Source organism: Talpa europaea (genome assembly GCF_964194135.1).
Source record: "Talpa europaea genome assembly, chromosome: X".
Lineage (NCBI taxonomy): Eukaryota > Metazoa > Chordata > Mammalia > Eulipotyphla > Talpidae > Talpa > Talpa europaea.
The window spans coordinates 66,057,204-66,158,659 of NC_140081.1; the positions used below are offsets into that span (position 1 = coordinate 66,057,204).

The 101,456-nt window shown below is 41.9% G+C and overlaps 2 protein-coding genes across 4 annotated transcripts; one reads left to right on the top strand and one right to left on the bottom strand.

Annotated features, from left to right (window-relative positions):
- Positions 1–12,249: 12,249 nt before the first annotated feature.
- On the top strand, positions 12,250–12,933 carry CLDN2 (claudin 2; the record flags this gene model as incomplete). Its single annotated transcript, XM_084258653.1, has 1 exon — positions 12,250–12,933. One exon carries the CDS (start codon positions 12,250–12,252, stop codon positions 12,931–12,933), a length of 684 nt encoding a protein of 227 aa, XP_084114779.1.
- An 11,974-nt stretch (positions 12,934–24,907) lies between these two features.
- MORC4 (MORC family CW-type zinc finger 4) lies at positions 24,908–78,381 on the bottom strand (the record flags this gene model as incomplete). 3 transcript variants are annotated; one of them, XM_084258245.1, is made up of 17 exons in its annotated part: positions 24,908–25,061; positions 25,371–25,654; positions 25,957–26,650; positions 34,829–35,004; positions 36,375–36,426; positions 37,123–37,191; positions 39,231–39,359; positions 43,499–43,597; positions 53,805–53,905; positions 55,597–55,716; positions 58,955–59,083; positions 59,389–59,521; positions 62,301–62,448; positions 63,831–64,063; positions 70,911–71,043; positions 78,098–78,170; positions 78,280–78,381. In XM_084258245.1, the coding sequence occupies 17 exons, from the start codon at positions 78,379–78,381 to the stop codon at positions 24,908–24,910; spliced, it is 2,829 nt and encodes a 942-aa protein (XP_084114371.1). The 3 variants fall into 3 exon arrangements, with proteins under 3 accessions (XP_084114371.1, XP_084114370.1, XP_084114372.1); XM_084258244.1 differs by having other exon boundaries at positions 36,375–36,424; positions 37,118–37,191; XM_084258246.1 differs by having other exon boundaries at positions 24,981–25,061; positions 25,409–25,654; positions 36,375–36,424; positions 37,118–37,191.
- Between the last annotated feature and the right edge of the window lie 23,075 nt (positions 78,382–101,456).

The window sequence follows — 101,456 nt, forward strand, 5'->3', positions numbered from 1 at the left end:
AAAAGATTTGCAAAACTGCAATGCAAAGCCACTTTTCTTGCTAATTTTTTTTTGTTTTGGAAAAGTTATTTTTCATAACTATGATATTTATTTTTACAGGCAATGAGTTAATTGTGATTTTGAATTACAAATCATTTTAAAATTTTAGGGTCTAATATGGTAACTATTGATAGATATAACCCATAAAAATGATAGCCTCTTGGAGGCTTATACCTTTTTAACTTATACCTTTAACTTATTAACTTATACCTTTTTATTATTTATTTTTAAATATACCTACACAGACTCCATATATGTCATTTTAGTATTCTGTGTGAAAAAATATGGAAAGATACAGAATTCTTTTAAGTGTACAGTTCCATGAATTCCAATTGCATAGTCACACAAAACTAGCATGGTTCCAACAACCAAAATAATTAATTCCCTATGCCACACCATTGTAGTCAACCCCTTTGCCACCCCCAAATCCCGACAACCACTAATCTGTTCTTCATTGCTATACTTTTCTCATTTCAAGGCTCTAATATAAGTGGAATCATACAATATGCGGCATTCTTAGTCTGGCTTCTTTCACTCAGCATAAGCACATCTGAGCTTCATCCATGTAGCTGTGTGTATCAATTCTTTTTTATTGCTGAGTATTCTGTTGTACAGCTATGTTAGTTTGTTTATCCACTTACTAGTTGAAGGAAACTGGAATCATTTCCTAAATTTTTAAAAAATGTAAAATGGTCTTGAGACCAAAAATTGTGAGAGATGATGGTATTGGAGGTAACATGTTTACATGGGAAACCAGTGATGGTTAAAAGAGCTATGTTTGAAGGTAAGACTGGAAGGAATGAAGGGGAGAGGAGAAAAAAATGGGGAGGGGAGGGTACGGGATGGGATGAGAAGGAAGGGGGTTGCAAAGGGTCAGAGAAAGAGAAAAGAATGAAATTAAATCTAACTTTGCAGTTTCTGGCTTAAACTGATTTTCTGAAATGAAGACAGAAGGTGGATTGGCTTTAGTTCAAAGGGCACCCAGAACACACATTTTGGACCTATTGAGTTTGAGATGCTTTGGAGCAATGTAAATGAGGAGTCAGTATATAAGGGTCTGAATTACAGAAAAGCCTTGCAGATAATGACGATTTGGAAGTTATCAGGATACAAAGGGTAACTGACACCACGGGAGATAAGTGGACATGCAGAGTTATAAGGGAAGAAGATCTGGGTCAGATTCCTGAGAATCACCCACATTTAAGGGTCTGGCAGAGAAGGAGGAGTCAATGAACAAGATAGGAATAAGAGGAACATGCGGAGCAAAGTTATTGGGGTCAGTGAATGTTGCCTTGAAGTCAAGTATACTTTTCTGAGGACAGAAAAGTATCCGTTATCCAGTTACGTTGGTGGCATGGGGGTCATCTGTGATCTTGATAATAAATTCCTGGTTTGGTAGAATGATGGGCTTGGGTTGTCTCTACTCCCCTCTCTGCCTTAGACTCTAACTCCTTCTCCCATAGTCTTCTCAGCCCCGCCCCTTTGCTTCTAAAAACACTCATATTTCTACTAGATTCCTCTTTTCATAAGACCATCTCCCTCTCCTTCAGACCTTGCTTTGTTCACATCTTTCTTAGATTTCTTCCTCAAAAACCCCTCTCCTACCTCTTCTGCTCTTTTTCCTAACCCACCTCTTCTCAGACCCATGGTTTCCATCTTTGATTCTCCCACCGCTCACCCCTCTCCTGAGCTGCTTTTCTTAGGTTGCTGTTCTTTCCTCTCTTTTTACAGATCCCTTTTCATTCCCCCACCTATCTGGTCTCCGGATCTCAGGTTACTCAGAAACTCCTGGACTCGATACTGAGGAGTCATAGTCTTTGGCATGATTCCACCAGGATCTGACAGTGCTAACCTGTAGGAAACAGTGTTAGAACCTAACCCTTGAGTGATTGCCAATATGGTAACCACATCCTGCCAACACTGTGCCCTCATCCGCCCTGGCACCTGCCCCTAAGTCTCTGCCTTTCGCTAGCCTCAACTGTAGAGAGTCCCTATGAGCTGTAAGTTGCTCCTCTACAACACATCCTATTGTGCATTGGACCAGCATTTTCTACTTGTCAAAATGCTTCCATATTCATTTGCCCAGCCTTGGGAAATCAACTGGATGAAGCCTGGACAAAGCAGATACGAAGACTTGCCCCAGGTCACGCAGCTGGTTGGCCTAATATCCCTCTCACCCCTTTGGTCTTGCTTGCCTTTGTACCCAAAGACACCCTGGCCTTGGGCCTCCGTGGTGGTGCAAAGCGTTAAGAAGCAACCTATGAGGCTGTCCACAGCCTCTGCAGCACGAGTTCGATCCCCAGCCAGGGAGCCATACACATGGCACAGCAGACCTCTCCTGACTCACCCGCTGCTCCCCTCAGCAGTGTATTTCAGTCAGTCTGCCTGTTCTGTTCCCCACTCTGTCTCTGGTGAATCCTTTCACTGCCCCCCCACCTCTGGCCTGTACCTCAGTTCTTGTATTCATAAATAAATAAATCTTTAAAAAAAAGACTACCTGGCCTTGAAGTCAGGCATGGCCGGCCCAGCCTGCCAAGAGGAGACACCTTCTCAAGAGCACTGCAAGTGGACCGGCAGCCCATTCATACTGCCAGGCAGATATGCGCCATCTTGGGAAGGAAGATGATTTCTGATTTGCTTCTCTGAATTCATACTAAGCAACAAATCTGACTGTTTGCTTTACTATTACGTTTAACATGTAATGGAACATAATGATTAAGAGCCAAACTCCAGGACTGGCCAAGTTTGGTGCCCAAATCTGGGTCTCTGCTTTGCAAGATAATGCTTATGAAAACCTTTAGCACTGTGCCTGTCACCTAGAAAGTGTTCAGTGAACAGTGGCCACTTACTGTATCATTCTTGCGTGGGAGTCATTGGGTGGGAGTCAGTGTACACCCTGTAAAGTTTACTGAACCAGATATCTAGAGACAAGATTCTGGATCACACAATTACTGTTTACCTTTGGGATGTTGGATAACTCATTCACTTCTTTTATTTGGGTTAAAGTTTTCGCATCTGGGAAATAGTAATAGCTGTTCTACTTTTGTCATCTCTTGTATTAGCCTTTGAATCACGCATGCTTGTTAACCTAGCAAATCTATTCCTAGGAATTTGTCAGTATCATTGTACAAAGATGTTAGGTTCTAATAGTGCAAAAGTGGAAATAACGAGATAGTTGGTGATTTAATGAATGATATTTCTATATGATAGAACACCATGCAGCATTGAGATTAATGTACATTAGTGCTGTAATTGAGATGGAAATTGGGTCATGTCAATGGACCATATTAGCATCATATCATTTTGCACTTTAGAAATGATAGAAAGTTACAGAATTTTAGAGTATAATGCCACTCAATTTTGTAAAAACATTTGTATTCATGTCTTCTATAGTACATCAAAAATATTTACAGTGATTAACATTATACCTCTTACCAGTACTATTATGTGATCTTTATTTTCCTTTTTTTTTTTTTTTGCTCTTTTTTGGTATTTGATATTGTCTGAATTCTTTGCAATAATATCCACTATTTTTCTAGTCAGAAAAAAATAGAAAGCTTTCTTTTTCCATTTGGAGAGGAAATCCAATTGCTGCATACCACTCCACAGAACTTTGTGTGTGTGTGTAGAAGAACTGGGGCATAGGCCAGAGGTTTGCGGGAGTGAGAGGATTCACTAGAGACAGAGTGGGAAGCAGAACAGGCAGACTGACTGAAATACACTGCTGAGGGGAGCAGCGGGTGAGACAGGAGAGGTCTGCTGTGCCCTATGTGGGTTAGTTCCCTGGTCGGGGATAGAACTCCAGCCTAGGCCACCAGGGAGGCCCTCCACAACTTTTGAGAGGCTCAACTGACATAGGTTATGGATGGTTCTGATTAAGGGGGAACCTCGCTGTGTGTGGTACCAAGGGGAAGCCCAGGTTTCTCATCTTTGCCTCATCTTTGCCTCATCTTTGCCTCATCCTCGTTGCAGGCAGCTGCTCTTTGAACCCCCCAGAGTTGGAATCTGCAGAATGCACATTTGCCCTTGAGCCTTGGTGTTGGACTCAGGGGTAAGGTAGTGCCAGGGGCTTGCTGGGGAACTAGGCTGGGTGGAAGCATCTGCAGGGCTGCTGGCAAAGCAGGGCTGCTGAGCACCAGCTCATCATGGGGTGTTTATGAGGCTTACTTCCTGCTGTGCCTCAGGGCCTTGGGCCAGGGACATCTAATAGGTGGGAGTAACAGAGCCCCCTCCTCTCCCCACCCCTAAAGCTGGAATGTTCTGAATTCCTCCTAGGGCCAAACCCCTCTCCTTCCAAGGCCTCTCCAGGGCTCACAGAGGTCACTGCACAAAAGCCCAGCTGGAGTTTTTGACAGGAAAAAAACACAAAACTCACCAAAGATTTTTTTTTAAGTACCTCAGTCTTCCATAGCCACCAGGGGTTTAATTCTGATCTGTAATAAGTCTCTGATCCAAGAGTGAGATTTGCAGATGGATTTTGCAAAGCTGTGGCTAACAATTAGAAATCCTTTATCACCTCCACCCAGGGCCCTTGCACCTTGCTCCCCTCATCAGGACCCCTTCCTTCCTCTCCAGGGCATCCATCTCCTCCAAGTCTCTGCAAAAGAACTGCTTCGTAAGTTTCTCAATTCTGACTTGTTTGTTGCCCTTTGAATCCACCTAGGTGGGTGCTTGCTAACTATTTGCTGTCGATGTAACCAGTGGTGTGGCCAGCTTGAGGCACCTTGGTTTTTGGAGGGAAGGGCATGGAAGGGAAAGTTCCGGTACTTCTTGGGTGGGTGGCATTTGTTTCCTCAAGGCTACCACAAAGTTTCCAATTTTGAAAATACAGGGTCAAAGGAAGCACTTTCTAAATCAGATAATAATTTCTGGATAGAGCTTTTGAGGGTCAAAAGATTGAAATAAAGTCACAGGAAGAAAGGAGCTTATCTCTCTGTCTAACCATGGAGGGTTAGGGAGGACTCCAAGGGGAGGGTTAGGGAGGACTCCAAGGGGTGCTCCCTCACTCCTTCTCCAGTACTTTCCTTGACATGAAGACTCAGGCAGTTCACAGAAGGTAGATTTCTGAGTGAAGTCACGAAGTCTCCCCCACAAGCCCTTAAAGAACACTGCCCTCCGGGCCTGCAAGTTTCCTTGAAGAAAATTCTGCCATTTGCAACAGCATGGAAGACCCGTGAGCGCATTATGCAAAAATAAGTCAGCGAGAGAAAGACAAATACTGCATGATCTTACTTAGATGTGGAGTCTTAAAAAGAAAGGTCATAAACACAAAGAGCAGAGTGGTGGTTGCCAGGAAAAGGGAGGGGAAGGAAAAGTGGGGAAATGGGTGAAGGGGGTCAAAAGGGACTAACTTCCAGTTATCGATTATATAAGTCACGGGGGTGTAATGTACAGCATGGTCAGTATAGTTAATAATACTGTATTGCATTTTTTGAAAGTTGCTAAGAGACTGGATCTTAAAGTTCTTACCACAAGAAAAAGATTTGGTGTGTGAAAATGGTTGCTATCTAAACTTATAGTGGTTGATCATTGTGCAGTAAATATATATATCAAATCATGTTGTACACCTAAAAATAAGATAATATTACATGTCAATTATATCTCAATAAGAGTTTAATTTAATTTACAAAAAGGAGATACCTCTTTGGATTGAGATACCCTCTTTGAGAATGGAGTTGGGACCAAAACATTAACAGTACAGAAAACTTGGAGAGATTATAGATGATATCTGTTTTCTAAATTCTGCCTTTTCTGTGTTTTCTAGTGTTCTACAGTGACAGTCCTTTACTTTGATCATTAGATATAAAAATAAACTTTTTAAAGCAATGAGAAATCCCTCAATCCCACTGTAATTCTCTGAGCTGTCATCAATCAATTGATGCAGAAAGAAAGACAACTGCTCCAAGGACAAACTTTTCCAAAAGCAGGACTTCAACTAGGTGGCTTTGCCACTTACTAGAGCCTCAGGCAGCTGGGGGTGAGGTGCGGGAGGAAAGCCTGTCTCAGGTTCCTGGGAGAGGCTGTGAGTGAAGGGAACGAGAAAGGAGGCCACCATCACCCCCAGGATGCCACACTGGGCCTGTCCTTGAGCATGAGAACACTGCTTCTCCTTTTGCAGGTGTTCACAAAGAAGGGGTACCATGCATAAGATTCTTGGGGAGAAAGGGAAAGACTAGCAGGGCAAATACCCAGGCAAGAAGGGGTTAATTCAGGAGCTGCTGTCAGTCTTGACCTTCCTAATCCTCTCTGGCAGTTTCAATCCCTCCCCTGAGGAAGATTAAGTAAGGATCCTAAATGAAGCCTTCTTGCCCAGCCCCGGGCCATGCTGGCTCCAAGCCCAGAAGACAAATTCAGCTGGTAAAATTTACAGTTCTCTGTTCCTCCAAGGTAGCCAGGACTTGATTTTTAGGAGGATCCCTCTAAGAGAGGAGTCTTTTTGCAAGCTCCCTGCTCTAATAATGGTTGTGCAGGCCCACATTTGTCAAAATGGCCTCTTATCCCCGTTAGCTTATTTGAGACTCAATACTTTTGGAGATGAGCGAACGAGGGCCTGGAGAAGTTAAGGGGCCCCATCAACAAGTTCCATACAGAGCCGAGCAAAATGCTGCTCTTTCAAATCTCAGGCCGGGGGCTCTTTCTAATTCCTTTAATGCCCATCATACAAACAAAAGCAAAATCTAACCTGACCCACTACTCGATCACTTGCTATTTTTGTCCACTCCTACCATCCTGACCCTGACTGAAAGCTGACTCTCATTGGGTCATTTCTCCCAATTGAATAAGCTCCAACAACTTGTTCTTCCTCCTGCTCAGCTATGCCAAGTCAGACTCTCTAAAGATTCCAAGCCTCAGTGATGACATTTTTTTTTTTTGACTCTGCCTTCCCCCTGCCCCAAACTGCTTTCTTATTTACTAAATCGGACTGGCTCTGGGGAGACAATCTCCTCTTGGGGCTACTACTGGCTCCCATGGGAAATCAAACTGGGCTCTTCTGCCGCCATACCAGGAAGGCTGAAGCAGGAGCTGTGCCTCTGGGAGCAGGAGGTCTTCTTCCTGAGAACCCCAAGGTAGCTCACCCACGCCCATCAAAAATCCAAATATAAATAGAAAGTACAAAGGAAAATATTTAACCCAGTCTGGGTGGGAAGAGGAGTTCAAGGAAAGTTCCAAGGAGAGGATAGTCCTGCAGCCAGCAGCGGCTGGTAGCATAGCAGCATGTTTAGGGACTTGAAGCCAGGGAGAAAGGCAAATTCAGAGAAGTACCTACAAGTGCTCGGGTACGGCTGGATTGTGTGTGTGTTGGGGCGGGGTGGCAGGCCAAAAAACATGAGGTGGGAGGTTATTGGGGAGAGATGTGGCTGGGAATGAAAGAAGGGTCAGAGCTTGAGAGCTTTTCTGACTTCTGGGACGAGAAAGTTTGAACTTCACCCTCAAAGCAATTAATCATGTTTTTCAAAGCACGTCAGAGGGGTTGGATGGCACTTATGATTTGATTTTTATTTAGAAAGATCCTTGACTACTACTGGGTGGCTAATTGATTGCAGCGGCAGGGCAGAAGTGGAATTAGAGAAGAAGTTTGAAGTGCCTATGAGATTTCCAAACGGATAAGAGATAATAGTTGAGTGGTTTGAATGAAGGTTTGGACCTTGGGGATGGAAAGAAGTGGATGCATTCAGGATATATTTGAAGGTAGACCTGCTAGAACTCCCTAATTGATTTACGTCAAAAAGAGGTGACAAATCAAGAATGACAGGCTAGGGTTACCCACTGGCTGGTGATCCCATACAGATGCAGAACACTGTGAAGAATAGTTTGGGGTGGAGTGAAAAGAAGGCAGAGATTTCAGCTTTGTGCGTGTTGAGGCTTGAGGAGCCACTACACTAAAATATTCAGATAGTGTGACTCCCCTTGACTTCAGGAGAAAAATCGGTGCCACAGAAATGAATTCAGGAGGCGCTGGGGTAGGGCTGGAATGGATGGGCTCACCATGGAGAATGTGAAACCCTGGGGGAGAACAAGAGTGGACAGAAGAAGAGGAAGTTATGAAGGAGACTGAATGAATCATTCTGAGGGGTAGGGAAAACTGGGCTGGTGTTACAGAAAGCAAGGGAGGAGACAGCTTGATGGAGAAGACAAGGTGAGATGACAGAGTTATGCCTATTGGATGTGGGGACGAGGAGACCGTTGATAACCTCGGTGAGAACGTTTTCGGCGGAAGGTTAATGGCAGAAGTCAGACTGCAGAGGGCTGAACCATGAATGGGAAGGCGAGGTGGAGACGCCGATATTCAACGATATTCAACGGCTTAAGAATTTTGTCTGCAAAGAGACACTCAGGATAGGGTGAGAGGGAGGGGAGGTGCGGCAGGGAACTCACAGTGCTAAGTGTCTGCAGTAGTCACCCAAGATACTCACCGGAGACACATAGAGAGCCAAGCAGCACTGAAAGCCCCTGGGAGAGGCAGGCCTCGTCAGGAGAGGTACAATTCTGCCCAGGTGAGCGGTGAGAAAACCAGCGCCCGGAAAGGATTCACTCAGTATCACGACTGGTAAGTGACGAGCAGAGATTCAAACTAGATTGCCCTCCCCACCTCCCAACAAATGTTTATTGGCCTCTTTCCACACTGCTTTGCATCAACTTTGGCATCGTCATATCCGTCATGATTGAATAGTCTTGTCAACCGCCTGCCAATGCTGCCGAGGCACAGGAGGTTTAATATATGGTTTCTTCCCTCAAATTGTTTAGAACTTGGTTCAACTAGCAAAATAGTCAACAAATGCGTATGCGTATGCAATGGGGACACTCTTCCTGTCTCTGCCCTTTCTCGATCTTTGTCTCTCCTCCTTTCTCTGTTTCTTCTGTCTTGCGCTCTCTTCTTCCCTTTATTTCCCTCCTCCTTCCCCTGATTCCCTCTCTCAATCTCCTTCTCCAGCATCAGCTCTAGATGCTTTCACTGAAGTGTCAGTGACTCATTTAGAAAGTCCATATCTGGGGGCCTCCCTGGTGGCGCAAGGGGTCAAGCACCGCACTATGAAGCAATACGCAGCCTCTACAGCACGAGTTCAATCCTCGGCTGGCCAGGGAGAAACCCACATGGTGCAACAGACCTCTCCTGTCTCTCCCGCTGCTCAGTCTGCCTGTTCTGTTCCCCACTCTGTCTCTGGTGAATCCTCTCACCCCACCCGCACCTCTAGCCTGTACCCCAGCTCTCGTATGCACAGATAAATAAAAATCTTTAAAAAAAAATCCATATCTTACAGTCCCTCAGACTTCCTTATCACTTCAGTCATTCACTAGAGAGACCTCTTTGAACAACAGCCCTGGACAATGCACTGTGCAAAGCACTTGGGACCCAGATGCAGTGTTTGTTCCCAAGGAGCCCAGAGAAGAGTGGGGGAACAATAAGGATTTCAACAGGCAAGTGCAATAGAGTGTAACAAATACTAGCCAGACCTCACACTCCTTGTCCATATAACAGGGATCACTGATACTCCTTACAAAGCATCGCAGTGATGACTAGGTGAGTTAACATGTGCAAAGTGCTTATAATGCTCACATAGGAAGTACTAGACAGTATATGTTGCCATTATCCTTATTACTTATTATCCTTATTATTGTTGCTGATTCGTTGTTTATTGTTACTGTGGAGGTAAGAAAAAACAAGACACTGTAAGATCATAGAGGAGGGGCCCTTGGGCCAGGTCAGGGTAAAGGGCGACAAGATGTGAAACAGACAGATTCCTTCTGCAAGGAAAAACCTGTGCTCAGGTCAGCAGCAAAAGACAACATGACATGATTGAGGAACTGAGAGTCGTTTAGTTCAGCAGGTGTGCGGAGTACGAGGAGGGGAATGGCAGGAAAGGAAGTGTGAGAGTCCATAGGGTCCAAACAGGTTTGGACTCTATCCTGTAACTGATGGGGAGCCACCGGAATGTTTTATATGGAGTCATGACTCGATCAGGTGAATGTGTTGAGACATCACCTTAGCAACAGTGTGGGGACGAATCGGAAGAGGCCAGACTGGAAGTAAGATAGTTAGGAAGTCACTGCTGTGGTTCAGGCGACAGGGGATGATGATGCCCTGAGCTGAGGCAGTGGCAGGGGGGCTGGAGAGAGGGGTGCTGCCGGAGATCAACTCAAGAAGTAGAGATGGTGGGACAGTGACCGTAGAGGGTAAGGCATAAACCCAATGGTGGTGTGTAAGGTCAGGAACGGACACGGGGCAGGTTTTCTGATCCCATGCAGACCGGGTAAAGGAGAAGTCAGAGTCCTCAGTGGTTTTGCAGGTCTTTTATTTGGGGTTCACCAGGCATATGGCAGGCAGGGGTGCTGGCTGGGGGGCTGGGAGGCTGGCTGGCCTGCCAGCCTCCCAGCCCCCAGCAAGTCTTCACTCTATCTGGGCTCTCTGGAGTTGGTTCTGCTGCTTCTCGGCTTCTCTTTCGGCTTCGGCTTCTACTGCTGCTGCTGCTTCTGCTGCTGCTGGTGCTGCTGGCGTCCCTGTGACGCCGCCCTTAAAAGCACAGTCTTAGCTCAGCTGAATCCCATCTACCTATGCCCACACCCTACTCCAGGTGCCCGCCATCAGGCATGCATTCAGGACAAGGATCCATCATCTATCCTGATGGCGGAAGGGCAGAAAAGCCTGACATTTTCTTTACCCTACATGGTGCCAAGGATCAGGCTGGAGCGAGGGATGGCTAGAGATATCATTCCTTGACCGCAGGGAAGCCAGGAAAGAACTGTTTGGGAGGGTGTGATGGGGGAGGTGGCAAGTTGTCTTTTGAATGCCAAATTGGAGGAGCCTGGGAGGTTTCTGAGTGGTTATTTGCAATAGGTGATTGCTCTAGCAGTCGTGAAGCTCAGGGTGTTCTACCCTGGGAACACAAATTTAGGACAGGATACAGTGGCTAGGTGGGTGATTAAGTCATAGGGGCGGATATGTTTGCACAAGAACAGAGTTGTCTGAGAAAAGCATGGACTTCCAAGGAATATTCATGCTTAAGACATGAACAGGGAAAGAGAAATCTTGAGGAAGGCTAAGATGAAATAGCCATATATTGATAGATTGAAAAGTATCGGGCTGGAAGGTCTTGCAGAGGATGGGATGGATGTGCCCTCGTGTCTTTATCCTTGTGAAGAGTGGGGGCTCCTTGGACACTGCAAAATGCTGCCTGACTCTGAGATGCCAAAGGATTGGCTCAGGACCTCTTATGAAGTTCTTTATTCCAATCGCTGCCCTTTTCTCTGTCCACCCTAATACCACTAAATAGCCTAGGGAATTTGAGGGCTCCCTCCAGAGCCTGGAGCCACCTTTGGTCCAGAGTCCTTCCCCATCATCTACAAGCCTTGGGGTGATGGGGACATCAATTAGAGGAGCAAATAGGAAATGTCTGGGTGTTATGCACACAGGAGGTCTTCGGCTAGTTCGTGGAGGGGAATTTGGGCAAGGCAAGGAGGCCCTGAATGCACAGAGTGGACTGAGGCCTTTATTGAGTGGACTGAGGCCCCAGCCTGCCCTGGAGTAGATTTTCACTTTGGGTAGCGTGAGCCAGGCCTAGACCACTGCTCTCTAGGCCCTTGGAGATTCAAGAGGCATCTAATAACTTGGAGTCCAAAGTTATATGCTAGGACCTCCCCCTGAGCCAGTATCCTGGAGTTTGGCCTCAGTCTGCAATTGAGGGGCCCCAGGGCACTGTTGCTGGGCAAGGCATTAAACATCAGACCATGGAGATGAAACTGCGCCAGCCAACAGCCCGACCCAGAGCTAACATCGCCACACCAACTGCCACTGCCAACGCGACCTTCTCGGAAAGCAGCCACCTGTCTGACCCCTGGCTTTGTCTGGCTGCCAACCTAAGGCATGTGCCTACGCAGGAGGCAATGACATTTTGGCTCCACTTTCAAAGTTTTTTTTTTTTTCTTTCTCATGTGTTATTTCTAAAGATAACAAAGGTCAAAAGGCATTCAGCGTTTTCTGGTTTCTCATAAGCTTCTGGTCAATATTTAATCTGGTTTATGGATTTTTTAGGTCTTCTAGATGCCTTCTTGAGCCTGCTTGTAACCACCCACAGACACTTGCAAGGAGGAAAGGAGTCGGCCTCACAGAGACACTCTGAAATGAAGGATTAGAGGCCGGGATTCAAGGAGTAGGCGCTACAATCAGAAGGCGAGGGAGCAGGCCCTGAAGTTGCTTCTACCAAGAAGTGTGCCATGGCCTCTCTTGGTCTCCAACTTATAGGCTACATCCTGGGCCTTCTGGGGCTGTTGGGCACCCTGGTCGCCATGCTGCTCCCCAGCTGGCGAACAAGTTCTTACGTTGGTGCCAGCATTGTGACGGCAGTTGGCTTTTCCAAGGGCCTCTGGATGGAGTGTGCCACACACAGCACAGGAATCACCCAGTGTGACATCTACAGCACCCTTCTGGGCCTGCCTTCTGATATCCAGGCTGCCCAGGCCATGATGGTGACATCGAGTGCAATCTCTTCGTTGGCCTGCATTATCTCTGTGGTGGGGATGAGATGCACAGTCTTCTGCCAGGACTCCCAAGTCAAAGACAAAGTGGCGGTAGTGGGAGGAGTCCTCTTCTTCCTTGGAGGCCTCCTGGGCTTCATCCCTGTAGCCTGGAATCTTCACGGGATCCTGCGGGACTTCTACTCTCCACTGGTGCCTGACAGCATGAAATTTGAGATCGGAGAGGCACTTTACTTGGGCATTATTTCCTCCCTGTTGTCCTTGATAGCTGGAATCATCCTCTGCTTTTCCTGCCCATCCCAGGGAAATCGCTCCAACTACTACGATGCCTACCAGGCTCAGCCCCTCGCCACTAGGAGCTCTGGTCAACCACCCAAAGCCAAGAATGAGTTTAACTCCTACAGCCTGACAGGGTATGTGTGAAGAACCAGGGGACAGCGCTTGGGGGGTGGCTGGGTCTGTGAAAACCCGTGGACAACCCCCCCCCCCGGGGCCACAGGTGAGGGACATTGCCACTGGATCATGTCAGAAGGTGCTGCTGAGGATAGACTGACTTTGGCCCACTGGATCAAGCGAAGGCAGACATGGGAGCTGGTGTGACAGTTTTCAGGTTGAATTGCCAAGATGTCAAGCCAGTCTTTCTGTTTCCTTCACCATGGCCCTCTTACACCCCGCCTTGAGTGCCCAGCCTTCAACTGCGAACACCAAGCCCCTGCTCTAGGTCAGGCTCCAGAGACTCCCTTCTGACTTTGGTTTACTTGGGAATCCATCTTAAACGCCCCCTACCCTGACGACCCTGTATGATCAAGGACTATCCCTCTTAGCTCATTGCTGGGTGATGGGGTGGGGGGCGGGGAGAAGGGGTGGCTTTTATGGGCATTGCGCTAACCTTCTCAAGCTTCCCTTCAAAGAAACTGATTGGCCAGTAACTGGTCCTGGAGCCTCCATTCCACTCTTCTTATGACTCCACTGTGTCTTCACTGGTTTATGCAGGATCTAAAATAAAGTCTGCCCATAGTATTGAGGGGCAGAAAGCAACAGGGTGCAGGATGAGAGGGAGGGGAGGCAGCCAAAGCCAAGGACCCCAGCAAAGACCAGAATCATTGTCTGGGCTGTTCCTCAGCATTCTATCGTACTTGTGGACTGGGCATCTGGTCCGTGGCTAGAGAAAAGCACAAGGACAGAAGTAATGGTGGAAAGGTCAAGGTGGCAGCAGACACTGACTCCACTGAGGAGCTGCCCCAGAAGATGCAGTCCCAACTTTCACTGAAACCCTCACCTCCCTCTGAGGCACCTCCTACGAAATAGCAAAGCTAAGGGGACTGCACCATTGTTTCCTGAGGAAGGGAGACTAATTTTTCTAGAGATGGCCTTAGGCTGTGTGATGACAGCATGGGTGCTGTGGAGTAGGGGTGGGTGTTGAGGAAGTTACCACTGTTTGATGCTGCATGAGAAAGGAAAAAAACTTTGGTATCTAAGTCACTGATTGGACATGTGTGGTGGTGCCAGAGAGCACCACAGCATTGGGTTTCCATTGGGCCAGAGAGTGGCGATCCCCTAGAGAGTCTTTAGGCCTAACAGAAAATCAGCTCAAAGACTGAGTTTGGGCTCCTGGGGGTACACAGAGAGCACCACAGCACCTCAGCAGCACCAGGTTGGCCCCCGGTTAACCTTTGTATTTCCCCCACCATCTTTCACCAGACATTCCAGAGTGGCTAGAAGTTAACCAAGGGCTTCGGCGTGGAACAATCACATCCAAAGGGCTATAGCCTTGATCTGAGCAATAGCTGAGCTGCTGCTTGGGATTTCAGCAGAGGTGGGAGAGGAGAATGGTGCCCAGGTAAACAGTGACAGCTCCAAGGTCTGAAGATGCTGTCTTTCCGCCCCAGTGTGGGGGGAGCCAAAGGCATTTTCCCTCACCAGCCTAAGCATAACCAGCTTCTGATAAACTCCAGTCCATCTCCCCAAACGTCAGTGCCAGTAGAAGGGGCCCTTTTATTTTCTTTAACATTCCTTTCATGTTTCTGCCTTTCCCCTGTGTTTAAGTTGTTCTCCCAACCTGGAAGACCCTCTCCCCTTAGTCAAGTCTTCCTCGAGCTTGGAGAACTTACTCAGCACCACCTCCTTCACTGAGTCTCATCTGACCACTCCATTCCTCTTCTATTCCTCTCTCGTCCAAGCCTCAATATATAAATTGCTTCTTTGATGCTTATCATTTACGATTTTTGATGAATAGTTGTCTTTTTCATGTGTGTGTATCTGATTTCACAATTATATTGTAAACTCTGGGAGGACAGGGGCCATATCTTAGACATCTCTATTCCCCAGACTATCTGTAAGAGTGCTGGGAATAGGTGATTATTAATAGGTGATTAATAAACATTTGTTGATTGAGTAACTGTTTTGTTAATTCAAAGGGGCCCAGTCAGGGCAGTTGTGATGGAGAGAATTGGGCTAAAGGGAGGGTAGGGTGGAAGTTGGTTTCTTTCCCTACTGGGTGGGTAGAAAATTCTAGGTGTTACTGAGTCATTAAAAAGCAAGACACCTCCTTCCCAGGGAAACTCACCTTTTCGTTTTGCCCAGGGCTCCTTACTTTTCACAATTGTTTCATTTCAGTTATTAATGGTTGTGTGTTAATTCCTTTCATTCTCTGAATGAAACTATCGTGATGATAGTGAAACAATCTGATAATCTCCATTGGCAGATGGGGAAACTAAGACCCCATGTAAGTAAAGAGACTTTCCCAGGGCCAGAGATCCCCAAATTGCCTGAGGAAACCAAATTATGGCCAGCAAGGTAACAGTGGGGACACACAGGCTCTCCTGGTCTCCCATGAGAGAGGGGTCTGAGAAAGCAGCACCAATTCACCGAGTGTGCCACCTGGAACTGCCCCTGCTGTTCGACCCACCTGGGAAGACTGTCCCATGGGGCTGTGGGGTTTGCCAAGCTTACGTTTAACTACCACTCAACATCTTGATTCCAATTTCCCTTACTCTGGAGGTCTGGGACTTTGGGAGAACAATGATTTGGTTTTGTTCTCATTTCAGTGGGAATTAACAAAGTGTAGTTCATAAAGATACTAACTATGGCAACAGTGACAACAACGGGGACTGACAAGAATCAGCCTGACGACCCCTGGGCCTGGTGAGCGTCAGCATAGAGGAGTGTGTTACACCGGCGCTTCCTTATACTCCTGAGGTGGGCCTTCTTTGGTGCAGAGGCTGAGGGTCTCAGTATCCAAGCCCATTTAGAGGGAATGGCAGTGGGTAGGAATAAGGGATGAGAGAGAGAATTCCCTGGACAGAAGCTTCACAAGAAGTCAGGTCTCTGGTCTGGCACCAAGAGACAGAGTCTTTGACTCAGTGGGGCCATTAGAGGTTGGAAGATGACATGATCTTGCTGACTCTGCTGAGCTGAGCTGGCAGCAGTCTGGTACAGGATCATCAGATCCACCCTTGGCAGCCAAAGCAGTTTTGGACCTGTGATTTTGTTGCATCCTCCAAATACGCCAATGGGACGGTTCTGTTATAGGAGACAAAATGGCGGCCCAGAGAGGAGAGTAATTTCCTTAAAGTCACAAAGTGTCAGTCTGTGCATCAACGTGGAAACTCTTCCCACAACAATGTGGGTCTGGACGTCTGTCTCAGAAGCTGAAAGAGGGCTTGTTGCTCTTTAGTCTCCCGCAGCTATCCCGTCCTTGCCTGTGCTGGAATATGAGCCTTTGAGGGAAACAGGGCACAGAGCATCCCTTCATCTTAGGCTGGCCTGGGAGGTCCTCCTTCCTTTTAATCTGGGAAGAGTCTATGGAATGGGTTAGAAGTTCTTCCTCAACTAGAAACACCAGAGCAGACCAAATAAAGAGCAACTGTTCTCTTTGGCTGGTTAAGCAAGAAAAACCTTGCTCTAAATAGTTTCCTAGAACTCTCCCTGAGTCTGGGTCCAAGTCGAATAGCTTTCAGTTCACTCCATTGCCTTCCCTCATAAAGTAATTTAGATTAAGCCATAGACCGAGGGGATAGTAAAGGCCATTCATTGTGTTTATGCCCCTGCCTCATGGCTCTGACCCTTGCACAAGGAGAGATGTTTCTGCCCTCCCTCAACTCTCTGATAATAGTGTGACTCATGTTTTCTCCCCCTTGGGACCCACTATGACGTGATAATTAATGAGGGGATAAGGAGGCTGAAACTGACCTCTTGGTGGAAAGATGAGCTCCGACCTTCAGCCAAACAATTGTAGATCCAGTTCTCTTGCCAGCCTGCCCACAGTAACTGCACTCTTACTCCGAGTCAGGCTTTGAGGGCCACGAGGGCAAGCAAGGGCCACAAGGGTGACCAAGGTAAAGTGTGCTGTATAGGAATCACCAGTTGATCTAGGGAAGATAAGACATACACACCTAACAGTGGTACCAGACACCCGTCGTGTAGGAGATGGGGGAAAGTCAGAGGGGATGATGTCGGGGCTTCTGGGGGAAAGCATGTAAAATCCCTCAAATCCCAATCCATATGAAACGAGCATCTGGCCTACTTGAGCTTCTGGGGGAAGGACAGTCAACAGAAACTGCTTTCTCCAACTGAAGGACCTTGGAGAAAAAGGGTAGAGAGCAGGGTTAAGGTACAAACAGGGATGCATTGGGGGACCAACCCAGCACAACTTTCAGTTTGCCTCACGGGACCCCTAAGTGGCTCTAATGGAGAGAGTGACCCTGGTCATCAAACTCTCCTCTCTCATCTCCTTCCCTTGGAGAGGTCTCTGGAAATTTCCAGGGGCAGCAGAGCCATTGCACATCCATGTAACCTGAAGCCTTTAACTCTGAACCAAAGGAGACTTGGGAGAAGGGGGAGGAGAGATAAGGGGCCTAGTGCTAAAGGAAGACAATGAGGCCTTTCAAGATCAACTACTGACTCCCACTCTGTCTTGGGCCTGTGGATAGATTTTTTTCGAGCTGCAACTACCCACTCTGAGACATAGAGGACTTGGATTGGAAGTGCGTGCTCCTCCTCAGCTGGCTAAAGTCTGGCCTTTACCCAGCCTGGTCTCCCGGGCCGAGAGGGGCCCTAACTCTGATGAGATATTCTGTTATCTCCACAGGGAAAAACTCAAACAGGAAGTCCAGCAGGTTATCTCTCTCTAAGTGGTGGCTCAACTTGCTGTGATGTGATCACTGATAAAATATTAACAGGCTGTTATCAAACACAGCAATATGGAAACTATAATTCAACCACCCCTCCACCTCACATAATCCACTACTTTCCTGGGAATTGCAGTTCAGGAATCCCTAGCTAACTCTTACCTACAATTCCCCTCTCTAGGTCTCATTTCTCCATAAGACCAGCCGTGGTATCTTAGGTCCTGACAAAGCAGGAAGTTGCCACACAAGGGCAAATCGTCAGGTCCTGCTTTCCTTTCATTCCTAAAGTCCCTCCAGAAGGCACCCCTCACTCTTCACAGGTCACCCGCTAGGAGGGCTTTGAGGAACTTTCTATTTGCGAACATTGCCTTGAGGGGATACCATCAAGAAAACTTACATGCTTTTTAGATACTAGGGAGTTTAATGGGATGTGAAATAAGATGCCAAATGAGTACGAGTTGTGTGGCAGGTGACCCAGCATTTTGGCTTAGCTCCTTTTCTCCAGTAAGACTTTCAGAGTCTGAGATGTTTGACACAGTTCTGTGTGGGTTGCTCCGGAGAAAAGCCAGTCACACCAAAAGTTCCAAGAGAAGATGATCCTAGCAGCTTCTTCACTTGAATTTATTTCTGGAATTACCCAGTGGGATTGGCACCTCCCTCCCCCAAAGGGTATCTGAGGATATGGTGAAGACCCCACTCCCTTGATCTAAAGGCACCAAATGCCTTGATTAACAAGCAAGTGTATTTTCTGGGAAGACAAACACGTTCAGCGATACATTAGACATTGACACCAGAATGTGCTCTGGTTCCTTACGCTGGCCCTGAAAGGAGGCAGGGTGAGACGTCCAGTGAGTTTAAAAATAAAACACCACGTCGGAGACAAGGGAGAGTGGGATTTGGGCAAGCGGAGCAAGGGACTCTGAGTAACACATGTACCCTTCAACGAAATGATTCAACAGTTTCAAAAGTGGAGACGAAGCAAAAATCAAGAAAACCACAACAGCGTGAGAAAGGTGGCTGCGTTTTCCCTTGGCGATTTCGGAGGCACCTCATGTGGTTAATTTTACTCCTCTGTGTGTAATAATAAACCAATATGTTCTCAAGTGTCACTTTCTCAACCCCCAAAAGACTTGTTCAAGTCAGCACTATCTGGGGAGGGTGGGGGTGCCGAGGAGGCTGTGAGAATGCTCACCAGCAAAGGCCAACAGGTCCAAGGCCTCCTGGGGTGTAAGAATAAGATCTCAGTGGCTGTTTTGATATCAGGAAAGCTGCCAAGAGACAGCCCCCAGCGAAAACCCAGTCAAGAGGAAATGAATCTCCACGTTGGTTGGAGACATACGCGTTACATAAATGAACGATTTCCTGAGCATGAGTTAAACATTCTGTTAAACATTATGTGGGATTGTGGATCTTTCTTCCTGTGAATTCCTGTTGGTGTGGGTTGACTTTAGCATTTTCTTATGAAAAGAATGAAGACCAGGTTAATCGTCTCCAAGAGAATCACCCTTGTTCAGCGGGAAGAGACCTAGGCGCTGGATTCAGACAAACTTGGGCTTGGTTTTGCCTCTGTGCTCTCTAGCTGTGTGGTCTCAGGACAGTCCATTTGATTCCTTATCCTTGTTTCCTCATTTGTAATATGGGGGTGATCCCTGCTGTTTTCCTAATCCTAGCCCCCAAAGGCACCACTGTCAAGCAGTCCCCTCATACTGGAATTCCCAAGGCCTTGGTTCATTCTGTCCTTTATACTCTGAGTAATTCACTATTCCTCAAACCTTCTAAGGATACAGCTATTTGTACCCCCCAACCCAGCCTTGTGACTGTACTATTCCCTACACCTTGAAAACTGTTCCCCCCACACCTCCACCTTTCTAACCCATACTTGACTTAGCTTGAGTTCACCCCTAGGTTTCCGAAGCCGACCTCCATGATTCACTCGTAATACAGTACAATGGAAAAAAGCTTTGATTCTGGAGATTGCTCCCAAGAGCTGAGAGCTTGCCAGTTAAGTGTCTGCCCCTAAATTGTTAGACCAGGTTATTTGCCATCACTGGACAACGCTGAGGCCCCTGACGAACTCCTCTTCCAGTGCCCGTTCATTCATTTCGCCATCATGCACTGACTTCCTCACTTGCCCTGAAAGACCAATTTCCTTGAGGCCTGCTCTGTCTGTCCTTTGCTTCTCTTTAAAAAAAACTAGTGTAGCTCTTGGGAAAAAGTGAACAGAAAACTCCTCAGACTTGTTTCTGCTCCTGTTAGTTCTCACTCTCAAGGTCTGGTCTCTAGAGGCATCTGAAAGACCAATTTCCTTGAGGCCTGCTCTGTCTGTCCTTTGCTTCTCTTTAAAAAAAACTAGTGTAGCTCTTGGGAAAAAGTGAACAGAAAACTCCTCAGACTTGTTTCTGCTCCTGTTAGTTCTCACTCTCAAGGTCTGGTCTCTAGAGGCATCTCCTGATTCTAATTCTGTCATTCTCAGTATTCCCCTATTGTACGGTAGGGAGCCTCCTCTGGATAATACTCAGAATGCCTGTGGTGAACACCCCTATTCCCTCTCGGCTTTGGAGCCTTTCTAAATATCCAAATCAAAGATCAGTTCAAGAGAAACACTGGTCTCTCCAGCTTGCACTGACTGCCCAGTAATGGCAGCGCATATTATCTTTAATGAGCAGGATTGTTATCTACTTCACTCGGACTGCATGTATACTCCCCCTTTCTCTGAATGAGGCATTTCAGACCCTTTTAGAGAGACAGAGATATGAACAAAACACAACTTCCGTCATAAACTCATTCACTAACGATTATTTATTGATTAACTACTGTACACCAGGTACAGTGATAAGCTCTGGGATATGGTGGTTGGCAAAAACGGGAATTGTCCTTCCCCTCATGAAATTGATTAGTGAAGGTGGAAGATAGGGCCCATGTGCGTCGTGTTTATCACTACAGCACATATAGCACGTAGTAGGTACCCAACAAATACTTGTTGAATTCGTGAAAGCCAGCAGGTAAGTACATGATTGCAAGTTGTGAGAGGTGCTGTGAATTAAACAGAACAGGAAAGCGACAGAATAGGGCAAAGAAAAAAAGCTGTCTGGGGAGTGTGAGAGTTGACGCTCACGCTAAGATCTGAAGGATGAGCAATCGCCAGCCATACCAAGACTGCAGGATACGAATGTTCCACAAGAGGAAGTAGTGTGGGCAAAGACTCTGAGGTGAGTGCTTGACATAGTTCAGTGAGGCGATCACAGAGAGCAAGGGGAGTGATCCCTGATGAGGAAATATGCAAGAGACAAAGCAGAAGAAGGTGGGGGTCTCCTAGGCCAATGTAGGAGCACAGGTTTTATTCTCAGTGCCAGGAGAGGCCGTCCGAGGGCATTATGCAGAGGTCACATGATCTGATTTATGTTTAAAAGAAATTACTCTTGCTGTAGTGATAGTTGGGGAAAAAGTGGAAACACCGAAGAACAGACACCACTTAGGAGATGCAATTCGCTATGGGACATGATGGTAGTTTGGACTAAGGCAGCTGTGGTAAAGTGAGTGAAGATACTTTGGAGACAGAGCTGACAGACTTTCTGAGGGACTGGATGTGGGGGACTAGAGAGGAGGAAAGTGAAAAATGGCTTCTAAATTTCTAGCTTAAGCAACGGGAGGCGGGTAAAGGTGCCATTTTCTAAAATGAGGAAAACTGGGGAAAGAACAGTCCTGGGGTGTACGTGTCACTTCATTTTTTAACACGTTCTGCTGGAAACGCCTGTGGGACCTCTGAGTGTACAGGTCAAGCACACAGCCGAAGTTATTTGAATGTAGAGCTTTCTAACAGGGAAGCCAGAACAAGGCAGTTTCAAAGAGCCTTAGAAGTGACGTGAAATTTAAATGTTGAGAGGAAATGTCATGTGTGGCTGGAGTCATCAGAGGAATTTTCAGTAAAAATATTGATTTTGAGTCAAAAGAAAGGTGATGAGGGACAAGAAAAGTCAAGGTAGAGGAGCAATTCACAAGGCAGATTCAGAGACTGAAAAATAGTTCAGTTTGCATGGAATGCTGTTTGTGTTTGGAATGTTGAAAGATGGGTTCAGCGAACAAGGTTAAAGCCAAATGGGAATCTGTATTGCACTTGGTGGGCAACTTGGAGCACTAGCAAGTCTCTGAGGCATAACCTGACCAGGTCATTAAAAGCAATTTAGTGACAGTGAGTAGGGTGGATCGAAGGAGTACGGAGGCCAGGGAGGTGGGTTAAGAACCTATTTCAAAGCAAATATTGTTTAAAAATGAACAATGGGGCCTCCCTAGTGGCGCAGGCGGTTGAGTGCCACACGGTGAAGCTCTCCTCAGCCTCTGCAGCGCGGGTTCGATCCCGGCCGGCCGGCAAGAAACCCACACGGAGAAGCAGACCTCTCCTGGCTCGCCCGCTGCTCCCCTCAGCAGTGTATTTCGTCAGGCTGTGTGTTCTGTTCCCTGCTCTGTCTCTGGTGAATCCTCTTACCCTCCTGTGCATCTGGCCTGTACCCCGGTTCTTGTATAAATAAATAAATCTTTAAAAAAAATGAACAATGATGTAAAAAATTAAATAAATTTTAAAAAAAAAGAACCTATTTCAATTAGCAAGGCGTGGGCCACCCTGGTGGCGCAGTGGGTTGAGTGCAGTGCTGTGAAGCTGTCCACAGCCTCTGCAGCGTGGGTTCGATTCCAGGCGGGCGGCAGAGATACCCACATGGCACAGCAGACCACTCCGCTCACCCGCTGCTCCCCTTAGCAGTGTCTTCAGTCCGTCTGCCTGTTCTGCTCCCCGCTCTTTCTCTGGAGAATCCTCTTACCCTCCCACGGCTCTGATCTGTACCCCAGTTCTTGTATAAATCTTTTTTAAAAAATTGGCAAGGCATGAGGTAAGAAGGGCCTAAATGTAGATTGTGGAGGTGCAAACTTAAAGGTCCAGTGTGACAGATGTTTGAAAGCAGAATTATCAGGACAGTGGAGGAGGCACCCAATCTTTTCTTTTGAATGTCTTTTGCCTCCACATTGTATCGTAAGCTCTGGATAGGCACCATGGAATTTAACACTGGTTAAAGGGACTTTGGGATGGTATCATCATGAACAGTAACAAAGAGGTAGCTCTGATAATTGTAGTGAATGAATGGACTCACACAGGGAGCTGGGTCAGGGCCCCAGACTAGGAAATGGGTTGAGAGGGAGCCCTACAGCTCTAGTAACGTTTTCTTTTTCTTTTAAAAGTCCAGTTGCAGGAGCTCCTTCCTACTTTGCACCTCCCTCACCTAACACACACACACACACACACACACTCACTCACTCTGTCTCTCTCTCTCACATACGGACTGAACCTTCAATGCTCTGAATTTTCTCCTCCACCATCCTCTAATCCATATTACCCTTATCTGTGCAAAGTCTCATCCTCACAGCCCTCACCTGAAGAACAATCACTGAGAGACCAGCTAAGTGTGCGCCCCCTCCCCTTAGCAATATATATGTTGACGCACACAGAGTCTTCAGTATCATGGCCCCAATGTATGACACGAGCACTAATCATGCAGCAGGCTGGAGCTGCAGTGAGGTGAGGGTAAGGGGGCAGTTATGTTTAAGCACTCATTCAAATGGGGAAATCTGGCTCTGGCCTCCCCCTATTCCTTAGTCTCACTGGAATATCTGGTAAAATCAGGAGGTAAAATCAGTTTAGGAGAGGCTTCTGAAGGAACTCTGCAGAGAAGAAACAATGAGTAGCTAAAATATTCCACTGGACTAGCTAATCTTTTTGCGATTGCTTGAGCCCACCTCCCTTTTATTGTTTCTCCTTTACTTCCTCTTTTTCAGTTGGTATATTTCTATGTGTTCATTGTTCAGTGTCTTTTGAAGAGTACCTTGAACTTTTCAGAGCATATGTGCTGTATAAATACAATAAAGCAATGAATGAATAAAATGTCTAACTTTTACAAGACTGTAAGTTTTATTATTTCTGATACAGTGAGATCTAGCTCTCACTCAGCACAAGGCTGATGAGCAGACAGGTGCGTTCCGAGAGACAGCAAACATGTCTCCCTGCTATAAAACCCTCCCCCACTAGCTGAAATCCCTGAGTTTGGTGATATGTATTTTTTTTCATTTGAATTTGAGCCCTGCAGATTTCCCTTTCTAAGAAGTCCTTCTTCAAATGTAAATATCATGGGGATGGGTGGGGGAGGGGTGGGTAGATGGGTTTCGCTTTTACCTTCGTTCCCTCTACAGTAACTCATCACTCCTATGAAACATTTTTTCACATTCTAGTTTTTTGTGTGCCTTTGCTCATGCTATTCTGGAGGTAATGCTAGATACAACGAAATATATTTATATTTTCACACAATCTCTCATTTGATCTCTAAATCCAAGCCTGCTCATTCTTTTTTTTAAAACAATTTATTTTTTCCAATGTAATAACAGGTTTCTTATAGAAAATTTGAAAAAGGCAGGAAGATAGGAAGAAGAAAAAATATCAACCACAGTCCTACCACCTAGAGAACCACCGCTGTTAACAGAGTGTGATGCTCATTCCTTAAACAAACCTTAGTTTAGGTCCCAATTCTGAGGTGATGCCTTCCTCGAACTTCCTCCTCCCACTGGACCCTGACCTTCTCTATGTCTGTATCACTTGCGTGTACAAGTTTGTTAACTTGGTGTGTATCTCGTGTTTCCAACTAGATTGTTAGATCCTTTAAGACTGAAACCATGAGTTATACTTCTCAATGTATCCCAAAACACCTGGTACATTGGACCCAATATCTGCTGACAGAGTAACCTAAATGAATACAAACCATTTCAGAAAGGATATGATGTTGGCCAAGTATTTAAATCATGAAAATTAAAGCTTCCAGGTCACCTAATTTTGGTGACTACTCTTTTTCTGTTCCTGAACTCTTGAAAGTCTATTTAACTAACCTCTTTCTCCACACCAAAACTGAATAAGATGCAGACTGATTAAGAGCCAGGATTTACCCAAAGATTCTCTATGTAAGGCATAAAGGTGAAAGAGAGAGAAAGAAGTAACAGAGGGAAGGAGGGAAGAAAGGAGAGCAGAGCAGAGCAGGGAAGAGGAAAGAAGAGAAGAGAGAGAAGGGAGAAGAGAGGAGATGAGCAGGAGAAGAGCAGAGCAGAGCAGAGAAGAGAAGAGCAGAGAAGGCACAACAAGAGGAGACAAGACAAGAGAAGACAAGACAAGAGAAGAAAGAGCAGGGAAGGAAGGGGGGACAGGAAGGGCAGGGTATATAAAGTATATAGTCTGGTGCTCAATCCAGTATGTGATTTGCCTCCAGCACCGTATACAGGATCCCATCCACTTGTTCTGAGTCAAACCCGATCTCACGAAGCTCCAAGTGAGGGAGGACAGAAGTAAGGAGATAGCTGACGTGGATACGCAGCCTCGTAAGCTTTGCCAAAGCCCTGTATGATGGAGTGAGGGGGCAGGAGAAGAGATGACATGAAGTCATTAGCCAACAAAACAAAATGAAGCTCCTTAAAAATTGGCCTACATTTCTCAACAATTATGTTTCCATTAACTAGAAAGAAGAGAGCACAATACCACCAAGTGCAGGGAGACTGGCTATGACTCTCTAAGAAGCAATTCCTCAATCCTTGGTGGCCTGTGAATTAATCAAGGCTTCCTCCCTTATCTATGGCCAGTAACTGGGGGTCCTAAGGGGTGCTTCCCATTAGCACTCACAAGCTGATAACTAAACCCTAGTAATTAACCTTTCTAGGTCATCTCCCTCTGGGGTCCGGTAGGAGACCTGAGCCTTCTGCAGCACTTCCAGGTGCATCTCTGTCTCCTTCAGTTTCTCTTTTAGTTCTTGCTTTTCCTCTTTGGTTCGTTCCAGCTCAGCTTTCAGAATTTGGAATTCAGCTTGGCGATAGCCCATGTGTTTCTTGCTCCAATACAAGCCTTCCGTCTCTTGAGTACTGTAGGTCACTAATTCATGCTGGACTTTCTTGAATTCAGAATGCCAGTGATTCCTCTCCTGCTCCAGCTCTTCTACCTGCAGTCCAAGAAACAGAAATTCAGTGAGCCCACGTACTATTCCACGTTAGAGAGTGCCAGAAATTGTCCCAAATACATTCCCCCTGTGATTTCTCTATATGTAGTCCTCTACTTGTGGACCTTTTCAATCCCCAAACATGGGAGGGAAGTCCATTAGTGGTTACTCTATTTGAGACATACCAAGGAATGATTCAATATGCATCTAGTTTAAGGGCCTCAGCATGAAGTCATCAGAGCGCCAACTCTCTGGGCCTTTGTTAGAACCACCTCTTATTACTAGCGGTAGGGTATTGCCCTAACCTTTTGCTGGAACAAATTTCTTTCTGCCAAAACACGTTCCAATTTTTCTGTGGTTCTCTTCAGTTCTTCCAGCTCTCTTTGGTTCTTCACCTTCGGTGTATGACGACCTCCACTCTCCTCATAGCCTCTTTCTTTCTCTCCAATGGCTGTAGCAGGGGTTGAGGCAGAAGCCACGGAAGAATAAGACCCTGGGTTCCAGGATTCAACTGCTTTTCTTCTCTCAGCAAGCTCCTCTCTGTTAAAAGGGATCAGCTGAATGGGAGCTCCTGAATCTTGAACACCTTTCGCCACACCGACAACAGCTACAAAAGGTCCCTTGTTTACCTCCTCCTTGTTTATGTTTGTGCTGCCTCTATTAGATTCTTCTGCTACCAATCTTGGCATCTGATCTTCTACTTCTTCAGGAAACAAGGACTCCTGGTGTTGGTCTTGGGCCCCTGAATACAGAACTGAAACCTCCCTACTCTGACTGGCATTCTTGTTTGCTTCTGGGTATTCTGGGGAGAGGTACGGCGGTGTGCTTCTCTCAGAGCTAGATTTATCTTGGCTGTTCTCCCCATCTGGGTTGCCAACAGAAGCTTCTACCCTCCTGTAAGAGCTAGGCATGGAGTAATCTAGAGGAGGTGTTGTCATCTCATTCTGGAGTCGTCTTCGTTTTTCCACAGGTTCCTCACCTAGGATCCATTTGTACTTACTGCAAGAAGAAGAGGCAATTAAATTGTAAGCAATCACAATACAGGCTAAATGTTCTTATTTTATGGAGCCTCTCTTCAATTTTCCCACATTAAAACTGATCCCACCTGTTCTCCACAGATTGTTTTAAATTAGTAAGACAGTTCTATCCTAATCCCCAGCCCCTTCACTCATGCAATTTGCTAAGGTAACAATTGGTCTTAAGGGAGAGATGAAATCAAAAGGTATGTAGAATCAGCCTTTGGATATAATAGGACCATGTTGACCTTGGTAAGAATTCTGAAAACAGGATTGAAAACCAGTCTGAACTAGAAGTTTCTAAAATGCAAGTAAAGGAAGACAAAAAAAAAAAAATACACGTAAAATCCCCTAACACGACAATGGAAAAAAAGGTCACAAAAAGTCTAGTGGAGTATGTGAAGGGGAACAAGCCAGCTCATTAATTTTAAAGTGTCACAAAAACCCTCCAAGTATCAAACATGCACTTTTTTTTTATAACAGAACATTACACAATTCCTTTGCCAGCCAACTAGATTGTGGTTATTGCCCATTATTCACTTATAAAAGTTAATTAAAACACAAGGCCTTAGTCAGAAACAAAGAAATTGACCTGGCCAATTCAAGTCACTTCCCCTTTATGACAAAAGAGCTCCCTTCTGTCAGGGGCAAACAAGCACTCCCTCAGTTCTTCAGGAAAGCCCAGGATGGTGACCTGAAATCACCTTCCATTTCTGGCTGAGATCTGCACTAAAGGTTGAAGGAACTACAAAACAACTGGCACCAGCAAAATTCATAGGCAATTTTATTCATGAGCAGGATAGCACCCCTCGTTTTATCCTTAGAATTATTTTGCCTTTGCTCCAGAAAACTGAGAAATTTCAAGGTAAAAATCAATTTTCAAATTTTCAATGTGAGTCAGGCATGTTACTGGCCACCTCACAGTATCTCAAGGCTGCCCACCTTTCTCTGAAATCTCTAAGAACATATGTAATTAGATATCTCAGATCTCAGTTTCTTATAATGCCCTGTATGTTCTTTAAAAGTAGTGTGGCTTCACTGATTTTTCTCTAATTTTTCTGTCCTTTTATTTGATATCCATTTTATTTTATTTTTTTTTAAGATTTATTTATACAAGAACCGGGGTACAGGCCTGATGTACGGGAGGGTGAGAGGCTTCACCAGAGACAGAGTGGGGAACAGAACAGGCAGACTGACGAAATACACTGCTGAGGGGAGCAGCGGGCAAGACAGGAGAGGTCTGCTGTGCCATGTGGAGAAATTTCTCGCTGGCCAGCCAGGATCAAACCGCATTGCAGAGGCTGCAGGACAGCTTCACAGTGGGGTGCTCAACTGCCTATGCCACCAGGGAGGCCCTCATATCCATTTTAAACATTTTATTATTCATTTTTTTCTGCAAGTTTTGAGTTTACCTTGCTCTTGTCTTTGTAGTTAGTTAAGGTGGTTTGTAAGTGGAGTTTGTTAGGTGATTTGAGATCTTTCTTCAATTTTAAGATAAGCATTTACAGGGCCTCCCCTGGTGGCACAGCGGTTGAGCGCTGGGCTGTGAGGCTGCCCGCAGCCTCTGCTGCGCGGTTTGTTCCCCAGCCACCGGAGAGGGTCCCACCAAAAAAAAAAAAAAAAAAAAGACAAGCATTTACAAATACATTTTGTCATGGGAGTACTGCTTTCATTTCATCCCATAAGTTTTGGTATTTTTTTTTTTCATTTTCTTCTTTTCAGGATATTTTCTAATTTCCTTTGTGATTTCTTCTTTTGCTCCTTTGCTATTTTGGAGTATGTTATTTAATTTACACATACTGGTGAATTTCCCAAATTTCCTTCTGTTGTTGAATTCTAATTTAACTCCACTGTGGTTGGAGAACACATTCTGCATATTTTCAATCCTTATTTTATAGTCTAATATATGGTCTATTCTGGAGAACATTCCATGTGCTCTTGAGAAGACTATGTATTATGTTGTTTGGAGTGGAGTGATCTGTATGTATTTGCCTGGCCTAGTAGGTTTATATCAATTTTCAACTTTCTTATTTCCTTGTTGCTCTTCTATTTCCTTGTTGACCCATTATTGAAACTGGGGTAGTGTGAAATCTCCAACTGTTATTGCTGTCTTATTTTTCCCTTCAGTTTTTTTTCTTCATGAACTTTGGGGGCTCTATTGTTAGGTTGCAATATAGGTTTAACTATTATCTTTCTGATGGGACTTAATCATTATAAAATGTCCCTCTTTATATGCAGTAAGAATTTTGTTTAAAAATCTATTTTGGGCCTCCCTGGTGGTGCAAGGGGTTAAGCACCGCACCGTGAAGCAATCCACAGCCTCTGCAGCACAAGTTCAATCCTGGCCTGCCAGGGAGCAACCCATATGGCGCAGCAGACCTCTCCTGACTCCCCCGCTGCTCCCCTCAGCAGTGTATTTCAGTCAGTCTGCCTGTTCTGTTCCCCACTGTCTCTGGTGAATCCTCTCACCCCCTGTAACTCTGGCCTATACCCCAGCTCTTGTACACATAAATAAATAAATCTTTAAAAAAATCTATTTTAGTCTGATATTGGTATAACTACCCCAGCTTTGTTAAGATGTTGCAGTTCGATGGTGCATCTTTTTCAATTCTTTTATTTTCAATGTGTTTGTATCTTTGAATCTAAAGTATATTAGACTCCAGTATATTTGGACACTTTTAAAAAATCCATTCTGATAATCTCTTTTTTGATTGGGTTGCTTTATGTAGTCACATTTAATGTCAATATTGACATTGCAGAATTTACCTCTGCTATTTAGCTTTTTGTTTCTTACATGTGCCATGTGGTGTTTGTTCCTCTACCGTTCCTCTTTTCAAGTTGCACGGGTATTTTCTAGTTTAACATTTACAATTCTATAGTCCATCGTTATAATTATTACTTTGTATGTCTTATGTCCTTTGAGGAAGCTGAGAGAAGTAGAGCAAGTACGTATTTATAATATTTATAGTTTGCTACAGCAGCCTTATTTTTCCATTTTTAGTTTTCCTCATTTCTTACAGAGGATCTGTGTTACCATCTGTTGTCACTCCTTTATTCCAGTAGTTTTGCTCCTACCCACCTCTCTTGTGGTGTGATTGTTATGCATTTTACATCTGTATATGAACCAATAAGGTCATATACACATATGAAATACAAATATATATTGTTTTATGCAATTAGTCTTTAAGTGAGTTAAGAACAGAAAGAAGAAACATCACATTATATTAAATTTTATAATTAATTACAGTTATTATTGTCAGTACTGACTTTTCATGTGAATTCAAATTACTGCCCGGTATCACCTGCTTTCAGTCTAAGGAACTACCTTAGTATTTCTTGTAAGGCATGCTTCCTAGAAAAAAAAATCCATCAGCTTTTGTTTATCTTGGAATCTATTTATTTTACCTTCATTTTCTAAAGCTAGTTTACTCAATTTAAGATTCTGGGTTGTCTTTTTTCTAGTATTTCTAACATGTCATCCCACAGCACAGCATTCTGGTCTCCATTGTTTCTGATGAGAAGTCAGTTGTTGATCTTTTTGAGGTTTTGTACATGATGAAGTGGATAGAAACAAAGGTGTATTACAGTGAAGAAATTCTTTTTCTGCCTTTGAATTTTTGTCTTTGCCTTTGGCTTTCAGTATTTCACTGATATGCCTGACTGAATCTCTTTGCATTTATACCATTTTGAGTTCACTGGATATACAGATTAATGTTTTTCACCAAATGTGGAGGTTTACCGTTATTATGTCTTTGAATATTTTTTACTCCTTTTTCTCTCGCCCCTTTCTATACTATTCTGCATGTGTTAGTGCACTTGATGGTGTCCCACATTTCTCTGAGGTTCTGTTCTTTTTTTTTTTTTTCAATTTTTTCTGTTTTTTTTTTGTAGCATAATTTACGATTTACAAATTTGATAGTTCTTTTTTCTAACAACTCTAAAATGTAGTTGACTCATTTTAGTGAAAATTTCATGTCAATTTTAGTGAAAATTGTACTTTTCACCTCCATAATATTCATGTTTCTTTTTAAGAAATAATTTCTGTCCCTTTATTGATATCCTTTACATGAGACAGGATCTCCTTCAGTTTTTTGAGCATATTTATAATGGCCACTTTGAAGCAGCCATTATAAGTATCTAGATCTCTTCAAGAGCAGTTTCTATTTCTTGCTTCTTTTTATTTTCTCGTGTACAGACCATATTTTCCTGTTTCTTTGAATGTCTCATAATTCTTTGTTAACAACTATATATTTTAGGTAATGTAGTACAGCAACTCTGATCCCCCTCCCTGAGTAAATAATGTTGCTATTGTTTGCTTGGGTGTTTATCTACTGGTTTGACTGAACTGACTCCATGAAATGTATTTCTTCTGCAGTTTGCAGCTTCTGATGCCTTCAAGTCCTGACCTGATTGATCCTGAAGTACAGCCTTGTGCTTATGCTCGGTCTTCTTACCCCCAGGGTAAGAAGTGCCAGGAAAACTGGCACAACAGTGCCAGGAAAACTGTTCTCGACTTGTTTTTGGGTTCTCTTTCTCTGCTACTAAACTTATTTTTCAGCCATTTTGCTTATTGTAACTTTTATCACGGGGCTCTGAGTGCCCTCTTAATTGTTCTCCAAGATTTACCATTATTATTTTTTTTTTTTAAGATTTATTTATTTATTTATTTATACAAGCACTGGGTACAGTCAGAAGCACGGGAGGGTGAGAGAATTTACCAGAGCCAGAGCAGGGAGCAGAGAAAGGCAGAAGGACCGAAGTACACTGCTGAGGGGAGCAGCGGGCGGCAGGAGAGGTCTGCGCGCCATGTGGGACCCTCCTCCGGTGGCCTTGGAGCAGCCGGGGATCGAGCCGACGCTGCTGAGGCTGCTGAGGCTGCGGGCAGCTTCACAACCCAGCGCTCAACCGCTGCGCCACCGGGGAGGCCCATACCATTATTTCTGACAATGCCCTTAGGAGTGGAATTCTCTAACATCTGTTCTACATAAAGTCAGTTCCTTTAGGTGAAAGGAGTTCTTCATCTTCACAAGCTGCCTTTCTCCCTAAGCAGAACTTCCATGCCTTGGTGCAAGGGGTAGGGGCAGGGAAAGTGGCCTCCTCCTCCAAGAATGAAACCTTTTTTGTTAAAAGTCAGCCCCCCTCTCAGATGACACCCTAGACTGGAAGCTAGGTGACAAGGGGGCCCCCAACTTCTTTTCTACACCCTCCTGGAGTAGAGCTCCTTGGCTAGTTTTCACAAAACACAGCTTGGAGGAGGATGGAAGAGGTTAAATGCCATCTACTCTTGCTGTTCTTCCTGAGCTCTACTAGATTATCTTGAATGAATGTTCCCCCAATTGCTACATCCCCTTAGGACAATTTCTAAGAACTGATAATGATTTTTAAAAAATTTCTTCCAGTTAAATGATTTGAAAGAGTCTCTCAGGCTCCTCATGTGTCCATTTTGAAAATCTGTCCAAAGATCATATTTTAAAGTGTTAATCTTGGCACCTTAATCAATTTTATTTATTTGCAAGACTCTTCTTCTGTTTCTACGTCACATTTGTAGTTTCAAATATCACTTTAAACATACTAGAATGTCGCTCCTTTTACCATTAAAGTATGATTTGGATTTTTTTGGTTATCCTTTTGGTTATCCTTGGTTTTTTTTTGGTTATCCTTAAAGCATGAACTAATTAGCTTAATCAAAGGCTCCCTAAATAGCTAAATAAATTAAAGTCACTAATTCTCACCTTTGTCCATGTACTTATGGCTACTTAAGATCTTAGCTTGTAACCACTCATGAATCCTAGCATGTACCGGATATACTTAAATATAAATATAAAATTTTGACAACCATAAGCTCTTTCATCTTTGATTCCATCACTGCTCCAGAAAAGTGACTTTCATACACTAAGCACTCAAATATATGCAGAATGAATGTACAGAAAGGGATTATTTCCTTTAACAGAAATAAACTTCCCAAAAAAGGTTCTACCTGTTTCCATACTAGCTGAACCTATTCTATATTTTAGGTCCTTCCCTCGTCTAGTTAGATTTGTGAGACTCCCAAAGCTGTTTCCAGTGACACCTCTGGAGCCCTTGCTAGGTCATATAACCTACTCCACTAGCACTTTTTCAAAGTGTTGTTTTAAAATTAAGTATACGTATTATTTTGTCTACAGTTAGTGAGCTGTACTACATGACCAAAGAATCCTAATCAGTTTCAGATTTTGATAATAACAAAGGAGATCTTTGTAACTCTTGCTAAACCTATTATTCCATTAACATCATTTTACTAGAAAACTGTATACATGAGCACCTTCTTTTCCCCTTGTAAAAAGGCATACCCTCTCCAATCCATCTGAATCCACCATAATGTAGCTTGAAATGACAAAATCATAATTCATGGACCTTACAAAACACAGACAGCATTAACGGCATCAATTATCATGCATCTTGTTCTCTTGAAAGAATATTATTCTCAAATTACCATTACAAATGAACAAAGTATTTGTCCTCTATCACCAAAACCCAACTGTGAATATAACAGTTCTATAAAGACTCATACAAAAAGCCCATAAAGACTGATGAAGTATGCCACCCAATGGATGTACTGCCATTCTGCACTTATAAAATACACACATATAATTTAGTATTTGCAATCTCTTTTAGATTACCAAAAGCCACCACAAAGTAACAAAAGGAAAACTGAAGAAAAAGGAAAAATGACAGCAGGGAAAAGAGCCTTCAAGAGCAACATCACTTTGGCAATATCACTCATGGCAATTCTGATACACGACTATCTCAAGGAGATCGAGGTAGAGAGGTATGACACTGTGCTTCAAAAAGACATAGCATTTACTGTATTTTGCTCCCAACCTATAATGGGAGTTGAGAAACTAAACTAAAACTAAACAGAACTGGGGTCAAGCCCCTGTGAATAAGACTGGACCATATTTTTTAACCCCTGGCCATATAGTTCAATCTTAGAAGTTGCTACTGCAAGATGATACAGATTCAAACATTAGTTACTGAATATCTACTATCTTCCAAGGCACTGTTCTAGATTCTTTCACACAGTTTCTCATTGAATTTCTTTGGAGTTTTATTAGCTTTGCTCATAATGGTTTAATTCTGCCTGAGACTTTTTGTTCATGTTCAGCGGGTCACGGGATTCTTCCAATATCTACAGGGCTTAATTACGGAAGAATCACCAAATAGGGGACTTGTACACCTGTAGCGATGTTTGTCCAGACCCACCTAAGAAGAAATAGGAAAAAGAATAAAGAATGTGGGGGAAAACCAGGAGTCACTTTACCCTATTATGTATTACATTGCTTCTATCCTACAATACATTACAGAGACATCCAAATTAAATGGGTCAATGACAAATTCCCAACCTACTGTATTCATAACCTACTGTCACATTATTTATGACTGTAGAAGTGTCTGATATTAGAGAGAAACTCTGTTTCTACACTATGGTTTGTCCTGCCAGAATTAAGAAACATAGCAGACAGGAAAAAGTGCTAATGGGAGTCGTGAGTTCCAGGGTCACAGCAGGATAGGGGCAGTCCTATCTTTCACTGGCTTCAAATATTCCTGATATTTAAGAAAAAGGTAAGTTTTGCTCCTTTTGGTCATAAAAGGTAATAAAATAATATTGATGAGGTGCTAGAAGGTGAACAAATAAAGCTCAAAATGAAACAGTAATATTTTACTCAAGGAAACAATGAAAGAAAAGGCTTACATAATGGTACCAACTTCCAACAGCTATTTTTGTACGTGGCCAACATGTGCTAGGCCCATGCGGCCCCAGAGAGCTGCAATATTCCTAACAACTTAAGGCAAGAAACAATGTTTATTTGTATAAAGTTGCCTTTCATTTGCATAGCACATTATGTTTTTCAAAGTTTTCATGTCCATGTATATCGTTTCTGTAATACCCAACATAATGTGAACACATAGTACACACACAAACACACTTGACAAAACAATCGCAATGTTGAAAAATTGGGGTACATGCAGCACATAAGTCCATCAACCTAAAATGCTGTTTATACTTCAGAATTCTCTGCTAGGCCTTAGGAAAACATAAACATGATAACCATACCAGCTTACTTTATAGGAAAACAAACCTGAGGCTTACTATTGGAGACAGACTATGCGTTCTACCCACCTGGAAAACTGAAAAACACTGGTATCCAGAGGTTTAAGCTGAAGAGAAAGTGTCCTGCTTTCTTCTCCAACTGAAAGAAGTGGGCTAGGGCTATCAATTCCCTCATAACCCATTGTCTTGTTATTCAGTTCATCCATATCTTGAATAGTAGGGATCTTCAGTGGATCAGTAAGTACCTAGCAAAGAAAGAAATGATTCATAAAAATCCCAATTATAAACTAAATACCAAAGGATGAGTCAAATCCTTCTGATGCTAGGAAAGAATACTTAGCCAAATAAAAAGAAACTGTTTCCTACACAAAACAAACAGCGCGCAGTAATGTACACTAGAACACTGAACCCAGGCACATTTAGTTAGAACCTTATCAGCTGGACACCGACAGACCTCCCCAACTCACTTATTGGCTCCTACTGTCATCCCACCCACATTAACCCAGGCCCCCTAAACGCCATCTAATTTTCCCTTGTGACCCAGTTGAAGGCTGGGTTTACACTCCTCTGAGATCTGTGATGAGGGTAGGGGCAGAGGGAATGAGCATTGCAGCAAGTGTCGGTCCTGATTTTGAAGAAATGCATGCGAGAGACTAACATATGTTCATAGTGCACACACAGAGACATGCGTCTGGGATCTCGTGGGGGAGCCAGCTTACGAAGAGTGATGAAGGTGAAGGAATATAAAGGGGGAGGTAAACTGAATGAGGACAGGGCAGTCCCAGGAAATCTCCCAATATCTACTTCAGACTCTTGAGCCAATATATTAGGACATGAAACCTGTTCATTCATATACCTGGGTCTTGGCAGGATGTCAGATGAATTGATATGAAATTGCCTCTATCCTCACCAGTCTGACCTACCCTGATTCAGTGGGTGGAAGGTGAATCTAACATGCGACTAGCAGATATCTCTGGGAAAGAGGGCCAAAAGGAAAATCATGCAGAAAGGCAGGGTTGGGTGGGGAAGATATATGGGTGCTATGGTGGCTGTCAGGAAAGGAGTGTCCCTGAAAGGACGGCCAACCTTATTGCACCCTTCAGCGTCCGGAGCTGGGCAACCATGTCCGAGAGACAGTGCTCCTGAAAATTCAAAACAGCAGAGTCTTTATAAAGCCAGCCAGCCTGAAAGCAGGGACAGGGGAGGGACACAAAGAACCACCCCTTCTCCCAAGAGGAAGGAGGAAGGAATCACCTCCGAATCCTGGAAAAAGGAGACCGAGGAAAGCCACATACTCAACAGGAGCAGCCTGTATGAGGATGGAACACAACCCTGAATGTTCCATAAGACTGAAAATGACATTTGCACTGACCAGAATTAGTACTAAATCCAAATCTGGGAAATAAAAATGGTTTGACTCTTCTATTTTTGGTGATCTGAACATCAGTAACAGCAGATCCAAGCAAAATTGAACGGTCCAATGGGAAAAAAGAGATACCAAAAGAAATGGTTCATTATTTCTATGCAGCTTTCAAGATTGCTGCTTCCTTCAACCTATGTCCACTGTTGGGGAAAATTTTGCGTGAGGAAAAGGAGAGAGCAGACGGGCTCTTACCTGGTGGCTCTCATTTTCTGTTGGCACCTTCTTCTTCTCCACAATTTGATCTCTAAGAGAAGACAAAAGTGCTATTTAGTTTATTCATGAAATTTCTCAGTCTGAAATAGATTACCAGTTTTGGATTTAGGTTAAAATATTCCTTCCAGATTAGAAATAGTGTAAGATCCATTGAGTCACTAAGGGTGCCTTCTTGAGCTCTGCTACTGAAGAGAGAATTCAAATGCTCCATCAAAAGAGAGGAGCTGAGGGCCTCCCTGGTGGCACATGGGGTTAAGCTATCCGCAGCCTCTGCAGCACAAGTTCGATCCCCAGCCAGCCAGGGAGAACCCCACGTGGCGCAGCAGACCTCTCCTGACTTGCCTGCTGCTCCCCTCAGCAATGCATTTCAGTCAGTCTGCCTGTTCTGTTCCCCGCTCTGTCTCTGGTGAATCCTCTCACCTCTACCCCATGCCTCTGGCCTGTACCCCAGTTCTTGTATGCATAAATAAATAAATCTTTTTTTTTTTTAAAGAGAGGAGCTGGGGAGGGAGGGAGAGAAACTAACAACAATCACTAATTGAGACATTTAGGAGATGATTAGAAGGAATACAATATTGAGAAAACAGGAAGGTGAGGTGGGAAATCATTAAAAAAAAAATATATATATATATATATATTTCTCTCTCCTCAAAACTGCCCTGTCCTCTCAGGAAGGGTCAGGCTCCCCTACTGCACATTACAGAAGGCCAGGTCAGATATACTCAACTGTTTCTTAGCTCTGCTCAAGTACAGGTCTTCATCAATGAGTTCCTGTTCCTCTGGAACAGAGCATCTCCTGCGGTATAAAGAAGAAATCATCTTTTGGAAGTAAAAATACCCTTCTCTTTTACATTTCACTTTTCTTACGACTATGATAAGCAGGTCAAAGAGGTTAACAACTCTGACAGAGGTCAGATTCCACCCACCATTACAAACAAAACCTGTGTGTAGTTTAATGTGTAGCAATTCTTATTTCAAGGCATACATGATGTAATTATTTTTGGTGCATATATCACCCTTTTGCCAGCAGATTCAAAATACTTTACAGTTACAAAATTCAGATTATGGTGAACACCATGAAACAAACTCTAATTTTTAAAAGTGATGTTCCAGGGCCTCCCTGGTGGCGCAGTGGTTGAGCGCCGGGTTGAGAAGCTGCCCGCAGCCTCTGCAGCACCGGTTCGATCCCCGGCCACTGGGTGGGGGGTCCCACATGGCGCACAGACCTCTCCTGCCGCCTGCTACTCCCCTCAGTGGTGTAATTTGGTCCTTCTTCCTGTTCTGGCTCTGGTGAATTCTCTCACCCTCCCGCGCTTCTGACTGTACCCAGTGCTTGTATAAATAAATAAATAAATCTTAAAAAAAAAAAAACTCCCAGACATTTAAAAAAATAAAAAATAAATAAAAGTGACGTTCCAGCACAAGAGAGATTTGCTTGAGGTTCCATAAAGAGAGAGTATTGCTGAGAGTAGAACCTTGTTCTTCTGCCTCTCATCTAAGAAAGTAATTCTCAAGGTGGAGTCTAGAAGCAGGAAAGTCCCTAAATTAGGTAAAGATGCCTGAAGAAGATCAGTGGCTATGACAGAGGCTACCAATAAGGGACGAGGGCTTTATGTCATAGAAAGGACAGAATAGAAACTAGCAAAGAGGAGAAAGAAGGAGGATTCTATAAATGAAGTGTGATGAAGAGAATTTTAGTAGTTAAAAACCTAAAGGAGTACTGGAAAATGTATTCAATGGTCAAGAGCAATTCTAGAAACAAACAAAAATTAATAATTGGAAATGCTGTTATACCCATTTTATCAGGGGCAAGGTGTCCTAGAAGGCTATGTTTCTTGGACTAAATGCAAACTGACAGGAGACACAGGATTCACAATTGAAAATTCTAAGTACTCAGTCCCACATTCTACTGTAATCATATAATCCTAGTTACTCTCCATGGAGAGGTGCTGCGGTACATGTGGAGACCGATGGATAATGCTCAGCCATTACAGATCAAGATTTCATTTAATTTCCTTCATTAAATTTTTTTTTCCTAAAAAGCATATTTTGCTTTAGTATCTTTTTATCAGCATTTATCCTGCAGAAAAAAATTTAAAAAGTCACTTGCTACATCAGCAGACTGATGTATTATTATGAACCTATGTGGCTACTGAGCCAAAGAAAGTATTTGTTAAATTGACATGAATGCTCATGCATATGCCAGGCACTAGCCAGATGTTAGATGCTGCAAGGAACCCATGGTATATTAGGGCGACAAACATGTAAACAAAAGCACTGAGTGTGTAACACACACTACAATAGATTCAGGTATAGGAAGCAAATGAAGAAAAATCATCAACTCAACCTGAAACATAAAGCCCCTGTTCTCAAAGAGTTTACAACCTCTTGAAGAGCCAAAGTATACACATATGAAAAACATCTGAAAAACACAAAGCAGTAAAGTGAACAAATGTCAAAAATTAAATACCACAGGAAGCCGGAGTACAATCACTGTATATATTATCAACAGGAAAAGTATCACACGAAATGCACAGGCTTCCCAGGTGGAGTAACTCGTCTAGGGAGCTGGAATGTAGAAAGTCACTGATTCCTCTTGCTGACACTGTCAAAATTATGGGTAAGAGGGAACGAGTGTGGTATGCGTGAGGAACAGTCAAGTCATAGGGCCTGGCTAAAGCATAGGGTTTGAATTAATGTACAATGAAAAAATAAGGTTAGAAAAGGGGCTTGACTGCCAGGCTGAAAGCTGAAGTGTGTAGAAGTGAGAAGTGTTTTAGAATACAGAAACAAATCAGTTGCTTTCTCAGGCACAGTCTTGCACCCTAAGCGTACCTGTACTTTGGATGGGAATTATAGTAACAAAACCATCTTGCAGGTAATGTAGATGGATCAACCTTGCCAGGAAGTTTCCTCCATTTAAGACATTCATCACACTGTACCCATGTCTGGTCAGGAATCTTCCTGAATGAAGGAAAACAGAAGTGTGACAATTTATATCCTAGCTTTATACTTATTGTACATTAGAAAGGCACACCACGAAAGTGAAGGAACAGATTTTTTAGTATAAAAATGTCAGAGCTGTTGTAATCTAGTGTTGAATATGGACGCACTCTGAACTTAACAAATAAAATAATTATAGAATAACACCAGATAGAGGTATAAAAAATAGTTACAAATATCAACATAGTGAACCACCATTCTTTAGTCAATATATTTATCCTGGAATCTCTTGTTCATTTTCACTGTATTTTTTTTTAAAGATTTATTTATTTATGCATATAAGAACTGGGGTACAGGCCAGAGGTGTGTGTATTGTAGGGTGAGAGGATTCATCAGAGACAGAGTGGAGAACAGAACAGGCAGACTGGCTGAAATACACTGCTGAGGGGAGCAGCAGGTGAGTCAGGAGAGGTCTGCTGTGCCATGTGGTTATCTCCCTGGCCGGGGATTGAACTCGTGCTGCAGTGGCTGCAGATAACTTCGTTGCTTGCGTCTTAACCCCTCGCGCCACCAGCGAGGCCCTAACTGTAAGTATATTAACTAGGAAAATATATTTATTACAATATTACCAAGAAGTAAAACCCATAGAATCATTTATAAAACCCATCCAATCCCATTACAGGTTTAAAATGCATTTGCAGGACTCACTGAAGCATCATCATCAAAACAGCCCCTCCATTTCTCTGCAGATGCCCTAGTCCTCTTTTTCTCCTTTCAAAAAAGGTCTTTGTGTGCATTTCAGTCAAAATGTTATTAGGTTGATGTTCCCAAATTAATCTTTAAAAGTAATATAAATCTGGGACTCCCTGGTGGCTCAAGGGGTTAAATCTCAGCACTATGAAGCTTTCTGCAGCCTCTGCAGCTCCCTGGCCAGGGAGCTACCCACATGGCAGCAGACCTCTCCTGTCTCTCTCGCTGCTCCCCTCAGCAGTGTATTTTAGTCAATCCACCTGCTCTGTTCCCCACTCTGTCTCTGGTGAATCCTCTCACACCCTGCACCACTGGCCTACTCCCCAGCTCTTGTATGCATAGATAAATAAAATAAATCTTTGAAAAAATAAAAGTAGGGGCCTCCCTGGTGGCACAAGGGGTTAAGCACCGCACTATGAAGCAATCCGCAGCATCTGCAGCATGAGTTCAATCCCCGGCCGGCCAGAAGGAAACCCACATGGCGCAGCAGACCTCTCCTGTCTCGCCCACTGCTCCCCTCAGCAGTGTGTTTCAGTCAGTCTGCCTGTTCTGCTCCCCACTCTGTCTCTGGTGAATCTTCTCACCCCCCACACCTCTGGCCTGTACCCCAGCTCTTGTATGCATAAATAAATAAATCTTTAAAAAAAATAAAAGTAATATAAATTTGATTTAAGTTTCATAATGAAATGATGGCTCCAGACCAACAGTTGGGTTAAATTAAGATAAAACTCTTCTAGATTTCTACTCTTACAACATACCCATTTGCATCCACCTCAGCAAGTGTAACCCAGTTACCTACACCTTAGAGCAAATTTGCTTCTCTGTGAAGGAGGTGGCCTATATATAGTAGAAGTAGGCAGCACTTAAGGTGTGAGACAGGCTGGCAGGGGAAAAGTTAGAGAAAAGACAGAAGGAAGACAGACTAGGGCCAGATTAAAACCCTAATTAGCCAAGGGTGGTGTGTGTACACATTTCAATGGAGTGGTGTGATTCTTTAATGTCTTTGTTCAACATTTTCTTTTCTTCATAAATAGTGCTTTTCTCCCTAATTATAAAAGTAATATAAACTCATTGAGAAACTGGAAAATACAGAAAGATATTTAAAAAAAAAAACATCAAAGGCACTTGGAATTCTAGCATGCAAATACAATAGCCCCCCCTTTTTTTTTTAAACTATATATTTTTTAAAGATTTATTTATTTTTATAGAAGAGCTGGGGTACAGGCCAGAGGTGTGGGAAGGTAAGAGGATTCACCAGAGACAGAGCAGAGAGCAGAACAGGCAGACAACGGAAATACACTGCTGAGAGGAGCAGCGGGCACGACAGGAGAGGTCTGCCATGCCATGTGGGGATCTCCCTGGGTGGCCGGGAATTCTTTTTAAACAGAGAGAATTTGCACACATTTTTTCCTGTCTCCTGCCTCCAGGTCGCTCCAACCTTGCAATCTCTAAATGCTAAGCTCAGGCCTGACCTCTGGTGTCTATGTATGTCCATACAGGTATTGTTTTTTTTTTTTTTTTTAAATAATAAATTTTATTTTTGTATTCCCCATACATTTGCAATCCCCCCATTCTGACCCCAATCTGTCCCCTCCCGCCCCCCACTCCCCAAAAACTGTCTCTGGTTCATAGTTTTTTGTTGATTTTGATTTTCATTTTCTTATAGTTATTCATTTTCCTGGTCCCTTATTTAAGTTCTCTAGATTCCTGCTATGAGTGAGACCATCCGGTATTTTTCTTTTTCTTTCTGGCTTATTTCGCTGAGCATGATCCCTTCCAGCGCCATCCATGTTGCTGCAAATTGCATGTGTTTATCTTTTTTGAATGCTGAGTAATATTCCATGGTATATATGTACCACATCTTCTTGATCCAGTCATCTATTTTTTGGCATTTGGGCTCATACAGCTATTGTTTTATTTAGAGTCAGAGCCAGAAAAAAAGCAGTAAAGGTAGTAGTGGGAGGAGAGGAAATGTCACATTATTTTTGTTTTCCTATGTACGTACACAGAAAAATCTCTCATAGAAGCATGCTAATATTTATTACTCTCTTGGGGACAAGTACACTTAGAGATAGCAACTCCCTGCCTCAAGTTACATGCAGACCACAGTAGACCCTTCTATTCAGGCAGACAGGAGAGGCTTTTAGTTTGTGCTTGCCATAAATAGGTAGTTAAGGTAATATGCCATATTCTCCTCACTGGATCTTTCCAGAAGTAATAGGGTTTGGGGGCTTGTCTGCATATATTTGAACCTTTGGATCTACCACTTTTTACTTGTCTTAAGCAAGTTACTTAAACTCTTGCTGTATAAGTCCCTACATCATTAAAGAAGTAATAATATCTTTCTCTTAGAGTTGTTGTGAAAATAAGCGTGAATACATATAAAGAACTGAGACCAGTGCCTACCATATAAGTACTCAACAAATAACCATTATTGCAATCCCGCCTACAGAAAGGTTGTTTAACGCACAAACACACATTCCAGCATATATGAAAATCTGCTTCACTTCATTAATCATGTCTTATTTGACAGGCAAAAAATGGCACCTCATCTTAATTTGCATTTCTTTGAAAACCATGGAGGCTGAACATAAGAAGTCTAGAATAAGACAATTATGATATTCATTCAGCAATCAGGTTGCCTTTCAAACAAAATCTTATATCATAAATTTGTCTGATGATTTCCACTAACAAAAAAACAGGTGCCTACCCCAAAAGGAATTTAACATTGTAATCTTTGTTTTGAAGGTGGTATATGTGTGTTCTTACTCATTCTGTCCTTTGGAGTATTCCTGGCCCACCCAGGCATTTCATCCAGATCCACATTTCTTTATTTCTATTCCTGGCACACCCAGGCATTTCATCCAGATCCACATTTCTTTATTTCCCTGATTTAGGTTCGATAAATTCTACCTTTTTTCTGATATGCTAAGATCTCTATTTCTACTCTCAAATTCCTCAGTATAGTTCCAATAATGTTCACTAGGAATAGAGAAAGGAAGTTTTCTAACATTTCTTACTTATCATATGCCAGGCATTATGTTAAAAATGTTATCCCATCTAGTTTACTATACTCAGAGAAGTGAAGTGATTTACCCAAGTTCACTCAACTATTAAGAAGCAGATCCAGATTTTCAACCCAGGAGTGTCTGATTTAAATGGCCACCATCTCCTACTATATCTCACTGCCTAGAGTATAAACTGACAGTACTAAACTTTTCATATTTATGATCCAAACCATACAAGTGTTAAAGCAGAATGAAGAGGTTGAGAGGATGGAAGTGATACCTATGATTTCCTATTCTTAGTTAATTAGACTTTATGTGAAAAACACCATCTTATCCTTGTTCCTTCCATTTGCTCTATGAACATTAGCCCTAACACTTCCAGTTTCTACATCTACTACTCACGGTATTGGCCTGGCTATAGCAGAGTTCTCAAAATTCTCTTGGGAGGTCTTTTCCTTCCAATAAGCATTGAGCTTCTGGGCAAGGGCATTTATTGTCAACCTGAAAAAAAAAAAAAAACAAGAAGTGTATCAATGTTTAGCATTTTCTGAACAATTATCTGATCTTTGAGACACTCCCATTTAACAGAAAGGCAATAATTTAGAATATTCAGCATAGATTTGAACATGTACAGTTTCAGAAACTAGAATAAGAATCTACTGCCTTTGAAAATTGCATATCAAAATGACAAAGTCAAAATACTGAATGATCACTTTGGTTGAAAAGATAAAATGGTCAGGAGTCAAAAAAAAAGTATTATGCTCTCCAAAAATTTCATGGTTTTTAGAATAATGGTGCAGGGAGTAGGGGATGATATTAGGGACTATGACAGAGGACTAAATTGGAGAGCCAGGACAGACTCAAATACTGTGAAGATTAAGGCAACAGGCAAACAATTCAGGACAATGCTCAAACTCAGAGGGTCAAATACTGCATCCTAACCACTACAAATCAATCAAATCTGAACATAAAAATGGTCTATATAGTTTTTCTACATCATGTAGATCATAGCAGTTATAGCACCAATGGGTAACAAAGTTTCCTTCCACCTTCTGCTACGTAGCTGTTAGTGGAATCTGTACTCCAGTTTTGACTCTTGCACTTTCTCCTTTCTCCTTCTTTCCAAATGAATAACAGTAGACCCAGTGTCAAAGAATGCAATTTGTATAAGTCAAAATCTGAATTTACTTTTTAAAACTGACAGCTTTCTAATTACTAATTCCTATTTAATTCTGTAGCCCAGGATTACAATAACATAGAGCTATTTATACAAGCTTAATAGTTTTTAGATCTCTTAACTTGCTGGGTCATTCCCCAAGGTTTTTGCATATCTCTTACCTTCTTTACTTCTACCTTATTCATATTAAATTAGATTCTGGCTACACACAGAAAATTAAATAATCGTATATGAGCACTCTACAATGTCATATGAATATTTCTACTTCTATGTTCATATCCTTCCTTCCAAGGCACGTTCTAATAAAAGAAGTAGATTAGACAGGATACTGGGAAAATGGTGGAGTAGGCAGCACCAGAAATCTATCTCCTTACCAAGATGACAGTTACACTGAGCAAAATCTATCTGATACAACTATTTTAGATCTCTGGAGTCTATTGAAGGCTTGCAACTTCCAGGGGAAGGCTTGAATGATAAATTTGCAAATTTTAGCTCTTAGCACAGTAGTAGCTTTCTGTCTCCTACCACAAGCCCTATAGCAAGGCATCTATATACACATTCCAAGAGCAGATTGTATGAGCCAAGGTGGGCAAAAAGGACTATGTCTTCCAAATATTGGGGATCTGTGTTCTGATCATTGATTTCTGCTACCACAAAGAAAATAACCATAAAATATACACAAAAGAAAATGAGAAAGGAATTTAAATATTTCACAAAAAAGAAAATCAACTAAACACAAAAGATGACAGTAATGCTGGGCACGAAGGCCAAAAATCCTATAAGAAATATAGAAAACAAATAGTACAACAGAAGTCCCTCCTTATCAATAATTTCTTTAAATGTAAATGGATTAAATTCACCAATCAAAATACAGACATTGGTGGGATGGGTGGAAAAAAAACATGATCCAAGTATATGCTGTCTACAAGACACTAACATCAGATACAAAGACACAGATAGGTTGAAAGTAAAGCAGTGGAAAAGGATAAATAGCAACCAAAAACAGAGTATGGGTTACTACACCAATAATAGACAAAACAGACTATAAGTCACAATAACTAACTAACCTGAGTGTCCGTTGATGTATGAATGGATAAGCAAAATGTAGTATGCAGTCATGCATGGATTAGCAATGGGAATTATATTCTAAGAAAGTAAAACTGGGTGATTTTGCTGTTGTGCAAGTGTCATACAGTATGTAGTTACACAAATCTTGACAGTACAATCTATTGTGACCACTGTAGTATATGGAGTCTGTCATTGAGTAAAATGTTAACTGATGCATGACTGTATACATGGAATATTATGCAGGCTTAAAAAAGGAACTTCTGACATATGGTACGACTTTCTAAACATTAAATTCCAAGCACATTATTTTATGATCAGTGAAATAAGAGAGTCACAAAACACAAGTATTGTATGATTTTACTTATATGAAGTAGTTAGCACAGTCAAAATCATAGACACAGTAGTAAGTAGAAAGGTAGTTGCCGGGGGCTAGAGAGGTGGGGAATTAGTGTTTAATTGGTGCAGAGTTTCAGTTTTGCAAGAAGAAAAGTATTCTGGAGATGAATGGCAGTGATAGTTGCATAATAATATACTGTACTTAATACTATAATGCACTTAATACTACTAACTATACACTTAAAAATGGTTAAGATGGTAAATTTTATGTGTATTTTCCACAATTAAAAAACACTGAAAAAGGGAAGTAGATATCTGGTTACCAGGAGTTGGAGAGAAGAGGGAGAAGAGTAACATAATGGACAAGGGGTTAATTTTTGGGGTGGCAAAAAAGTTTTGGAGTTAGATAGTGGTGATATTGGTACAACTTTCTAAACATATTAAAAACCAGTGAATTGTACAATTAAAAATAGTGACTTTCATGTGATGCAAACTGTATTTCTCAAAAAAAAAAACCTGTTCTCATGTTCATGTAAAATTTACTGAAGTAAAGTTTACAAATTGTAAAATCCATCTTTTAAAATGTGTATTTTTATCAATTTGACAAATGTATAATCACATTACCATTACCCAAATCAAGATGTTGCTCTCATGTAATTTGAAACCCCATTTTTTTTTCCTGGCAAAAAGCCTGTCTTGACTCCATTGTTCTATTATTAATCTTCTTCTTTAAACTTGCCCAATCCTTGTATATGTGGTCTATACCCAATCCCTCCTCTCCATCCTTCTGAATGTCCTACAATATAGTTTCTATCATTGCCACTCAACTAAACAGATCTTTCCCCCAATCTCATTATTCTATCAATGATCCTAGCAATATCTGAGTCCACCAAATGTGAGATTTTGATCTCTGATTCTTCCTTCTCCCTTATCTTAGTGTCAATATGCCACCAAAATTTTAAATCTATTTTTCTTAGTATCTGTCATATACTTCCTTTTTCACAGCTACTGTTATTTCAGTCACCTACACTAGTCTAACAGCCTCTAATCCTTCCTACAACCTCCTTCTAGATTTACCAACTGACATAATCCATATTAAGCAGTCTAAATGTGTAATGTACTATATTCTTAAAATTGTCTCAAATAGCTCTCCTATTGAAAGATGCACAATGAATTATCACTGCACTACTATACAACCCACTGTCACCTCCTCCTTTTTTTTTTTTTAAAGATTTATTTATTTATTTATAAAAGCACTGGGTACAGTCAGAAGCACGAGAGGGTGAGAGAATTCACCAGAGCAGGAGCGGGGAGCAGAACAGGCAGACTGATGAAGTACACTGCTGAGGGAGCAGCTGGTGCAGCAGGAGAGGTCTGCACGCCATGTGGGACCCTCGCATGCGGCTAGGGATTGAACTGGTGCTGCAGAGGCTGCGGGCAGCTTTGCAGCCCAGCGCTCAACCGCTATGCCACCGGGGAGGCCCTGTCACCTCCTTCTAAGACAGAGGTTCTCAAACCTTTTTGGTTCATGACACCCTCTGTGTCTCAACTTTTATGCGGCACCCTTAGGTAAAAGAAATAGGTTCCATTTATTAGTTAGGTCCAAGCAACTACATATATGTGATCCAAACAACTTAAAATGTATTTCTGTATTAAATTTAGTATACGTTTGAAAAAAAATACATAAAAATTGAAAGTGTTCCTTTCTTAAATAACCATAATTACTTAATATTGGGATGTATATGCCTGTTGGGTACTGTATAGCTTTTCAAATTTTGGAATCAAACAGGACACAGCATTTCTCACTTTTTCAACACAGATTTTCATGTATTACTTGCTTTTTATCACAACCACTGAAAACCCAGATGCAATAAAAAGGAATACAGGAGATTTTGGCACCTGAAAGTGAGTTCCTACTATAACAAACACTGAAAAAATGTCTTTAGAAATGGGCAGAGGGCAGAGGCTGAAAAACTTTGAGGATCATGACAAAAATAGCTTAGATTGGGTCTCCCCAGTGGCACAGCGGTTGAGCGCTGGGTTGCGAAGCTGCCCGCGGCCTCTGCGGCACCGGTTAGATCCCCGGCTGCTCCCCGGCCACCGGAGAAGGGTCCCACATGGCGCGCAGACCTCTCCTGCCGCCCGCTGCTCCCCTCAACAGTGTACTTTGTCAGTCTGCCTGTTCTGTTCCCCGCTCTGGCTCTGGTGAATTCTCTCACCCTCCTGAGCTTCTGACTGTACCCAGTGCATGTATAAACAAAACAAACAAACAAATAAATAAATAAAAAAACATGCCTCTATAAAAAAATAGCTTACATTGCCTTAAATATGGATGTTAGAAATATGTTAACTTCACTGATGAGAGCTCAGAGAAAGTGAGGAGCATGGTAAAAAAAAAATGCAAATTTCCTTAGAGAATACCAAAATCATTGTGAACAGACTGCTAGTAGAAATATGGATGCTGAAGGTGTTGCTGGTGAATGCTGAGAAGGAACATGTTATTAGAAAACTTGGAGAAAGGCAATCATGGGGGATTAAACTTAGCAGAATGATGTGCTATAGTTATGTGGAAAATATAACCTGTAAATAATGAAGGTGGACATTTATCAGATTTCCAAGGAAAGTCTTGAAAGTGTGTCCTGGTACCTTCTTGCTGCTATGTAAAATGTGAGGAGAAAGAAATTTCAGGCAAGAATTGTTCAGTAAAAAGGGACCAAGATTTAATGATTTCAGAAATTCTCAGCCTATCCAGATTGAAAAAGATGTTAAAATTTAGACTCAATGTCAGGAAAGCATACTATAGAGTAAGAGTCAAGGCTGGGGTTGGACAACCTCTTGCTAGTATCTCAGAAAGAGCAAAAGGTCAAGAGTATTCAGTCACATAAAAAGATCTTTGACAAGATTAAACATGTGAGTCACATCTCTATAGCTATCTCAGGAGAAGCCAAGAATAGAAATAGGATTACCTAGGAAAAATCAATTAAGAGTCTCTTATCTGATGGAGTAAGTATTCATGACATACATGGGAGACCCACAAAGTCCTTAAGAATAGTATACTAACACAAAAGCCTGCTAGATTGGACTGAAAGGGGTAAAGAGAATATAAAATGAAAGGCTGTTGAACCTCCAAAACTCTACAGTTAGGAAACAGTCTGGTGACACTACCCAGCTGCAAACACATGTGCCATATTTTTATTTTATAACATTTTGGTCATTCAGATTTCTCATATATATATTTGGTATTCTCTCACAGTTCTTGGTTTACAGGTCCTAAGTCTTAGTGCTCCCTATGTTGAGTGATAAATGGGTCTCTTATTATGTTAATGAGATGACTTTGGTGTGCACCTAAGGATGGCAACTGGTTGCCATGGCAACCAACTAATATGACTAGAAGGTAGAATTTACAGTAAAGTCCCTTGATGTTGTGGAAAGAGAGAGGAGCTGGAGGTTGAGTTCAATAGCTAATGACCAATGATTTAATTCATCCTATGAAGTAATAAAGTTCCATAAAAATAGAAGAAAAGGAGGTTTCAGGGAGCTTTTGGGTTGCTGAACACGTGAACATTTGAGAATGGTATGCCTGGAGAAGGCCTGGAAGCTCCATGCCTTTTTCCCATACCTTGACCTATGGAAATCTTCCATCTGGCTGTTCTTCAATATTATCCTTTGCAATAAAGCAGTGATATAATGTATGAACAGGTTTTTTTGAGTTCTGTGAGCTGCTCTAGCAAATTAATCAGACCTGAGGAGGGTATCCTAAGAATCTATGACCCATAGCCAGTTGCTCAAAAGCACAGGTAAGTGCCTGGGCTTGCATCTAAAGTGGAGGGTGGTCTTGGGACATTGTGCCTTTAACCTGTGGAATCTGATATCATCTTGGGGTAAACAGTGTCAGAAATTAGCTGATCTGAGTTGAATTATTGGACATATTACTGGTATCCAAGAATTGATGGCTGGCATGGGGAAGACTCCACAAACCCAATAAGAATTGGGTCCAGGAACCTCTTACAACATGGTATTCTTTATGGAAAGGAAATATGACGCTGAAGGTGTGCCACAAACCAGGAAGGGAGAATCTCAAGTCAGAGGGTGAAGCTGTGAGCCTTAGATTATTTTCACGTTTTGAAACGTAATGGCATTAGGTTGGCTGTATTTTGAAATTGCTTGGGACCTCTCTGACTCTTTTTTTATTCTACTGTTTAAACTGGAATATCTATAACTGATATCTTATGCTTGTCCCATCATTGTATTTTCAGAGCAAAATACAATCAATCAATTAATCAAACTTGTCTACAGAAGGAGAGAAATTTTGCCCCAAGATGCATCAGACTCAGAATATCACCTATACTTGATTTAAATGAGGATTTGGGAATTCTGAGTTGATGAATTAAGATCAGAGTTTAGACTTTGAGTTGATGCTGTAATAATTGAGACTTTTGAGGATGTTGGGATGGGGTAAACGTATTTTGCATGTAAGATGTAAGTGGATCGGGGGCCTCCCTGGTGGCGCAGCAGCTGAGCGCTGGGCTGTAAAGCTGCCCGCAGCCTCTGCAGTGCCGGTTCGATCCCCGGCCGCCGGCGAGGGTCCCACATGGCGCTCAGACCTCTCCTGCTGTGCCCGCTGCTCCCCTCAACAGTGTATTTTGTCAGTCTGCCTGTTCTGTTCCCCGCTTTGGCTCTGGTGAATTCTCTTACCCTCCTGCACTTCTGAGTGTACCCAGTGCTTATATAAATAAATAAATAAATCTTTAAAAAAAAAGATGTAAGTGAATCTCAGGGGGCAAGAAAGCAGAGTCAGAGGTGAGGACAAAAGCATAGTCACTGGAGTGGTATGATGTGAGGAGGAGTCAAGCCACCATTGATGGCTTTGAACACTGGAGGAAGAGGGCTATTGGCTAAAGAATGTTAGCAGCCTCTAGAAGCTGGAAATGACAAGGTGATATATTTTTCCCTAGAGCCTCCAGAAAGGAATGAAGCCTTGTCAATACCGTTACTTTAGCCCAATGAGATTCCAGTTGGACTTAGAGTCTACAGAACTCTAAGATAATAAATAAATGTTATATCAAGCCAAGTTTGTAGCAATTTTTTACAACAGCAATAGAAAACAATTTCTACTCTTTATTGACAGAAGTATCACTGTATTTCCCACAAACATTTAAAATACCCTATGGCTGCCCTGTGAGTTTATTATATGCAGCTCAGCACATAGTTTGGGAACTGTGGCTCTAGGAGAGGGGTCAGCAAACTACAGCCTGTGGGCCAAATCCCAGTCACCACCCATTTTTGTAAACAAAATCATATTGGACACACACACTCATTCCTTTACTATTGTCTGTGGTTGCTGTCATACTATAGAGGAACTGAGTAGTTGTGACAGAACATGTGGCCCACAGACCCTACAATATTTACTTTCTGGCTCTTCACAGAAAAATTTGCCAGTCCCTGCCTGTACAATATAGCCCTCTATCCATCTAGCTTTATTTGCTTTCACTTTAGTTCTTTCACTTTATCCCCACTCCCCATATTCTTACCATTCTGAGTCCCTGTCACCACCTTAGATCATGCTATAATTTCAAACTGGAATTCCTTTCCCTCCCATTTTTAAATGCTGTATCTTTTAAGGCAAATCTCACATCATACCTTCTACTCAAAACCTTCTCTATCTATTCTATCAGGGTATTTTTCCTATACCATACTACTTATATTTTGGTTGATCAAACAGTCATTTATTGCTCTCTAAATTGTTTCATGTATGTGACAACGTGTTATTACAAATAGACTACAAGCTCCTCAAAGACAACAATCACATCTTGAATTTGTCTAGAAAATCCCACAAAGCCTAGCCACTGTGCCATGTACCAATAGGGCGCTGAGTTAATATGTTGATTCCATCTCTTAAGCTGAAATTCACTGTAAAAAATTTGAGCCCTGATAGTTGCAGCTGAAACCTGATATCCACAACTATTAAAAGTGATATCACAGATGATTTATTCATAGACATTCCAGTAGGATGATGGCTAGTGTCTCTTTTAGCATTTGTGGTTTTGTTATCTATAATACTCCTAGGATGAGCCTGTGATCTTAGACATTTTTCTCTGATTTCCCTCTAAAATTTCCTTATTTCTATGTAAACATATTTTAATTTTATATAAAATAGAATAAAAAAGGAGAAGACTTGGGATAAGAGTTATGTGCATTTATTAGTCTCAGAAGACTGCATGCAGTATAGTATACTAGTTTTCTGGGTTTTTTTGTAAAATGTGTGGTAGATATTAAGTTACTTAAGCCAGAAATCCTATCTATTTAATTGAATAAACTTACTGCCTACGAAATATCTCTATTTGGATCTCCTGTAATAACCTCAAATTCATATTGAAATTAAACATCACAAATCAAGAATCTAACACCACTAAAATTTATTTTATATATTTTTTTATTTTCTTACATTGTTGTTCATTTTTTATAGTATTTGATTTCTCCCCTCAAGTGTAGTCCCCATAGTTCTCCCACCACCATAGCACCCGTGAACCATCACCATAGTCCCTTGTGCTCTTCCCTCCCATTTTGACCCCTCTCCCTCCCCCTCCTCTGCTGTGTGCCTCAGATCTATGGTTTGCTGGCAAGTTTTGTCTTTTTCCTGATCCTTGGCACATAGGAGATTATCTCACAATTCCTGATAACAGAAGTAATGAGTGATCCAATTCCTCTGCTAAAGTTTTGAAGCAATTATATCCTTGCTTTAACAACTCCTTTCTTTGTCTTCTAAAGGTATACTTGCTGGTTCAGTCTCAATACCAAGTTCTTTTCTGATTCTTATCTATTTGTCTTACCTATTAAATCTAGATGTTTCCCTGAAAATACACATTGCTCCTCTTGCTCCAATACTTTTTCTCAATCTGTTCACAGACTTAAAAAATCATTTGAAGCAACTTCACATTGCTGCTTTTCCCCCAAATTATTCAATAACTTTAGGTCTACTGATCTGTGTTCATTAAGGTCAATTTCAAGGCTTTTTGTTTCACCAGAAGTATTTTACTAAATGACTCTTTGTACACTCTTTGTACATTCTTTCCACAATTTCTAGAGGTAAGGTTTACTTCAACTGGACTCCATACATCATGTATCAGTAAGCTTTCATTTAAAATTCAAATCATTTCACTCATATGTGGAAAATAAAAAAAACTAGCAAAAACAAAATCAAACAGATAATAAGAACAAAATGGGAGTTATCAGAGGTAAAAAGGGAAGGGAGCTGGGTGGAATGGGTAAAGGGTGTCAACTGCATGGTAGTGTATATGTAAACTAGACTTTTTTTTAAAAAAAAATTTATTTATTTATGCATACAAGATCTGGGGTATAGGCCAGAGGTGTGAAGGCTGAGAGGATTCACCAGAGACAGAGTGGGGAACAGAACAGGCAGACCGACTGAAATACACTGTTGATGGGAGCAGCCGGCAAGCCAGGAGAGGTCTGCGGTGCCATGTGGGTAGCTCCTTGGCTGGTGATCGAACTCATGCTGCAGGGGCTGTGGACACTTCATAGGTTATATCTTAACCCCTTGTGCACCAGGGAGGCCCTAAACTAGACTTTCAATGGTGATTATAATGCAGTATATACAGACATTGAACTATAATTGATGTACACATGAAATCTATATAATGTTTTGCACTAATGTTATTTCAATAAGAAAATTAATGGGCCTTCCTGGTGGCTCACAGGTTAAAGTATCAGTGCTATCAAGTTATCACCAGCCACTGCAGCATGAGTTTGATCCCCAGCCAGGGAGCTAACCCACATGGCGCAGCAGACCTCTCCTGTCACACCTGCTGCTCCCCTCAGCAGTATATTTCAGTAGATCTGCCTGTTCTGCTCCCCACTCTGTCTCTGGTGAATCTGCTCACCCTCCACACCTCTGGCTTATACCCTAGTTCTTGTATGCATAAATAAATAAAATTTAAAAAATAAAATTAAAATAAAATCACTTTATCTTTAATCTTAGAAAATAGATTTGAAGGAATTCTCAGTTAACTTATCTGGCTGGGTTTTAAAGATGATTTTAGAGGTTTCAGAGATTAGAATCCTTTCTTAATGAACTCTCAGAAACAGCTCAGGTTGGGAATGACTCACCTGTACTCCTTGGTGTACTCAAAGTCTTGTTTGTTGTAGGCAGGTTTTAAGAAATTGCACTCAATGACTCCAACTACTCCCACACCTTCTCCATGAGTTGGCTTAGAAGAAAAATATTAATTTCAACACTTACATTACTATTGGCTGCCTGCAGGCATTTCCTTTTAATGCTTAACAATAATAGGTTATATAACATTCATGGGCAAAGAAAGGCCAGTAAGATCTAGAGAAACACTCAGTATTCCTCAATGGGCTGCAAGTATTGCATTGAACTGGAACCTCTGGCAAATTTTAGGACACATATTTTCAAACTATGATCCATAGATCTCTAGAGTTTTCTAGGGATTAACAGCCATCTCTCAGACACGATCTCTACCTTCATGTTTTATATTCTGGGATGGTCGTAAGATTTCATTTGAACAAAGAACGACACTTAAGAAAAAATCAAGGGTAAATATGACTGTTCTAGGGAATGAAACCAAATGTCATCTGAAAAAAAGTTAAGATGCTCTGCAATTATCATACACTATCTTCTAAAGAAATTTTATATGTGCAGGATATCAAACAACTAGTAAAGATAGTCAGACTTGTAATTATTAAATATAAGTTGATACAGGAGAATTTTGGAATTATTGGGTTGTTGGAAAAGTCATGACTGATTTTTGCAACAGATGGCAGTAGTTCATCTTTGGAAGTACTAGAATCATTTGCATCTATTGATAAAATCTTTTTAATTATTTAATGAAGGAACTGAGTTAAGGCATAATTAGACTGGCACACAAATAAGAATTGCATGATAGAAAAGATGATATAAAGGAATTGTATGATATGACAAGAAAAAGCAAACAACCAAGATTGCAAACTAGCAAAGCTAGCTGGGTCTTCTAACAGGGACCCCATGGCTCATGTGAAAGTGGATGCTGGGTGTGGCAGGCGGGGAAACTCCCACTGCTGCTGTTCCAGGGGGCCCCACAGGAACCCCCGAGGCTCCTGTGCGCAAACCCAGATGGTGCCCAGGTGAGAGGCCGTTGGCAGGCTGCGCGCTAAGGTGGCCAGCAGGAAACACCCCAGCTACCAGCCGCCCACACTCAGAGGCCTCTAGGCATTGTGAAGTCCCTGTTACAATATGACTGCCCTATTGTATAATATCCAGCTCTTTATCATTCTTTGTGCATTAATAATCTTGTCTGTGTAACAGGAATGAATGGGATACTTGTAGATATTACTACATGTAGTTTGATTTATAAAGTATCTTCATGCTATTTATCCCTTTCAAGTCTCTCAAACCTGTACCTTGTGAGGCAGGCAAGCTGGTAATATTATTGTCGTTTCCATTTTATATGTAAGGAAATTGACCTTAGAGAAATTAAACAACTTATTCAAAGTTACCCAGTTTGGAAATTAAAAAGTCAGGACTTGATTCTTGGTCATCAACCACTAAATTTCATGCATCTTCCACCATGTCTATTGTTGTCCCAAGAAAATAGAAAGAGTACCTTAAACACTAGTAAACTGATACACATAGTGGAGTTGCTTGTGTTCTAATGCTACCTCTCACTAATAGCTACCAAGAAAAAAATGCATTCAGTGAAGTTTCTCGGTTGAGTAACAGCTAGGAGAGGAGAAGTAGAAAGTTTTCAACATAAGACAGCAAAGTTCCACAACCATATTTAAAACCATCATTACATGGAGGTCTATCCATTACCGTCCAGGGAGTCTAACCCCTGGACAGACTTTCAACCTTTTCCTACTCTTTTCTGCTCTCTAGGACGAAGAAACATTCATGACTCACCTTCACCTGACATCCCACCTTTTCAAAGGACCTGATGAGTCGGTTGTTATGATACATCATTACTCCAAACTGGTTATTATTCTTGCAAGAGAACCCAAAAGTTATTTTCACCTGTTTATTCTGAGAAGAAAATTATTAAGGAGACAAACACTAGAGTCTTTAGCAGAAAAAATATTGTATACTATAGTAAAAATCATCATTGGATGTAAATTGGTACAACCTTTCTAGAGGGCACTGAAAAAATCTGTAGCAACAGTCTTGAAACTTCTTAACTTTTGACTAAAGCACTCTCTTTCAAGGAATTTATACTACAGAAAGAGTCAGGGAAGTCCATAAAGTTTCATGAGTTTCAGAGTTTTATCAATTAGTTATAATGGCAGAAAAACAATATAAGTGCTTGACAATAAAGGAATAATTAAATAACTGCTGATATATTCACATGGTCGATTATGCAGCTATTAAAATTATGTCCTTGTGACACAGAAACATCAATTCCAAAGAACACCTGCACCCCTATGTTTATAGCAGCACTGTTTACAATAGCTAAGCTTTGGAAACAGCCCAAATGCCCAAAAATAGATGACTGGATCAAGAAGATGTGGTACATATACACCATGGAATATTACTCAGCATTCAAAAAAGATAAACACATGCAATTTGCAGCAACATGGATGGCGCTGGAAGGGATCATGCTCAGCGAAATAAGCCAGAAAGAAAAAGAAAAATACCGGATGGTCTCACTCATAGCAGGAATCTAGAGAACTTAAATAAGGGACCAGGAAAATGAGTAACTATAAAAAAGTGAAAATCAAAATCAACAAAAAACTATGAACCAGAGACAGTTTTTGGGGAGTGGGGGGTGGGAAGGGAGGGATTGGGGTCAAAATGGGGGGGGTTGCAATTGTATGGGGAATATAAAAATAAAATTTATTATTTAAAAAAAATAAACTTGCCATGAAATTAAAAAAAAAATTATGTCCTTGAAAAATATATGAGAACATTAGAAAATGTTCAGAATATAACAAGCATTTTCTAAAAAATATGTGTATATAAATATATGCATAGAATAGATTGCAAGAAAATATGCTGGGATGCCATCTGTGATTTAAAAATTCATAAATAATCATAGAATATTTCTTAACTTTGCTAGCAGCCCAATTTGCTATCAGGTATCCCAGGTTCTGATAAGAGTTGTAAATGGTACAACACAAATCCAAACAATTGTAAGCAATCACATTAAACACAATGAAAGCAAACGCTCTAAGAACAAAATCACTTTTAAAGGTAAAGGAAATGAATAGTTCTTCTGTAATATATTTCAAGGGAAGCAGTTAACAAGTTAACAAATTTGGCTAGAAGAAATAAAACATGAATAATGATAAGTTTTTAACAAGTTCTATTTGATTTAAAAGCCAAAGTAAGAGAGTAAGGACAATATAGGGAAATAGACACTGAGATTTTCATTACAACAAATGCTAAGAAAATTTCATGTCCAAATAAGTTCAATGAAAACTTAATTTTGTTACTTATTTAAAAAAAAATGATGTCCACGGCCACCTCCAAATAATAAGCTACTAGCACCAAATCCATGTGAACAAATGAATCAACTATGATAGAAAGATGTGCAACAAGTCAACAAGTGAGGACATAATACAGTAATGTCTGACTCAGAATATCTAATGTTCTAGGCTCCAGAAGCTCAAATCGAACTTCAAACAAGATCCTATTCCAATACAAAAACAAAGCAGGACAAAATCCCCTAAAACAAATAAAACTTCACACCATAAAATTAACATTTTTGAGATAAAGACTGCTGAAAACTTTCTGTTGTATGTTTCTACAATTCTAAATTATGGGGTAGGAGTACACTGGGGTAGAAGGTTGCCCAAATTAGTATAAGGAGAAAAGATAAAAGGAAGGAAGAGGTCTTTGAGGGATAAATAAGTAGCATCAGTGACCCTGGGGGAAATTTTATTGGGGTTTCATTTTATTGATGCCTATAGTGACTTCAGTTAGCCTAAATTCTAATAGTGAAAGGTAACTAATAATGGAAAGGGGGTTGAGAAGAGTTGATGTACATATGGAATACGTCCATAGGAGTTGTCCCGATAGAAACCCATAAAAGAAAGACGCTGGACACAGGTATGTGGTATATATCCTGAAACAATAGGTAGAAAGCACTTTTTTTCAACTGGCTCCATTAAACTTACAGTACTAAGATCCTAGCTCATAGGATCTTAAGTTATAATTCCACAAATGATATTCTAGAGGACTAGCAATTATATGTTGTTTCAATTACAACCATTTTTTCCTTCTAAGAAATAGGGTTAAATCTGGGGTAAACTTTGTATTTCATTAGATAGCAAGATAACTTAAGCTAGGATCTTAGTGATCCTATAAGCTGTTATTATACCTACAGATGCTAACAGTGCTCACTGTGATTTTGCTAAGTTGGGTTTGTTTGGGTCAGGAAAAGACAAACAGGCTAAATAACACTTTTGATTTTTTTTCCTTTTAAATCAGGCATTTTTAAACAAGAAAGCACACTTTTGATAAAGGAAATAGTATGAACACTTTTCTTGGGCCAAGAGCTATGCTTCATTACTAGAAAAGGAAGTACAAGAGCAATTCTTATGAGTTCTGCTTATGAGTTCTCCACCTTTCAAAGTCTTTTTGCTTTTTGTCAAAAAGCCACCAACAATGATGGACCTAGTTTCCATAGTTCATCTTAAGATTTTCTCAGTGTAGTGGTGAGGAGGGGTAGGAATGGAAATGAGTAATTACTTCTCCAAGTGGCTGCATTTAAGAAGTATCAGGAAATTCATGTCACACCTGTTGAAGATTTATCTCACCCTAGAAAAATCAGCCTTTAATTCTACTCTCTTAACTTCCATCAACATTAAGGCTGCACTTGTTATGAGAAAAATCACACTAAGTTCAAAAGACTAACAAGTTCGAGCCAACATTTTGCTGATTTCAATCAATGTAACATATAATGAAATTCCAGTACAAACCAAACAGTGTGGATTATTCCTTACAGCAGAGATTCTCAAACTTAGCTACTCATTACAATCAGCCAAGGTTTTAAAAATAAATATTTCATATGAATAAAAGAATTTCAGAAACCATTGAACTAGAATATTCAAAATCTCAGAATTTTAATAACATTCAGGTGATTCCTGATAAAAAATATGTGTATAGATTGACATTTAAGAAATACCTCCATAGAGTACGTGTAATAGGATTTGCACTGTAACACACAATTTTGAATTGGCAAAGGGAAGACTTGTCCTTCTGTGCCAACCTGAAAATCCAACCCTGAAACGATGAGGTTAACATCACGCAGTTGTAAGGATACTGTGAAGGTTGGTTTATATATATCATATCCTACATTGGCCAGGGTCTTAGCAATCATCTGGGTGGTCACCTTCTTTTGACGCAGAAAAATTTTCATTCGTGGCTTCATATACAGAATACCACAAAATGCCTATGGAACAGTGAAGAGAAAGTCGTTATATACTCCCACTTCCATTGACATCTCCATAAAACACTATTAGCAACTGAGAGTTATTCTGGGTAAAGATTTGACTCAGTTTCTATACTCTTCTACACACTAAAATGCTGCTGATTATATTAACCAAACTGTTTCAGTGGAGACTATGAAAATGAATCCTAGCACAGGTCTAAAATGTTGTCACTTTATATAACTAAATTGAGATTTTTGAACAATATTTTCATGTTATAGGAAATCTTACCTCCTCCCATTGTTGAAGAAAAAGCACTCTTACTCACCCGTAAAGAATATTCTGTTTCTGGCAGCTCAGAAGTAACATCACCAGTCTCTTTTTCTTCTGTGCCAAAGTCTGATACCAAGATGTCATATTGATCTGTATCAAAGTCCAACTCAGACTTTCCATCTTTATTTCTGGGTAAAAGAGACAAGTACCAATCTAACAAAAACTGGCTCCAAAGGACAAAAACGCACTAGGAACCCAAGAGAAAAGAAACAATATGAGCCAAAACTCAGGTTTCTATTTCTTTCCCTGACTACCAGTGCAAAGGAAATACAAACTACTTGGCTTGAAGATCACATAATATATTTGAGTGTATTTCCAGTCTAAACAAATCTACTATGTTTCATAGAAGTGGTGATGCCAAGTAAAGAAAAGGGTGGTGGGGCGGGAAGGAACATGAGAATGTCTGTGATCTGATAAGTCAAATGAATGTCAGCTAGCCTCAAAGCAGGATCTTAAAATAGAACCAATTTTTTTGGGTATTGTTGGGTAGGTCATTCAACATCATTTTCTACAACCGAATGAATAGAAAAATCCAAACCTACTTCTTCTAACTTCAGCAAAAGTATAAGGTCTAATGAAATACAAAGCTTGCCCCAGATTTAACCCTATCTTAGAAGGGAAAAAATGGTTGTAATTGAAACAGCATATAATCGCTAGTCCTCTAGAATATCATTTATGGAATTAGCATTTAAGATAAGTGTTCATATTCCTTTTGTAAGGACCTTTCTTCTTCCCATGGCCTTTTTAGGTCACTTAGCTTTAATCCATTCCAAGACCCTGGGCTACATCACTAGCAACTGCCAGGGGGAAAAAAAGGCAAGACCCATTTTTGTTCCTAGAAAAAAATTCAAAACAAATGATGGGTTATAGAGCAAACAGAAATATCAGAACAATGGTTCCCAAAATTTGTTTTGTAGAATAGTAGCCCCTCACGATCCTCTTCGATAAAAAATAAAGAAAAGTTGATGATCAAATAAAATTGAGAGACAATAGCTATCTGTCAGAGTCACCTCAAGTTCTAGTGATATTCCCTCGTACTGCAGGCTCTGCAAGCTCAGAGCAGCTGTGTCAAAAACAGGATTCCTTCTCCAGGCCTGGCCAGAGCCACTATGATATGTAGCCTGTATAAAGTCTGTGTCACTGTAATAGTATATTCTGGATTTTCCAGGATAACACTGATTCTTATTACTCCACCCCTTCTAATGCATATACTCTGAGGGGATCCCCTGTTCTCCCTGTTCCTCACCATTCACTATCCAAGGAAAAGGGAGAAACATTTTTGAAATTGGATACTAAATTGCTCTCTTAAATATTTTTAGTGAACACTGGCATATTAAAACCTCTGGGAATTCCTGCAATAAATTGACACGGTAAGCTTTGGTTAAGCCAGCTTTTCCCAAAGTTATTTGACCATGGAATCCTTTATTTACATACCACCTACTACCATATAACTGAGAAGCAATGTACAAAGAAAAAAGTTAGTTTGGCGTTTAGATCGAGGGGAAAAGGTCCTTTTTAATATAATTGTATTACTTGATGTTTTCCCAACAGGACATGTAAAGATCTAAATTACTAATTTGTGAATTCTCTTTACTTTTTAAAATTGAAAATACTCATATAATACTCTAGTATGGTTTTTATGTAAGTTTTACCCAGAAAAGTGATAATGTGTAATACTTGACCTGAAGAGAAAAAGAATTACTATATCCACTACCCTGTTCTATGAAACAAACCAATAATACTTAGTTCATATTAAAGGTATTTAGGGTTTTTTTTTAAAGATTCAGTTATTTATGCAGACAAGAACTGGGGTGTAGGCCAGAGGTGCGGGAGGTGAGAGGATTCACCAAGTGGGGAGTAGAACAGGCAGATCTATTGAAATACACTGCTGAGGGAAGCAGCGGGCGAGACAGGAGAGGTCTGCTGTGCCATGTGGGTTAGCTTCCTGTCCGGGGATCGAACTTAAGCTGCAGTGGCAGCAGATAGCTTGGTAGCACTGTGTCTTTAATCCCTGTGCCATCAGGGAGTCCCTTAAAGGTATTTAGGTTTTAGCAGACACTGTTAAATGTATCACATTTGACATGACAAGATCAAACAAATGTTGTATCCTAGAATATTTCTAGATTGTTTGATTAGGTCTAAACACACAATCTGAAATCATCCTCACTATAATTCAAATTTATCTGCTTCAAAAATTTTTTACTTGGGCCTCCCTAGTGGCACAAGGGGTTGAGTGCAGCACTGTGAAGCTGTCCGCAGCCTCTGAACCGCAAATTCAATCCCTGGCCAGGGAGCTGGCCACATGGAGCAGCAGACCTCTCCTGTCTTGCCCTCTGCTCTCCTCAGCAGTGTATTTCAATCGATCTGCCTGTTCCGTTCCCCACTCTGTCTCCTGTGGGTCCTTTGACCTCCCACACCTCTGGCCTATACCACAGTTCTTGTATGCATAAATAAATAAATCTTAAAAAAATTTTTTTTCTACTAATCCAGCCACTCTGAAAGCAAACAATACATAGATCCTTATTTGTAAAATTTTGAGGCAGGTTGTGCTGCTACCCTGATTTCTCTTCCTCATACTTTATTTTCATTGTCAAATAAGGTAAAATAACTATCATTTACCTACCTCAAAATAAATGTCCCTGAATAAAAAATAGATGGATTTAAATGGATTCTGAGGATCTTAGCATGTCTTGATTATTTTGTAAGACTATTCATGTGCTACATTTTACCAACAAGAATTATTATCTCAAACAGAGCTGTGATTCTAAGAAAGTTAAGGAAGGGTATGCAATGAGATATAAACATGTATTAAATTGATCTATTCTGCTTCTCTAGAGAGACTTATTAAAATGTACTTTGTAATACTACCTTTGCTATTTAGAATCTACCCCCCTTGAAATACTATACCTGCGAATGTTCCAAATGAGAACGCGAGTTCCTTTTTTGCCTGGGATGGCATCAAACTGGGACAGCAGGTCATTTTCACTGTTGAAAATTGAATAATTCAAGATGGCTTCTAGGCTGGGCAAGGAATCCTCAGTAATAATCATTTTTTGTAAAAACAAATATAGTCAAAGAAAAATTAATACCTTAGGATGCTATCAATTGGGAAGATCTGCCTGTTGGGTTGTGTGCTTAGACCAAAATATAGACATAAAGCATGTGTGTTACTGCTACAGAAGAAAAGGGAATGGGGAGAATGGTTGTGGAGACAAACAGCAACATTAGCTACACATGCAGAATACCGCTTCAAAGACAGAATGTAAACAGAGACAGTCCTATATTTAAGAAATAGGCCAAAGGCTGAATCTTGAAGACTCTTTGGAAGCAATGAATTCAAAGCCATGCTGCTTGAGGTCAAGACAACCTGGTGTCTAAAAGGAATAATAACTTGTCCAGGTAGAAGGATGTGAGCTAGTCTGCTATCCGATAAACTGATAAATGGTATGTTTCTAGGCATATGACACAAATATAGCTACACTTAAGGGGAAAAAAGAGAAGGCCCAGGGTAATGGTGGTGGCGAAGAGATACCCTATGTAGGTCAATTCACATAACAGTGAAAATTTCAATGCAGCAAAAACATTTCATGGCACAACTCTTTTTTAAAAAATTAATAAACAGTAGTCATAGGAAAACGGAGTAGAAGCTGCCCTTTGTTACGACACATTTATACTACAAGGACACATCTCTATTTGTAAGGGTGTCTCCCTCTCTGGACTAGGAAGATGACCAAATCTCTAGAAATTCATTAATGGAAATGGCGTTGACTTAAATCTGCTTAACAACTGTGCCCGTTTATGGTGCTTTCCTGGTAACCACCCCAAAATAGCATTCCCCTCACCCCATATCTTTTGTCTTTAGCTGAAGACTTTAATTAAAGTAATAGCTCTGGGCCATTCCAAGAAGCTACTCCATTTTCCTGGGTCTCTCCCATGTATATAGGAGGTATACATGTTATTAAACTTGTTTGGTTTTCTGTTTAAAATATTATTTAGTATTTTGATTAATTTTCAGTCCTTTACATAACTATATAACTTCTGGGTTACATTTTTACTCCTCCATAAGTGCAATGTCCCATGCCCTTCCTTCCCTTTTCCTCCTCCCCTCTCCCCCCATTCCTTCTGGGAACCAGCACATTTTTCACAGAAGTTAAGAATTATTTTTACTCTCTTTTTACCAGAATGTGTTCTTTGGTTATTTATATTCCTATACATACACACACACACACACACACACACACACAGACATATTTAAACCATCCAGTATCTATCTAATATATATATATATATATATTTAAAAGAGGAAAATTCCAGTTAAATTTAAGACATTTGAATACCTCTTTAAATATAAAAACTCTTATAGCCGGATTTGACCTGAAGAAAGAGGTTTCTATTAAAATAGTCCAGTTAGACTAATTTTTAACCAACAGTCTCCACTTCCAGAAAGGATATTGTTTTGCTGGCTGAATGGAACAATGGGTACAATAACAGCCTGGGCCTGGACACATTCCAGATAGGTCTGTGACAGAAGTCCAACAGTGAGAGTACCCCCATTCTTGGTGAAGACTAGAGCGTCCTTTCCTAGCCGCATGGAGCCTGACTTGAAACCATTACCAAAGACCCCGATGGGACACTGGCTCTTCTTTATTACTTTATCTGTAAAGCCAAAGCTGTAATTACACAAGAAAAAAGAAATCAGAAATGTAAAAAAGCATCCTAAGAAGGATAACAGACAGAAGTTTGGCTTACAAATGAACACTTGCAAAAATTCCTCCTGTTTTCTTCCTGTTGGTATTTCTGGACAAAATTATTAACTTCAAAACACAGGAAACTACTATGGGGTAGTGGGACTAATTTTCTATAAGGCTTGTATGTACATAAACATTTCCATAACATGTAAGTCAAGCTTTGTGAAAGCAGTCTCTTGTCACTGACTAGGCGAGATAGCCGGGGAAGGCCACAGGCAGTTTGCAGCGATAAAACCATTCTAATTGTTAGAACTAAAGTTAGGTTACGGTGAAAATGACAGTTATCTCACAGTATACCCTAGAAAATGTAATGAAAGTACCAGATAGTGGCACTGGTCAGAGGTGCGAAATAGACATCCCCTGGTTATATGACCCTGTAGAAATCTGAAAGTCAGAGGTTATATATCTTGACAATCTCAACTCTCCACCCAAAGGATAACCCTTCTAATTCTTACACTCCGCTCCATCTGCTGGGACAGTTCATTGGATTGTGCCCAACAGATAAAAATAGGTAGTTCTACTTCTGAGTATCAGCAAACAGCTGCAGTATTTCTCTCTTGTTCTATTAAGGGCGTTTTACTGAGCCACCTCAACAATCTCCTTATAATCAGCTTAATCTGGGGGCCAGATCCCTTCCCTTCCTTATATTCTTCATTCAGACACACACACAAAATAATAGAACCAAAAGAAAAAATCAGAGATATGAAAGGTAAACATGATTCTCTTCCTCCTGTATTATCTTCCCTCACCACAAATAAAACTACTTTTAAGCACTTCTTCTCTTCAGATTGACTAATCATACAATGTCGTACACTACCATTCATTCAATAAATATTTCCTAAGTAGCTATTATGTGCCATGCATCGTGCTAAGTACTGGAGACACAACTATTAATAAAAGACACATGTTTCTTGCCCTTGTGGTTTACCATCTAAGGAAGGATTTTGTATATTACAGATGAGAATCTTCGCCAACATAATAGATGTTTTGAGCAGCTTGGTCTTGGCTCTCACTCTTTTGAGCAGGGCTGAGGTACTAGGTTTCTAATTCCTGAAAGCTGTGGTTTGTGTTTATATCATAAGAGAGGGGGCCACTTTTTAATTTCCTAATTCAAAGTGTTATGCAATGATTATGTCCTTCTAGAGTAGACACTTTACAGGAGTTTGTATATCATACAAATGACTCTAGCCACAGAAAAAAGGTAGTATCTAGGGCAGTGGTTCCTTTAAAAAAAAAAACCAGCACTGGGCCTCCCCTGGTGGCGCAGTGGTTGAGCACTGGACTGCGAAGCTGCCGGCAGCCTCTGCAGCGCCGGTTTGATCCCTGGCTGCTCCCCGGCCACCGGAGAAGGTTCCCACATGGTGCGCAGACCTCTCCTGCCGCCCGCTGCTCCCCTCAGCAGTGTCCTTCGGTCCTTCTGCCTGTTCTGTTCCCCGCTCTGGCTCTGGTGAATTCTCTCACCCTCCCGCGCTTCTGACTGTACCCAGTGCTTGTATAAACAAATAAAAATCTTAAAAAAAAAAAAAAAACAGCACTGACTTTCTGTTGTCTGTGGACTTGAGTATTCCAGGAAATAAACTTAATAGAAATTGGTAAGATTCAGCGTTCATATTCCTTTTGTGAAGAATTGGCTAGAAAAGATGGGTGATTATGAGAATTAAATTATGTACTGAATGCACAATATTTTATAAATAATAGCGTAGTATTCAAACTTTAATTTTAAGCGAACTCTTCAACTATTTTTAATGTTAAAAAGCTTCAATTAGGTGATCAAGGGAACGTGCTGAAATCAAGGGAGACTACAGGACTCCCTTAATTTTCTATTCATTCTTGCCTCTGCTGTCTATCATCTCTTGTTTTCCTTTGTAAGTATAAACCCTCACTGTGTTACCTGGTTTGGGGAGACCAAAGGACTATATAAGGTTGAGAAGATAAGTGGTAGGGCAGGGCCAGAACTAGAATGCAAAAGGATAAGAATAATGAGGAGAAAGGAGCTGGAAGTTCTATGTTTTGTGGCTATTATTATGTTCCTCCTATTGCTGTTATATTCCACTGAACTCTTCTGTGTGCTCTTTTATTCCACTTACACTCCTATGTTAGGTATTTTATTTAACCGCAAATTGCAGAATGGATGCCAGATAGCAATTAAATAACTACAGGCATACCTCAGAGACACTGCAGGTTTGATTCCAGGCTACTGCACTGAAGCATATATCACAATAAAACAAATCATGAATATGTTGGTTTTCTAGTGTATATATAAAACTTATATTTATACTAGGCTGCCATCTATTAAGTGTTCAATAGCATCATAGCTTATAAAAATGCACATACCTTAATTTAAACACACTTTATTGCTTAAGAAGTTCATCATGTGCCACTTCTAAACCATTTTGCTAGTGGAGGGTGACAGTAGTAACATCCCAGATCATTGATCACAGATCACCATAAGAAATAAAATAATAATGAAAAGTTTGAGATATTGTGATAAATTACCAAAATGTGAGAGACATGATGTGAGCACATGCTGCTGGAAAAATGGTGCCAATAGACCACCTTCTTTGTCACAAATCTTCAATTTGTAAAAAAAAAAAAAAAAAGCAGTATCTGTACCACACTATAAAGCACAATAAAATGAGGTATGCCTTACCTAATATAAAAGCCCATACAGTAAACAATAATTGAAATATAAGAATGAATTTTATGTATTTCGGGACAGCTTGGTCATTTTCTACAGAGATAGCTCAGATAGGTGGTTTGTCTTCACTAAATAAGTCCTGCTTTATCATCAGGGTGGGGGGAGGGGTGGATACCAGCTCTTTTGAGTAGAATCTAGAACTATAGCAGCTGGTCTTCAACTCCCTAAAATGTCAAGAATCTAGAATCTAGAGAGAGAAATTTAAATTGAGATTCTAACCAATGAAATAAATCTGGGCAAGTCCATGGACACACAAAGGCAGGTACTGCTGTTGCCCGGATATCCTGGTGATGTAACCAGCAATGTAAAAGGATGAAATACTGCTAAGCACACTGTTAATCTCTGGCTTGTTTTAGAACAAACCTACTAGGAAAAGTACTTCTATACAGAGGTAGAAATACCTTCAATCTGTGGCTTTATGGTTGCTTTTAGTCCATGACCTTTGAAAGAGGTGTTTCACCTTGCTGAACATATAGATTATCTGGTTCACACACTACCCCCAGAAGCCAAAGAGAATTAATCATGGACCATAAAGTAATTCAATTATAGGTTTTCCCTTTTTAATTTGATTTCATGGGATTCTGTACATATGGGAAAGAGTGTCGGTGTAGTTATATAACTATTTCATTACTCTGAAAATAGGAAAAAGTGCTTAAAGAGTTGGAAAATGTGGATAGAATTATAAATGTTATAGGTCAAACAGAATTTCTGTAGGCTTAATAATTTTGAATAATCACCTCTATTATTTTTTCCAAATACAAAAGTAAAGCCCCACACCAAAGACAGAAAATTTAATATACTTAATAAAGATTTTCAAAGCTATCTCTACAGTTCAACTACCTAAGAAGAAATGAGGGTAAGTGGAATCCTTGGCTAGAAGTTAGGATTGGACTAAATGATCTCTTTTAAATAATGGGACCTTCTAGCTGATTCAAGTTTGTTTTAAGATATAATCACAAATTAAATCCAGTACATACACTATATATAACCCAAAATTCATTTAAAAAATTCTCTAAAATTAATTTTAAATCTGAGAAATAATTGCTCAGCTTAAATTAGTGGGAAACATTTGGCATGCTAATGCCAAAACATGCTAGAGCTAAAGAAGTTTCTGCCCCCTCTTCTCTGTTTTATTACTTGGGGAGGGACAAAAATTTTGAATGAATGATACTCAGCCTTCATATTTCAACTCAAATGTCATTTCTTCAGGGTAGCCTTTTTTGATTCATTATATGCTCTCATAGAAACTGTACTCTTCATAACACTTACTTTTAGATGGAATGACCCATTTAGTTTTATTACGAGTCAATTCTTTTCTATCTCATTCAACTGTCAGCCCCTAAGAACTAGGATCATGTTTGTCTGGTTCACCACTTTGTCTCCAGTGACTTTCACATTGGTGCTGAGAAAAAACTGTTGAGTGAATTTGGAACAAAGATTGTCACAATTATTTTGAAACCATCCTCCTCCTTCCTCCTGCCTTGTAATTATAAATGTCAACTTTCACAGGTGTAGTATTGTAACAGGGGAAGGGGAGGTTCCAGATTCCCTGCCCTACCCTAAGGAAAGGTGGAGTTGAGCAGGGAGGGGAAGCTAGAGAAGATGGGGAGAAGGAAGGAAGGATGATGAAGATTTTGAGAAGGCACATTGCAGAGAGACATGTGAAGAGGCTGTGCTTGCTTCTCAGCCTTGAACTTGCACCAAGGACTTGGGGAACATGGAAAGAGACATTTGGAAGAGGCAGAGATGTGGGTGAGAGACCCATGGGGAAGCTGACAATAGCAGCCTTTATCTTGACTTGGGCTTTGATTTTACTCTTCCAGACTTGCCTGGTGCCTTCTGCCTCCCCCACCATTTTTTTAAAGATTTATTTATTTATGCAAGAACTGGGGCACAGGCCACAGGCGCAGGAGGGTGAGAGAACCCACCAGAGACAGAGCAGGGAGCAGAACAGGCAGGCGGACCGAAAACACTGCTTGAGGGGAGCAGCGGGCGAGACAGGAAAGGTCTGCTGCGCCATGTGGGTATCTTCCTGGCCAGCTGGGAATTGAACCCGTGCTGCGGGCAGCTTCACAGTGCTGTGCTCAACCTGCTGCGCCACCAGGGGGACCCCCTTCTGCTCCTTTCCTATGGGTCCCCACCAGGAGGTGCCTTAGACTTGTGGCAAGCTTTTGAGCCTCAGCAGTTCTGCTCTTCTCTCTATTGCATACTAATTGTATTAAAGATTCAAGTTATTTTCTCTCTCTCTTTTTTTTATTTTTGTGGGACCCTCACCAGCGGCCGGGGAACTACAGAGGCTGCGGGCAGCCTCGCAGCCCAGCACTCAACCGCTGAGCCACCAGGGGAGGCCCTAAAGTTATTTTCTATTTTTTTTTTTTTTGCACAGAAGAAATGGGGTGTAGGATAGAGGTACAGATGACTCACCAGAGACAGAGTGGGGAGCAGAACATGGAAATTTTTATTGAAATACACTGCTAAGGGGAGCAGCAGGCAAGACAGGAGAGGTCTGCTGTGCCATATGTGGGTCACCGACCTGGCCGGGGATCAAAATAAGATTGTAGAGATGAGAGTTAAGTCTCAACTTAACCCCTACACCACCAGGGAGGCCCTAAAGTTATTTTCTATGAAGATCTTATGCACTAGAATATGTTTTGTCTTGATGAGATGGATGGCAGAACCACTATAGAGCAGAAAGGTTTGGGGGTCCCAAGGTACCGCTCACCCTGCACAGTAACAGTCCCACTGAGAAAATGGAAGGCAGAAAGATTTTTCTGGGGTCGCTATTTGACACCCATATCACTGGATAAGATGAGGTGAGAAGGAGTGATTAAGAAGATAAGTGATTTTAGAAAAAAGAACCCCAATGTATACAGAATTAGACAGAAATAATTTGGTTCCATTACATCTAAAGTTGTATTTTTCTTAATATAAAACAATAAATTTGTGACCAGCAACATACTGGTCACATGCTTGTCTCACTTTTAGAGGTTTTTCTTAAATACTCTTCTAATTAATAAGAGTCTGAAAAGCAAGCACACAGATTTCAGAGTGGTTAAAAAAAAAAAAAAACCTAAGCTTATAATTGGTTATGCCCGAATTTTATTTTTTTCTTTGCAGGATCAAAGGGATTTTCCTACAAACAGGATTATAAAATTACAATAACTTAATAGAGAATTCCAACCAAAGGAATATTTTCCATTTTGATAGTTTGGAATCCTTTCCCTCCTCCACAGCACCCTTCATTGCTACTCATGCTTCACACACGAGTCCAGGAAGCCACACGGAGAATATTCAACCTCATCTACTAACAAGGAAGAGCGAAGGAAGGAGTTGAGGAAACACATTTACTGAGTGATATGCGAAGATAATGAAGTACATTGTCAAGTACAAACCTTTGAAAGTAAGGAAATGAACCGAGAGTGGCATGGGAATCTATCACCAGCTTCAGCAGGTAGAAAAGAGCATTTCCTAACTTTGCATGTCTACTTCAAAACCTTCAAAGATTATACAAGTGAATGTCTTGTTTATCTTTTCACAAGGCTTGGTTATACCCAGGTACCTTCATTGTTCTAATCCACAAATTGCCCCACCTCTAATGTTTCTGATTTAAGAGTAAGTTTGGATGAATATAAATTGGAGAAGGTCTGATGGGTCTTTACCCTTGCTGCTATTTGCCTGACCTCCCATCCCTGCTCCTTCTCCTTTACCTAGTTAAATTCTACTCATTCTTAGATCTCAGCTTAAACATGACTCATCTAAGAGGCTCTTCCTGACCTCCTCGATCAGATTGGGTTCCCCTCTTGTCTTACCCTGCTATATCCTTTACTTTCCTATTGTTATACTTAACATTTTTTTTGATTACTTGCTTAATTGTCTGAATTTCCAGCTAGACCATCCATCCTGTGAGTGTAAGAACAGTGTCTGTTTTATAACCAGTCCCGGCACATAATAGATGCTTAATTAATATTCGTTGAATGAATAAAAGGAAAGTAAAATGTCACAGAAAGCTATTAAGGTTTATATAGAATTCATAATCTCAAGCCAAGAAAAAAAGAATGAAGACATTTTTACCTGAGCATTCGGTGCAGTTTATGAGGTGTCATCCCACATCCATCATCAGTAAAGGTCAAACAAGATTTATTCTTGACTTCCTCAACATCTATAAAGACCGTCCTGGCGGATACATCTGGATCTACAGCATTATCTGCAAAAGGTAGAAATCTGTGATATTAGATATCTCTTTCTAATATTCTAGTAACATCTTTAGTTCAGTGATGGAAACTGTTCTTAATTCCCTTCTCATGTACGTTACAGAGGGCGAGCAGGGAGCATTAATGGCAGTGCACTCACTAGGTCATAGGAACAATAGGAATGATGGCAGATGGGGTTAAGAGGCTGATTGCTAGATTTCATAGAATGACTGGACTGCAATCTGCCTTTTTCCCCTCAAACTTCAGAGTCTGTGCCCTGTTTTTGTCTTATTACTTCTCCTTTAGCCACATTATGGCTCATGAATACATACAGTAAAGGGTGGCTATGGAAAAGAGGTAAATCTACAATTCTGGTACAAATAGGTGCATACTACAAATAGACACAGCTTATTTGTGAACGTCTTATTTTCTACATTTTAATATCACCACTTCTGGTAAAGGACATAGGTATCGTCACCATCCCTGTTTTGTAGCCTAACATTCATTGAAAGAGTGAGAGGTAAAAGCAAAATGTTTAATGTCTGCCAGGATGGCAGTGATGGCAGCAAGCATCTTTAGAGAGGAGGAGTGATTGTGCTTTGGTACTTCGTAATCATTCTAAAAGTGAGGCTATCGTGAAATGGAGAACACAGAATTAGAGTTAAAAAAAAAAAACAAAGTTTCACAATTCCTCCTGAGTTATGTTTTCATAATGGGTTCTTTATTGAAGACATCAAATCCTATTTTCACATGTGTCATGTCCACCATCTTAGGGAGTGTCATGTGCCTAGTAGTCACGTCTTTTTATCACATACTAGTTTACACAATTGTCAGTCACTACACAGTGGCACAAAAGTGTTATTAGGGCTCACTGGTCTGAGCGTGAGGGAAGTCTGCGCAGTGTGTAAGAATGGGTTCCTTAAGCACTTCTCTCTTTACTAGCCCTTTAATCAAGGCAGAAAACTACTCCCCCCCACCTTCCCTTTCACTGGCCTCCTATGCTGCTGTACGGACACCACATGGCTGGGCTGAGAGACTCTGGGTGGGTTCCTGACTGGCACTGTTCAAACTGTGGCAGTTCTCCACTGGACTTCCGTTACAAGCAAGAGAATTATCACACATCCTCAAAATATCTATTTTTACAGTACAATTAATAATATCAGTTACAAACACTAGGGTGTGTGGAATGCCCATCAAACACAAGACGCATTCCTTTCAAACACCACAGTGGAGTTGCCATGGCGACTGTAACTTGGAAAGTCTTAACATCAGTAAAGCGTCACCCATAGTCCCAGAAGGGTGTTAAGAGGGCTGATATCGTTGATCTTTAAGGACCAAGTGAGGCCAAAGCTCTGTGTTATATGGTAAATCAAAAGGGCCAACCTTGAATGGGAATCATAAGTTTGACATGCAGTGATGGCTTTAAGTGTTTTACTTTGTACAAGAGGCAGCTGTTTTTTCAACTGACAGAAGGATGCAGTACTTTGACGCTGCCTATGTTGTTTTAAGAAGCCACTTGGGCCTTCCCGGTGGCGCAGTGGTTGAGCACTGGGTTGCGAAGCCCGCAGCCTCTGCAGCGCCGGCTGCTCCCCGGCCACCAGAGGAGGGTCCCCCATGGCGCGCAGACCTCTCCTGCCGCCCGCTGCTCCCCTCAGCAGTGTGCTTCAGTCCTTTTGCCTGGTCTGCTCCCCGCTCTGGCTCTGGTGGATTCTCTCTCACCCTCCCATGCTTCTCGACTGTACCCAGTGCATGTATAAATAAATAAATAAATCTTTACCAAAAAAAAAAAAAAAGCCACTTGGCAAATGCTCGCACTTGTGAGGCGATGCCAAATCACTCTGAAGCCATCAGCTACACTGCAAATGTGCCCCTGCAGACGGCCCTGGGGACCTTGCAGGAGAGTGCCTGCTGAAAAGCCCTCAGACCACCCAGCACCCCCTAAAGAGGCCTTGAGGTCCAAGACCCAGGTCTAAGGACCAGCGAGCTCATGTGGGAGGACCCCTAAAAACAGAAAGAAGCAAAAGCCCCTTATGCACACACAGCAAACTATCAGCCAAAAACTCACTTCAGCCACATCTGACATGACGTGTCCTCAGGCCCCGCTATATGTCCCTCCTGGGAGAAACAAGTCACACTCTGGAACTGCCCCAGAATCAACCTGCCATCACATCTTACTGCCAGATGTATAAAGCCTGCATGCTCAGACTTCGCACAGCGCCACTCCAAGTCTGTCTGTGTACATGACACACCTCCATGCATTTTTTAGCCTCCACTCTGCAACCACACAAGTAGACCAGGGTCCAGGCCTGATGTCACCCTGTGACCATGCTGGAATTAAAACTGCACAATCCAGAGGGAAACCAAGGAACTCTCGACTATGCTTGGTCCTTGTGTATTTTGTGAGGTCCTTAACCTGCCCACAAGCTGGCCCCGGGGTGAGGAGGGCCCAATCCCTGCCATCCTGGTGCCTGTGTTGGAGGTATGGTGGTCTGGATGACTCTAGGACTCATCCCTGGCACCAAGTGACATGCTTGTACAGTCTGATTCTGTTTATTTGGTTGGCTTTTTAAATTTGTGTTTCAGAGATCTGATTGGTTTTGTTTTCTAATTTTTGGTTTTGATGTTCTGAGGTTTGGTTTGGTTTTTCCACTTTCTCCGGCATTTATTTATTCATGCTTTTGATCACGGTCATATTAAAAACTGGTCTTGTGTGGGAAAAAACCTACTTGGCAAGTAGGCCCTGAATTGTTTGGGGACCTATCAGTCACTTTTGCTGGCATACAGCAAGGATCATCATCATTGAGACTAATACCTTTAACTTGTAAATCAACAGGACATCATTTTTACATTGCAAACTTTGAACACAGAGGAACTTCTTCCTAACATTTTATGAACACATTACTCCAATATGTAACATATCAATTCTAACTCCATAGTTCATAGGTCTCTCACAAAATTGTTTTTACTTTTTTCCTACTTACTGTGAGTTTTTGTCCAAACTTCACTAGGTGCTTTTTTTTTTAAAAAAAAAAAAAAAGAAGATTTATTTATTTATGCATCCAAGAACTGGAGTTCAGGCCAGAAGTGTGGGGGGTGAGAGGATTCACCAGAGACAGAGTGGGGAACAGAACAGGTGGATTGACTTGAAGTATACTGCTGAGGGGAGCAGTGGGTGAGTCAGGAGAGGTCTGCTGCACCATGTGGGTTGCTCTGTGGCCGGGGATCAAACTCATGCTGCAGTGGCTGCAGACAGCTTCATAGGCTGTGTCTTAACCCCTTGTGCCACCAGGGAGGCCCACCAGGCGCTTTTTATAAGAACACCCCCCAAGAGTTTTAATACAGGCACTTCAGGAGTTACAGAGTAGCTGCCAGGCGTAGCTAGACATTTTATCTCCTTGGTTGGAAGCTGGTGGAGTATGGGGGGAGGGGGGATGCAAGAGGCCAGGGTCAGCTGGAGTGGTAGGGAACAAGCGGTCAGCAGGCTTGGCCGACAGCAGTAAGCACAGCTTTGCACTTACTTTCAGTTTTAAGTGGCCTTCCACTTAACAAATGAAATTACAGTAACAACAAGGTCGACCTCAACAAATGAATTTATGATAAAACACCAACTAATCTGGTGTCTGGTTTCAATCCTACCTCTTGCTGCTTAGCCTTCTACAAACTTGTCAACACCTAGCATAAACTCTCAGGATCTCAGGAATCGATCGCCTCCTATCCATCCAGTCAATAAACAGAGAGGACAGGGAGAGAACCCCTACTCCTCACCTCTTATAAACCGCTTAACCAAGAGCTGCACTACCAGGTCCTGGGGTGTCTTTATCCTCTAACCTGGCCCCCTCAATCCCATGTACTACCAGACTCCAGGGCATCTTATCTCTCCTATCCTGGCCTGTGCTATCCTTAGTGGGAGGACCCTATCTCTACCTTCTCCTTGCCTACCATTTAGGGAAAACAACCAGATCCCCTGTCTTTCCCAAAAGCATTGTAACGGAAGCCTCATGTCATCATAAGACATAGCCTATGAAGCAACGAGAAACTGTCTCATGACAGCATCCCATGAAAAACAGAATGGCAAGTGGGACGTGGATTTGAGGTAGGGCTTCACAAGCCTCCCATCTCTTCCTGTTCCAGGAGGGTGGCCTGTGTGGATTCCTGCAAGGTCACCAGGCCAAGCTGCTGCCCTACAGATATCCTGCAAACGCCTGAAAGTATTCTTGTCTGAACATAAGGGCATCATTTCTGACCCAAGCCTATTCTTCTTCCTCTGTTCCCTATATTTGTACACAGTCTCAGCATTCAAATGACCACAAGTTTGAGCTTTGAAAGTTATTTCTTATCCTTCCCTCTCCGTTGCTCTATATATCCCTAGGTGCTCTCACAGCTTGCTTTTTCTATTCCCATTGTCACTCTGAGCTGACAGAGTGTATTCCCTCTCATTTGATTACTGTGATAAGTTCCTAATTGGTCTTCTAAAGCTATGTCTTCCCCTTCCCCTTCTCCAATGCAGTTTATATGCTACAGCAAGATTAACTTCCCTAAAGTGTAGCTCTGCTCATGACATTCCCTGCTTCAGAGGAAAAGACCAAATACCAGAGCCTCCCAGTCACACCCTAGTCCCAGTCCGTCTTTTTTAAAACCTCATTCCCTACTTGGTTCTTAGAGCAGAAAGGTTTGTATTTGAGTGTTCCCTTGAGTTTTGTCATTTATAAGACATGTAACCTTGGAAAAGTCAACTAAATTCTCTGAGCTTTTGTTTCTTTATCTGCAGGAGAATCATCATCATCATCATCCTTTACTTCAAAAGGTAAAGTTAAAAATGTATTTGTGAAGGTTCTATGTGAATTCGCTAAGGACCTAGTTGTGATACTTGTGAACCCCATGCTCTAATTAAACTCAACTACTCAGCATTCCTCGTGCCTTTGCCCACGCAGTTGTTCCTTTTGCCTGGAATGCCCTCCCCTCCCCACACCCATATCCACATGTCCCAATCCTTCAAATCTCAGCTCAGATGTCACCCCTTCTAAGAAGCCTTTCCTAGCCCTGCACTTCCCAGTAAGCTGGAAGTCATGGCTCCTTCATCTGAACTGCCACAGCACTTGATAAGTCTATGGTTGTCAATATATGGCTTTCAATTTTATTATACAAAGCACAGACCCTCCGTACATGTTTTACATCCTCTACTAGCAGAGTGAATCTGTGTTATATTCATTTTTGTACCTACATGGTGGCCTTAACCATAGTGAGTGCTACATTTATCAAATGAATGAGTCACTAGAAAATTAATGTATAAGTGAAGGAGAAAACTGTTGAAGGAAAACCTGCAATGAAAGCTTTGGATCAACACTTTGCTCTCCCTTTCCCTACTATTAATATTATCATGGATCGTTGTGATATGTTTTCAAAATCTGTATCTGTATGCATATATATGCAGGTGTGTGTGTATATGTACACAATACTCACACACACATACATGCTTGCAGTCATATGGGACACCCTGGGCCAGGTTTAGGTTTTTTAAGGTAATGCTTAAGACAAAAATCATATATATATGCAAAATGAGAAACTGATCAATCTCCTTTTTGTCCTTTTGTGACCGGCTTATTCCTTTTCTTTTTTTAAAATTAAATTTGTCGGTCATTTATATGTCCATATATAATTTCGGGGTCACATGTTTATTCCGCCACATGTGCACATGCTTCACTCACCCTCAAGCAAACCTACCTTGGCAATGCCCCATCCCCACTTTTCTCCTACCCCTTTCCCTCCTCCCCTTTTCCCCCAATCTTTAAATCACCCCTCTAAAATTCAGTACACAGTACAACAAAAGACACATATGGTTTTGCACTGTGAAGGAACAACAGGTAGAAATTCTGTGTCCTGTTTTCCATCATGTAAGTTGTTGTTTTCCCCTCTTTTTCTCTTTTATTTGTAAGTTACAAGCACAAAGACCTCATTCCCAGGGTTTCCCTCAAGGTACTATGCAAAACCTTAAAGACTCAGTTCCTGCTCTCTAGTATTCAAAACATATTAATGTAACTTTTTTTTTCTGCTTCTTCTAATGGACAGCCATACCTCTTGTAAGCATTCTGGGTCATGGTCAAACTCATCAGAATTCCCTGTCAACCTTCCAAATAACTCCCTTGACCATGTCCTTCTGGACACAACTTCCTGCCCAAGACAACTCTTACAGCATGGCCCAGCAACTGCTGAAGTAGTGTCTGAAACTCATTCAGGGAGCTTGGAAGCATTTTCAAGATTTTTGTTTGCTGCTACCTTGCTCTATAAATATCGTTCCCTTCTTTTTTTTTTATTTTGGAAACATTCATAATGTGCTCTGTATGCTGCTGCGTTTTGCCTGAGAATGCTACCCCCCTTTGCTTTCCACACACTATTTAGCATACTACTGCAAAAGTTGGTACACTTGGTAGGCTTCAAGGGATCAAACGAAAACGCTTGAAAAGCAAACATCAGTGGTAGAGGAGAGGTTAAGCGCTCAGTATTCATTCCAGCGGAGCGAGGGCGCTCGTGGACCACGGACCCGGCCCTCCCCAGTCGCAGGAGCCAAATGCACTCGTGTCATCTCTTATGAGATGTCTCACCATTCCCAAACTCTTGTCCCCAAAGTTAAAGCACTCCGTTTTCCAGAACTGTCCCCACGACCCTACCGAGTCCCCAACAATGCCCCTTTGCCAGCAGGGTTTCATCCTTCCGTCGTAGGTCCCTGTGGCGCCCAGCTGCCTGGGGGCCCGATATTTTTATGCATCTCCTTTTGATTATTAACGAGGTTATCCTAAAGTGCCCGGAACATCGCGAGCCAGAGAGAAAAAGAACACAGGAGTTCTCACTCCTCCGACACATCTCGTTTCCTCCGCTTTATTTGCGGGACCTCGTCCCGGCCGAAAGAGCCGGCCCCCACCTCCGCCCGCGGAGCCGAGGCCGGTCCCGACGCCCCCACCCCAGTCCCGGCCCGCCCGGCGCGGCTCGGCACATTCCTCTCGCGTCCGCTGCTGCACCACGTTGGCACCACTGCCTCAGGCGATCGCGGCCAGGCCCGCCCTCGCCACTCACCTAGCAGCTCCGCGATGGCACTGAAGGGTCGCGTGTGGCTGCTGGAGTTGCTCTGGAGGTAGCGGGGGCTCATCTGGGGGCGAGAGAAGGTCCCGTCCCGCGTGAGGCCTCGGCCCGCCGGGCCCTCCCGCGCGCCCCCCGGGGCCCGCGCGCGCGTCCGCCCCCTCGGGCCCCAGACCTACCGTGCTCAGGCGGATCCCCAAGGCCTGCGGGCCGCCGCCTGGCCGGGCCAGCCCGCCGCCCGGCGCGCCAGGGCCCGCGGGGGCCCCTCGGTACAGGAGCATTTTTTTGGCCGCCACGATACTCGTTTGCGGCAGCCGGACTCCGCGCCCGGCCGTCCCGGACTGGCCCGCACTCACTCCCGCTCGCAGCTGGCGGCGGCCGTCCGGGGCCGGCCCTCCCTCGCTCCACCCGCAGCTGGCGGGGGCGGGGCGCGCTCCGGCCACCTGTCCCGGGCGGGAGGGGTGAGGCCGGCCGAGCCGAGCGGCGGCCCCGCCCTGCCAGCACCGCTCCCGACCCACCGGCTGCCCCGCGGCCTCGGGGCCGTACAGAAATATGGCGACCTCCTGACAGCCGCTCCTCGATCCCCGCCCCTAATTAATTCTTGGCGTTCGCCATAGGCCGGGCGGCCGAGCGGGAAAGCGCGAGGGAGGGGGCAGGGGGCGTGGGGAGGGGCGGGAAGGAGCCCGAGGAGGGAGAGGATGTAGGGATTTCTGGAACAGAGTCCCAGGGAGGCTGCATGACTAACGGGCAGGATAAAACAAGTCGTACGAGTTGTAAAGACCACGGTGTTGCTATCTGGGAAGATAGCAGTTTCGCGTGATGGGAAAGCATTCTGACTACTCTGATTCGAATGCCTGCAGAAGCACTCCAGAACTTCCTAGAAGGCCAGTGGCATGTCATCTTCCAAGATTTGCAAGCAGGCAGGAAGGCTGTTTGTTAAAGGAGACCTTGGGGTGCACTTAAATACACCTCCCCTCTTCCCCCTCCCCCCCCCCCCCCCCCCGCCCTCCACCAAGTAGAGGATTAGTTAAATTGTGGCGCATCCATGAAATGGAACGCTGCAGTTCTGAAAGGCCAAGGCTACAGAGGAATATTTACTGCTTTGGAAAAATATTCATGAGGGAATTAAGGAACCAAGAAGTTACAACATTGTGCAACATGATGCCTTTTTTAAAATTGGAAAAGCAATATGAATATACACATAGGAATACATTGCGCTCGAGCACACACACACACACACACACACACACACACACACGCACAGAAAAACACTTGAAATGATATATTCCAAAGTGATATCTCCAGATGTAGAACTTTTTTTCCTTATTTGTATTTTCTAGTTTTTGTACAGTAAAACATAAACTGATTATGGAACAAAAAGTTTTTAATTAAAAAAAAAGTAACATACCTTGGTATGAATGAGCCATACTTTATTTTTCCTTTTATCTATGATAATTCAGGGTTGTTTTCAATTTTTTTTTTATTTATACAAGCACTGGGTACAGTCAGAAGTACGGGAGGGTGAGAGAATTCACCAGAGCCAGAGCGGGGAGCAGAGCAGGCAGAAGGACCGAAGTACACTGCTGAGGGGAGCAGCGGGCGGCAGGAGGGGTCTGTGTGCCATGTGGGACCCTCGCTTGTGACCGGTGATAAAACTGGCTCTGCAGAGGCTGCCGGCAGCTTTGCAACACAGCGCTCAACCGCTGCGCCACGGGGAGGCCCTCAATTTTGTTTTGACAATACAAAAGGTGCTGTCTCAGACATCCTTGTGAGGTTAATTTCTGGTACTGTTATTTCTACAGAATATTGCTGTATCAGATAGTATGTGTGTGGGATGGAGACGATCAGCCCTCCCAGCAACAGCCACCTATTTTGCCATATTTATAGCACTAGATGGTCCTGCTCTTTTAACTTCTTGTCAGCTATTTGAACAAAAAATGGTATCTTCAACTGCCAGTGAAGCAGAATATCTTTCCAAATGTTGATCGTACCATTATATCCTCTCTTATAAAGGCCTATTTATATTCCTCGAGCATTATTTTTCCCCATTAGGTCCTTTACATTGTCTTTTTAGGGGGTATATTTACAAAAGTCTTTGAATACACATAAGTACAATAATAATATGAGAATGATATAATGAACCCCCATGTGCATATCACTCCAATTCAAATTATCAAGACTTTTTCCTAGTTATTTATATATTATTTTCCTCTTTTTCATTTCTGTAAACTTTTTAGAACAAATCTCAAACATCATGTCATTTGTACCCCATGCACTTCTGTAGCTCTAAAAATATGGACATTTTCTTAAAAACATGATCACAATGCCACTTTCACACCAAACAAAATTCATAACAATTCACTGGAATCCTTTACTGCCTACTCCATATTCTGATTTCCTCAATTATCTCAAATATGTCTTTTTACATTTGATTTGGTTTAAATCTAGATCCAAAAAAGATGCACAATTTACATTTGGTCCTGTGTCTTAATGCTACTTTAATGTAAAACAGTTTGTCCCTCTTTTTTCCCCCTTCATGCTATAGAGTTGTTGAAGAAACCAAGTTACTTGCACTGTTGAATGTCCTCCATTCTCATTGTTTTCCCTCTGTGTTCTCTCTTATCCTGCTTGTCTTGCTAGAGGAATAAGTATAACTTAGCTGTAAGTCACAAGTTAGCTCTAAAGCTTTCATTAAATTCCAGCACAGTTTTTATAAGCAGGAACGCTCACAGATGGTGCTGTCCCCTTATTGCATCATATCAGGAGGTCCTCGCCTCGATATTCAGCAGTTAGTAACATTCACACTGATGAGGTGGTGGAAGCATCAACATTCCACTATAAAGCTTCCCATCAACATTTTACTTTATGGTTTTATTCATTGATGTTTATTTTCTGAAAAATATTTTATTAGGGTTGCAAGATGGTGATAGGCTAGTCCCAATATTTCTTATAATTTATTAACTGGATCTGTATTATAGAACTTGACCTCCTCAACCATGGCTATTTGGTTACCCTGATATACAGTTTGTGTAGGAAGGACAAGATAAAGGTTTAATTCTTTACTTGTAATAGACAATTTTTATAGTAAAGACTTGGTGCCTGTGGTGGATACTGTGATGTGCCAACACATCTCCTATTTCAATAAATAACTCTTTGGCTGAGCTGCTGAAAGAGCTGTTGGCAAGCTGCCTTCTGCTGTTAACCCCTTCAGGGATGGCGTCAGGGACAGACAGTTGCCTCCATCAAGGTCACAAAATTTCCTGGTGTAGCCCACAGTGACGGACCAAAGGAGGACTAGGAAGGTTTGGCCATCTCAGCCCCAGTTCTGAAGGGTCATTCTCCCCACACTAGAGCTCTCTGAAGGGTTGACTGAAGCTGTTGTTGGGTCTGCAATACAGCTCAACTCCCCGCTTTGCTCAGGCTGCCTTCCTTCTACAGGTGTGAATTCCAAAACACCTCTTTAAAAGTATCCAGTACCCTACGTTCTGCCTTGGAGATTTCAAATTATCACTCTTGAAATTAGGAGTGATTCAAGAAAGCCTGCATGGAGATGGGGTAAGCTAGATAGCTTACTGCCCAGTGGGTAATGAGGCTCACTGCCTGGGTGGCCTCTGGATTGATAGAAGCACAGATAGTCCCCTGCCACAAGGTGGCAGTCCTATTATTGTTAAGACCTTCAAGTGGTGAATTGGGATGATACTCTGGTAGAAGGGAATGTAAGATGTGAGGTGATGCATCAAGTGTTTGAGAAATAGGAAGGAAATAGTAACTATAAGACCAATAGAATTCAGCACTTATTGAGCTCTATAGGAGATTAAACTCCCAATAGAGACAGATTTGCTATGTCAAAAGCAGGATGCTGCCTGGGAAAGAATAGGACTCTGACACATGATTTGCAGTTATCTAGATTGATGTTACTGAAATCTTGAATCCCTAGTTTTCCCTAGCTCACTGAAGCTGCAGCATTGGCTTAACTCCCCCACTGATAGTCTCCCCAATCCTTGCTTGGGGACATCACCTCCCTCACAAGAAAGCAGATGCATTCACTTTCCCTCCTGACCAGTAGGCCTCTGTGCCTTAGCACAGAGTGAACATGCTCAGTCTGCAAAGGCAGGAAAGTGAGTATAGCCAAGGAGCTATAAGACCATGCTGGCATGGATTAGCAGGACTGGAAGTTTGCATGAAATTGCATTCTCAGCGTGTTTAATCAAAGGAGCTGGACTATAAGGTCAGACCAAGGAAAGTTTATCAATGTGGGGGAGTCCTCTTGAAATATAGAATTTAACACCCTGGCAAGGAGCACAAGAGATAGTATAAACTGATTGCTAGGATGGCTCCTGGAGGTATAAACAGAGATGGACCACCCTAAGTCAGGTTGAAATGCCAGCATGGCGCTGGCAATACTGGAAGACAGGATGAAAAGATTCAGCGGTGAGCATACTGGGGTGGATATGCTGAACAACTGGAAAACACATACAGAAAGGCACAGTTTATAACATTTTCCAAGACCCCGAGGAATTGCTAGTGAGAGGGGCACTAGCGCCACTAAGGAAGTCACTGTTTGCTTTCCTGTGGTAGCTCGGCCTGGCAGTGAGAGAGGCCCTTAGGGAGCTAGGCTCATTCTAGCAGTGGGGATTGTGGGGCTCTGAACGAATGGACATGCTGTGGCTGAACTAGCCATCAAAAGTCAGGTGAGTGCAGTGAGCAGAAGGAGTGGCAAGGGGGAAGACGCCAGAGGGGGTGCAATTCAGTTATGCAAATGTAAAGAAAGCATATTGTATTCCTAGGGGGGGAAGAGATGGGCAAGGACAATAAGTATCTATTCTGGTGATGTTTTAACTGGAACCCTTATGTTTGGACCAAACTTTCATCTTCTTCCTTGAGAGAAATTCACTGCCATTTATTCCTCTCAGCACAGGACATTTTGGGATCTTCTGTTAAAGTTTGATTCATTTACAAAACTGTAACTTGGGGGTACAGATTCGCTGTTTATTTTTTTTAAGATTTATTTAATTATGCATACAAAAACTGGGGTACAGTCCAGAGGTGCGGGGGGTGTGTATGTGAGAGAGGATTCACCAGAGACAGAGACAAGAGGGGTCTGTTGCGCCATATGGGTAGCTCCCTGGCCTGCGGGCCCCCCCACCCCCCAGCTTGTGCTGCAGTGGCTGGCGATAGCTTGATAGCACTGTCTTTAACCTCTGTGCCACCAGGGAGGCCCGAGAGTCACTGTTGACAAGCCTTTGTTCTTCACTCACCCCAGTTCCAGTGCCTGTCACATTACCCCCGCTTGCCCCTCCTCTTCTCTGGTAACCATCATATTTTTCCCAGAGTCTGAGTTATTTGTGTTGCAAGACGATATTTTGAAAGTTGCTTACAGCCCTTGCCCTTAAAGTGATGTGTCGTTTAACAGTGGGGATAGTCCTGAGGCCATCACTGAGGCTCCACGGGGCCATTAAGAGGCCATACCAGGAGGTTCCACACACTTCACCACCAAACAGGACCTCAGCAGAGGCTGCTGGCACGTTGTAAGGAAGGACTCCAGAGAGCAGATACCACAGCAGGTACAGCATGGGGGCCGGTATGAAACCCTGGGTCTGGCTGGGAAATGAGAGCTGGGAAGTTCGTCAGCAGGGTATGGTGGGTGCCCTGAGAATCCCTCCCATGCCCCTGTTTTGGGGCCCAGTCTCACTCTGGGCCAAAGCCTTGGGGCTAAGCCCTTAACCATTGACATTATCTTTTTCATTTCAGCTGGGCCCAGGCCTATATAAATTCTCATAAAAACAAATTTTTTTTTGTTTTTTTGTCGCTCCATCTAAGTACAGGAACCCTGGAGCAGTCAGAGGGGCACCTCACATTTCCTCCTGGCTGGTTATCCTGTAACAGGAAATGCTCATGGTTTGACTCAGGCATGCCCTCCTCATCAAGTAGGGCACTCCTGGGGCAGGGGTGGTGGTTTTCCCTACATTTTTTTGACTGAGTCTCTAAGATCACTTGTCCCAATTCCCGTGTTGGATGTGACTGAGTCAGTGTGGGAGGTCGCCGGGTGTGTAGAAAGGTTAAGATTCAGCAGACATAGTTTCCTGTCCCAACTTCACGGATGGCCTGTGACCATCAGGCCTCATTCCCAGGGAAACAGAGTGTGAAACAGACCTCTGTGAGCAGGAGGTTTATTGGGGAGCACTCTCGGTATCAACTTCTTGGGAGTGAAGAAAGCAGAACTGGGCAGAGGTGGAAGCTGAGCTTGATGTACCCACCACAAAGGCCTCAGCTGATCCACAGGGAGCTCTAAAGCCCATGTGGTCCCTTGGAGTTATTTTAAATTGTGGTAAAGGGACCAGGGCTTTATGCTCCTGTGTTGACCGTTGTCACTTAGGATGGGTGCGTGATCCTGAGTGTGGTGGTTCTCTCCACCCAAGAGCCCTTCCTGGCCAGGGGCTCAGCTGTGGGCTGCTGTTGCCAACACTTATTAACACTGAGACGTGAGGCCTTCAGCACTAACGGGCAGGGGTTGCTGGGAAGTGCCTCGCAGTGTCCTTTCAGCAAGTTTCATCCCCTCTCTGGAACCCAGTTTTCTCATCTATCAGATGAACTCTAGGTCCCCTTCCTGCTCCAAGCTCTATAATTCCAACCTGACCACCATCTCTCTTTCTTTCTTTCTTTCTTTCTTTCTTTCTTTCTTTCTTTCTTTCTTTCTTTCTTTCTTTCTTTCTTTCTTTCTTTCTTTCTTTCTTTCTTTCTTTCTTTCTTTCTTTCTTTCTTTCTTTCTTTCTTTCTTTCTTTCTTTCTTTCTTTCTTTCTTTCTTTCTTTCTTTCTTTCTTTCTTTCTTTCTTTCTTTCTTTCTTTCTTTCTTTCCTTCTTACTTTCTTTTTTTAAAGATTTATTTATTTATGCATACAAGAGCTGGAGTACAGCCAGAGGTGTGGGGGGTGAGAGAATTCACCAGAGACAGAGTGGGGAACAGAACAGGTAGATTGAAATACACTGCCGAAGGGAGCAGTGGATGAGACAGGAAAGGTCTGCTGCACCATGTGGGTAGCTCCATGGCCGGGGATCGAATTTGCGCTGCAGAGGCTGTGGGATAACTTCACAGCGCTGCACTCAACCAGGGAGGCCCCATCTCTCTTTCTTTGAAGCTACACCCAACTTAACATCCTACCCTTTCTTAAATATTTGCAACAACTCTATTGCCTGTGGTAAAGTAAATTCTTAGGTAACTTGAAAGGTAAGGTGCCCCATAATCTACCTTTGATTGATCCCTTCAGCCTTCTTCCTCACTACTTACTCTCTGTGGACATTTTGTTTCTATCATGGCTTCCCAGAAAACACTCCCCCCTACATTTCTCTGCTCTCCTAGTTAAGATATGACCTTTATACATTCATGAGCAGAGCGTAGTGGAAAGAACTTGAACCAGACAACCGAAGTCCAGCTCTTTACAAGCTATGTGACCTTAGGCAGGTCAATTACATTCTCAAAGGCTCAGTTTCCTTCTCTGGAAAAAAGTCTTCTTTTTTAATCGATGACTTTTTTTTTTTTTTTTTTGCTATGGTTGTTGCAAGAAGTGAATGGGATAATATATATATAAAGTGTCTAGTGCAAAATTTAGCAGAACTCAATAGATGTTAATTCTTTTCCCTTCTCCCTTTGTTGAAATAGCTGAACCTTAATAACATCATCCAATAATTAACTTCAAGTACATTTAGAATGAATAAAAACTGTATATAATTTGTTACTTTGCCCAAGAATCCTTCAGTCAAGAAAAATCAAGTCACTCAAAACTTTTAGCCTGATGCCAAATAAATTCCCAGTCTCTGTTCAGGCTGCTCCCTGCTCTGCATCTCTCTTAGTGGCCGAGACCTCTCTTCCTCGGTCATAAAACACAGAAGTTTTTTTGTATCTTTGGTTGAGGCATCAGTCAGCATCACCTGGAAACTTGTTGGAAACACGCATTCTCAGCCACCATCATCCAGGCTTACTGACCCTAGTCTCTGGAATTGGGCCCAGCAATTTAGGTGCTCCTGCCCCAGGTGACTCTGATCCACACTCAGTTTAAGAGCGACCTTACTCTACAGCATGAATGTGGAGGGCAGGGTTCATATAGGCCAAGAGCTCTAGAGTTTATACTGGCTCAGTTCTCTACACCACCCAGGAAGAGGGAAGCATGACACCAGAAGTTATACCACTTCAGAAGAGATGGGACTCTTAACAGGCAGTCCTAGGTGTAACCTGGGCTCTTTAGCCACCATAGTGTTTCTAAGCCTCAGAAGCTTATTGCTGAGCTCTGTCACGTGGTGTGGATCCTGCCTTAGGACCAGTCCTCCCTGGACCAGGAGCTCCACATCTTCAAACCTACTCAGCTCAGCCCCTAAAGCAATGGTTCTCAGAGTGGAGTCCCCAGACCAACTGTACCACCAGGGAACATGTTAGAAACACAGATTCTCATGCCCCACCCTAGAGTCATTTTAGGTGATTTTGATACCTGTTCAAATATGACAATGATTGACTTAGGCTTTGCAAACTAGTCTAACTAGCTCTTCCCAACTCCCCATTCTCCAGCTACTTATTCCTTCCTACCCTTAAGGTAAAAAGGAAGAGAAAAAACATATCGATGGAAAGAATATATAAAGCCCTATTACCTTTTTAGCTAAAAAGAAACTTCTCTGAAGAGGAAATGCAAATGGCCAACAGGCATATGAAAAAATGTTCAACATCACTTGTCATCAGGGAAATGCAAATCAAAACTACCATGAGATACCATCTTACACCAGTGAGAATGGCACATATTAAAAAAAATAGCAACAACAAATGTTGGCGAGGTTGTGGAGAAAAAGGAACTCTTCTGCACTGTTGGTGGGAGTGCAAACTGGTCCAACCACTATGGAGAGCTGTGTGGAGATTTCTGGACCTACTAAACATAGAGCTTCCACAGGATCCAGCAATTCCACTCCTAGGTATTTACCCAAAGAACACAGAAACATCAATTCCAAAGAACACCTGCACCCCTATGTTTATAGCAGCACTGTTTACAATAGCTAAGCTTTGGAAACAGCCCAAATGCCCAAAAATAGATGACTGGATCAAGAAGATGTGGTACATATATACCATGGAATATTACTCAGCATTCAAAAAAGATAAACACATGCAATTTGCAGCAACATGGATGGCGCTGGAAGGGATCATGCTCAGCGAAATAAGCCAAAAAGAAAAAGAAAAATACCAGATGGTCTCACTCATAGCAGGAATCTAGAAAACTTAAATAAGGGATCAGGAAAAAGAATAACTATAAGAAAGTGAAAATCAAAATCAACAAAAACTATGAACCAGAGACACTTTTGGGGGGGGGGGCGGGAGGGGAGGGATTGGGGTCAGAATGGGGCATGTGCAGTTGTATGGGGGAATATAAAAATAAAATTTATTATTTAATTAAAAAAAAGCCCTATTTCCTAATAAAACAGAAATTCCTTTCCAATTCTGCTCTTTGGATTTATCTTTTCTGACCACTGATTTTGAGGAGGCCCATGGCTCATCTGACTTGATTTCATATCTATATTTCTCCTGTAGCTTGTTACTACTGGTAAAAACTCAGGCATTTGGAACACAATATGAATAAGCATTTTGGATAGAGATTTCATTTCATTACAGCACTGGCATGGTGTGTTCTAGAGCTCTCATTTCAATTCCAGTTGTGAGGACTCAGGGAAGGCAAACAGATTTTAGAAAATAAAGGGCAGAGGTTGGGGAGATAGACTCTTCAACTGGCAGATCAATTAGGAATCTAAATAGATCTAGAGAGCTAAATTAGTCAGGCAGTTTTATAGCAGGGGGAACAGGGGGATGCAGCGCTGGAGCATAATTAAGCTGTGGAGCCCTCACCACGGAAGGAGGGGGCTGGGGGACAGCAGGGCTGGCTGAGGGCTTGGCGGGGAGAGACCAGGGACAGGAGGGGGCTCTGTGGGAACGCCCAGGCAGGCAGTAAGTGGTATGGGGCCCGGGGCTCAGGCCTAAGGGCAGGAGGCATGGAGACTCTAGGGCCTGCCTTTCCAGCCAGAGCCGCGGGAGATGGGTCAAGACAAAGCTCCCCTGGGACTGGAGTGGGCTCTCCCCTGTGCACCTGCCAGTCTGAGGGAGATGACTAGGAACTAAGTCAGATGAACCTCCTGCTGGTCTTCCTTCTAGCGCCCCCATGCCTCCCCTGTACCCCAACCAGCCTGCGTGAGGCTCAGGCCTTCTTCCCAGCTTGCAGGAACACGACTGTTTTCCTCCAGCTCCATACCAGGCAGAAGGCCTTTGCACAGAAAGCCACTCTCCGGCCTGGGTTTTTGTTGGCTTTTAAATGAACCCATTCTCCCTCTTTCTCTTCCTAGGGTCTTCTGGGGGCCCTGAGTGGACCCGCCCTGGGGCTGCAGGCGTGTCTGCACAGAGCTGTGTGCTCCCTGATGTCCATTTTCCCATCACATCATGGCAAATGTGGGAAGTCCACCTCCTGGCGCCTGCCTCAGGAGAATCTCAGAGCATCTCTGGGGACAGGAGGAGAGGAAAGCTCCAGCCTCCCCAGGGATGGCAAGTGGGGAGGAGGCACCTATGATGGGGGGGGGAGGAGAGGAAGGGAGGAGAGGGAGGGAGTGCTCCAGACCAGGCAGGCGTGTGCTCTTAGCCTTAAGCTGACTCTCCCTGGGAGTGCTCTTGGTGCCAGCTGGCCAGTCTTCAGCTGTGAGTCAAGGAGATGTGTTCCCCGGGTACGTGGGGTTCAGAGGGAAAAAGGCATTTGTCCAACCAATGCACAGAGGACTAGAGGAGTAGCTTGTTACCTCATTGGGTGGGGTAGTCTCAGGGGTGTGTGCACACACACACACATTTTGGAAGTGAAAGGTACTTAAATAATATGCTACATGGTGTTATATGCCTATTTCAAAAGTCATCAAATGGTATAATTAAGATTTCTTCCTCATTGAAAATCAACATGTGTATATACTACATTAAGCTTACAAAAAGGTTAATTCTATTCTTTATCCTATAATTGTCCCTTGTGCCCCAAAGTTTGTTTTTTTGTTTTATTTCATTCATCACTTGTTTTCTCTGTATACCACACATTAATAAAACCATATGGAGTTGTTGGGTTTTTTTTTTTTTTTTTTAGCTTGGCTTATTTCACTAAGCACAATTCCCTCTGGGTCTATCCATGCTTTTTATGGTCCAATAGTATTCCATTGTGTATATATACCACATCTTTGTTCATTTGTCAGTTGATGGGCACTGAGAGTGTTTCCAGCTCTTAGTTATTGTAAATAATGCTGCAACAACCATTGGGATGCATATATATATATATTTATATTTTTTATTTAAATTAGTGTTTTTGTGTTTTTTAGGTAAATACCCAGAAGTGGAAACTTATACAATGTTGTACCGCATTGACACTTCCATTTTAAAAAGGGGGGGGGGGGAGGGAAAGAAAAAATGATGAAAGAAAGGAAATTGAAAACAATAATGGGGAGATAACTTGGGGGAAAATATCACTAGATTATTTTGTGTGTTTTTGAAAACCTATACAGATGTTACTATACTATGACTATCAATTAATTTGACATTTTACTTGATACTATGTTTCTAAAAATCTATATTTTATTATTTGTGGGTCTTGTTTATTCCGTCTACTTTCTGAATGGTATTTTACCAGGTGTATATACTGCAATTTATGTGCCATTTCCACTTTCCATAGACATGTCCATAAAACTTCCAAATTGCTGAGGTGAACTTCTTGATATGTATCTGTTTAGGAATTTATTTCTGGGTATGAAATTGTTGGGTCATAATGTAGACAGATTACGTTTTCACCAATAAAAATAAATTTGTTCTAGAAAAATTGGTCCATTTCATTGTCTGAAAATTTTACCTAAAGTAAGACTTGTAAACAAACATTGATCTCTAATATATGCATGTTGAAATGTTTCAGAGGAAGTGTCCCAATGTCTGCAACTTACTTTGAAAATACATAAAAAATTTAGATGATTTGATAAGCACATGGATTAAAGTGAATATAACAAAATATAAAATTTATAATCTAGTTGAGGTCTATATGTGTGTTAACTGTACTGTACCTTCAACTTTTTGTAAGTTTGAGGAATTTCCATAATGAGCGAGTGGGGAAAATAATACTGTATTTGACAGGGAGGTATGGAAATTAGTGTCATTCTTAAAGACTTAAGCACGTAAGGGTTTTTGACCTTGTCGCTCTATATTTCATTCATCAATCTGTCCCCTGGGGCAAAAAGTAGATCTTGGGACATGACAGACTATCATAAACTCAACCAAGTGATGGTCCTAACTACTACCACTAATCTACTATGGTATATTTGTTTGAGCCTCAGGTATATTGTACGCTGCCAATAACTTGGTGAATATATTATTGTCTTTGCTATTCTGAAAAGAGGATCAAGAGATGTTTATAGTCATATGGGACAGACAGTAACAAACCTTTGAAATTTTCTTGGAAAACTATATTAACTCTTTTCCTCTGTCATATATAATGTAGTCTGACAGAAGTATCCCATCTCTTTAAATGAAAGAAATCATGCTAATCTGACTGGATGAGCAAAATGAGGCTTGCACACTAAGTTGGCGTTAGTGATATACAATCACTTACAACATAGGTGATAAACCCTATGAGGTTTCAGGAGTTTGCATATCCATATCAATAGATTGCTTAGGTGTTCATTGATTAAGGGCATACTAAGTAATCCTATTCAAGGTGAAGGACAAACTATTGCACTTGGCACCTCTCAGCACAAAGAGGGAAAGGGCAACATCTGATAGGTCTTTTGTGGCTTTGCAAATTCTGTTCGGATATGCATACTGGATTATGCGAAGACTGACAAATTTGAGTTGAGTTCAGAGTGGAAGCGCTCTGCAGCAGGTCTACCCTGCAGTGGTAGCAGCCCCACTGCTCGTTCATATGGCCAGAGTCGTGCTTGTTGATATAAAAGGTAGCAATGGTGGGAAAAGATGTGTAGAATCTTTGGTAAATCCCATGCATTAATTTATTTTGTTTTTAAAGATTTATTTTGGGCCTCCCCGGTGGCGCAGCGGTTGAGCGCTGGGCTGCAAAGCTGCCCGCAACCTCTGCAGCCCGGTTCGATCCCCGGCCACCAGCGAGGGTCCCACATGGCACACAGACATCTCCTGCCGCCTGCTGCTCCCCTCAGCAGTGTATTTCATCAGTCTGTCTGTTCTGCTCCCCGCTCTGGCTCCGGTGGATTCTCTCACCCTCCCGCGCTTCTGACTGTACCCACTGCTTGTATAAATAAATAAATAAATCTTAAAAAAATATTTATTTTATTCATATATGCATACAAGAGCTGGGGTGTAGGTCAGAGGTGCAGGGGGTGAGAGGATTCACCAAAGGCAGAGTGGGGAGCAAAACAGGTTGATCTACTGAAATACACTGCTTAGGGGAGCAGCTGGCGAGTCAGGAGAGGTCTGCTGCGCCATGTGGGTTAGCGCCCTGGCCCAGGATCCAACTCGTGCTGCAGTGGCTGAGGATAGCTTCATAGTGCCAAGACTTAACCCCTTGGGCCACCAGGGAGGCCCAATCTTATTTAAACCACAATGCCTTTTTTAAAGAGGGATTGAAACCACAATGCCTTTTAAAAACAACTCCCAGCATGCTGCTGGGTCCTGGCAGAAATGTAACAAGCTGATCATGAGACATCAGGTGAGCACGAGCCCACAACTACTCATCATTAACTGGATTCTGTCAGACCCACCAAGATCAAAAGGCCGTAACAACAAACTCTCACAAGGAAGTGATAACACCAGCACAAGTAGGAACAGAGGACATAGTACCTATATGAGGAGGTGACCCAGATCCCCCTGTTATCCACCACTATTTCATCAGCATCTCTTCCCATACTCATGTTTATGGAATATGGGAGCATCCCTTATAAGCAATTACAAAGGAGGGAATATTCCAGCAGGGTCCAAGGTAGACTACTGTGGTGCATGGATGTAAGCTCTAAATCAATAACAGATGCACTACAGCCCCCTCTGTGATGGCCTTGAATGAAAGTGAGGACTGGTAACTATAAAGGGCCATTCTGAGACTATCTTTGGTCCTGCATCACAGCTGTACTCCTCCCTTTGTCCACCCGGCATCCTTCCTTTCCCTTCCATAGGTGTTGATCCAAAGGTTACTTCTTTTTTTTAAGATTTATTTATTTGTGCATACAAGAGCTGGGGTACTGGCCAGAGGTGTGTGTGGGGGGAGGGGTGAGAGGATTCACCAGAGAGAGCGGGGAACAGAACAGGCAGATTGACCGAAGTACACTGCTGAGGGGAGCAGCTGGTGAGTTAGGAGAGGTCTGCTGTGCCATGTGGGTATCTCCCTGGTGAGCCGGAGGATTGAACTCATGCTGCAGTGGCTGCGGATAGCTTCATAGATTGTGTCTTAACCCCTTGCACCACCAGGGAGGCCCTCCAAAATGTTACTTCTTTTTTTTTAAAGATTTATTTATTTATGCATACAAGAGCTGGGGTACAGGCCAGAGGTGGGGGGGGGGGGTTAGGGGAGAGGATTCACCAGAGATAGAGCAGGGAACAGAACAGGCAGGCTGACCAAAGTACACTGTTGAGGGGAGCAGCTGGCAAGTCAGGAGAGGTCTGCTGCGCCATGTAGGTTGCTCCCTGGCTGGCCAGGAAGTGAACTCGTGCTGCAGTGGCTGTGGATAGCTTCATAGGTTGCGTCCTAACCCACCAGGGAGGCCCCCCAAAGGTTGCTTCTTAATGCCCACCTTGCTTAATAACTCCACCTCAGGGTCTGTTTCCTACCGCAACAGTGCTCTTTTGTTTTTTACTTCTTTACATTTAAAATTTATTTTATTTTAATGTTTTTTCTCCGTTTATAAGACCTCCTGTTAATATTAATATTAACAGTCTTTATATGTGTTGCAGATATTTTCTTCTAGTCTGTTTTGCCTTTTAACTTTGCTTATGATATCTTCTGAAAAAATAATAATTTGGTTTTCATTTTTTGGGAAATAGAATTTGTTAATTTTACCCTACATCTACTAAAAGATAATGACTTTGATGTATAGGCATTGGACTGAAAAGATAATCATGGTATATTGTAAAGAGATAAAATCAAGTTACAGAATATAGAGAGCAGCATTTATCAAACTCATCGGATCATAGGACTCACTAAAATTCTTTGAAAGCTCATATTCAATAAGCCTAGGGTAGGTCCCAGGAATCTCCATTTTTAAAGTACGCAAGGTGAGTCTATGATCAGATTCATTTGGGTGTAAAATTTATCACTCTTTTTGTAAAGAAAATAAGGGAAAGAGAAACTTTCTATGAGTCTGTGTGTGTCTTGGTATGTACATAATATATGAGCATACAGAAAAATATGTAAACATGCACACCAGATTAATGTTTTTTTCCCAATGGATGGAACTAGAAGAAATGAGGAGATTGTCTTTATAAACTTTTGTTATTCTTATTACAATGGGTACTACATTTTTTAAAAATTCAGCAAAATGGCGCCTCCCTGGTGGCGCAGCGGTTGAGCGCTGGGTTGCAAAGCTGCCCGCAGCCTCTTCAGCGCCGGTTAGATACCCGGCCACCTGGTGAGGGTCCCACATGGCGCGCAGACCTCTCCTGCCGCGCCCGCTGCATCCCTCAGCTGTGTACTTCGTCACTCTGCCTGTTCTACTCTCCACTCTGGCTCTGGTGAATTCTCTCAACCTCCCACGCCTCTGACTGTACCCAGTGCCTGTATAAATAAATAAATAAATCTTAAAAAAAAAGGAGGTATCCTATATTAAAAAAAAAATCAGCAAAATGCTCAAATTGTCTTTGTTTCTTTAAAAAGAGTAAGATAAAGAAGAAAAAGAAGCATTCCAGAAGAGGTATCTTAATTCTTGGCTAAACCTTCCTTACAAGCTCCAGGATGGCATCAGGGATTTCCCCTCTAGCAGGGCAGCTAAATCTGGCCAGTGGTGGGTGAGGTTACACCTACATGACAAGAAGTAGTTAATTGAATTTCTGTGTTGTTAAAATTTTGGTTCACACCAAAAATAATTTATATAGGTTGTGTAACAGCTGCTGTTGCAATTATGTCTAATGGAAGGTTTTGATTCACACCAAAAACACTTACATGTGTTTTGAGTGGCTAAAACCCCTGGTTTCCTAGGAACAAACTACACAAATCTGCCCAAGGGACTCTGAAATCATCCTTCTTACTTTTGCCTGGTTCACTGCCTTGGAAACATTCAAAACAGATTGCTGATCTGCTTCTAGGCACTGGGCTTTTGAGACTTTCTTGTCCCTTTTATTTAGAAAAAAAAATGTTTTCCTTATTATACAAGTAATTACATGCTCACTGTAGAAAATTTGTGAGACAGAAAAGCATAAAGAGAAACAGAAGAAGAATCACTCATAACTCTACCACTCAAAGGCAACCACTTATTAACCTTTTGGCATACTGCCTTTCGATTTTGTTTCCATAAACTTTTTACATAGCTGAGATCATCCTGGATATATAACTTAATATAGGGTTTTTACCATATAATGAGAGAAAACAAGCAATTTCCAAAAACCATGTTTTTTTTTTTTTTTTAAGATCTTATTTTACATAAGTTGCGCTCTGGTTTACTTTATTATTCCCTTTTCATTAAAAATTTAAGTTTTTCTATTGTTTTGGTATTTTAAATAGCCTGGAAGCTTGTATCTCTAAAAATGAAACTAAATGAATTGGAAACCATTGCCCATTTCTAATGCTGCTAATGGTGTAACTTGACATCTGTACTCTAGTAAGATAGGTAGAGATTTTCACATTGTCATCACAGTGAATTCCAGGATATCTTAAGCCTACCAACTAAGAGGCAGTTCTCCTGAAAATAGGAGACAAGGAAATAAATGAAATCATAGTTCCAATTACAAAAAAGACAAATGTGTTTTCTTAAAATCCAAATATGCTGAACCTTCCAGACCAGTGACAACGATATATTATTTATATTCAGCCAAAAGTGCTATGTGTTGTGCCTTTTGTCTGATGTGTCTAGTCAAAAAAGTTTTCCATTTTGTTTGTTCTGGAAGAACTCATTCAAAGGGAGCAGGGCCAAAGACACCTTGTCCAGTTGAGTTGTGCATTGCTAGCTGAGCTAATGCTGTAAAACAGATTGCACTAAAAGTGGAACAGATTTTTTTTTAAATCATGCTGGAAATTTAATTAGGACTCAAGGCCCATGAGGTTTGGAAAGCATATATTTTCTCATTCTAATGTCACACCCTTACAGAGCTTTCTCAAAAACACTACCACCATAGTTGCTTTAAAATACTCCAGAAAATAAAAAATAAATAAATAAAATAAAATACTCAAAAAAATAAAATTGTGGCTGTGAAAAAATGGATGAAACAAGATTAGTGAAGTGTTGATGGTTGTTAAAACTAGATGATGGGTATAGGCTATGTTATTTGCTCTAAGTTTGTGGCCTATAATAATTTACGTCTTTGTAACAAATGGGGACCTTATTGATCCTATATAATTAATAAAATTATAGTGCATTGGCTTAGAAACCGTATTTCAATTTCAGACTACTGCCTTTCAAACCTTCCACCAGGAAAATGTAGGGAATGACTTTGCAATTCTTTCAGAGGCCACAGCCTCACCTCCGCCTACTGTACACAGGAAATGAATGTTCCATCAGCATGAACAAAGCATGGCCTTTGATTAGTCTGTGGCATGTGGCTTCCTTTTGATGCTGGCACCCTCAGTAGAACCAGTTATTTCACTAGTTTGTCCAAGTCTCTATCCTAAACCCAGCATGTAATATTGTGATAGGTATCTCCACTGGTCTTGCTTATCTTCTAGAACACCAACTATTTCAAGGTCAAGAGGTTGTCTTACACAGCTTTTGTTTTCACAGTGCCTGGTATTATCTCTTGAAATGGGCAGGGAGCATAAATGTATGATAAATGAAAAAAGGAATAAATATACAAAATTACTGAATGTAATACAGTATATAAACAGAGCTCAAGATCCGGCTTATATTAATTGCTACAGTCATAATAAGTTTCCTTAATCTATGTGAGTTCCAGCGACAAAATGGGAATGAATGGTAATGCCAAGTTTTCTTACCTTGCAGTGTTATCACAAGACTCAAAGTCAATTTAGAGTAGTGTGTATATAAGTATTTTGGAAACCAAAGGAGGGAAAACCACCTGTGCTGTGATAAGGAAGAAAGCAGCAAAGTATGGTATCTGTGGTTCCTATCATTGAGTCATTGTGAGAATAAAATGAGATAATATATGTAAAATAATTGGGATAAAGTACCCTTTCCAGAAGTGGATTTGGGAGATTATTCTCTTGTATGTGAAAAGGTTCAGGCAGCTGAGAGTGCTAAGATTACATGGCAGCTGACAAAATGGAGCAAATATCCTTTAAAATGATCATTTCTCTTCTCTGATGCTATGGAGAACAATTTAGAAACCTCCAGCAAGTCTAGATAACATCAAACATGCATGGTTTCTATGAAGGTTGGTGCCTTTATTGAACCAGAGAGGGCCCTCTCCATGAGCATGTGTGTGTGTGTGTATATATATATGTATGGACATGTGTCTATTTGTGCTTGTATTTGTGTATGTTTGTCTCTCTAGGAAAGTGTGTGTCCTATGCTTGAGGATGGCCCCAAATAAAGTGCACATGACTCTCAGTGTACTTGTTACATCTCTGCGTGATGTATATATATGCTATGTACATGTGATGTATATATATGATGTATATATGTGTATATATATATGCTATGCACATAAATTGCAATGTATTTGCATTTATGTGTGTTTTTCTGTATATCGGTGTGTATATTTGTGTCTGTGTCTGTATCTCAATCAGGGACGATGACCTTCACTGATCTAAGTAGAGGAGTGAGCAGAGGCTGTAGGCACTGCCAGGTCCCAGACTGGGGGCGGACACAGCCTCGTCAGCAGGTCTGTGGGGTAGGTGATAGGACATTGGTGAGGAAGCCATGTATGGCTAGGCAGGATTTTCAGCTTGACCTAGCTGAGGCAGTGCTGAGTGTGACATAGAGGACATGGAACAGGACATTTTTAGGTCAAGAGCTGTGGAGAGGTGACGGGGAAGTCGCAGGCTGGCTAAGATCTTGTGTGCAGGAGCAGGACTTGTCCTAGGGTCTTCCACTGATGGACACAGGAGAGAAGGAGGAGCAGCAATGTGCCAAAGGCCCAGAGGGCTCAAAAGTCACAGCTGTAGTACAATTTCCACAAAACTCTCTCATAGAGCAACACCCTGAGAGCTGGAACCCAATGTTAATGAAACTGGGTTCGACACTCCGAGAGCTCAGATCACAATTCACTTCAGTGGAATTTTGTGGACCACTGCAAAATCACCCTCTCTTGAAAGCAAATTCAACCTGAAGAAAATCATTACTTCAGGAACTGTATATTCAAACAGCCCAATTTCTCCTCTCCTTAAATTAACTTATGGACTATTTCACTGTGTTTACTGTATTTCAGAGACTTGAAAGCCCTATTTAAAAGCTAAGAACCTTCTTGAACATTCAAGTTAGAGATTTCAGCCTTCCGTATATTAGACTATATTTGACACCCAACAGAAAAAAACGAAAAAGAATTCAAGGAACATTAGTGACCTGAGAAATCTTATGCTTGGATTTTCTTATTGTCTTAACTTCAGTTGGAAGTTGGAAAAGTTATTGGTGGTAAGAGGTCTTTGAAAAAAAGATTTTAAAGTTAATGTCGGTAATCTCCCTTTCAACATAACTTTTATTGGAAAAAAAAGTAATTCATTTACATTGTTAGAAGCTGAAGATACACTTTATTAAGTAAAAGCCTTCCCTACCCCATCTTTTTGAGAATAACTACTTGTTATATCAGTTTCTTATAGTTTTTCCCTTCTCTCCCAAAAGTACACATTTTTTTTCAACTCCTTGGCAGCATTTGTCTCATAGTTGACCATTCCTTTCTCTTCAAAACATTTATTCACTTAGCTTCCAGACACCACTACCACCACCCTGGTTCTCTTCCTTCCTTCTGGGAGGCACCTTTTCAGTTTCTTTTATGTTCTTTTTCATCTTTCCTATATAGTCTTGTCCAATACAGACCTGATGATGTTCTACTTCCTTACGACCTGGGACTTGCAAATGGAGATATAGCCATTTCCAATTCTAACAAAGATAATTGGGTTCTGGGTCCAAAGATGACCACAGTCCCTCTCGTTCTGCAGGCCCATGTGCAATGTGACACATCACGCAAAAGTGTCTGTTTTTATCATCCTCGAAACTGAGCTGGCTCTTTGACTTGGATGAATTGAATACAGCAGAAGTGATACAGAATTTATGAGACTAGGTCAGAAGAGGACTTACCAGTTTCTGTCTTTGCCTTGGGTTGCTATTCTTCTAGAAAGAGAAGCCACGTGGAAGGGAACCTAGATATTAGAACAAGAATTAAAACCAAGATTCCAATTTGTGTGTTGGGCCATATCAGGTCCTCCAGCTTCAGTGAGGCTGTCCTGGTGGTCACCATGTGGGCTATAGGTAGCCCACTGAGCCCCAGCTGAATTTCTTAGCCTCAACATGGTGAACAAATATGGTCATGGTATCACCACACTTTGGGTTTGTTTTTTATGTAGAAATTGATAAGTGTGAAATGAAAAGTAAAGAATCTATATTCAACCTACTGAACATGAGTCTGACTCTTACCAATTATGATGCCTATGAGCAATGTGCAATATGACCCAAAAGGAGGATTCATTAGTTTTCTTAGTGCTGGCACCAGCTAGACAGAACTACTTTTCTGTGAATCTCTGATCATCTAAATACTCAAAGACAAGTTTTTAAAAGTTAAAGATCTCAAAAATACTTTTTGATGAATTCACCCTTTTCTGTTTAATCCAGGTTAGAGGCAAAATTAGTCCATTAATCACAACCAGGGGAGGGACAATGATGGGTATATTGCGGGTTGCATTTCATCTAACCCCACCACAACTCATTTCAAATAATTAAGGTTATTACCACTTTACAGAAGAGAAAATTGAGACGTAAGCTAACAAAATGGTGCTTAAAGTCAGACACAGTGCTGGGAAGAGTTGGAAGAGGGATTTTCATTCACACTTTCTAAATCTAGTTATTCCACACTCTTAACCAGTATGCAGATTACTCCCCATGGATTAAGATGGCGGTTGGGGTTGGTCCCTAGAGTATCAAGATTGTGTTATGGTAAAAGGTGGGTCAGGGCGGAGGAAAGGGAAAGGTTCATAGCAATCTCACCTTGCTTCCCTAACCAACATTCTCCCTTCATACTCTCATCCCACATGGAAAATTCTTCTCTAACTTTCTGAATATAAATCAGAATCCAGATTTACAGTGCCCCAGGAAACTGTCAATCTACCAGCTCTGTGATCAGTCAGACAGAATTTAAATGCTATGTACACTAGGAGACACGTACAACAATATTCATGATAACACTACTTTGCAACAGTCAAAAAACTGGAAACAGAATGTCCATCAAAGTGGTAAAATTAAAATGGTACTTTCGTCCATTGCATACTCTAGAACAATAAAAATGGGAAAATTACAGCTACCCACAATAACATGGATGGACCTCACAATGTAGAGTGAAAAAAGATGGCTACAAAATAATACATACAGGCAATTACAAGTATATAAAGTTCAAACATCTGCAAAACAAAATTGTGTTGTTTGGGAAAGTGTATATGGAAGACAGACTTATAATGAAAATGAAAAAAAATTATTGTCACACTAGTCAGGATAGGGGTTACCTCTAGAGAGAAAAGAATGTCATCAGTGTTTGGGTGGGGGACTGGAAGGCAAGATGGGTGAGTGGTGGGGGGCTATCAATCACCCTTATCCAGAGTGGTCGTTTTAACTTTTCTGAATGTTTCTGTATTCTTAGTGAAATAAAAAGCAAGGCTACCAACTGGGATTGAGGATGTTGGAGAAGATGTTGAAGGTCTGAGTGAAAGAAGATGGAATGAAAGAAAGAGACCATAGGACATGAACAGAATAAAGAAATAGAGAATTATTTTTTCTTATTCCTTTATGAAAGCTTCTCAATAATTTATATTTTTTCTCTCATGTGTAATTTTATTTTATTAACTCCAATATACTACACTGTATACAGTTATCCTCGATACTTAAATTATAATACTATTTAATGAATAAAAATGAACTTTAAAGGGATTATTATATTATTAACACATATAATTAAAATAGTAGCCGTAATGCAAAGTTACTATTTCACTTTGAGCTTTAGAAAAGCTGATATCGTTTATATTCAGACAAAAATACATAAAGTTCATTCAGGGTTTGTTGGTGGCTTTTTCTTTTCATTCACCTTTTTATACAAAGCATCTTTCGTGTTAAATATTACATTCTATAATTGGAAATAGATTATTTTTAAAGATTTATTTATTTATGTATACTTGATCTGGGGTACAGGCCAGAGGTGTGGGGGGTGAGAGGATTCACCAGAGATAGAGTGGGGAGCAGAACAGGAAGACTGACTGAAATACACTGCTAAGGGGAGCAGCAGGAGAGTCAGGAGAGGTCTGCTGTGCCATGTGGGTGGCTCCCTGGCTGGCCAGGGATCGAACTTGTGCTACAGAGGCTGCGGATTGCTTCATAGCGCGTTACTTAACCTCTTGCACCACCAAGGAGCCCCACTAATATTGATCATTAAAGTACTAAGGAAAAATTATATCCTTAACCTTCACACAGAATATTTAAGTGAAAAGGTCTATATAATTATATAATATTGCCTGAGTTTTTACATGAACCAATTTATAAAAATAATTATTTAAATGTTAATACATTTCAGTTGTAAACAATCTTTATATTACAAATACATAGTTTCAAGTATCAGCTTACACAATATAAGCTCAAAATTTATATACAGGCAAATATAGTAAATTTAAACAATTACCAAGAGCCACAGCCCAGCTTGCACTATCTGCCATAACAGCTGAGCACTTGCTGCAGAATTGTGAATATAAAGGTAAATGTGTAGTGACCTCAGCAAGAATGGCAGACCATAAAAGCAATGAGAATGCTATAAAAATGGTCAAAATAAATGCTTTTTAAATTCTGAAAATTAGTCAAAGCTTTAAAACGATCCAGGGAGCATTTATTCATGAGAAATGACTGAATTTCATTAAGAACAATGAACTCTATGGCATTTTAACTTGCCCCATTCCCAGCCCCCTTTCCTCAGCATCGTGTTACTGGTGAAACCCAACAGCCCTCCATCTCAACAGAAGCCAGCAATTTAGTGACCACTGCAGGAGGCAGGTGGTGTTGAAGCTCCTTTAA